The sequence below is a fragment of the Erythrolamprus reginae genome, chromosome 8 (assembly GCF_031021105.1).
Source record: "Erythrolamprus reginae isolate rEryReg1 chromosome 8, rEryReg1.hap1, whole genome shotgun sequence".
Classification (NCBI taxonomy): domain Eukaryota; kingdom Metazoa; phylum Chordata; class Lepidosauria; order Squamata; family Dipsadidae; genus Erythrolamprus; species Erythrolamprus reginae.
The window spans coordinates 57,084,192-57,206,087 of NC_091957.1; the positions used below are offsets into that span (position 1 = coordinate 57,084,192).

At 44.1% G+C, this 121,896-nt stretch overlaps 3 protein-coding genes across 7 annotated transcripts; 1 reads left to right on the forward strand and 2 right to left on the reverse strand.

The window, feature by feature from the left end:
* Window positions 1-14,491: 14,491 nt before the first annotated feature.
* On the reverse strand, window positions 14,492-20,929 carry LOC139171715 (adhesion G-protein coupled receptor G4-like). Its single transcript, XM_070760154.1, has 3 exons — window positions 20,836-20,929; window positions 17,807-18,436; window positions 14,492-14,592 (listed from the first exon to the last, which is right to left on the reverse strand). Exons 1-3 carry the CDS (start codon window positions 20,927-20,929, stop codon window positions 14,492-14,494), a joined length of 825 nt encoding a protein of 274 aa, XP_070616255.1.
* Window positions 20,930-30,445: 9,516 nt separating this feature from the next.
* MAP7D3 (MAP7 domain containing 3) lies at window positions 30,446-78,801 on the forward strand. 3 transcript variants are annotated; one of them, XM_070759979.1, is made up of 21 exons: window positions 30,446-30,755; window positions 40,362-40,457; window positions 42,679-42,759; window positions 45,056-45,219; window positions 49,387-49,498; window positions 51,260-51,280; window positions 53,506-53,607; window positions 54,936-55,025; window positions 57,142-57,222; window positions 59,808-59,918; window positions 60,965-61,074; window positions 62,394-62,524; window positions 63,757-63,983; window positions 68,885-69,020; window positions 69,958-70,138; window positions 70,391-70,495; window positions 71,267-71,320; window positions 72,137-72,215; window positions 73,281-73,467; window positions 74,435-74,730; window positions 76,802-78,801. In XM_070759979.1, exons 1-21 carry the CDS (start codon window positions 30,461-30,463, stop codon window positions 76,807-76,809), a joined length of 2,667 nt encoding a protein of 888 aa, XP_070616080.1. In that variant the 5' UTR covers window positions 30,446-30,460; the 3' UTR covers window positions 76,810-78,801. The 3 variants fall into 3 exon arrangements, with proteins under 3 accessions (XP_070616080.1, XP_070616082.1, XP_070616081.1); XM_070759981.1 differs by lacking the exon at window positions 76,802-78,801 and having other exon boundaries at window positions 30,529-30,755; window positions 74,435-74,744; XM_070759980.1 differs by lacking the exons at window positions 68,885-69,020; window positions 69,958-70,138; window positions 70,391-70,495; ... (3 more) ...; window positions 74,435-74,730; window positions 76,802-78,801 and adding an exon at window positions 65,470-66,425 and having other exon boundaries at window positions 30,530-30,755.
* Window positions 78,802-80,101: 1,300 nt separating this feature from the next.
* FHL1 (four and a half LIM domains 1) lies at window positions 80,102-113,267 on the reverse strand. Of its 3 annotated transcripts, none has more exons than XM_070759984.1 (6): window positions 113,153-113,267; window positions 87,972-88,153; window positions 87,037-87,214; window positions 85,111-85,280; window positions 83,778-83,964; window positions 80,102-82,554 (listed from the first exon to the last, which is right to left on the reverse strand). In XM_070759984.1, the coding sequence occupies exons 2-6, from the start codon at window positions 88,125-88,127 to the stop codon at window positions 82,400-82,402; spliced, it is 846 nt and encodes a 281-aa protein (XP_070616085.1). In that variant the 5' UTR covers window positions 88,128-88,153; window positions 113,153-113,267; the 3' UTR covers window positions 80,102-82,399. The 3 variants fall into 3 exon arrangements, with proteins under 3 accessions (XP_070616085.1, XP_070616084.1, XP_070616083.1); XM_070759983.1 differs by having other exon boundaries at window positions 113,157-113,219; XM_070759982.1 differs by lacking the exon at window positions 113,153-113,267 and adding an exon at window positions 93,442-93,606.
* Window positions 113,268-121,896: the final 8,629 nt, after the last annotated feature.

Below are 121,896 nucleotides of genomic sequence, written 5' to 3' on the forward strand. Positions count from 1 at the left end.
ATAAGTGCACTGATGTGCCTTTCGTCCCCTGTCCAATTGTCTTTCCTTATCTCATATATCATATATATTCTCTCCCTCTCATCTACTTCTCTTCTTTTTTACTTTCTATATATATATTACTTAATGTCTATTCTCTTCCATATGTATTGTATATTGGGCAAAGAATAAATAAAAATAAATAAAAATAAAAATAACGGCTTGCCACACTATCTATAGAGGGCCTGATGTTTATGGGAACTTGGGAGGGGGTGGATTTTCATAAGGAAACAGATGCAGCCACAAAGCATTTTTTCGCACGGTTCAAGGACATCCTATGCCCACCCACCTGGGCGGAAGCTGAAGGAGGAGTTGCCACGCTGGCATAATCTGAGTGGGCAATGCAACACGTTCTTGGGTGTGGGGACAAGAGATGTGAACTTTCAAATGGGTGGGAAACTCGTTGTGTTCCCGTGTAGGTGCCAGGATGTCTCTGGAAATAAATTGGAACTTTGAGGAGTATGTTGACTTGCACTCTGATTTAAATCGGATGTTACCTGGAGCCTTGACACAAGGACTACCTGAGGTCCACCACTTGCCCAGTCCTATTCTGGATGACGTATGATGGCTTTGCTTAGTTGGAGTTTGTCAACCCTAATTATCCTTTGGAAAGCCAAGTCCACCAGAGATCACCTGATGTTGGGATTGGTGGTCAAAGAAGGGGGGTTTGTGCGTTCCTCCACTCACCACACTCTGGAAGCTGTCAACTCTTGGTTGGCCACGCAGGGCAAGGTCGTCCGATTGGGGGGCATCGTCCCTGGCCAGGTGTAAATCCCTTTGTAGTTGGACCGGGTGGTCTGTTTAGAACACGACTCCGGATCTTTAAGAACATAAGAACATATGAAGATCCCTGCTGAATCGGGCCAAAGCCCCTCGAGTCCAGCCTTCTGTGTCCCACAGTGGCCCACCAATTGTCCGTGGGGATCTTGAGCAGAAAGAGAAGGAAAAACCCTCCCTTTCCCTTGACCCCCAACCAATGGTACTCAAGGGAACCCTGCCTGCCTCAACCAACATAGAGGAGGCACTTCAACATCCGTTTCAATATCCATCTATGATACACTTGGCATCCATGAATCTGCCTCATCCTGCCTTGAAGCTCTCCAGGCTGACAGCTGTCATGACCTCTTCTGGAAGTTGGGCGTGCTCAAAGGGGATGCCCCGTGAGCAACCAAATCCAGGGAGTCAAACAATGTATGTCTTTCACACAATTGACATATGTCTTTCAAAAAATTGGGACTTTTAAAAAACGCCACGGGACCCGGGACAAATTGGTAAAACGGGACTGTCCCTCCAAAACCTGGACGTCTGGCCCCCTTATCTTAGGCCAATGTTTCCCAACCTTGGCAACTTGAAGATACAGTATCTGGACTTCAACTCCCAGAATTCCCCAGTTAGCATTCGCTGGCTGGAGAATTCTGGGAGTTGTTATTATTATTATTATTATTATTATTATTATTATTATTATTTATTAGATTTGTATGCCGCCCCTCTCCGTAGACTCGGGGCGGCTCACAACACAATAAAACAGTTCATAACAAATCTAACAATTTACAATTTAAAATATTTTTTTAAAAACCCATTATTAAGCAGACATACATACAAACATACCATACATAAATTGTATAGGTCAGGGGGAGATATCTCAGTTCCCCCATGCCTGACGACAAAGGTGGGTTTTGAGGAGTTTACGAAAGGCAAGGAGGGTAGGGGCAGTTCTAATCTCTGGGGGGAGCTGGTTCCAGAGGGTCGGGGCCGCCACAGAGAAGGCTCTTCCCCTGGGGCCTGCCAAATGACATTGTTTCGTTGACGGGACCCGGAGAAGGCCCACTCTGTGGGACCTAATCGGTCGCTGGGATTCGTGCAGCAGAAGGCGGTCTCGGAAATATTCTGGTCCGATGCCATGAAGGGCTTTATAGGTCATATAGGTCTAAATATCTTCAAGTTGCCAAGGTTGGGAAACACTCTCTTAGGCAAACCCAGGTTGAGAACCACTCCATTAGGATAACCCAAAAAACCTCCAACGACTGTATTACCAAAAGAAACTACATGTGTATCCTTTTGCTTCACACTCATGGAGAACCGATCGTCGGCGTAATCTCCCTGCAAGATGTTTTGTAGCTTCTCCATGATCCCCTGCGTGCTTTGGCTGGACCGGGCCTGGATGAGGGCCTTGGAGGAATATCTGAACACACAAGCAGAGACACAGTCAGGAAGGATTCCATCTGGGGGTCTTTGAGACCAAGAATCAAGGCTTCAGCCGTCTCAATGAGATGAACCAAGGATGGGCTCTGTTGTGGTTAGCTCTGGCCCAGCTCCTGCCCCAAGGACTGTGCATGTGGGGGAGACATCTACATGCTGCAGGCCTGTTTTGCCCCCGGTGGAATCTGATGATGAAGGCTCCTCTGACCAAGAAGACATGAGTGACAGGGAAGAGGAGAGTGGGGCAGACAGCTCAGAAGGAGATCAATTATCTAGCTCCTCCTTGGATTCGGAAAAAGAGTTAATGATACAGCCACGCATGTGGAGAGCGATGCATAGGCAACAACAACTGAGAGATTATTATCAAAGAAAATGAGGCCACCTGTGGTTGGGTGGGGCTCTGGTCATTAGTGAGGCTGCTATAAAGAGCAGCCTGTGGGTTTGGCCATTGTGGAGGATTATCTGATCGTTGTGTTTCGTGACTGTTTGACTGACTTTGACCTTTTGTGTGCTGATTTTTCCCCGCTTGGAAACTAACCCAGAGCAAAGTGTGTTTCACTTTGTGAGAGAAGAAGGACTGTGAATTGCCTCACAGCTGCAAGATAAGTATCTCAGAACTGATAAGGGACTTGTACAAATTACCAGTGTGTTTGGAGACGAGGGCTCTTGGCTATACCAAAAGAGGGCTTGGTTTAAGTGAATTTTCATTATAAAGAACATTGTTTTGAATTTTCAAACGTGTGTGTGTCTGAAATTTGTACCTGTGAATTTTTGGGAGGAGTCTACCAGAGAGCCCGACAGAACAGGCTCCTACGGGTACGGTCAGGTACGCAGAACCGATAGAAAAATTGTGATTCCCCCCCCCCCTCTTTTTTCCCCCCTTCTGGGCTCTGGGTATGTTTTTCCTATCACAGCAAATGAGGTTGAGTGTGTATAATTTTAGACGAGATGTGTGTGTGTGTATTTGTACATACACAAATACTTTATATAGTAGATAATGTATATTTTTGTGTGCCTGTGTGTAATATGTATGGACACATATGGCATATATAGGATTGTACACATATGGCATATATCAGAGGTCTCCAAACATGACAACTTTAAGACTTATGGACTTATGGACTTAAGACTTAGTTATTTCTTTTAATATTAGATTTGTGCGACTATAATATTGTTGTTATCATTGTTGTGAGCCGCCCCGAGTCTTCGGAGAGGGGCAGCATACAAATCTAATAAATTATTATTATTAATTATTATTCAACTCCCAGAATTCTTATGGACTTTGGAGAATTCTGGGAGTTGAAGTCCACAAGTCTTAAAATTGCCTAGTTTGGGGACGCCTGGCATATATACATGGAATTAAATAATATATTTTGGATGTTCAGTCATAGTAATAATATCTTTTGGGAAATTGTCTCTCTTTGAGGCGAGAAGAGGCCAGTCACATGACCTTTAAGCCATCCCTGGGCACATGATCATCAAGCCACTCCCACCTGGTCACATGGCCCGCAAGTCCCACCCACAAAATAAGCCATGCCCACATTATGGTAGTAAAAACTTTTGCAGCCCTTCACTGAGATGAATCTAACCAGTAGGGGACGGTAGAGGACAGTGCACCAGTAGCGGGTGCCAGATTGCGCAATTTGCACGCAACCGCTGCCAGTGCCGGTTCTATAGGCACCGCCATCTTTTTTCGTATTTTTACTTTGTGTGCATGCAAAATTTTACGAGGGACATGTGTGCGAGATTTCAGTGATTTTCTTTTTTGCAGAAATCTCACGTGCACCTGCTTTCCCTCGCAAGGTTTCCACAGGTTTTTGTTTTCAAGGCTTTCCGGAAGGCCAGGAGGGTGGGCGCAGTGCGGGTCTCCAGAGGTAGCTGCTTCCAGAGAGCTGGAGCCACCACAGTAAAGGCCCTCCCACGCGGCCCGTAAATCTAAGATCAACTCACTTCAGGGAGGAATCACGGCGAGCCAACCCACCTAGCCGAGAAGTCAAAAAAACCCAAGGTGCCGCTTCTCAGCTGATTATCATCTATCCCAGTGTTTCCCAACTTTGGCAACTTGAAGATATCTGGACTTCAATTCCCAGAATTCCCCAGCCAGCAAATGCTGGCTGGGGAATTCTGGGAGTTGAAGTCCAGATATCTTCAAGTTGCCAAGGTTGGGAAACACTGATCTATCCTACTAAAACCTTTCATACTTGCAGTCAATCCTAGTTCCAGGCCTGCTGGAAAAAGTCAGGTCTTTATGGCTTTACGGAAGACCGGCAGGATGAAGATAATGTGGATCTTTGGGGGCAATTGATTCCAAGGGGTTGGAACCACCACAGAGAAGGCTCTTCCCCTAGGCCCTGCCAACCGACATTGTTTGGAGGACTGGACCTGGAGAAGGCCGACTCTGTGGGACCTTACTGACCACAGCGAGGTATGAGGGAGGAGGCGGTCCAGTAAATAGAATTGGAGTGACTTCAAATTAAAAAACAAAAAAACCTAAACAGGGTCGACAAATTTGTGAGGGATACTGTCTCTCTCGTTCTTATGCTTCCCTTGGTAATAATTTTAGATTAAGGGAGGATCAGCCACCAGCAGGGAATTCTGGGAGCTGAGGTCCAGGGTCGAATGTCCCACAATCCCCGGTAATAGATAGGGAAGTTCTGGGTGGTTTAAAAAGCAGGCACTCCCTGAAACAAGGATGCAAAAATGTTGGCCAGTGGACAATCTTGGGCGTCCTCCTCGATCCAGAGCTCACATTAAAGAAACATCTTTCAGCTGTGGCGAGGGGGGCGTTTGCCCAGGTTCGCCTGGTGCACCAGTTGCAGCCCTATTTGGACCGGGAGTCACTGCTCACAGTCACTCATGCCCTCATCACCTCGAGGCTTGACTACTGTAATGCTCCCTACATGGGGCTACCTTTGAAAAGTGTTCGGAAACTCCAGATCGTGCAGAATGCAGCTGGGAGAGCAATCATGGGCTTTCCCAAATATGCCCATGTTTCACCAACACTCCACAGTCTGCATTGGTTGCCGATCAGTTTCCAGTCACAATTCAAAGTGTTGGTTATGACCTATAAAGCCCTTCATGGCACTGGACCAGAATATCTTCGGGACCGCCTTCTGCCGCACAAATCCCAGTGACCGGTTCGGTCCCACAGAGTTGGCCTTCTCCGGGTCCCGTCGACTAAACAATGTCGTCTGGTGGGACCCAGGGGAAGAGCCTTCTCTGTGGTGGCTCCGACCCTCTGGAACCAGCTCCCCCCTGAGATTAGGATTGCCCCCACCCTCCTTGCCTTTCGTAAACTCCTTAAAACCCACCTCTGCCATCAGGCATGGGGGAACTGAAACATCTCCCCCTTGCCCATGTTGTTTTGGTGTTAGATTGATTGTGTGCTTGTTTTTTAATATCCTGGGGTTGTTTTTTATGAATTTTTTAGCTTAAAATTGTAATTGGATTGGTGGGTATTGGATTTGTTATTATGTATTGTTTTTACTTTGTTGTGAGCCGTCCCGAGTTTGCAGAGAGGGGCGGCATATAAATCCAATAAATCTAATCTAATCTAATCGCTCTCCTTACCTCCGGGAAAGCCGTTTTCCATTCTTCCGTTCAGAAGATCCCCGAACGCGGGATAAAAGAAGCAAGAAGAGTTAATAAGTATGTGCTGCTGTTGACAAAGCCAGGATGAAGTATTTTTGCAGAATTAGGGGAGCAATTACTGTCTGCCGGTGGAGAAGGAGGCAAGCTTAGAAGGGAGAAAAGTGGCCAATTAGCCAGGCTCGGTGATGCCGCAAGCGGGGCACGGGCGCTGTAAAGGTGCCACCACCAAGTCTGCCAAAGCCCTTCTGATTACCTGCTGCATTTATTGCCTTGATTACAGCTGGGACATTCCAGAGCAATTCAGGGCAATTGCAGATTGCTTGGAGAATAGGAGAGAGGGAGGGAAGGAGAGAAACAAGATTTGTTTTTCTTGGAAATCAATCTGATGGGCGCATGCACTGCGCACCGTTTTATGTTTGTTTATGTTAATTTCAATGTGCAAAACCAAAAAAATATTTTTTTAAAAAAAGGAAATCAATCTGATTTTTGACAAATGTCTCTTTTTCTTTTATGTACGCTGAGAGCATCTGCACTAAAGACAAATTCCTTGTGTGTCCAATCACACTTGGCCAATAAAATTCTATTCTATTCTATTCTATTCTATTCTACTCTACGCTACTCTACTCTATCTATGTACCTGCCAACTCCTACCCTCAAAATGACACTATAGAACACTGCACACCAAAACAACTAGACCCAAGAACAGTTTTTTTCCCCCCGAAAGCCATCACTCTGCTAAACAAACAATTCTCTCACCACTGTCAAACTTTTCCCTAAGGCTGCATTACTATTAATCTTCTCATTGTTCCCATCACCCATCTCCTCCCACTAAATTGTAAATCCTTACAATTTATATTAATGTTGATTGTCTCCTGATTTCTTATTTGTACCCTGTGACAATCATTAAGTGTTGTACCTCTTGATTCTTGACAAATGTCTCTTTTTATTTTATGTACACTGAGAGCATCTGCACCAAGACAAATTCCTTGTGTGTCCAATCACACTTGGCCAATAAAGAATTCTGTTCTATTCTATATTCTATTCTATTCTATTCTATTCTACTCCATTCTATTCTATTCTATCTTTTCTTTTCTGTACACTGAGAGCATCTGCACCAAAGACAAATTCCTTGTGTGTCCAATCACACGGCCAATAAAGAATTCTATTCTGTTTTATTCTATTCTATATTCTATTCTATTCTATTCTATTCTACTCTATTCTATTCTATCCTATCTTTTCTTTTCTGTACACTCAGAGCATCTGCACCAAAGACAAATTCCTTGTGTATCCAATCACTCTTGGCCAATAAAGAATTCTATTCTATTCTATATTCTATTCTATTCTATTCTACTCCATTCTATTATATTATATTCTATCTTTTCTTTTCTGCACACTGAGAGCATCTGCACCAAAGACACATTCCTTGTGTGTCCAATCACACTTGGCCAATAAAGAGTTCTATTCTGTTCCGTTCCGTTCCATTTCCTATCCTAGTTCTAAGTTGCTTCTCCCCTTGTTTAGTTTCCACCCATTGCTTCTTGTTCTACCCTCAGGTGCTTTGGAGAATAGCTTGACTCCTTCTTCTTTGTGGCAACCCCTGAGAGATATTGGAAGGCTGCTATCATGTCTCCCCTGGTCCTTCTTTTCATTAAACTAGCCATGCTCAGTTTCTGCAACCGTTCTTCAGTCCCCTCATCATCTTTGTCACTCTTCTCTGCACTCTTTCCAGAGTCTCGATTGCCTACAACTGACCATCACCAACAAGAAGGAAAATATCCCAGAGCTGAAGAAGCTTCTTGGATGAGAAGCAAAACGCCTTCAAAGAAAAAACAGAAATTCCAGTTGCCTCTTGAAAAAAAAAACACTTTTGGGACAACCAAACATTTAGCAATAAAAACCTAGTTAAACAGTGCCTCCTAGTGGTCAGATAGGAATATAATCCCTGCAATCCAGGGAGAATGTTATGGAGCAAAATGGCAATATCCATGCAAGGAGATTGTGAGCCATTTGCAAGAAACTTCCCCCTTTGCAAACGCATGGATGGTTTTCAAAACACCGTGAACCCCAAGGAAAGCTGGAAGCAAAATTATATACACTCAGTGAGCCCTGAGTAATAGCCGCCAATTGACGGGATGGGGTCAAGCCCAAAAAATTCTTTGCCTTGCAAGATTTCGTTTCAGGCTTTCTCGAGTTAAAAGAGAGGGCCCGAGATGCCATTAATTGTCAGGGTTATATTTCTCTTCGTTTAATCTGCCAAACAAGCCTGCCGCCAGCCACGTGCCTCTGGTTACTAAGGCAGAATCTTTGCCGCTACCATGGCAATTTCTCACTAGAGAAGATACGGGCAGGAAAGAGGAGGAAGGGTGAAAAAGTATTCACCAGAATCTGAAAGCTGCAGAAGAAGAAGAAGAAAAATCAGGATTGGATGGGGAAAGGTGGAGTTTAGGACTTCTAAATACAGTACATACCCCTTTGTTAATCGTCTGGGTTCCTGGTGACAATTTGCGCCTGTGTTGAAAGAAAGATATTTCAAGATGATATTTATTTATTTTTTTAGTTAGTTAGTTACTTACTTAGTTAGTTAGTTAGTTAGTTACTTAGTTAGTTAGTTTAGTCCAATACATAATACACATTGAAGAGAATAGATATGTAATAATATAAATAAAGAAAAGAATAGAAGAAAAGATTTAAAAGTATAGGTGAACATATTTGAAAGGAAGAAAAGATAAATGAGATAATGAGAGACAATTGGACAGGGGACGGAAGGCACACTGGTGCACTTATGCACACCCCTTACCGACCTCTAAGGAACCTGGAGAGGTCAATCGTGGATAGTCTAAGGGAGAAGTGTTGGGGGTTAGGAGTTGACACTACTGAGTCAGGTAATGAGTTGACAACTCGGTTGCTGAAGTCATATTTTTTACAGTCAAGTTTGGAGCGGTTAATATTAAGTTTGAATCTGTTGCGTGCTCTTGTGTTGTTGCGGTTGAAGCTGAAGTAGTCATTGACAGGTAGAACGTTGCAGCATATGATCTTGTGGGCAATACTTAGATCGTGTTTTAGGTGACGTAGTTCTAAGCTTTCTAGACCTAGGATTGATAGTCTCTCTCTCTCTCTCTCTCTCTCTCTCTCTCTCTCTCTATCTATCTATCTATATCAAATAAATAAAGGGAACACTAAAATAACACATCCTAGATCTGAATGAATGAAATATTCTCATTGAAATAGTATAAGCGCAGACTAGATGGACCATGAGGTCTTTTTCCGCCATCAATCTTCTATGTTTCTATGAATATTTCATGTGCACAACTATTCCATTTGCACAACAGCAGGTGAAATTGATTGTCAATCAGTGTTGCTTCCTAAGTGGACAGTTTGATTTCACAGAAGTTTCATTTACTTGGAGTTACACTCTGTTGTTTAAGTGTTTCCTTTATTATTATTATTTTTTTAGCAGTGTATATATTAGGCAGAGAAGAGGAAGATGCTGTAGACAGTGGTTCCCAACCTTTCTAATGCCGCAACCCCTTAATACAGTTCCTCATGTTGTGGTGACCCCCAACCATAAGTCTAGCACCAATTCTCCCGACAGAGTGTTAAGCTGATTGGCAGGAAGGTCAGAGGGACACCCCCACTATAAATGCCTGATTGGTCAGATTGTAAAAAATATGTTCCAAGGCACCAGAATAGAAGCTTTTGTTCCTAACACTGTGGGAAATTTGTCTTTTTTTTTTTGACCCAAAATATATGCTTACCGAGCTGTCTTGATGTTATGGTTTGTCATCACAAATTCTGAATTGTTTAATTGTTTCTTGAACTGTAAGAGAGACAAAGGGTCAGTCACAATTGGATTCCTGGCTCAGCCTTATTCAGTATTTGTCAAGTTCAGAGATGAATAAAGTCATCAGATGTTTAGGCCAGAATCAGGGCTTCTTCGGGATAAAATTCCTCTACCTCAATTGCTTGGGGATGGGCAGACTTCAACTGCCGGGATCCAGAAGGCTGGCTGGGGAATTCTGGCATTGGAAGTCCATACACCTTCAAGTGGCTGAGGAACTATTGCTACAGTCTACTACAACAACATTATTTTAGGATAATACAAATCTCTGTCCAGCAAATTGCATGGGAGAGGGATCACCTGGTGTCCTACTTTCCTTCTCTATTCAGATGATGATGTTTACATAAAAGGGTTAAAGATGGAGTAACCAACAGCCAAAGAGTAGTAGAAACATAGAAACATAGAAGACTGACAGCAGAAAAAGACCTCATGGTCCATCTAGTCTGCTCTTATATTATTTCCTGTATTTTATCTTAGGATGGATATATGTTTATCCCAGGCATGTTTACATTCAGTTACTGTGGATTGACCAACCACGTCTGCTGGAAGTTTGTTCCAAGGATCTACTACTCTTTCAGTGAAATAATATTTTCTTACGTTGCTTTTGATCTTTCCCCCAACTAACTTCAGATTGTGTCCCCTTGTTCTTGTGTTCACTTTCCTATTAAAAACACTTCCCTCCTGAACCTTATTTAACCCTTTAACATATTTAAATGTTTCGATCATGTCCCCCCTTTTCCTTCTGTCCTCCAGACTCTACAGATTGAGTTCATTAAGTCTTTCCTGATACGTTTTATGCTTAAGACCTTCCACCATTCTTGTAGCCCGTCTTTGGACCCGTTCAATTTTGTCAATATCTTTTTGTAGGTGAGGTCTCCAGAACTGAACACAGTATTCCAAATGTGGTCTCACCAGCGCTCTATACAGCGGGATCACAATCTCCCTCTTCCTGCTTGTTACACCTCTAGCTATGCAGCCAAGCATCCTACTTGCTTTCCCTACCGCCCGACCACACTGCTCACCCATTTTGAGACTGTCAGAAATCACTACCCCTAAATCCTTCTCTTTCGAAGTTTTTGCTAACACAGAACTTTGTAGAGGCTTTGTAACAAACTCCCAGCAGACATGGTTGGTCAATCCAACTGAATTTAAACATGCCTGGGATAAACATAGATCCATCTTAAGATAAAATACGGGAAAGAGTATAAGGGCAGACTAAATGGACCAGGAGGTCTTTTTCTGCTGCCACTCTTCAATGTTTCTATGTTTCCCACCAAAAGGATAATGCATTAATTCATTTCTGGCCAACTGCTGCAATCTCCCTTCTGTGGCCCAGGATGAAGAACTCTGCTTCTGCCAGACAAGAGAATAACCTCTCGCTGGGTCACCATCCTTTCGCCCTGCCCATTAAACAAGCCAGCTTTAAATGGATCCTAAACTCCGACTCACCCAAGTTTCAGAAAGCTTTTTGGCATCGTAGCGATCGCACGTCGTGGGGGGCTCCCAAGTCACGGAAAAGTTCATATGGAAACTGTAGAAGGTGTCAGTGATAACTGAAAAGTGGGAACACAAGGAAGAAAGATGATCTTCAAAAGTTTACTTTTGAGCGTGTTTGCCTTTGAATTTGAGTCACAAAGCATTTTGTAGCTTTAATGCCCGGCCTACAATGATGCGCCCTTATAAATCTATAAACAGGGTAGTTTTTATTACCATGCCTATTCTGGAAAGGTGTGTAAAATAGAATTTGCTTATTTTTTTTAAAAAAAATACATTGTAAGGTATTAAAACTATACTTTTGCATTGTTAAAATGTACGAGGGTCGCCCAGAAAGTAATGCACCACATTTTTTTTCTCAGGCTACAGTAATGGTACGAATGCGAAAGTTTAGATATACAGTACAGTACATTATTTGAATGGTCAGGAGCATGTGTAAATTTTGTGTTTCTTCAGACAGATAGCATAGCTGCAGCAGGGTTTTGAAATGACATCTGTAAGTGATGTACTGTACATTACAAGCAGTCTGTCGCCATTGAATTTCTCACTGTGGAGAAAGAAACTGTTGAAAATATTCACAAATGTTTGTGTAGAGTTTATGGAGAATCTGCAGTCGACAGAAGTACGGTTAGTCGCAGAAGACATTTTGAGGATGACGAAAGAAATGGCTTTGTGACCAGAACAAGGAGTGGTACCAACAGGGCATACACACCCTTGTGTCTCGCTGGAGGAAAGCTGTAGAACGGGACGGAGATTACGTGAAAAAACAGGGAGTGTAGAAGAAGCATCATTCTTTCTTGTGTGTAAGTTTCATTGTATTCAATAAATAATTGTTGTACGGAAAAAATGTGGTGCATTACTTTCTGGGCGACCCTTATATGATACTGTCCTACATTGTTTTTAATAATTGATAGCTCTGCAGAATATTTAATTTAAGTAGGGCTGTCTTCTAAATCAAATTAATTGCTTTGTAAGAAAATTTCTACCTTTTCTGCCTTTTTTTGCTGATCGTGAAATTACCGGGACTCACCATACAAGGGAGCCCAGGAATTTTTATTTTATTGATTGATTGATTCTGTCCAATACACAATGCCACAAGCAAGAAGCAATTGAATGTGACATGAGCCTGCCAAACCTTTCACACCTATGGAGGATTGGGACATTTGATAGACAGACTCGTTCTGATATTCTCCAGGTGTTATCAACACTCTTTAGAAACTATCAGGCTAGTGCTTAGGGGGGGAAAAAACATTTAAGCATTCATGTCCCAAAGAACCTTTTTCCAAAAGACAATTGGACATTCTTACTTTTTCCCCTTCAAAATGTTTCACTTCTCACCCAAGAAAGTTCTTCAGCTGAGGTTCTTCCACTGAACGTCTTCAAGTTCTTCAGTTTATTTCTGTAGCTGAAGAATCTGGTTCGATTGAGTTGCAAAATGTTTTCACGGGGGGGGGGGGAACAACCCAAGAATATCCAGTTGCCTTTTATTAATAATTAAATATATTAAATTTATTAAATTTTGAAAAAGCACCTTTGGGACAACCATGGCCTGAATGCTTGAGAATCTCCATAGACATTAGACATACCTGTCGTGTTTGGATCAGGAGATGTGATGGGTGGAAAGGCAGATGTAGTTTCCTGCACACCTGTACAAGGAAAAAGGGAAGTTTGGATGTGACGAATAGTTTTCATCACCGCACTATAAAAAAATATGTTGATACTCTGGAAGGAGTGCAGAGAAGAGCAACCAGGGTGATGAAGAGAGCAATCATGGGCTTCCCCAGATATGCCCCTGTCACACCAACACTCTGCAGTCTGCATTGGTTGTCGATTGGTTTCTGGTCACAATTCAAAGTGTTGGTTATGACCTATAAAGCCCTTCATGGCCCTGGACCAGGGTATCTACGAGACCGCCTTCTGCTGCACGAATCCCAGTGACCAGTTAGGTCCCACAGAGTTGGCCTTCCCCGGGTCCCGTCGACTAAACAATGCCGTCTGGCGGGACCCAGGGGAAGAGCCTTCTCTGTGGTGGCCCCGACCCTCTGGAACCAACTCCCCCCAGAGATCAGAGTTGCCCCCACCCTCGCCTAGTTACCCAGCTGGAAACACAAAGCAAATTGTCACCCCAGCGAGCAACACAGGTAAGGTTGTAAGTCAAGGACTTAACAGTTCACTTGAACGATGACGATCGTTCAAGCCACTCCCAGCTGATCACATGGCCAGCAAGCCACTCCCACCCAGTCACATGACCATTAAGCCACACCCACAAAATAAGCCACACCCATAGTGTGGCAGTAAAAAAATTTGGCTGCCCATTACTGCCTACAAGGTCTCTTCCAATTCTGTTAATAATTTGTCAAATGAGACAAAACACCTCCCACCTAGGAAAGCTGAGGTTGGGGAAGAAAAATAACGTCAATGGGACAAGAAGCCCGTAAGAACTAGTGGAGGAATTCTCAGAGTTGAAGCCCACCCATTTTAGGTGGAGAGATACATATTTATCTATCACATGTACACTGCTCAAAATAAAGGGAACACTTAAAGAACACAATATAACTCCAAGTAAATCAAACTTCTGAGAATCAAACTGTCCACTTAGGAAGCAATACTGATGGACAACCAATTTCATTTTGTTGTCAGCACATTCAACTTTGTACAGAACGGAGTATTCAATGAGAATATTTCATTCATTCAGATCTAGGGTGGGTTCTTGGAGTGTTCCCCTTATTTTTTTTGAGCAGCATATATGGCGCCCATCGCATAGATGTGACTGCTGATGCTCAAACTGTTGCTGCATGTATGGAGGGTAGCAGACTAAACCATCACGGATGGAACATTCTGACATTCGCTTGCACAATCACCAGGTCAATGTTTAGAAATAAAGTTGGAGGCGGCCCAGAAGTCCCTACCTGTAACGTTTGAATTAGGAGAAGTGATTGGCGGAAAGGGAGAGATAGGGTCCTCTGCACCTAGGAGAAAATACAGGTATGAAAAGGGACAAAACCGATGAAGGGCTACAAAAATTTTTACTATCACACTGCGTGTGGTGGCTTATTTTATGGGTGTGGCTTATTTTGTGGGTGTAGCTTTATGGTCATGCGACCGGGTAGGAGTGGCTTGCCGGCCATATGACCAGGTGGGAGTGGCTTGACAATCATGTGACTTGACCAAGGCTAACGTGGACTTCAACTCCTAGAATTCCTGAGCTAGCATAATTGACTCAGGAATTCTGGGAGTTGAAGTCCACAAGTCATAGACGAGCCAAGTTTTCCTACCCCTGGACTAGACCATTGGAGATGGACCATTCTGACATTCGCTTGCACAGTCACCAGGTCAAGGCTTATTAAAGTTGGAGGCGTCCCAGAGGTCCATACCTGTAACGTTTGAATTAGGAGAAGTGATTGGTGGAAAGGGAGATATAGGCTCCTCTGCACCTATAGGAGAGAAAATACAGGTATGAAAAGGAACAAAAAACATACATCTCTAGGAATTTTGAGGCTTGGGGGGAAAAGTTGGGAGACAGGGAAATCATGTGAACTTGAATGAGAACCAGATGTGGGTTCCTACCAGTTCAGACCTGTTAATAGCATTTAGCATTAGCATTTAGACTTGCTGTATTTTTCGGAGTATAAGACGCACCTTATTTTTGGGGGAGGAAAACAGGGAAAGGAATCTGCTTACTAGATATTCATCTGGCTAGTGTCTAGTCAGCTTCAGCACATTATTTTATCCCCTGGTTAGGGCTTTAAAAACCCTTATTTGGAGAGAGTAACAATGCAAGAGCTTGCAAGCCAGTAATATCTGGGAACATCATTAGCACCTGGAAAGAAACATTCGGAGCAAGCAGAGCAATGCAAAAAACCCTGAAAAAACTTAGGGCTTGGAAAACATTCTTTGCAGAGAGTAACAATGAAAGAGCTTGCAAGCTGGTAAGAGCTGGGAACATTGTTAGCACCTGGTTAGGGCTGGAAAGAAACTTATTAGAACAATGAAGAAAACCCTGCAAAGACTTAGGGCTTGGAAAACATTCTTTGCAAAGAGAAAACAATGAAAGAGCCTGCAAGGTAAGAGCTAAATTCAAACATGCCTATGATAAATATAGATCCATCCTAAGATAAAATACAGGAAATAGTATAAGGGCAGACTATTAAACTGTTAAACTACTGAAGTTTGCAGATGATACAACAGTGATCGGACTCATTCGAGACAATGATGAATCCATATACAGATGGGAAGTTGAACAACTATCCTTGTGGTGTGACCAGAACAATCTAGAACTGAACACACTCAAAACCGTAGAAATGGTGGTAGACTTTCAGAGAAACCCTTCCACCCTTCCACCTCTCACAATACTAGACAACACAGTATCAACAGCAGAGACCTTCAAATTTCTAGGTTCTATCGTATCTTGAGATCTAAAATGGTCACCTAACATCAAAAACATCATCAAAAAAGCACAACAAAGAATGTTCTTTCTGCGCCAGCTCAGGAAGCTTAAACTGCCCAAGGAGCTGCTGATACAGTTCTACAGAGGAATCATTGAGTCTGTCATCTACACCTCTATAACTGTCTGGTTTGGTGCTGCAACCCAACAGGACAGACAGAGACTTCAGAGGAGAATCAGAATTGCAGAAAAAACAATTGCTGCCAACCTGCCTTCCATTGAGGACCTGTATACTGCACGAGTCAAAAAGAGGGTGGGGAAAATATTTACTGACCCCTCACATCCTGGACACAAATTGTTTCAACTCCTACCCTCAAAACGTCGCTACAGAGCACTGCACACCAAGACAACTAGACACAAGAACAGTTTTTCCCCAAACGCCATCACTCTGCTAAACAAATAATTCCCTCAACACTGTCAGACTTTCTACTAAATCTGCACTTCTATTCTACTAGTTTTTCTCATCATTCCTTTCACCCATTTCCTCCCATGTTGACTGTATGACTGTAACTTGTTGCTTATATCCTAGGATTTTTATTAATATTGTTTCTTCATTGCTTATTTGGTCCCTATGACAATCATTAAGTGTCATACCACATGATTCTTGACAAATGTATATTTTATTTTATGTACGCTGAGAGCATCTGCACCAAGACAAATTCCTTGTGTGTCCAATCACACTTGGCCAATAAAAATTCTATTCTATTCTATTCTATTCTAGATGGACCAGGAGGTCTTTTTCTGCCATCAATCTTCTATATTTCTAAGTTGCCAAGGTAGAGAAACCCTGATTTATCTGTTCAATTTACATGGTGCCAATCTCACAGCCAGGATTGCTAATGTTCACTGTGGTAGTCTTATCTATTTCAAATGTCGTACCTTGTCCATAAATTGCTGTTTGCTGAAAAGAGTCATAAACTCCGAAGGAAACACTTTTATACCTTGTGCGGAGGTTCTCATACGCTTCATGCCAAGATTTGACAGGGGGCTCATAAATAAAACTTCTGGAGCCTAGATTCCCATCAGGGATCCCAAAAGTTCAAAACTACAAAAGAGAGAATGATTCAGTCTTCTAGATAAAACTGGAAAGAAGCGTGAAGCAAAAATTGGGGCAAGAACACCCTGAAAAAAGAAGTGCCTCTATGTCTACATTTATATGGGAACGCTAAGCCATGGTTTGTGAAAGATTCCAGACTTGGTCATCCCATCATGCTAAACACTCTAGAAACATAAACACTCTAGAAAACGTTCAGAGATACTTTACTAGAAGAGCCCTCCACTCCTCCACTTGCAACAGAATCCCCTATGCAACTAGACTCACAATCCTAGGTTTAGAAAGCTTAGAATGATGTCGTCTTAAAGCACAACCTACGCACAGCCCATAAAATCACCTGCTACAATGTCCTTCCTGTCAACGACTACTTCAGCTTCAACCACAACAACACACGAGCACACAACAGATACGAACTTAAAGTAAACCGATCCAAAGTCGACTGCAGGAAATACGACTTTAGTAACCGAGTACTTGATGCTTGGAACTTACTACCAGACTCTGTAATATCATCACCTAACCGCAAAAACTTTACCCTTAGACTCACCACTGTTGACCTCTCCCGATTCCTAAGAGGTCAGTAAGGGGTGTGCATAAGTACACCAGCGTGCCTTCCATCCCCTGTCCTAATTTATTTATTTATTGGATTTGTATGCCGCCCCTCTCCAGAGACTCGGGGCGGCTAACAGCAATAATAAAACAGCATATAATAATAATCCAATACTAAAAACAGTTAAAAACCCATTATTATAAAAACCAAACATACATACAGACATACCATGCATAAAATTGTAAATGCCTAGGGGGAAAGTATCTCAATTCCCCCATGCCTGGCGGCAGAGGTGGGTTTTAAGCAGCTTACAAAAGGCAAGGAGGGTGGGGGCAATTCTAATCTCTGGGGGGAGTTGGTTCCAGAGGGCTGGGGCCACCACAGAGAAGGCTCTTCCCCTGGGTCCCGCCAAGCGACATTGTTTAGTTGACGGGACCCGGAGAAGACCCACTCTGTGGGACCTAACTGGTCGCTGGGATTCGTGCAGCAGAAGGATGTTTCTAATGTTTCTCTTTTATTAGTATCATGTATATAAATATTATATACTGTATTTTTATACCACCAAAAACAAACAAATAAATAAATAGATTACAGCTAACTCACCACAACGCTGATGCTGGGCGGACTCTGTCCTCACGTCTTTCAGAAACCAATAATTCTCCCTCCAACTGACCACATTTCCATCCTCACAACGCTCAATGTCTTGTTGCCTTCTCACATAATCCCACATCTGGAAGTAGTGCACGATGCCAACAAAGGAGGATCGCTGGATGATTTCTATCTGTCCATTATAATTCTTGTGCAAGTGCCCCATCACCAACGTCCCATTGGGCCGTAGACAGCGGAGGTGGAAATCCGGAAGGGACCGTTGTACCAACTTCTTTCCGTCCCAGAAGACTTCCAGAAGATGAGCCTGGCTGTCCCAGACGCAGCAGATCTGGTGCATTTTGTAGGCCCCGACATACTCTCCGAAATCGATGAAGCTGCCCAAGAAGAACATCTGCAGGGTGGAATTATGGAACGACAGAGCCAGCTCCACCCGTTTAATGTCAGTGGAGTTGCTGCTGAGGTCGTAGGAGAAGGCCGTCCCGTTCCCCACGGTTTTTTCAGTCTTGTTGAAGTCCACACACACCGTGAACGCACAAAGTGGACGGACACGCCCTTCGGCCAAGGAAACGTATTTGCTCTGCACTCCCAAGAAAACCACCTGCTTTCCTTTCAGAGAGACAGATTCTGTTTAGGGCAGAAGAAGGAGATTTGAGGAGGGGGCATCAATTCTCGCGGTCAATCACGCCACCGTCACCTCGAGGTTCGATTACTGCAATGCTCTCTACATGGGGCTGCCTTTGAAGAGGGTTCGGAGGCTACAAATTGTGCAAATTTGTAGCCTTCTGCCGCACGAATCCCAGCGACCGGTTAGGTCCCACAGAGTTGGCCTTCTCCAGGTCCCATCGACTAAACAATGTCGTTTGGCGGGACCCAGGAGAAGAGCCTTCTCTGTGGTGGCCCCGACCCTCTGGAACCAGCTCCCCACGGAGATTAGAACTGCCCCCACCCTCCTTGCCTTTCGTAAAGTTCTTAAGATCCATCTTTGCCGTCAGGCATGGGGGAACTGAGACATCTCCCCTGGGCCTATACAGTTTATACATGGTATGTTTGTGTGTATGTTTGCTTTTAATAATGGGTTTTTTAGTGTTTTTTAAATTATTAGATTTGTTCTTACATTGTTCTTGTTATTGTTGTGAGCCGCCCCGAGTCTACGGAGAGGGGCGGCATACAAATCTAATAAGTAAGTAAGTAAGTAAGTAAGTAAGTAAGTAAGTAAGTAAGTAAGTAAGTAAGTAAATACATACATACATACATACATAAATACATAAATAAATACATAAATAAATAAATAAAATGCAGCCACGCGAGCTACAGTGGGGCTCCCAAGATCTGCCCACATTTCAACATCACTCCATGAGCTGCACCGGTTTCCAATTGGTCTCTGGGCGCAATTCAAAGTGCTGGTCGTGACTCACAAACCCTACATGGCTTAGGACCAGATTATCTTCTGCCTCATGTACCCCAGCGACCAGTTAGGTCCCACAGAGTCGGCCTTCTCCAGGTCCCGTCGGCAAGATAATGTCGGCTGGCAGGGCCTAGGGGAAGAGCCTTCTCTGTGGTGGCCCCAGCCCTCTGGAATGAACTCCCTCCAGAGATATGTACCGCCCCTTCTCTCCTGGTCTTTCGTAATGCTTTTAAGACCCACATCTGATGGCGGGCATAGAGAGAATGAGTGATGAGATTGTCTCCATATTATGAATGATTGAATTGGATGAATGCGTATGACTGGGGTTTTTAATACTTTTTAGTAATTTGTATAATTCTTTCATAGTAATTTAGATTTCTTTACATATTGTTGCATTTATAATGTTGTACACCACCCTGAGTTGCCTCGAGAAAGGTGGCATAGAAACCTAATAAATAAATAAATAAATCCCTTGGATCCTGCAATTGAGTTTATGAGCCACTAAAGCCACTGATCCTATGGTTCAGGGTCAGATTATTTACGGGACCATCTCTTGCCTCCCAGAGACCAATAAGAGCACCCAGAGTTGGCCTCTTCCAGGTCCCATCAGCCAAGCAATGCAGGTTGTTGGGACCACAGGGGAGGGCCTTCTCTGTGGCTGCCCCGGCTCTACGGAATCAACTCCCCTCTGATGTCCATACTGCTCCCACTCTATTGGCCTTCTGTAAGGCCATGAAGACCTGGCTTTGCCGAGAGGCCTGGGGGCCATGAACCAAAAACAACCATGATCAAATTGCATGAATGTTTAGTATGCATGTTGGGTTAGTTTATTATGTTTATTAGGGTTTTTAATTAATAGTTTTATAACTTAGTTTTATATTTGACTTCTTTTTATTGTTTTGTATTTTATATTGTTTTATAAGCCGACCTGAGTCCTTTGGGATTGGGCAGCAAACAAGTCAAATAGATAGATAGATAGATAGATAGATAGATAGATAGATAGATAGATAGATAGATAGATAGATAGATGATAGATAGAAAGATAGATAGATAGATAGATAGATAGATAGATAGATAGATAGATAGATGATAGATAGAAAGATAGATAGATAGAAAGATAGATAGATAGATAGATAGATAGATAGATAGATAGATAGAAAGATAGATAGATAGATAGATAGATAGATAGATAGATGATAGATAGAAAGATAGATAGATAGATAGAAAGATAGATAGATAGATAGATAGATAGATAGATAGAAAGATAGATAGATAGATAGATGATAGAAAGATAGATAGATAGAAAGATAGATAGATAGATAGATAGATAGATAGATAGAAAGATAGATAGATAGAAAGATAGATAGATAGAAAGAAAGAAAGAAAGAAAGATAGAAAGAAAGAAAGATAGATAGATAGATAGATAGATAGATAGATAGATAGATAGATAGATAGATAGATCAATAGAAAGATAGACAGACAGACAGACAGACAGACAGACAGACAGACAGACAGACAGATAGATAGATCGGAGAAATTTTCAAAAAAATCATAAAACATTGGAAGAAAAGACTCTACGAAGGAGATGCCCGTCCTGAATTATTGGGAAAATTCATACCTGAGAAAAAGATCAAGGTGGCCACAGCCAAGAAAAGGCTACCCAAGATCTTGGATGGAGCATATCCAGCAGCGCCAGAGTTCTGACCACTCATCCTTTAGATGAGGTCTGAAAGGCAGCAGGGAAACTTCTTAAATATGTTCTGGAGGAAGAAGACATAAACAGAAACCCTGATTTAACTCCACAGAAGTTCTCTGCCATCCTGGACAATATTCAACATCTAATTCTCCCCACAGCTGATTCCTTCTAGATGGGTAAGGCTTGATTGGCCCTTCACAGAGTTCTAGATCTGGGGAGAGGATAAATAGCTGAAATCCACCCTTTTTGGCTGGCATTAAGATATTTCTGCAGAAAAAACAATGGCTGCCAACCTGCCTTCCATTGAGGACCTGTATACTTCACGAGTCAAAAAGAGGGCGGTGAAAATATTAATTGACCCCTCGCCTCCTGGACATAAACTTTTTCAACTCCTACCCTCAAAATGTCAGTACAGAGCATTGCACACCAAGACAACTAGACACAAGAGGAGTTTTTTTCCCAAACGCCATCACTCTGCTAAACAAATAATTCCCTCAATACTGTCAAACTTTTTACTAAGTCTGCACTTCTATTTCTACTAGTTTTTTCTCATCATTCCTATCACCCATTTCCTCCCACTTAGGACTGTATGACTGTCACTTGTTGCTTGTATCCTAAGATTTTTATTAATATTGATTGCTTCCTCATTGCTTATATGACAATCATATAAGTGTTGTACCACATGATTCTTGACAAATGTCTCTTTTTCTTTTATGTGTACCGAGAGCATCTGCACTAAAGACAAATCCCTTGTGTGTCCAATCACATTTGACCAGTAAAGAATTTTATTCTAATACAGAATCCTATTTCCAAGATATTTTGAAGGTCCAAGCCCAACCTACCTGAGGAAGGAGCCATCGAGGAGAACTTTGCTCCCAGCTCCCAAATGAAGTCTCTTTCCCGTCAGTCTCACCTATCAAGGAGGAAAGTTTTGATCTTCAGGAACCGTCAACGGGATCTCACCAGCTCAGAGGACTTCGGAAAAAGTTCCTGTCAACATGGCAATTGGCCAAATCAGCCCTACCTCTTTCTTCCTCGTGACCGTCCTGATTTGTGGTGTTGGCTGTTGAAGTGTCATCTCATTTTTCCTCTCCGGACCAATCCACAGCTGCTTAATCTACTTCTCCAAGATTTATTTTTAATTATTTCAACAACTCCTGTAGACAGGATAAACCTCAATAATGCAAAACAAGTAGAGGAGACCACATGGGAGATGGAAAACCTAACACATAAACATTTGGAGTATCACCACCATCATAACCTTCTGTTCACACGATGGTCACCTCACTAGGACGATTCCCTCACCGTGAGGCTTAGAAACTTGAAGGTTTCCTTGATTTGAAGCAAACCTGGAACGTATTTTAAAGAAAAGCACAACCCCAGAACTGACTTCATTGGCTAGAAGCGATGAGCACGACTGAACTCTGATCTTCAGACCTTTCAGCGCTGTGGAAATTTCAATAATTTATTGGATCGTAAAATCTAATCTTGCTGGAGAGGAAGGACAAAGATTAGATTAGTGTAGTACAGTCATACATGGGAATGGGAGCACGGTTTTGTAAGGAAAGTGGTTCCGACGTCTTTCCCCCAGGGAAAATTGAATTCAGGAACTTTTTCACAGCTACCGATGGAGAAAATTTTCAAACAACGGTGGGGAAAAATGCCATTGGAGTTATGAAATATGAGATCCTTCTGCAAATAGGGATGTCAATCACGAAGCTGGCTTGGCCGAAGCCATCTTGGAGCTTCAGTGTTGCTGCACTGGAGCTGAGGGCTGGAGATTAAAAATAGAGGGGGTTGGGTAGTCAAAGCAAAATACTTTCTCTTGAGAACCAAGGACATTCTCGCACTTGGTCCGTGGAAGTAGGAGTGAGGTCACCAGACATGCAGACAGCGTCTTGATTGGACCGTGTGACTGTTTGGGGTTGGGGAAAAACTTTCTCTTTTATCTAGGTGAAAACTGCGTGAACCTTCAGAGTTGGTTTTCACCAGATCTGTGTCAATATGATAGAATAGAATGGAGTTAGTTAGTTAGTTAGGTAGGTAGGTAGGTAGGTAGGTAGTTTATTTATTTTATTTTATTTTATTTTATTTTATTTTATTTTATTTTATTTTATTTTATTTGATTTGATTTGATATGATTTGATTTGATTTGATTTGTGTGCTGCCCCTCTCCGAGGACTCTAGAATAGAATTGTTTATTGCTCAAGTGTGATTGGACACACAAGGAATTTGTCTTTGGTGCAGATGCTCTCAGTGTACTTAATTTGTCTATAATTGTCTAACTCTGTTTTATGTATATTTCTGTTTGTTGTACACTCTATATTGTATCACTATCTTGTTTCTGTTTTGGATCCATTTATACCACTTGTTCCATATCCTATCAAGTTCTTTGTCCTTTATTCCCCGAAAGCTGAGATTTTCATTGACAGCTAGGACATTGTGGCAGGTGGCCTTATGTACAACTCTTAGGTGCAATCGAAGATGGTGAAGTTCTGACTTGTCTGAGCCCCAAATTTCATGCCTGGTGGAATAAGGTATTCTGTTGCAAGGACTGGAGGACTAGTCTCTCTGGAAAGCAGAACTTTCCACGCGCATTATTCATTGGGCCCGGACACCCAGTTAAAGACTGTGGAATTCACAACATTGGAAAAGGATGCCATCATTTTATAGCAAACCATGGGAAATTTCCATCTGTGGGAAGGCATTGCTTCTCTGTCTGCTGCAGAAATCTGGCTGGAGTGTCAGGAATAAGTGATTTTGCACACTTCCTGTGGGAGTCAGTGTCGTGCCAAAGAATTGCAGCTTTTGTGAAGATATATGAGTTTTATTAGCTGCACAGCTGGAGTTTGAGCCAGGAAAAATGTATATATATATCTCTCTCTTTCTCTCTCCTTCTTTTCTCTCTCTTACTATCTCTACTTCTCCCCTTCTCACTTTCTCTCTTCCTCCCTCCTTTCTTTTTTTCTCCCTCTCTCCCTCTCTCTTCTTCTTCTTCTACTCCTTCTCCTTTCTTCTTCTTTTTTCTTCTCTCTTTCTCTCTCTCGCACACACAAACAAGCCAAATCAAAAGAGAACACTAAGTAACTTTTTTTTTTGAATATTTATTTTTATTAAAAGTTTATTAATGTAAGGAAAAAGGAAAGGGGATGAAAAAGAGAGAAGGAGCAGGGGAAAAGAAATTATTTTTAATAAAGAAACAAAAAGCAGTGGCTTCAGAATTTTTCCCATACAGTAAGATACATAATAATAAAGATATAGTACTGACCTTTTGGTTATGCCAAAGAGTAACTACTAGCTATGTCTACAGCAATAGCCCACCTAATTGTCAAAATCCAAAGCTAAACATCTTTTAAGGCATTCCCAGGAGCCAAATATAATTGGGAACTTTCAGAGGAATGAAGAGTTAGCCTAAGAATTCTGCTAAAATGAACCTCTGAATTATTATTTTAGTACAGTCATACCTCGTCTTACGAACCTAATTGGTTCCAGGGGGAGGTTCGTAAGACGAAAGGTTCGTAAGACGAAACATTGTTTCCCACGGAAACAATGTAAAGTCAATTAATCTGTGCAACCAACAAAAAAATCTCGCAAAAAAAACCGCTGCCACCTGGCTGTCACCTTTTAAAACAGCCTGGGGGCTTCTCAGCGACCTCCCGAATGCCGAACTTTTCCCGAACTTCCGGGTTCGGGGTTCAGGAGGTTGCTGGGAAGCCCCCCAGGCCGGCTGTGACCTTTTAAAACAGCCATGCGGCTTCCCAGCTGTCTCCGAACGCCGAATGCGGAAGTTCGGGTTTGGCGTTCGGCGTTCGGAGACAGCTGGGAAGCCGCGCGGCTGTTTTAAAAGGTCACAGCCGGGCTGGGGGGCTTCCCAGCACCCCCCCGAACCCCGAACCCGGAAGTTCGGCAAAAGTTTGGGGTTTGGAAGGTTGCTGGGAAGCCCCCCAGCCCGGCTGTGACCTTTTAAAACAGTTGTGCGGCTTCCCAGCTGTCTCCCGAAGCCGAACGCCAAACCCGAACTTCCGCGTTTGGTGTTCGGAGACAGCTGGGAAGCCGCACGGCTGTTTTAAAAGGTCACAGCCGGGCTGGGGGGCTTCCCAGCACCCCCCCGAACCCCGAACCCGGAAGTTCGGCAAAAGTTCGGGGTTCGGGAGGTTGCTGGGAAGCCCCCCAGCCCGGCTGTGACCTTTTAAAACAGCCACGCGGCTTCCCAGCTGTCTCCCGAAACCGAACGCCAAACCCGAACTTCCGCGTTCGGCGTTCGGAGACAGCTGGGAAGCCGCGCGGCTGTTTTAAAAGGTCACAGCCGGGCTGGGGGGCTTCCCAGCAACCTCCCGAACCGAACCCGGGGTTCAGAAAAATTTTGCCTCTTCTTACGAACTTTTTTCGAGTTACGAACCGGCATTCGGGAGGCTGCTGGGAAGCCCCGCCGCCCAGCTGTCACCTTTTAAAACAGCCGGGGGGCTTCCCAGCAGCCTCCCGAACGCCAGTTCGTAACTCGAAAAAAGTTCGTAAGAAGAGGCAAAATTTTTCTGAACCCTGGGTTCGTATCACAAGTTGTTCGTAAGACGAGGGGTTCGTATCTTGAGGTACCACTGTATTACATTTGGTCCATCGTGAACCATTTGGTTTTAAAGGTCATTTTTTCCCCCCAACCTTCCATATGTTCTGGGCTCACTTTCAACTCTGCGGGTGAGAATTTTGGGGTTCAGCTCAAACCTACAATAGGGAATATTGGCGTGCAATAAGAAGAATGCAATTTGAGATGCTACTCTAACATTTTGAGCAATTAGGATGTTGTTGTTCGACAGGTGTTCTTTCTTTTAACCTGATCTCGTTCCAGTCTGCTGAGTCTGACACCCATGAAGAAGCAAGGCTCCTTTCATTAGGAAGTCATATTAATGAATCTCAACCATAAACCGACAGGCAGAGAAGAGACAATAAACACTGCAGCAGCTTGTGGACGTGAAGAGAAAAAGGCACTGGAAATGTGATGTATTGCTCCAAAGAAGTGTATTTTGATGGTTGTAATGCCGTTTAGAACAAAGGAAGATGTTGAAAGACATCGCAATTAAAATATGTTACTTGCAATGAAATGATGTTTCTTGCAATGAAACTATGTTCTTACAATGAAACTATGTCTCTTACAATTAAATTATGTTTCTTGCAATGAAACTATGTCTCTTACAATTAAACTATGTTTCTTGCAATTAAACTATGTCTCTTACAATTAAATTATGTTTCTTGCAATGAAACTATGTCTCTTACAATTAAACTATGTTTCTTGCAATGAAACTATGTCTCTTGCAATTAAATTATGTTTCTTGCAATGAAACTATGTCTCTTACAATTAAACTATGTCTCTTGCAATGAAACAAGTTCCTTGCAATGAAACTATGTCTCTTACAATTAAATTATGTTTCTTGCAATGAAACTAAGTTCTTACAATGAAACAAAGTTCCTTGCAATGAAACTATGTCTCTTACAATTAAACTATATTTCTTGCAATGAAACTAAGTTCTTACAATGAAACCATGTCTCTTGCAACTAAACTAAGTTTCGTGAAAACTAAAAGCTGCCTATCAGCTTTTGCGAATAACAGGTTTGTCTCTGCAGGAATACTTTTTGAGGGTGGGGGCGTTATAGGTCCTTCTACCCCCCCCCAAAAAAATTTCTCCCCATAAGCCCAGCAACTTTTAACCTTCTGTAAAAAACACCATCCTTGAGATGCCAAATACATGATTCATTTCCGTTCTGTCTGGTCAAGCCAAATCCGTTTCTTTCGATTCTCTGGATGTATGCAGGAGCAAGCAATTGAGACTCTGACGTATTTGTAAAAATATACTGTACAGTGATACCTCGTCTTACAAACTTAATTGGTTCCAGGACGAGGTTTGTAAGGTGAAAAGTTTGTAAGACGAAACCATGTTTCCCATAGGAATCAATGGAAAAGCGATTAATGCGTGCAAGCCCAAAACTCACCCCTTTTGCCAGCCGAAACACCCGTTTTTGCACTGGTGGGATTCCCCTGAGACTCCCCTCCATGGGAAACCCCACCTCTGGACTTCCGTGTTTTTGTGATGCTGCAGGGGAATCCCAGCAGCGCAAAAATGGGTGCTTCGCTGGCAACAGAAGTCCGGAGGTGGGGTTTCCAGCGAGGGGAGCCTCAGCGAAATTGCAGCATCGCAAAAACACGGAAGTCCAGAGGTGGGGTTTCCCATGGAAGGGAGCATCAGGGGAATCCCAGCAGTGCAAAAACAGGCGATTCGCTGGCAACGGAAGTCCAGAGGTGGGGTTTCCCATGGAGGGGAGCCTCAGGGGAATCCCAGCAGCGCAAAAATGGGCGCTTCACTGGCAACAGAAGTCCAGAGGCGGGGCATCCCAGTGGCCGCGGCTTGGGTTTGTAAGGTGAAAATAATTTAGAAGAAGAGGCAAAAAAAATCTTAAACCCCGGGTTTGTATCTCGAAAAGTTTGTATGACGAGGGGTTTGTAAGATGAGGTATCACAGTATATCTATATAAACCAGATCTCTTTGGGGAAAGCAAGATTTCGAACCGTCCTTTTAATTTTAAAGGCCCAGCAACTAGCAACGATTAAGTCTGGATTTTTAATTTTTTTTCCCCTGCCAGTGATGGAGATGTGACTTTACTAGAAGTGTGAGCCAAATATTGATATATTTTTTTCTGCTGTGCTGGTGCAAAGGAAGAAAAGTGTGATTGGAAGTTTGCAAAGCCCAGGATGCGCCGGTGATAAATTTAAAAGAGTCCCTCCAATGCATTGAATGTGTAAGACGCATCTCTGACTCGAAAGAAAGGAGCAAAATTTCTGGGGAGTTGGTTGAAACAGATGCGTCTTTTATGGCAGCAAACAAACCCGGCTTTGGAGCAAGGGAGCAGTGTGACTCCGTTGAGTTCAGCTGGAGCCAGGGTGAAGAATGCGCCTTTTATAAGAAGGTCGGCATCATGGAGAGACTGGCCGTCCAAGCAGCACGTCCGGTCCAAAGCAGTGGGAGATGCCCAATTGCCAGGCAGCCAGAAGGGACAACCTCTTGCGGGTGGGGATCTTAATACCGATTTACTTTGGGCCAGTTCCAATTTCTCTCCCTCCCCTTCTCCCTTTCTCTCTGTCTCTGTCTCTCTTTCTGTTTCTCTCTCTCTCTTTCTTCCTTTCTCACTCTTTCGCTTTCTGTCTTTCTCTCTGTATTTCTCTGTGTGCCTTTCTCGCTCTGTCTCTCTTTCTGTCGCTTTCTCTCTCTCTCTCTTTCTCTTTCTTTCTCTGTCTGTTTTTCTCTCTCTTTCTGTTTTTCTCTCTGTGTCTTTGTCTCTCTCTCTGTGTCTTTCTCTCTGTCTCTTTCTCCCTCTCTTTCTTTCCCTGTGCCTCTTTCTCTCTGTCTCTATGTGTGTCTCTCTTTCTGTTTCTCTGTCTCTCTCTCTTTCTTTCTTCCTTTCTCATTCTTTCTCTTTCTTTCTGTCTTTCTCTCTCTGTTTCTCTGTGTGTGTGCCTTTCTCACTCTGTCTCTTTTTCTGTCGCTTTTTCTCTCTCTCTTTCTTTCTCTCTTTCTCTTTCTTTCTGTCTTTCTCTCTCTCTCTCTCTTTCTGTTTTTCTCTGTGTGTCTTTCTGTCTCTTTCTCCCTCTCTCTCTCTCTTTCCCTGTGCCTCTTTCTCTCTGTCTCTCTGTGTGTCTCTCTTTCCGTTTCTCTCTCTCTCTCTCTCTTTTTCTTTCTCATTCTTTCTCTTTCTGTCTTTCTCTCTGTTTCTGTGTGTGTGCCTTTCTCACTCAGTCTCTCTTTTTGTTGCTTTATCTCTCTCTCTCTCTCTCTTTCTCTCTTTCTTTCTCTGTCTGTCTGTCTCTCTTTCACTTTCTGTTTTTCTCTGTGTGTCTCTGTCTCTGTGTGTCTTTTTCTCTCTGTCTCTTTCTCCCTCTCTCTCTCTTTCCCTTTCCCTCTTTCTCTCTGTCTCTCTATGGGTGTCTCTCTAACCTACCTCGCAGGATTGTTGTGATTGGGGAAAACAGAAGAAGAGGATTTGGTATGTTTGCCATTGTAATTTAGAAAGGAATAAAAGTGTGTGCCCCAATGAAAGGAAAGGAGCGGAAAGGAAAGACAAGGAAAAGAATAAGAGGAAAGGAGAGGAAAGGGAAGAGAAGGAAACTAAAGGAAGCAAAAGGGAAGGGATGGAGAGGAAAGAAAGAGAGGAAAGAAGGAAAGGAAAGGAGCGGAAAGGAAAGACAAGGAAAAGAATAAGAGGAAAGGAGAGGAAAGGGAAGAGAAGGAAACGAAAGGAAGCAAAAGGGAAGGGATGGAGAGGAAAGAAAGAGAGGAAAGAAGGAAAGGAAAGGAGCGGAAAGGAAAGACAAGGAAAAGAATAAGAGGAAAGGAGAGGAAAGGGAAGAGAAGGAAACGAAAGGAAGCAAAAGGGAAGGGATGGAGAGGAAAGAAAGAGAGGAAAGAAGGAAAGGAAAGGAGCGGAAAGGAAAGACAAGGAAAAGAATAAGAGGAAAGGAGAGGAAAGGGAAGAGAAGGAAACGAAAGGAAGCAAAAGGGAAGGGATGGAGAGGAAAGAAAGAGAGGAAAGAAGGAAAGGAGAGGAAAGGAAAGGAAAGACAAGGAAAAGAATAAGAGGAAAGGAGAGGAAAGGGAAGAGAAGGAAACGAAAGGAAGCAAAAGGGAAGGGATGGAGAGGAAAGAAAGAGAGGAAAGAAGGAAAGGAGAGGAAAGGAAAGGAAAGAGAAGGAAAAGAAAGGGAAAGGAGAGGAAAGGGAAGAGAAGGAAACGAAAGGAAGAAAAAGGGAAAGGAAAGGAAAGAAGGAGATGAGAGGAAAGAGAGGAAAGAAGGAAAGGAAAGGGAAGGGGAGAGAAGGAAGAAGAAAGGAGTGAGGGGAGAGGAGGGAAGGGGCTACAACTGCAGCTTTCTCAACAATATTAGCAAGGCCACTGTCAAATAAGCTTCAATTATTTTGTAATAATTACACTAACTTTAATAATTTTGTTACAAATAAAACAACCTTCAAAGATTTTGTTATAATTCAATAAGCATTTATAATTTTGTTATATTAAATTCGTGCATTTCAAATGAATAAAATGGAAGTTCTCTGATCATTATTTTATAAATGTATTTAGCATTTCAAAAAAATCGTATTAGTGGTCTGCAGGGCTTAAAACGATGAATTAGAGTCCGTGGGATTTAAAAATATGAATTTGGTGGTCCGTGGGGTTTAAAATTATGACCTTAGTGGTTCCTGAGGTCCAAAAATTTGGGGACCCCTATCTATTCTATTCTATTCTACATTCTATTTTTCTATTCTATTTTCTATTCTATTCACACACACAACCTAACAACCTAATCAATAAAATAGCCCTAAAAAAGACAAAGGATGAAGCACCTCATGGCGAAAGCGGGAATCGAACCAGTGGTCCCCTAAAACCAATTCATTAAGCCAGCCGCCACGCCCACGCGCGTCGCCGATTCGGCGCCGGCTCTGTTCTCCCCCCACCCTCCGTCCGGCCCGAGGCGAAGTTCCCCGAATGCCCGAGCCCCGGGTGAACGCATGCGTTCTACCCTTCCTCAGCTGCCGCCCCCTCAGCCAAAGGGCTGCGGGGCGTGGCCTGGTGCCGCGCCTGCGCCGTTCGCTCCCGCCGCCGTCCCCCGCGTCCCTTCGACAGTTCCGCGCCACCGGCCTGAGGCGGCAGCCGGCGGCGGAGGCTTTGGCGGCGTGTGGAGGGAAGGCGGCTCCGGTCCGCCGCTCGGGGGGGCGAAGATGGCAGAGGGGAGCGGCGGAGGGGCGCCTCCCGGTGTCCCCACGCCGCCTGCCTCGACCCTGAAGGGGCTGCGGGAGCAGATGGGTGAGAGACCCCCCGCCCCCCTCAGAACCCCCCCAATTTTACCCCCCCAAACCCTCCCTTGCCCCTCCCTAATTGGGGGGAGTGGTCCCCTCAGCCCCCCATTACCCTCCCCAACCTTGACCTCAAGACCCATCATCCGCGGGGGGCGGGGGGGGGGGTCAATTCAGCCCGGCTTGATGGGACTGTGGGCAGATACCTTGGGGAGGGGCTCTCTGGGGGACAGGATGGGGGATTATGGGTCTTTGGGGAGTCCCAAATGACTGGACTACAGAACCCATCATCCTTGAGGGGGCAGGTGGGGAGGGGGTCAATTCAGCCCGGATTGATGGGACTGTGGGCAGATGCCTCCCTAAAACCTGGGAGGAGGGGCTCTATTTGGTTTAGGGCAGGGGATTATGGGTCTTTGGGGAGGCCAAGTGACTGGACTACAGGACCCATCATCCTTGGCAGGGGTGTAATTCAGCCTGGCCGCAGGGGGCGCTGTGGACAAATACACTCTACAAGGCTTTCTGGGACAAGTAGGGGGAATCTATTTGGGATAGGATGGGGGATTATGGGTCTTTTGGGAGTCCAGGTGGACTACAGGGCCCATCATCCTGTTAATCCCCTGAGCAGGCAGTAATTGATCCCTGTTGGAGTTGGTGATTCTGAAAGGGGGTTGTGTTCAGATGCCTCCACCAAAAATCCTGAGGGGGGGTCTCTTTCTGAGATAGGGTGGAGGGGTCTTTGGGGTGCCTGATGGGGCTGGTAGTCAGACACATCTGCGAGGCTGGCTTAGGAGGGGCTTATGGGGTCCTAAGTACCTTATTTTGACACCTCCCTTTTAATCCAACCCTTTTTAAATTGTGTTTTATATTGTTGTAGCCCATTGGAAATGGTTGGCATAGAAGTCAAATAAATTGAATTAAATTATTTGTTTCCTGCCTTGAAAGACCTTTTCTACCCCTGCAATCCCCCCCAACCCTTATACTCATTTATCCTTCCCCCCCCCCCATTTTATAATCCCAGGCAACCTCACATCCCTCACCCCAATTTAGGACCCTCTTCCCCCCACCCTCATCCCTTCCAAGCCCCCCACCCCATTAGTCATTCCTCCCCTCCCTCCTTCCTCTTTCCCAACCTCCTTTCTCAGCTCTCTTATCTACCCCCCCCCCCCAAATGCTGGAGGTTCCCTTTTTCTGGGCTTGAAGGGCCTCCTCTTCCGCCCGGCCTCCGTCCCCTCCGCTTTCCTTCTCTTTATTTTGCGGACAAAAGAAACCTTTGCAGTTTTGAGGAGACCCAGAGGAGATCTGGAGGTCTTGCCTGTTTAATCCTTCCTCTCTGCCCCCCCCCCCCCCCATAATATCCTTGGCTTTAAAAAAGCGTCTGAAAATCTGTTTGCATTCACTCTTTTTTCTCTGCAGCAGTCAGAAAAACACAGAGAGAGAGAGAGAGAGATGAGAGAAAGAGAGTAGAGAGATGATAAGAGATAGATAAATAGAAGGTAGACAATAAGAGAGAGATGAGAGATGGATGGATGGATAGATAGATGGATAGCCAATGAGAGAGAGAGAGAGGATAGCTGGATGGATGGATGGATAGATAGATAGATGACAGGATAGATAAGAGATGGATGGATAGATAGATAGATAGATAGATGATAGGATAGATAAGAGATATGTTAGAAGTAGTTTATATATGAAGACTTACTATATAAGGTAAAACAAATTTCTTCTTTTCATTTAAAACAATGAGTTGATTTAAAATATTTTTAATGTATTCTTTTTTTCTGTATTGAAATTTTACTTCTAGAATAAGTGGGGAAGATGCAACCCCATTTTTATGTTAAATGTATGTTTGTCAGTTTTGTCTATTTTATGAAAATTAATAAAATTTATTGGGGAAAAAAGAGATAGATAGATAGATAGATAGATAGATAGATAGATAGATAGATAGATAGATAGATAGATGATAGGATAGATAAGAGATAGATAGACAGATAGCTGGATGGATATATGAGAGAGAGAGATTGATTGATAGATGATAAGTTACATACACTCTCTCTCTGGGAGATAGTTTAATTACTGCCTGATTAAAGCAGAATTCCTATTTGCTTATCAATTAATGCGGAGGGGGGGAGATTTGCTGAACAATTCCTTTTCTTGCTGCAGCTCTGATTTCCTGGAAGATCAGACCCAACCTTAGCTGGCAAGTGTCTTTAACAACCCCCGAGGCACCGTCTCACTTCAACCACGGGACATAATCACCCAACTGATGTATTTTGATCAGAAAATACCTAGCCGTCTTTTGAAGCTTAGTGTTGGCTGCGGTCAGGATGTGTGAATCGCCAAATTTAGCTGCCTTGAAAAGGAAACTAACCAAAATAATAAGTTGTCAGTACTTTCTGATTGTGATGATTTGGGTTGTGTAGTACTTGGCAACCAAGGAAGGGGGAAAGGTGCTTCAGAACACGTGGAGTTACAAACACCACACCTGTGTGTGGTTCTTATTTCAAAAAAACCGTGGCTTCTAGCAATGCCAGGGCAGCATGAAAAAGAGATGAACCCTTCCAGGAAAGGTGTGGCTTTGAGAGAGCCACACCCACCCTGAAGCATCTTTTTGCTTTCAAATCCAGTGGCGTGCCGCCCTGTACATAAATAGAGGTAGTCCTTGACCTAAAACAGTTCATCTCAGGGACTGCCTTCTGCTGCACGAATCCCAGCGACCAGTTAGGTCCCACAGAGTGGGTCTTCTCCGGGTCCCGTCAACTAAACAATGCCGCTTCGCGGGACCCAGGGGAAGAGCCTTCTCTGTGGCGGCCCCGGCCCTCTGGAGCCAACTCCCCCCAGAGATTAGAATTGCCCCCACCCTCCTTCCCTTTCATAAGCTGCTTAAAACCCACCTCTGCCGCCAGGCATGGGGGAATTGAGATACTCTTTCCCCCTAGGCCTTTACAATTTTATGCATGGTATGTCTGTATGCATGTTTGGTTTTTTATTATAATGCGTTTTTAATTGTTTTTAGTATTGGATTAGTATTGTATGCTGTCTTGTTATTGCTGTTAGCCGCCCCGAGTCTTTAGAGAGGGGCAGCATACAAATCCAATAAATAATAATAATAATAATAATAATAATAATAATAATAATAATTTAGTGCCCGTTCAGAGTTACAAGCACAGGGAAGAAAAGGACTTAAGCAAACGTTCATCGCACCTGAAACTCTTTTCCAGTCTCCCCATTGATTCTGGGATCAAAATTCAGGTGCTTGGCATCTGAAACATAGAAGATTGACTGCAGAAAAAGACCTCCTGGTCCATCTAGTCTTCCCTTGATACTATTTCCTGGATTTCATCTTAGGATGGATCTGTGTTTCTCCCAGGCATGTTTAAATTCAGTTCCTGTGGATTTACCAACCACGTCTGCTGGAAGTTTGTTCCAAGCACCTACTACTCTTTCAGTCAAATAATATTTTCTCACGTTGCTTCTGATCTTTCCCCCAACTCACCTCAGATTGTGCCCCCTTGTTCTGGTGTTCGCTTTCCTATTAAAAACACTTCCCTCCTGAACCTTATTTAACCCTTTGACATATTTAAGTGTTTCAATCATGTCCCCCCTTTTCCTTCTGTCCTCCAGACCATACAGATGGAGTTCATGAAGTCTTTCCTGATCAGTTTTATGCTTAAGACCTTCCACCATTCTTGTAGCCCGTCTTTGGACCCGTTCAATTTTATTTTCTGACGAGGTCTCCAGAACAGAGCACAGTATTTATTCCAAATGGGGTCTCACCAGCTCTCTATACAGCGGGGTCACAATCTCCCTCTTCCTGCTTGTTATACCTCTAGCTATGCAGCCAAACATTCTACTTGCTTTAGGAAAAGATGCTAACCTGGGAGGGGGGGGAAGAGGCGTGTTCTGCCTGCTGATCAGCTTATTAATGTTGCTGTAATGCTTGTTAATGGTGCGCGGGAATGGCTCCTGCCATTGGTTTGGACTTGCTCTCCCCCCTAATTGAATTAAGGTGTCAGGGTTTATTCCCATCTCCCAAACAGTCTTAAGAGCAGATGGCTGGGCCTCTCCGTTGTGGTCTTATTCCTGCCTTCAGATTTAAAATCGAGTCCAGCCCTTCCTTTTCAAGCCTGGAAAATCTTGGCCACGGAGAACAAATTGGAAAAAGGACTTTTCCTTTTTCTTTTTTTTTGCATCTCCCGTGAGAAATGGGGATGACATTATCCCCATGAAGTCTTTGGTGAAACTGCGTGTGATGAAAAAGTTTGGGCTTGCTTATCTTGGGGTTTAAAAAAAAATAAAAATCCATTAATCGTCTCAGAGTGAGTTGGTGAAAGAAAGTACGGTACAGACTTTTGGTTCTCGTACTGGTTACTGCCTGTCGGTGTAGGATGGAATTGAAGCAGATGCTGTGTTTATCCCATGGCTCCGACTTCTTAATTTTGCAATGAAACTGCCAAGGATTCTAGCGGATGGTTTACAGGCCTAGGAGAGATAATTGCAGGTTGTATACTGCAGCTAAGCAAGAACAACTATTTTATCTTTCTTGAATGTTAAATTGCGAATAAGCTTCCAACTGCTTTCTCCTATCAAACAGGAGACCCATCCAAGCAACATGAGAAAATATTATTTTACTGAAAGAGTAGTAGATGCTTGGAACAAACTTCCAGCAGACGTGGTAGATAAATCCACAGTAACTGAATGTAAACATGTCTGGGATAAACAAATATCCATCCTAAGATAAAATACAGAAAATAGTATAAGGGCAGACTTGATGGACCAGGAGGTCTTTTTCTGCTGTCAGTCTTCTATGTTTCTATGTCCAATGGGCCTATACATTTGTCTCAGTATAGATATTTCATTTCATTCTTATTTCTTTATAATGACTTGATAAGGCTACGCATCGAATTCTGCATCAAGTTTTGGTCGCCACTATAGGAAAAAAACATGTTGAGACTCTGGAAAGAGTGCAGAGAAGAGTAACAAAGATGATTAGGGGGAATGGAGGCTAAAACATACAAATAATGGTTGAAGGAATTGAGTATGTCTAGTTTAATCAAAAGTATCTCAGGGGCTGCCACAAAGGAGTGGGAGTCAAGCTATTCCCCAAGGGTAGAACAAGAAGCAATGAGTGTAAACTAAACAAGGGGAGAAGCAACTTAGAACTTTTTAAAGAATAATTTAGGTTTTTTAGAATAATTCGTTAATTAATTGGATTTTTAGATATTTATATTATATACTGGTTTTTGATATTTATTTATTTATTGGATTTGTATGCTGCCTCTCTCCAAGGACTCAGGGTGGCTCACAGCATATCAAAAGAACATAGCAAATACATTTAAAATCCAATTAATGACTAAAAAGACTTAAAAGAAAAAACTCCAGTATAATTATAAACATGCATCCCATTCACTCCACAAAACATACTAGGACACTTTACAGGTTATATTTTGTTGATTCTTATATTGGGGCTATTAAATCGGGGCTTTAGAAATCTGGATGATCACTAGATAGCTGCAAAGAAATATTTGTATTTGTATTTGTTAGATATGCTGTAAGCCCCCCCCGACTCCTCAAAGAGGGGCGGCATATATAAGGAAGGAAGGAAGGAGGGAAGGAAGGAAGGAAAGAGAGAAGAGAGGGAAGGAGGAAGGAAGGAAAGAGAGAAGAGAGGGAAGGAGAGAAGGAAGGAAGGAAAGAGAGAAGAGAGGGAAGGAGGAAGGAAGGAAGGAAGGAGAAATTTCCTAACAGAACAATCAATCAGTAGAACAGCTTGCCTCCAGAAGTTGTAAATGTTCTAACAGTGGTAGTTTTTAAGAAGATGTTAGATAACCATTTGTCTGAAATGGAATCGGGTTTCCTGCCTGAGCAGGGGTTGGACTAGAAGACCTCCAAGGTCCCTTCCAACTCTGCTATTCTAATCCACTCTTGTCTAATCTATTCCTGTTCTGTTTGTCATTCTTAAAGAAGCAGCACAAAAAATTAACCCCGGCAATCACGGTTGGAGCTGTTACGTTGCCTAACCAGAGATATAAGGGGAAACTGGTTTATGAAGGAACAAGAGGATCAGGGGTTAAAATGCATCGTACATAATAGAAGCCTTATTGTGTGTCTCTTGGGAGACATGGAATTGCGGCTGCAGAGCGGACTGGTGTCGGTTGTGATATGCAGTGCTGGGCTCTATTGTCACGAGGGGTTGGGGCAGTGGAGCCAGGCACGTCCAGCAGCCTGGAGAACAAACCTCACTTAGGGAAAAAAAAGGTTTCAGTGGGTTTTCCTATAAGGGGTGTGTGTGTGTGTGTTTGGAGGGAGGAAGAGAACCCACTTCCACATCCTGAGCCCAGGGAAGTAAAACAAAGTCACAGGCTGATGAAAAGGAAGGCGGGAGCATGAAAACAGGAAACGAATATTGCACCTCAGGAACACGGGCAAGAATTAAAAATCCGTTGCTTTGTCCTTGATGTAACTTTGAGCATCTGAGCACATTTAGCAGGGAGATACGTATTTGATTTACCATATTTTTCGGCGTATAAGTGGCTTAAAATTCAGGTGCATCTTTATTTATTTATTTATTGGATTTGTATGCCGCCCCTCTCCGGAGACTCGGGGCGGCTAACAGCAACAGTAAAGCAGTGTACAATAGTAATCTAATACTAAAAATGATTAAAAACCCATTAATATAAAAACCAAACATACATACAGACATACCATGCATAGAATTGTAAAGGCCTAGGGGGAAAGAGCATCTCAATTCCCCCATGCCTGACGACAGAGGTGGGTTTTAAGGTGCTTGCGAAAGGCAAGGAGGGTGGAGGCAATTCTGATATATGGGGGGAGCTGGTTCCAGAGGGTCGGGGCCGCCACAGAGAAGGCTCTTCCCCTGGGTCCCGCCAAGCGGCATTGTTGTGAGACCTCTTGTTAAGTTCAAATGGTTGAGACTTGGCATTTCAATACTGTACTAGTGCTTTGTACGTAAAATTTTGCATCAAAATACATGCAATGACCACGAATGGATATAGGGCGCTTCACAAGAAGCTTTTGTCGGATGCTCATTGTGAACCTTTTGTTTAAAAACTTACATTAATAGATGTCTCTGTTCAATATCGTGACCCGAAATAACGCAATGGCTTTGCAGACTTTTAAGGAAGTTTTGGGAGCAAGATTTATTTTTGCTTGGGCTTATTTTCATCTCTTCAAACAAGCGGTGTTGAACTTGGTATGAAAATACAAGCTGTTTTACTTCCCCTCTCTTTGTTTTAACAGAAGTTTAATGCGTTTCCTCTTCTGGACAAAGGCAACTCTGGAAAGGGAATTCACTTAAAACAATGCCGTCCGGCCTTGGGAACTTTTAAGACCTGTGAATTTCAACTCCCACAATTCCCCAGGCAACATGACTGGGGAATTCTGGGAATTGAAGAAACATAGAAGACTGACGGCAGAAAAAGACCTCATGGTCCATCTAGTCTGCCCTTATACTATTTCCTGTATTTCATCTTACAATGGATATATGTTTATCCCAGGCAAGTTTAAATTCAGTGACTGTGGATTTACCAACCACGTCTGCTGGAAGTTTGTTCCAAGGATCTACTACTCTTTCAGTGAAATAATATTTTCTCACGTTGCTTTTGATCTTTCCCCCAACTAACTTCAGATTGTGTCCCCTTGTTCTTGTGTGCACTTTCCTATTAAAAACACTTCCCTCCTGAACCTTATTTAACCCTTTAACATATTTAAATGTTTTGATCATGTCCCCCCTTTTCCTTCTGTCCTCCAGACTAGACAGATTGAGTTCATGAAGTCTTTCCTGATCCGTTTTATGCTTAAGACCTTCCACCATTCTTGTAGCCCGTCTTTGGACCCGTTCAATTTTGTCAATATCTTTTTGTAGGTGAGGTCTCCAGAACTGAACACAGTATTCCAAATGTGGTCTCACCAGCGCTCTATATAAGGGGATCACAATCTCCCTCTTCCTGCTTGTTATACCTCTAGCTATGCAGTCAAGCATCCTACTTGCTTTTCCTACTGCCTACTGAAGTCCACAAGTCTTGGAAGTTTCCACAATTGGGCTTCCCTGATTTAAAGCTCTCAAGTTACTTGGCAAATGTGAACATCCAAGAAAAATGGTCTGTGATTGTACGTTCTATGTTGCATCTTGGATCCTCAAAATTTCAAACAGGATTTTTCCACCCTGCTTGCAAATTTCCCTTGTCCATTAGTCCCGCCTCTTCTCATTGATTGAAACTGGTAATTTAATCTCCCGGTGTCGTACAGCTGTTTTATGTTTGGACTATATATTGGGAGCGAAGTTGGAACGCTTGATTTGAAATAGGAATCTTAAAAACAGATGGAGCGCGACCTCAGTTCATTGCTTTTCCTGATTTCATACAGGGGGTCTTCTTTTTTGAGTGTGGTCCACCACACAAAGGTTTTTAGTCCTGAAGGCCCGGGTACATAATAAAACACAAATGTGGAACTTGTGGCAAACTCCCCAAACAGAACTACAAGTGATAACCTCTACTTACAAGCTTCATTCGTTCCGTGACCAGGTTCTTAAGTAGAAAAGTTTGTAAGAAGAAGCCATTTTTCCCATAGGAAGCAATGTAAAAGCAAATAATGCGTGCAATTGGGGAAACCACAGAGAGGGTGGAGGCCCTGTTTCCTCCCAGGAGATTCCTAGAGAGGCCCCACGGAGGCTTCTCCCCGCTTTTCCAGCCCTGTTTCCTCCCAGGAGATTCCTAGAGTGGCCCCACAGAGGCTTCTTCCTGCCTTTTCCAGCCTTGTTTCTTCCTAGAGAGGCCCCACGGAGGCTTCTCCCCACCTTTTCCGGCCCTGTTTCCTCCCAGGAGATTCCTAGAGAAGCCTCACGGAGGCTTCTCCCCGCTTTTCCGGCCCTGTTTCCTCCCAGGAGATTCCTAGAGTGGCCCCACGGAGGCTTCTTCCTATCTTTCCCAGCCTTGTTTCTTCCCAGAAGATTCCTAGAGAGGCCCCACGGAGGCTTCTCCCCATCTTTTCCGGCTCTGTTTCCTCCAGGAGATTCCTAGAGAGGCCCCCATGGAGGCTTCTCCCTGCCTTTTCCAGCCCTGTTTCCTCCCAGGAGATTCCTAGAGAGGTCCCACGGAGGCTTCTTCCTGCCTTTTCCACTTACAGTTTCGGAAGCTCGGGCTTGTAAAGTGAAAAATGGTTCTTGAGAAGAGGCAAAAAAATCTTGAACACCCGGTTCGTACCTAGAAAATTTCCTAAGGAGAGGTGTTTGTAGGTAGAGGTCCCACCTCATATGCTTTTCTTCCTGGTGACCCTGTGTATATATGCAGTGAATATATACATATATTGTGATATATTCATTGTTTCCAGAACTGCTGTTTAAAAGAAGCCACGCTGTTATGAGATTGTCTTAAGCTTTTAATTTAATTTAATTTATTTGCCCAATCCCATAGAACTCAGGGCAATCTTTTCATCAGACTAACCCAACAGGTCTAGCCACAGTTCAGAAACGGTGAAACTACTGGCCCTAAACTCCGGATTCGGAGAGAATTTCTTCTACAAAAATTAAGATTTGACTAGCATGATCCAAACAGCAATGGTTGTGTGAATGACTAATTTGTTGTGGCATTTTTCTTAACAGTTGCTGCGGCTCAAGCATTAGCTGAAGAAAGAAGGAACCAAGGTGGAGGTAGCAATGTTTCACTCCAGTCCCCAATAAGCACAAAAGGAAAACCAGGTAAAAATAAATAAATCTGTGTTTTTTTGTACGACTATTCTGTATTTTGACCTTGGGAGTAGTTCTTTGCATGCACCTCATATTTGCTCAAAATGTCCCTTCTTTTTTTATATATATATATTTTTATTAAATTGCATAAACAGACATGACATACATAACATGCAACACTTAGTGGAGCTACAGTCGCTCCGCTCAGAGTAGAAGTCGTCTTTGTGTTTAGAAAGAAAAAAAAAGTAAAAAAAGGAAAGATCTTGTCTTTGTTTAACACCGTCTATAAAATACTTAAAAATATCAATTATAAGGTAATAGATTAAAAAACACATCTAAAATATTAAAGAAAATATATAAAAATTTTAACATTATAGCTTAAATTAATCTAAAATAAGAGAAGAAAAAAGAAAAAAAGAGAGAAAAGAAAGTAAAGGAAGAAAAAAGGAGTTTACATTGATATTGTAAATAATCATCATCTAATACAATATGGCTACCAAATACTAGTGTATTTAAAATAGTATAACAATAAAGTTATCTCTTTTTCTTTGTATCCCACCAAATGTTTACCTTTTGCCAAACATCATAGAATTCTGATTCTTCTTGGTTTTTTAACTTGTTAAAGAATCAAAATGTGCCTTATTTTCAAACAACCCCTTGTGTATGGTGGCATTGTGTATTGGACAAAATCAATTAATCAATAAAATAAAAATTCCTGGGCTCCCTTGTATGGTGAGTCCCGGTAATTTCACGATCAGCAAAAAAAGGCAGACCCTGGGTGGAAATTTTCTTACAAAGCAATTAATTTGATTTACAAGACAGCCCTACTTAATATTAATATTCTGCAGAGCTATCAATTATTTAAAACAATGTAAGACAGTAACATATAAGGGTCGCCCAGAAAGTAATGCACCACATTTTTTTCCTACAACAATTATTTATTGAACACAATGAAACTTTCACACAAGAAGGAATGATGTTTCTTCTGCTCTCCCTATTTTTCCACATAACCTCCGTCCCGTTCTATGGCCTTCCTCCAGCGAGACACAAGGGCGTGGATGCCCTGTCGGTACTACTCCTGGTTCTGGTCACGAAGCCATTTCTGCCCTGTGCGAATCACCTCTTCATCATCCTCAAAATATCTTCCGCGACTAACCGTACTTCTGTCGACTGCAGATTCTCCATAAACTGTACCCAAACGTTTGTGAATGTTCCCAACAGTTTCTTTCTCCACTGTGAGAAATTCAATGAGGACATGCTGCTTGTAACGTACATCCCTTACAGACGCCATTTCAAAACACGGCTGCAGCCACGCTACCAGTCTGAAGAAACACAAAATTTACACACCCACTCCTGACAATTCAAATAATGTATATTTAAAGTTTTGCATTCGTACCATTACTGTTGGCTGAGAGAGAAAAAAAGTGTATTGCTTTCTGGGCGACCCTCATCGATCAATGTTTATACGAAGGTTTTATGATGATTGATTGACGGCTGAATATTTTAAATTCATGGGGTATTATTATTATTATTATTATTATTATTATTATTATTAATTAGATTTGTATGCCGCCCCTCTCCGTTGACTCGGGGCAGCTGACAACAATAATAAAACAGCATATGACAAATCTAATATTTAAAATAATTTAAAAACCCTTATTAAAACCAAACATACGTATGGAAAGCGGTTTAAAAATAATAATAATAATAATAATAATAATAATAATAATAATAATAATAATAATAATAATAGAGAAGACATTGATAACCAAAAAGAACAACAGTGAATGCCGATGACTTCTATTCACCAGAAAATAATTTGATATGCAACAAGACTGTAACTCTCCTTCTCTCAAGAGGAAATTGATGATATTTTTATGTTATTTGTAATTTTGTAATTGTCCAGGTGTTTTTCGTTTGTTTAGAAGTGTATGTATGTTTTTCTATTTTCTTTTTTGTGTATTGCAAATATTGCAAATATGTCAATGTATATATTTTATTGATTATGCTTTTTAAAACAAATTAATAAAAATTGCTTTAAAAAAAACCCCAAACATACATACAACATACCATGCATAAATTGTGTAGGCCTAGGGGGAAAGGAATTTAATGATGGTGTAATATTTTAACCTTTGTACATTGGAGTCCATTGGAGAAGGGCGGCTTATAAATCTAATAAATTTAATTCAATTCAACATTTGAATTTTATTTTTTTTCTCTTTCTCTCTTGCAGTGCTGGATGGTTCTCTCTTGAAATCAGACGAACGGCAGAGGCTCGCTCGGGAACGTCGGGAAGAGCGGGAGAAACAGCATGGTATGATCCCAGTCAGTCAACCTTCTGCACGCAAAGGTTTTTTTTAATACAGGGAGTCCTCAACATACGACAGTTCACTTAGTGACCGTTCTAAGTTACAACGGAACCGAATAACGTGACTCAATGTTTTTCACACTCAAGACCATTATAGCGTTATTTATTTATTTATTTATTACATTTGTGTGCCGCCCCTCTCTGTAGAATCGTTCCCTCCCAGAAGATGTATTTTTATTTTATTTATTTATGTCAAGTATGTATTGGTAGTATGCAAAGATATAACAATGTTTATATACTAGTTTATGATACTAGTAAGAGAGAGACATTAGGACAGGGGATAGAAGGCACGCTGGTGCACTTATGCACGCCCCTTACTGACCTCTTAGGAATCGGGAGAGGTCAACAGTGGAGAGTCTAAGGGTAAAGTTTTTTGGGGTTAGGTGATGATAGTACAGAGTCAGGGAGTGAGTTCCAGGCATTAACTACTTGATTGGTAAAGTTGTATTTCTTTTAAAAAAAAAATCTTCTGACGATTTTTGATTTCCTAACCTGCAGCAAATATTAATTGGATTTATTTATTAATTGGATTTATATGCCGCCCCTCTCCATGGATTCAGGGCGGCTCACAACATTTCAATAAAAATACAATATATATAAAACGCTTATTTTTTTTATTTATTGGATTTGTATGCTGCCCCTCTCCGCAGGCTCGGGGCGGCTAACAACAGCAATAAAACAATATACTGTATAACAAAATCCAATACTAAAAACAGTTAAAAGCCATTATATAAAAACCAATCATACATACAAACATACCATGCATAAAATTGTAAAGGCCTAGGGGGAAAGTGTATCTCAGTTCCCCCATGCCTGGCGGCAGAGGTGGGTTTTAAGCAACTTTCGAAAGGCAAGGATGTCACAGCCCATGGTGGCTAATTCTTTGTCCGTAGGCCAAGCAGACAGGAGGGTCTCTGTGAGGTTTTAGGGCTTCATGGAAGGTTGACCAAAGCTTAAGCTGCCGGGAGCCCGATTCAAGGGTTTAATCCCCCTCCCCTGAAGGAGGATCAGCTTACGAGACCAGACCCAGACATTTTGGGTATCTGTTTCTTCAGTCGTGCACTGCTCCATCCCACTCAAAAAAGCTGATTTCCTTCCTATTGGCACTTATCAGGACTTGAGGTTTTGGCTTGGAGTAAAAATGCATCTTTGGCGTAAAATGAGGCGCTTGATGCTTCCTCTTCTCTCTGTTTTTCCTTGACCTCAAGCAGATAAGGAGGATTCTGGCAAGGCTCCAGATGGAGGTGGTTGAACATACAGAATCTGATCAGTGTGATTTTCTCTCTCTCTTTCCCTCTGCCTGTCTCTTTTTCTCCATGTCTGTCTCTCCTTCCTTCCTTTATTATTATTATTATTATTACTATTATTATTACTATTATTATTACTATTTATTAGATTTGTATGCCGCCCCTCTCCGAAGACTCGGGGCGGCTCACAACAGTAATAAAAACAATATAGTAGTGGAAGAAATCTAATATTAAAAAACATGTAAAACCTGATCATTATTTTTTAAAAAACCAAACAGCAACATTCATACCAAACATAAAACAAAGTATTAAAAAAAAGCCTGGGGAAAAGGTGTTTCAATTCCCCATGCCTGGCGGTATAAGTGAGTCTTGAGTAGTTTACGAAAGACAGGGAGGGTGGGGGCAGTTCTAATCTCCGGGGGGAGTTGGTTCCAGAGGGCCGGGGCCGCCACAGAGAAGGCTCTTCCCCTGGGGCCCACCAGATGACATTGTTTGGTCAACGGAACCCTTCCTTCCTTCCTTTCTCTCTTTCTTTCTCTCGATGTCTGACCTTCCTTCCTTCCTATCTCTTTCTCTGTCACTCTCTCCTCTTGTCTCTCTCCCTATTTCCTTCCTTTCTTTCTCTCTCTCTCTCTCTCTGTCCCACTCTCTCCCTCTTTCTCTCTACTTTCTTTCCCTCCCTTTCTCCTCTTTCTCTCTACTTTCTTTCCCTCCCTTTCTCCCCTTTCTCTCTACTTTCTTTCCCTCCCTTTCTCCTCTTCCTCTCCCTCTCTCCCTTTCTCTCCTCCCTTTTTCTCCTTCACTCTCCTCTCTTTCTCTCCCCCGATCTCTTCCTTCCTCTCTCTGCCACTTGTCTATCTCTTTCTCTTGGATTCTGTCAAGCTCAGATTTTTTGCAATTGCCAGCATAACACACTCCACACACACACACACACACCACCACCCCTTTGTGGTTCCCCAGAGTTCCACTCTTCTTCCGTCCTCTTCCTTTTGCAGCCGCCAAAGAGTCTCAGATCCTGGAGAAGGAGAAGAAAGCGAAGCTGCAGTACGAAAGGCAGATAGAAGAGAAGCAGAGACGGCTGAAGGAGCAGAAGTTGAAGGAGCAGCAGAGAAGGGCGGCCGTGGAGCAGAAGAGGAAGAAGAAGATCGAGGAGGAAAAAGTAACGCTCGGATGAAGGGGGGTGTTTCCAAGGGGGGCTCAGCGCTGGCCCTGGGCTACTTTACTTACTTACTTACTTACTTACTTACTTACTTTTATTTATTTATTTATTTATTTATTTATTTTTATTTATTGGATTTGTATGCCGCCCCTCTCCGTAGACTCGGGGCGGCTAACAACAGTGATAAAAAACAGCATGTAACAATCCAATACTAAAACAACTAAAAAAAACCTTATTATATAAACCAAACATACAAACAAACATACCATGCGTAAATTGTAAAGGCCTAGGGGGAAAGAATATCTCAGTTCCCCCATGCCTGGCGGCAGAGGTGGGTTTTAAGGAGCTTACGAAAGGTGAGGAGGGTGGGGGCAATTCTAATCTCTGGGGGGGAGTTGGTTCCAAAGGGCTGAGGCCGCCACAGAGAAGGCTCTTCCCCTGGGTGCTGCCAAGCGGCATTGTTTAGTTGACGGGACCCGGAGAAGGCCAACTCTGTGGGACCTGACTGGTTGCTGGGATTCGTTCAGTAGAAGGCGGTCCCTGAGATACTCTGGTCCGGTGCCATGAAGGGCTTTATAGGTCATAACCAACACTTTGAATTGTGACCGGAAACTGATCAGCAACCAATTCAGACTGCGGAGTGTTGGGGTAACATGGGCATATTTGGGGAAGCCCATGACTGCTCTCGCAGCTGCATTCTGCACGATCTGAAGTTTCCGAACACTTTTCAAAGGTAGCCCCATGTAGAGAGCGTTACAGTAGTCGAGCCTCGAGGTGATGAGGGCATGAGTGACTGTGAGCAGTGACTCCCGGTCCAAATAGGGCCGCAACTGGTGCACCAGGCAAACCTGGGCAAACGCCCCCCTCGCCACAGCTGAAAGATGGTTCTCTAATGTGAGTTGTGGATGGACGGATAGATGGAATTGTCCTTGGGAGGGCAATTGATGTGATGAGGGCGTGAGTGACCGTGAGCAAATGCCGCATTAGTGACCAGAAGGGCACCTGGCCATTAAACTCAGCTCCATTCAGTTGCCAAGGGAAGGGGCTATGGGGTCCTTAAAAGAAGATGATGACTTTAATCCAGTGTTTCCCAACTTTGGCCACTTGAAGATATCTGGACTTCAACTCCCAGAATTCCCCAGCCAGCATTTGCTGGCTGGGGAATTCTGGGAGTTGAAGTCCAAATATCTTCAAGTGGCCAAGGTTGGGAAACCCTGCTTTAACCATTCAAAAAGAGTGTTTGGTGAGCGGCAATATTAGGCCGCCTTGTGGTTCTTGGTCATATTAGGTGACTAAACGTTTCCACTAAAATGACAAGGAAAATAAGCAATTATTTGCCTGGCCTGGGGAAGATTTGCAGGCAGCTATGAAAGAGAGAGAGCCCCGTGCCAGCCGTTGAGAAATTTCCTGTATGTTATCATATTTGACTCGCATCAAAGGTTACAAACCATATTTTGTGTCCTCTGCCAATCAGTGGGATTTCCTAAAAAAACTTGGGTGGTTGAAAATTTCTCCAGGAATTGTTTTCACTCAGGGCACCGTAAAGTGGAAATACCTTGGGATTGAATGAGCCATTCGCTTTTTTCAACTGTGTCGGATTTTTGTAGGAGTTTTAGCGTTCTTTTAAAATAGAATCAATTCTGAATCATTTAAGAATTCTGGACAGGTCTGCATTTGGAAGTGAAATCCCACCCCCCAAATGACTTTGTGTGTCATTTCTTTGTGGGCCCATCTGTAAAATCTTTCCCAAAATCTCTATCACTTTTTCTTGTAAATTTTCATCTCCATAATGGCTTGGCTTGGCTGCATAGCTAGAGGTATCACAAGCAGGAAGAGGGAGATTGTGATCCCCTTATATAGAGCACTGGTGAGACCACATTTGGAATACTGTGTTCAGTTCTGCAGACCTCGCCTACAAAAAGATATTGACAAAATTGAACGGGTCCAAAGATGGGCTACAAGAATGGTGGAAGGTCTTAAGCATAAAACGTATCAGGAAAGACTTCATGAACTCAATCTGTATAGTCTGGAGGACAGAAGGAAAAGGGGGGACATGATCGAAACATTTAAATACGTTAAACGGTTAAATAAGGTTCAGGAGGGAAGTGTTTTTAATAGGAAAGTGAACACAAGAACAAAGGGACACAATCTGAAGTTAGTTGGGGGAAAGATCAAAGGCAACATGAGAAAATATTATTTTACTGAAAGAGTAGTAGATCCTTGGAACAAACTTCCAGCAGACGTGGTTGGTAAATCCACAGTAACTGAATTTAAACATGCCTGGGATAAACATATATGCATTGTAAGATAAAATACAGGAAATAGTATAAGGGCAGACTAGATGGACCATGAGGTCTTTTTCTGCCGTCAGTCTTCTATGTTTCTATGTTCTATAATACACTGATCAAAAGAATAAAGGGAACACTTAAACAACACAATATAACTCCAAATAAATCAAAGCTGCATCAACAGGGGAATACACTCCAAGACCAGGGATGTCTTTACACCACTCTACTACGCCCTGGTCTGACCACACCTGGAGTACTGTATTCAGTTCTGGTCACCACACTTCAAAAGAGACATTGAAACTCTGGAGAAGGTGCAGAAAAGAGCAACCAAGATGATTAAGGGATTGGAAACCAAGACTTACGAAGAGAGACTGCGGGAACTGGGCATGGATAGCCTAGAGAAAAGGAGGGCCAGAGCGGACATGATAGCAGTCTACAGGTATACGAGGGGATGTCACAGAGAGGAGGGGGTCACTTTATTCTCCAGGGCACCAGAGGGCCGGACGAGGAACAACGGCTGGAAGCTGACCAAGGAGAGATTCAACATGGAGATAAGGAGGAACTTCCCTACGGTCAGAGCGATCAACCAATGGAACAACCTACCAGCGGACGTTGTGAACTCCAGCACTCTGGACATTTTTAAGAGAAGGTTGAACTGCCACTTGACTGGTGTGCTATAGGGTTCCTGCTTGGGCAGGGGGTTGGACTCGATGGCCTTCATGGTCCCTTTCAACTCTAACAATAAATAAATAAATAAATTTATGTGAAATCAAAGTGTCTACTTAGGAAGCAACACTGATTGACAATCAATCTCACCTGCTGTTGTGCACATACAACTTTGTACAGAACAAAGTATTCAATGAGAATATTTCATTCATTCAGATCTAGGATGTGTTGTTTGAGTGTTCCCTTTATTTTTTTTGAGCAGTATATTTTGAAATCTCAGGCGATAGGATGTGCGTTCTAACTTTAATTGGTCAATAGCCTGTTCCAAATTTCTGGTGGTTACTTCACTTTTTTCTTCCATCCCCTCTACCTTCTGCTCAACTTTTCCCACTTTATCTTCTATTAATAATAATAATAATAATAATAATAATAATAATAATAATAATAATAATAATAATTAGATTTGTATGCCACCCCTCTCCGCAGACTCGGGGCGGCTCACAACAATGATAAAAACAATATATAATGACAAATGTAATAATTAGAATCTAAAATAACAATGGTACATTTAAAAAATCTAAAAAGCAAGGAACCCAATATTAAAAAAAATGTTTTTATCTTTTGCTCATTTTCTTTTAATGTTTGTTGAATATCAACTATTCGTTCATCAATTCCTTTAAGTTTGTCTTTAATTTCTCCCATCTCTGTTTTTAGCTCTTCGTGTTGCTTTTTTGCTTCTTCTCTCTTGTTCTCTTGCCAGGCTGACAAGGATAAATTTATATATTGGTCCATTGTACTAATGTGAGAAATTATACCAGCGTTTCTCAGGCATCGGACATTTTAAGATATTTAGGCTTCCAACTCCCAGCGTGGCTGGCTGGGGAATTCTGGGAGTTGAAGTCCAAACATCCTAAAATGGCCAGACTTCATAAATACTGAATTATAGAAAGCACAGAAGTGGGTTTGGTAATCTGTCAATCCCTCCTGTTGAACATGTGCATCTTAGCACAAATCCTTTTTATCATCAAGATTATGGCTAATCAGGGTCTCTGGTCTTCAGCTGGTGTCTTGCATTCCAATTAGTAACATAAAGTCCTGCAAAAAAAGCTGGTGAATAATCAGCTCCGATGGTGGGGGAAGGAACAACTGTCTGCTTTCCCACAGGCAGCAATAGGGTCTTGCAAACTAATCCCCCTGATGGTTTGATCCGCAGGTGCATTACGAAGCGGTGGTCCATCGAACGTTGGAACGCAGCCAGCGGTTAGATACGCGGCAGAAACGGTGGTCCTGGAGCGGGTCGGTGACAGATACCAGCGGGAAGGCAGGTGGGACCCTAGGACTCAACAACAATATGTCTCTCTGGAATGCTCTAGGACAGGGATTTTCAACTTTTTTTGAGCCGTGGCATATTTTTTACATTTACAAAATCCTGGGGCACACCACCAACCAAAATGACACAAAATGACACCCCAAGACACTCTCCTCTCTTTTTCCATCTCTCTTATTCTTTGGGTGCTTTTTATCATATGCTTTAAATCAAGAGTCACTTCTCTCTCTCTTTTGTTTCTCTCTCTTTCCTCTCATTCTCCGTCTCAATCATTTTCACATTTCTCTTTTTTTCCTCCCCTTTTTGCTCATTTCTCTCTCCCTCTCTCCCTTCCTCTCCTTTTCTCTCTCTCTCTCTCTTTCTTTCTTTCTCTCTCACTCTTGCTTTCTCTCTCTTTCTCTTTTCTCTCTCTCTCTTGCTTTCTCTCTCTCTTTCGCTTTTTCTCTCTCTCTCTTGCTTTCTTTCTCTCTCTTTCTCTCAGCAAAAAGTTGTGAGACTTAAACCTGAGCTTCCTTCTTCGTGGCACACCTGACCATGTCTCGCGGCACACTAGTGTGCCACGGCACACTGGTTGAAAAACACTGCTCTAGGACAGTGATGGCGAACCTATGGCATAGGTGGCACGCGGAGCCATATCAGCTGGCACGCGAGCCGTTGCCCTAGCTCAGCTCCAACATGCATGTGTGTGTCAGCTAGCTGATTTTTTGGCTCACACAGAGGCTCCGGGAGGACGTTTTTGGCTTCCAGGGAGCCTTCGAGGAGATGGGCGAGCCTTCGAGGAGATACCCTCCCCTGGCTCCAAGGAAGCCTTTGGAGCCTGGAGAGGGGGAAACACGAGCCTGTTGGGTCCACCAGAAGTTGGGAAACAGGCCGTTTACGGCCTCCAGAGGGGCAGGAGAAGCTATTTTCGCCCTCCCCAGGCGTTGAATTATGGGTTTGGGCATTCATGCGTATGCGATAGTACTCACACATGATCTTTCACCCAGGGGAAAAAAGGTTCACCATCACTGCTCTAGGATTTATGATTTGATTTGATTTGATTGCCGCCCCTCTCCGGAGACACAGAGCGGCTGTCAACAATAATAAAGTGTACAAATCCAATACTTAAAAAACAGGTAGAGTGTTGGCCTGCAGGCCACTGAAGCTGACTGCTAGATTTGCAGGTCAGCGGTTCAAATCTCATCACCGGCCCAAGTTTGACTCAGCCTTCCATCCTTCCGAGGTGGGTCAAATGACCCGGATTGTGGAGGCGATATGCTGGCTCTTGTTTTTAAAAAATGCTATTCCTACCATGTTGTAAGCCGCCCTGAGTCTAAGGAGAAGGGCGGCATAAAAATCAAATAAATAGGATAGATAGATAGATAGATAGATAGATAGATAGATAGATAGATAGATAGATAGATAGATGATAGGTAGGTAGTATAGATAGATAGGATAGACAGACAGACAGTATCATAATATGTCTTGAAATCCAAACTCAGAGAATACCAAGGATCTTTAACCTTGAGCTCTAAATATTCTCTTCCCTTGGGTTGGGGAATGCTGAGACAGATTGTTCGTTCTTGGCACACTGGAAGGAATTGAATTCAATATTATGTAGTCGAATTACATAGCTAACACAAACATAGTTAAGTTGCCTTTTAAAAGCCAGGACAATTAACTTTCCTCCGGTTGCTAACCATTTCAGACAGCATCGTTCTTTGAAGAGAGCTGTGATAGATTTGTGACATGAACCTGTCCCTTTTTTTTTCTTCCACAGAAGCCCCAGCTGTAGCTGAAGGTGGGTTCTCTTGGAATCATCTGCTCGCTTGCCTGCTTTTACTTTTAATTAAGTTTAACCGCCCACTCCCTCAAAAGCATCCTTTGATTTGAGAATTTGGGGACGGGCAATCTTAGAAGAAGTTTGCTGCTACTGCTACTCGCAAAAGCAAAACTGTTTTTCTGCAATGCTCAGGTGTTCAGTTCGCCCTGGAGACATTCTGGGATCTGACCTCTGACCTTTCCGTGGCTGGCTTATCCACGGATGTAATTTGTCTTTAAATGTTTGCATGGTGTCGTGTTTAGAATTCCTGCTGTCTTTGTGCTGTGACGCTGTTTACCTGTCCCAAATGTAGATAACTCTACATAATTTTAAAGGATAATTTTATACAAACAGGCGGCCTCTTCGGTTCTTTTGATAATCGGGCAATCTAATATAGTGGTACCTCGTGATACGAACCCCTCATGATATGAACCACTCCTGATACGAACCCGGGGTTCGGAAATTTTTTGCCTCTTCTTACGAACTTTTTTCGGCTTACGAACCCACCACAGATTGCAAAATGGCGCTCCACCGGGCGGCGGCGGGCGGCTGTCACCTTTTAAAACAGCCGGGGGCTTCTCGGCGTTCGGGTTCGGGAGGCTGTCTTCGTGACGTCAAAGCTCCGCCCATGGAATTCCCTATTGGGATTCCTCACCTCCTTTCCAGCCTCCAGATCGGCCGAAAACGCTGCCGCCGATTGCAGAAACGGCGCTCCGCCGAGCGGCGGCGCCCAGCTATAACCTTCCGAAACAGCTGGGCGCTTCTCGGTGGCCTCCCGAACCTGAACTTCCGGGTTCGGCGTTCCGTGAGAACGCCGAGAAGCCCCCCGGCTGTTTCAGAAGGTGACAGCCGGGCGGCAGCGCCCAGCGGAGTGCCATTTTGCGATTTTTTCTTTTTGCACGCATTAATCGCTTTTACATTGTTTCCTATGGGAAACAATGTTTCGTCTTACGAACTTTTCGCCTGACGAACCTACCTCCAGAACCAATTAAGTTCGTAAGACGAGGTATTACTGTATTCCAGAAAATCTTTTTAAAATTCTCCTTTTGTATCCTTTCTCTAAAAACTCTAGTACTGGGAAACTTTTATGCTTCTCTCACAGATCCTAATTAACGCAACTACTGTCAATCCTTGACTTGAGACCAGAATTTCGGTCGTAGGTTGGTATGGTCATAAGTCGAGTCATCGCATGGCCAGACCCGACTTTGTCACCCTTTTTAACCAAAATCAAGTTAACCACAACCATTATGCGGATGTGACCGTTAAGCTTCCCAATGAACCTTGTTTTGTTATGGGCAGAGTTTGGAAGGAAAAAAATTCACAAAATTGTGGCAGGATGCAGCAGCCAGCTGCAATTAATTGTAAGCCAGTTTGCCAAACATCCGAATTGCGAATCACGGTGCATAAGCACAGACCGTAAAACACTTTTCCTGGGTCTGCCTTAACTTTGAACCAACGATAAGCCAACAATCATCAGTCAAGGACTACCTCTAATGCTTGTGGGCAACGGATTGTCTAAAACTTGCGAAATCCCCGAGTTCCTTGCCTGTAAACTAGTCCATAATTCCTGCTAGGAACATTTAACAAAATGTTGTAAAGTAGGAGAGACGCCTGTGTGTTAAAGTCACCTTGACATTCATCACACCTGAAAGACATTCAGAAGCATTGCTATATTTATTTATTTATTAGATTTCTTTGCCGCCCCTCTCCGTAGACTCGGGGTGGCTCTCAGCAATAATAAACAATATATAACGAATCTAATAATTTAAAAGAAACACTAAAAGCCCCATTATTAAAAGCAAACATACACACAAACATACCATATATAAACTGTATAGGCCCGGGGGAGATGTTTCAATTCCCCCATGCATGACGGCAGAGGTGGGTTTTAAGGAGTTTATGAAAGGCGAGGAGGGTGGGGGCAGTTCTAATCTCTGGGGGGAGCTGTTTCCAGAGGGCTGGGGCCGCCACAAAGAAGGCTCTTCCCCTGGGTCCCACCAAATGGCATTCTTTAGTTGACGGGACCCGGAGAAGGCCAACTCTGTGGGACCTAATCGGTCGCTGGGATTCGTGCGGCAGAAGACGGTCCCGGAGATAAATCTTGTTGGCCTCTTTGTCTTGTGTGTCCATCTATCATCCACCTGCCTGTCTCCTGGTGAAGAAAGCTTTTGCCAGAATATTAAAACCATCATTCATTCCTTCAGCCAGCAAGCGCTCTTCATCCGCACTGAACCTCAAACAGCCCGAAACACCCCTCCACAAACGCCTCTCGTCCTCCGCAGCATTTCTCACTGTTCCCGGTGCAGGTAAGGAGCCGACTCCAAGACCCAGCGTCCTTCCTTTCAAGTCTAATTTATTCATTTAAAAAAAAAATTAAGCTCCTTTACAAATCGTCAAGAAGAAAATAGCGCTGGTTCAGTAATGGGCTCCTATGAGTATGGTCAGGTACACAGAACCAGTAGAAAAATTTTGAATTTTTTTTCTTTTTTCCCCTTCTGGCCTCTGGGAAGATGACGAGTGGGACCTCGTTGAAACATCGCCAGAAATTTCTAAATCCTACACGGGAAGAAACCCAAATACAGTGAACCCTCGAGTTTCGCGTCCTCAAGGATCGCGAAAGGGCTATTTCGCTAGTTTGCAACCCGGAAGTAAACTCCACCATCTGCGCATGCGTGCCCTTCCACGCATGCGTAGATGGTGGAGTTTCCCCGCCGGGCAGAGGCTTCCCTGGGTCTTCCCCCTCTTGCCCCGTAAGACCCCAGCGGCGGTGGGCTGGAGCGAGAGCTTGGGGCACCCTAGCTCCACTTCCCAGCTGGGAAGCGGAGCCGGCAACAGCGTGGGCGGGCGGGCGGCGCGCGCGAGCTTGGGGCAGCCTAGCTCCGCTCCCCAGCTGGGAAGCGGATCTAGGGAGTCCCCACCGCGCGCGCGTTGCTGGGGAAAGCGCGCGCGCGCTTGGGAACATCCCAGCTTTGCTCCCAGCTGGGGACTCCCTAGATCCGCTCCCCAGCTGGGAGCGAAGCTGGGATGTTCCCAAGCGCGCGCGCTTTCCCCAGCAACGCGCGCGCGCGGTGGGGACTCCCTAGATCCGCTCCCCAGCTGGGGAGCGAAGCTGGGATGTTCCCAAGCGAGCGGGCACCCAGGGAAGCCGTTGCGCGAGCAACGGGGTGGGCGGGCGAAGGGCGGGCGGCAGTAGAAGCAAAAACACCATCTGCGCAAGCGCAGATGGTGTTTTTACTTCCGTACCGCTACTTCGCTAAAAATCGATCATCGCGTGGGGTCCTGGAACGGAACCCTCGCGATGATCGAGGGTTCACTGTATACCAAGACCGTCATATATATACATACATACATACATACATACATACATATATACATGTCACATGTTTTTTTGCTGAATTTGAAAATTAAGGGAGACTAGGATAGATCTATTTCGGTCTTATTTTGGCCTCATCAGCTAGCCATACCCACTGGGACTTGAACCTGCAACCTTTGCCTTGTAAGGCAGAGAATTATCCTCTAGGCTACAGTATCCAATCCCTTTAATATATATATTAAAAAAGAATCTCCTTCATTGATACCGCCTGGTTGATGTTTGCCAATATGATAGTTCCATATATATATATTTTCCTTGCAGGAGCAACTAAAAGGAGTTCTTCCCTAAACAGGCTGAGTAACAAAAGTTCTGAGCAAGGACTACCCAACGCTTTGCAAGTGGAGCAGAAAGGTACAGCAAGCCAGCATTTCGAGACAAAAATTACTTTGATTTCATGAGAATTCTTTCATCTATCTATGCAGGCAGCCCTCGACTTCACAATAGATTTTTTTACCGATAGTTCTAAGTTACAACGGCCCTGAAAAAAAGCGATATTTTTTTTTACACTTTTAGCAACCTTTGCCAACATCCCCATGGTCACGTGATCAAAATTCACCTGCTTGGCAACCGACTCACATTTATGATGGTGGCAGTGGTTTTTTGGCGTGTGTGTGTGTCACGCAATACCCTTTTGCGACCTTCCGACAAGCAAAAGTCAGCGGGGAAGGTCCGATTCACTTCACCACAGTGTCACTAATTCAATGCCTGCAGTGATTCACTTAACAGCTGTGGCCAAAAAGGTCATAAAGTGGGACGAAACTTGCTTAACAAATGTCTCGCTTAACAGCAGAAATGTTGGGCTCGAAATGTGATTGCAAGTCTAGGGCTACCTGTATATAATTAGGAGGATTATCAAAATGCTGTATTTTTTTGGAGTATAAAACACACTTCTTCTGCCTCCCAGCAATTTACCTCCTTGCAGCAAATAGATTAGATTAGATTAGATTAGATTTATTGGATTTATATGCCGCCCCTCTCCGCAGACTCGGGGCGGCTCACAACAATGGTGAAGAACAGTACATGGTAACAAATATAATATTTAAAAATCTAGATTACAGTTTTAGATTAAAAAGTCCAAAAATAAGAAACCGCACTATATAAAAAACAACACACAATCGAATCATACACAAAAACTACATGGGCAAGGGGGAGAGGTTTCAATTCCCCCATGCCTGACGGCAGAGGTGGGTTTTAAGAAGTTTACAAAAGGCAAGGAGGGTGGGGGCAATCCTGATCTCTGGGGGGAGCTGGTTCCCAGAGGGTCGGTCCCACCACAGAGAAGGCTCTTCCCCTGGGTCCCACCAGACGACATCGTTTAGTCGACGGGACCGGGAGAAGACCAACAGCCTGTTCCAGTTTTAGCTTCAGCACAGCCTGATCAGCACAAACAGCTGATTGTCAATTGGCTCAGCTTCCCGACCATCGGCTGTTTCAGGCAGCAGGGAAGCCCAGGCAGAATTATTATTTTTTTCCTTGTGCTTAATCAGGCTGTGCTGAAAAGTAAAACTGAAAAAGGCAGTTGGCTGCAAGGAGGCAAATTGCTGGGAGGCAGAGGCAGATTTTTTTAAAAAAAAAATAAAAAATTGTTTTCCTCCCCAACTGAAGGTAGGTCAGACTTATACTTTGGAGCATCTTCTACTCTGAAAAATACGTTAAAGTTCAATACTGGGTGCATTTCTTTGAAGCAGAATATTGTAGAATAGAATAGAATAGAATTTTTATTGGCCAAGTGTGATTGGACACACAAGGAATTTGTCTTGGTGCAGATGCTCTCAGCGTCCATAAAATAAAATATACATTTGTCAAGAATCATGTGGCATAACACTTAATGATTGTCATAGGGGTCAAATAAGCAATGAAGAAGCAATATTAATAAAAATCTTAGGATATAAGCAACAAGTTACAGTCATACAGTCAACATGGGAGGAAACGGGTGATAGGAATGATGAGAAAAACTAGTAGAATAGAAGTGCAGATTTAGTAAATAGTTTGACAGTGTTGAGGGAATTATTTGTTTAGCAGAGTGATGGCGTTCGGGGGAAAACTGTTCTTGTGTCTAGTTGTCTTGGTGTGCAGTGCTCTGTAGCGACGTTTTGAGGGTGGGAGTTGAAACAGTTTGTGTCCAGGATGCGAGGGGTCAGTAAATATTTCCCCCACCCTCTTTTTGACTCGTGCAGTCTACCGGTCCTCAATGGAAGGCAGGTTGGCAGCCGTTGTTTTTTCTGCAGTTCTGATTCCCCTCTGAGGTCTGTATCGGTCCTGTTGGGTTGCAGAACCGAACCAGACAGTGATAGAGATGCAGATGACAGACTCAATGATCCCTCTGTAGAACTGTGTCAGCATATATTGTATGTTGTAAGCCAGGATTGTTGCTGTCGTTCGGCCTGACCAGAGATGCTTTTGATGATCTGAAGCTGTCGGCCTGAGCGCAGTTTGAAAAAATAACCCGTGTGGTTTTGGGCTCTAGGAGAACCAGAGAAGAAGCGGAGTTCGTCGCTGAGCAGAGTGAGCAATAAACTTCCCGAAGTAGAAAACGCACAGAAAGAAGGTAGCTAATATTTTACTTGGTTAGTCATTTTAAAAAAAACCTACTTGCCAACTGCCTTTGTTATCCTGAATAAGTCTCAAAAAACTGAGTAACAGAGTTGGGAGGGACACTCTAGGTCATCTAGTCCAACCCCCACCCAGCCCCCATACACCATTTCTGACAGATGTCAGTCCAGTCTCCTCTTAAAGCCTCCAGGGATGAAGATGCCACAATTTCTGAAGACAACCTCTGTTCCATGGGTGGATGGTTCTCTGTCAGAAAACTTCTCCTTATTTCCAGATTTAATCTCTCCTTGTTCAGTTTCCATCCATTATTCCTTGTCCGGCCTTCGGGCGCTTTGGAAAATAGGTTTTGAGAAAGAGAGAGAGAGAAAGAGATTGATTTTATAGAAAACCACACACCTCAAATTGTACAGCTGGCTCAGATCAAACCCACTGGTCCTACTATCTGCCTGCGTTGTTGTTGTTGTTGTTGTTGTTGTTATTGTTGTTGTTATTATTATTATTATTATTATTATTATTATTATTATTTATTAGATTTGTATGCCGCCCCTCTCCAGAGACTCGGGGCGGCTCACAACAATAACAAAGACAATGTAAGAACAAATCTAATAACTTAAAAAACACTAAAAACCCCATTATTAAAAGCAAACATACACACAAACATACCATGTATAAACTGTATAGGCCCGGGGCAGATGTCTCAGTTCCCCCATGCCTGACGGCAGAGGTGGGTCTTAAGAACTTTATGAAAGGCAAGGAGGGTGGGGGCAATTCTAATCTCCGGGGGGGGGAGCTGGTTCCAGAGGGTCGGGGCCACCACAGAGAAGGCTCTTCTCCTGGGTCCCGCCAAATGACATTGGCGTTGCTTCCTTCCCGATTCTTGGGGTGCAGTCCCTGTGGAGCCCCCCCAACACCTGACCCCTCCTGCCTATTGGACAATACCTGGCACTGCTTTCTAATTCCCTTTTATTTTTCCTTTTTAATAAGACCTTGTGTCTCGTAGGCCACTCTCGGCAAGGGTGCTGTTCTTTGCAGTATCTAATTTTACTGATTTTATTTGTTTGTTTGTTTGTTTGTAGATTTTGATCCTGCCTTTATTTTTTTGATAAACAACCGAAGGCAACAAACACATCTAGTACTCTTTCCTCCTCCTCTTCACCCCACAACGACAACCTTGTGAGGTGGATTGGACAGAGAGAAACCAGGTTAGTCTCCTGGTTTCGAGAAATGAGGAGTCGGGTCGCACTTTCTCTGACTTTAACTGGGTTAGTTGCTAAGGCGCTATCTGGCCTTCTGATTTTGGCAAACGCCTGTTAGGCTTCAGCAGGGTAATCTTAGCTCTGGAATTTGGGTCCTATTTTTATTGATTTATGAAACTTGTATACCTACAAGTGTCTCCTTATGTCTCCTTCTCTTTGGTGTGTCTTCCATTTTGTTCTCCTCGGAGATTCCCAGTTTGTTTGTTTGTTTTATTTTTATTATTTTATTATTTATTGGATTTGTATGCCACCCCTCTCTGCAGACTCGGGGCAGCTAACAACAATGATAAAAACAGCATGTAACAATCCAATAATAAAACAACTAAAAACCCTTATTATAAAACCAAACATACACACAAACATACCATGCATAACTTGTAATGGCCTAGGGGGAAGGAATATCTCAACTCCCCCATGCCTGGCGGTATAAGTGAGTCTTGAGTAGTTTACAAAAGACAGGGAGGGTGGGGGCAATTCTAATCTCCGGGGGAGTTGGTTCCAGAGGGCTGGGGCCGCCACAGAGAAGGCTCTTCCCCTGAGGCCTGCCAAACGACATTGTTTAGTCGACGGGACCCAGAGAAGGCCAACTCTGTGGGACCTTATCGGTCGCTGGGATTCGTGCGGTAGCAGGCAGTTCCGGAGGTAATCTGGTCCAATGCCATGGACCAGATTTATATGCCGCTCCTCTCTGAGGACTCAGGACGGCTTACAACATACAAAAAGACAATGTACATCGAAGTCCAATTAATTAAAGTTAAGAGTTAAATCTAAAAACCAGAAAGCCAGTTAAAATGCACACATATACATTCAGTCAGCAAACCCACCATACTTCCATCGGCCAGGAGGCTGGAGTCTAAAGGCCCCAACCTTGGCGGCATAGATGAGTCTTTAGATTCTCATGAAAGGCGAGGAGGGTGGGGGCAGTGTGACTCTCCAGGAGGAGCTGATTCCAGAGGGCCAGGGCCCCCATAGAGAAGGCTCTTCCCCTAGACCCCGCCAAGCGGCATTGTCTAGTTGACGGGACCCGTAGAAGGCTGACTCTGTGGGACCTGACCGGTCGCTGGGACTCATGCCATGTAGGGCTTTACAGGTCATAACCAACACTTTGAATTGAGCCCGGAAACCAATGGGCAGCCAGTGCAGTCCGCGGAGTGTTGGAGAGATATGGGCACGTCTGAGAAAGACCCATGACCGCTCGCGCGGCTGCATTCTGCACAATTTGCAGTTTCCGGACACTCTTCAGAGGCAGCCCCACGTAGAGAGCGTTGCAGTAGTCAAGCAATGATGTCAGTTGACTCCTCCTTCATTGCTTCCCATCCCGCAGCTCGCCGTTTGGAGAACACCTCCGTCAGCCGCCTGCTGGCCCCGACCCAGGCCTCTCTAGCCAGGAGTAAGAGCGCAGCCACCTTGTCTGCGGAAGGCAAGGACCCCCCAGGTAACACATCGGAGCCATCCAGCATGACAGGGCTGCTGGGATTGTTTGTTTGTTTATTTTTTATTTTTATTTGTTTGTTTGTTTTTTTTTTTATTTATTTATTTGGCTTCTATGTCACCCAATCCCGAAGGACTCAGGGCGGCTAAAGAGTTCAAAAGTAGCACCAGATGAGATCTACTGATCTCACCTTGCCTTGTTGGGGGTTTTGCAATCAGTAGGAATGGGGAGGGAATCAGTTCTGCCCCCCCCCCCCATCTCCCCAGATATCGATACTCCTGAATTGCCCCATCAGGAACTTTGAAGATTGCAGGCAATTTTTTTGGGGGGGGGGGGGGGGAGTTTGTTTGCTTTCTACCTGGAGTTTTTGGGTCCCAGGAGATGCCTTCAAGATCAGCCAGCGTGAAATTTCAGACTATAAGATGCAGCGGTGTATAAAATTTTGAAGAGTTAAGGGTTTTTTTAAAAAAAAATGTCCTCCAGAGCCCACAGGAGCACTCTGCAGGCCTCCCAAACCCTCTGCACGCCCTGTTTTTTTGTGCAAAAATGGGCCCTTTTTTCAGATGTTTTTGCAAAAACAACAGGACCGTTTTTCACAAAAATGGAACTCTCGGGAGGACAAACATGGCTGTGTAAGACACACCGACATTTCCTCCCTTTTTTAGGAGGGGGAAAAGGTGCTTCTTATACTCTGAAAAATACGGTACTTATGTGCCTGTAAAGACTTTAAACCAGTGTGGGCGATTTTACAGCCTATCAGCTTCTTGGATTGATGGATACTGTCGGGTCCTTGTTACTCTAGGAGCTTGGCGGTTTACTTGCAAATGTTTCATGACCCAAATGGGTAGCATCATCAGTGCTAGAAGGGAGTGGGGAAGAGGAGGAGGAGGACTGCATGGTCTTTGGTGCTCTCCGAGTTTGGTGGTTTTCTTGTGGACGTCTCATTACCTATCTAGGTAACATTACCAGTGCCAGAAGTGACTGGAGGCATAGCAGTGATTATGTTACCTAGTTGTTGTTGTTCGATTCTCCCCCCTGTCCTCTTTCAGCTTCCGCCAGCTCCCCAACCCACCTCCCCAAAGTGCCATTACGTAGCCGCAGCACAGAGCGACTGAAGGGGGCTGCCTCCCCCTCCGAACCCCTCTCAGAATCTGCACAGGTAAGTCGACCTTTTTGAGTGCCTGGCCGCTGATTTCAGCCTCAGACATAGCAGCGGTACGAACCCCAAAGATAACGGAGCCCCCCCTCCCAATTCTGGGGTGGTTTTTGCCGCAGAGCAGTCGTTGTATATTTCTCCACGGCTTAGCCATTTGGTATAATGTCATCTATCTATCTATCTATCTATCTATCTATCTGTCTGTCTATCTATCCATCCATCCATCTATCTAATCTATCTATCTATCTAATCTATCTATCTTTCTATCTATCTATCTATCTAATCTATCTATCTTTCTATCTATCTATCTATCTAATCTATCTATCTATCTTTCTATTTATCTATCTAATCTATCTATCTATCTAATCTATCTATCTTTCTATCTATCTATCTAATCTATCTATCTTTCTATCTATCTATCTAATCTATCTATCTATCTTTCTATTTATCTATCTAATCTATCTAGCTATCTATCTAATCTATCTAGCTATCTTTCTATCTATCTTATCTATCTATCTATCTATCTATCTATCTATCTAATCTATCTAGCTATCTATTTATTTATTGGATTTGTATGCCGCCCCTCTCCGTAGACTCGGAGCAGCTAACAACAGTAATAAAAAACATCATATAAATCCAATACTAAAACAACTAAAAAACCCTTATTGTAAAACCAAACATCCCTACAAACAAACATACCATGCATAAATTGTAAAGGCCTAGGGGGAAAGAATATCTCAGTTCCCCCATGCCTGACAGCAGAGGTGGGTTTTAACGAGCTTATGAAAGGCGAGGAGGGTGGGGGCAATTCTAATCTCCGGGGGGAGTTGGTTCCAGAGAGCCGGGGCCGCCACAGAGAAGGCTTTTCCCCTGGGCCCCGCCAAACGACATTGTTTTGTTGACGGGACCCGGAGAAGGCCAACTCTGTGGGACCTAACTGGTCGCTGGGATTCATGTGGCAGAAGGCGGTCTCGTAGATACCCTGGTCCGGTGCCATGAAGGGCTTTATAGGTAATGACCAACACTTTGAATTGTGACCGGAATGCAGATTGCGGAGTGTTGGTGTTACATCTATGGCCGTGCCTTAACTAGATCGCAACAGGGAAATGTCAGGGAATTTCAAAATGTTTTCCCCCTGGACACCCTGCACACACATTATGAGCATGAGTGCGCACTTTTGTGCATGTGCTTTCAGCACAATAGGAGGTTAGACATCGCTGTTTTAGTCTATTTCTTCATTCGCTGAAGCCCTGTAGCGTCTTTCGAGAGAAAACCAATGATGTGACTATATATATATATATATTTCTCTGTTCTTTTCCAAGAAACCAGAGCCAGCAAAGCAGCCCCCGTCTTCCACAGGGAGGAGAGCCCCTTCCCCGTCTCTGCCCAGCTCCAGGCGCTCGGCCTCACCTGCGAACGTGGGGAAATTCTCTCCGTCTCCATCAACAACAAGGTTTCTATCCCGTTCCGGATCTCTGCCTTTCCTCCATTGTGCCAAGGATAAGACCAGTCAGTCAGAAGAGCAATAGCGTTTATAATTATATACCGCTTCCTAGTGCTTTGACAGCCCTCTCTAAGCACTTTACAGAATCAGCCTCTTGCCCCCCAACAATCTGGGTCCTCAGATGCTCTCAGTGTACATAAAAGAAAAAGAGACATTTGTCAAGAATCATAAGATACAAAATGATCGAAACATTTAAATATGTTAAAGGGTTAAATAAGGTTCAGGAGGGAAGTGTTTTTAACAGGAAAGTGAACACAAGAACAAGGGGGCACAATCTGAGGTTAGTTGGGGGAAAGATCAGAAGCAACATGAGAAAACATTATTTCACTGAAAGAGTAGTAGATGCTTGGAACAAACTTCCAGCAGACGTGGTAGATAAATCCACAGTAGCTGAATTTAAACATGCCTGGGATAAACATAGATCCATCCTGAGATAAAATACAGGAAATAGTATAAGGGCAGACTAGATGGACCATGAGGTCTTTTTCTGCCGTCAGTCTTCTAGGTTTCTATGTTTCTATGACTGTCATAGGGGTCAAATAAGTAATGAAGAAACAATCAATATTAATAAAAATCTTAGGATAAAGAAAAATGAGTCAAGCTATTCTCCAAAGCACTTGAGGGTAGAAGAAGAAGCAATGGGTGAAAACTAAACAAGTTACAGTCATTCAGTTCTAAGTGGGGGGGGGGAGGATGATAGGAATGATGAGAAAAACTAGTAGAAATTGAAGTGCAGATTTAGTAAAAAGTCTGACAGTGTTGAGGGGATTATTTGTTTAGCAGAGTGAGGGTGTTCGGGGGAAAACTTGTGTCTAGTTGTCTTGGTGTGCAGTGCTCTGTAGCGACGTTTTGAGAGTAGGAGTTGAAACAGTTTGTGTCCAGGATGTGAGGGGTCAGTAAATATTTTCCCTGCCCTCTTTTTGACTCGTGCAGTATACAGGTCCTCAATGGAAGCCATTTTTTTTCTGCGGTTCTGATTCTCCTCTGAAGTCTGTGTCGGTCTTGTTGGGTTGCAGAACCAAACCAGACAGTTATAGAGGTGCAGATGACAGACTCAATGATCCCTCTGTAGAACTGGATCAGCAGCTCCTTATGAAGGGTCAAGGAAGCAAAGCCTTGGGTCAACACATCCTTTGGCCTTCCAAGCCCCTCCTAACCGCTCCCCCCCTCTCTCTCGGCAGACGCAAGCCGCAGCCGTCTCTCCCGAATGCCTCCCGCCAGCGTCAACCCTCCCCCATGGGGGCCTCCAAGCCGGCCCCGATTCAGCGCCCGCCCCTCACCCCGAACGTCCTCTCCATCACCAAAAAGAAGAGCGACCCAGAGAGCGGTGCGTCCCCCCAGGAGCCCGGGGCCTCCACCCTCCCCTCAGAGAAAGAACTGCCCGCAGGACCCTCTAAAACCAAAGAAGGTAAAGGAGAACTCTTAATAGAGACTTTTTTTTCAAAAAAAAAAATTAATTATGTGAACATTTTAATTTTATACCCCAGTTTTATACGATGGGTTGTATTTTGAGCCGCTCCGAGTCTTCGGAGAGGGGCAGCATACAGATCTAATTATTATTATTATTATTATTATTATTATTATTATTATTATTATTATAATAAAAGCAAGTAGGATGCTTGGCTGCATAGCTAGAGGTATAACAAGCAGGAAGAGGGAGATTGTGACCCCCTTATATAGAGCGCTGGTGAGACCCCATTTGGAATAATACTGTGTTCAGTTCTGGAGACCTCACCTACAAAAAGATATTGACAAAATTGAATGGGTCCAAAGACGGGCTGCAAAAATGGTGGAAGGTCTTAAGCATAAAACGTATCAGGAAAGACTTCATGAACTCAATCTGTAGAGTCTGGAGGACAGAAGGAAAAGGGGGGACAGGATCGAAACATTTAAATATGTTAAAGGGTTAAATAGGGTTCAGGAGGGAAGTGTTTTTAATAGGAAAGTGAACACAAGAACAAGGGGACACAATCTGAAGTTAGTTGGGGAAAGATCAAAGGCAACATAAGAAAGTATTATTTTACTGAAAGAGTCATAGATGCTTGGAACAAACTTCCAGCAGACGTCGTTGGTAAATCCACAGTAACTGAATGTAAACATGCCTGGGATAAACATATCCATCCTAAGATAAAATAGAGGAAATAGTATAAGGGCAGACCAGATGGACCAGGAGGTCTGGTACGTCCTTTGAGGGGGACAGTTGGTTTAGAAATGTGAAATGCAGGCTGGATAAAAATACCGTATTTTTTCGGAGCAGCTCCCTTCTTTTGACTTGCAAGTTTCCTTCTTCTCCTCCACCCACCGCCGGCCTTTTTTAAATATTAAGGAAGACTTTGGCACTTACACAAATACCGTATTTTCCGGAGGATAAGACGCACCTTTTCCCTCCCTTAAAAGAGGCTGATAATTTGGGTGCGTCTTATACTCTGAATGTAGCTTCTCCCCCCCCCCCCCTTTCCCCAGCCCTAAGTAGCTGCTAACAATCTTCCCAGCTCTTGCAGGCTCTTTCATTGTTACTCTCTGAGGACGTTCACAAGGTTTTGTTGTTGGGGTTTTTTTGCTTCCCCATATCCGCGGGAGCAAAAATCGGCAAAAACCGCCAAAATTCCGTGCGCCCATGTATCGTCATGCGAGATTTGGCTCTGACTGATGTGCCCGCCCACCAGTCAGCTGGAGTTGTGCACACGGCTCCATTTTGGCTACCGGAACGGCGCCCCTCCCTCCCCCCGGTAGCAACCGAATACTGGTCCCCGCTCGTCCCCCCCCTTCGCGCTCACAGGCCTACCCTCCCTCCCTCCCCCCCCGTAGAGCGAGCTAAGCGTCGAACGGCCCCTTTTGGGGCGGCCCTGGAGCGGCCCCTGGCTTCAGCCCCTCCCCCGTCTCTTCCTTTGCAGACTCTCCGGCCTCCTTCGCTTTCCTTCCTGAGCTGCCACCTTGCGTCTTCAGCCCCTCGTCTCCCGCCGGCCCGTCTTTCTGCTCTCGGGATGCCTCGCCGTCCTCCTCTCTCGGCAGAAGGATGCTATTCGGCTACGACCCCATGTCGCGCTTGGGGGGCTCCTCTCACTCCCTCAACGACGCCAACCCCGGCCCGTCCCGGCCTGACTTCCCGGGCCGCTCGGCTTCCCCCTGCATCTTCCCGCCGTGCGTTCCCAGCACGACGAACCTGGGGAGCCCCGTATCCGCCAAGGGCTTCCCCTCGAATCTCGGGATGGACGCCAGCAGGCATGGCGACGCCAGTCGGCTCAGCCCTGTCCAGTGCATTAGCTTCCAGTATCCGCACCGGTCCAGCTCGCCCTACCGGCTGTCCTCCCCCACTCCTTTTTACCGGAGGAGTCCGGTCCACCGGCCTATGACGGTGACCTCTGACCCCTACGTCTTGAATAAGCTGCTGCACACTTTCCAGACCATGCGGTGTGGTGTGGACAACATCAGCCAGGAGCTTAGGGTGCTCAATACTCACCTGGCCAACCTCTCCTACCACTTTGGGGCCCTGCCCATCCCTGACTATTCTTCCCCCAATGACCAGGACGACTCGGATTAAGCCATACAAGCCAGTTCAGGCTCAATTTAGGTCCAGGGTAATAATTCTGCTTTGAAGGTAGAAGGTTTGTCCCCCCACGCGCTCACCTGTCCTCCACCCACAGCTCTACCCTGGAGCTACAGCTTACAAAGGAACATTTCACCCCTCCCCTTGATACGGGCTGTTCTCTCCAATCTGCAGAAAACGAGGCAGCGGGGAAGGCCAAGCTAACAGGGACATGTCCCTATTTAGATATTTATCTATTTATTTATTGGGGTATCACCTCTCTCTCTCTCTCTCTCTCTTTTTGCAATAAATGGTCTCTTGCAATATAGTAGAGCAGTCATTTTATTTTAAAGATAAACCTTCAAGGGTATTATAAATGTGAAACATATTGCCATATTAGAAAAATGGTGGAAGGTCTTAAGCATAAAACTTATCAGGAAAGACTTAATGAACTCCATTTGTATAGTCTGGAGGGCACAAGGGAAAGGGGGGACATGGTTGAAACATTTAAATATGTTAAAGGGTTAAATAAGGTTCAGGAGGGAAGTGTTTTTAACAGGAAAGTGAACACAAGAACAAGGGGACACAATCTGAGGTTAGTTGGGGGAAAGATCAGAAGCAACGTGAGAAAATATTATTTGACTGAAAGAGTCGTAGCTGCTTGGAACAAACTTCCAGCAGACGTGGTTGGTCAATCCACAGGAACTGAACTTAAACATGCCTGGGATAAACATAGATCCATCCTAAGATAAAATACAGGAAATAGTATAAGGGCAGACTAGATGGACCGGGGGGTCTTTTTCTGCCGTCAGACATCTATGTTTCTATCACCTGAGAAATCTCTCTGTGGCCAGAGTCGCTTCTAACGGCCAAAGTGGTTGCCTCTTTGTGGAGTGAAACTCGAACACATTATAAAACCCAGCCTCACACTTTTCCTTATTTTGAAAGAATTCAAAGCATGGAAGTGGAAGAAGGAATCTACTCAGGAACCTAAAAACGCTTCATGTTTGATTATTCAACTTGGTTATTCTCACACCATCAAACTTTGTGTCCGGGCTTGTTGAAAAGCCTTTACTTTCACTTTATTTTTTAAAATGATCTTTATTGAATATATAGATTAAAAAGACAACATAAAATGCACAATATAATAACGATATAAAAAGGGAGTAGAAAATAAAGGTAGGATAAAGAATAAAGAAAAAGTGAGAAGTTAAAAGAAGAGAGACGATTAGAGGGGAAGGCAGAGAGTTGTTATGTCAACTATGTAGATGACATTTCAATCACAAATGACCTATAATTTCAGTTTGTATGGTAGCTGTAAATTGCCCCTCGGTTTTAGTTATTTATAATAGTGTTGTTGATCAGGTTTAATGTATAGGTATAATCTTTAAATATTAATTATAATTTGTCTAAATAAACAGTATTTTGGGGTTTGGTTTATAGAATTTGATGAACGTCTTCAGTATGTCAATGACTTATGTAATTCAAGATATGAATTGCTTTTGTTTCCTGTCTTATGTTGATAATGGGTGAAGTTGTTTAGTTTTCTTCTTTTGTAATGATATAGATAAGAACCAGGTGTTTAAAGTTTTATTGCCTCTTCTCAAGAATCATTATCCACTTACAAACCTGAGCCTCCGAAACTGTAACCGGAAAAGGCAGGGAGAAGCCTGCCTCTCTAGGAATCTCCTGGGAGGAAACAGGGCTGGAAAAGGCGAGAAGAAGCATCCGTGGGGCCTCTCTAGGAATCTCCTGGGAAGAAACATGTCCGGAGAAGGCGGGGAGAAGCCTCTATGGGGCCTCTCTAGGAATCTCCTGGGAAGAAACATGTCCGGAGAAGGCGGGGAGAAGCCTCCATGGGGCCTCTTTAGGAATCTCCTGGGAGGAAACAGGGCCAGAAAAGGCAGGGAGAAGCCTCTATGGGGCCTCTCTAGGAATCTCCTGGCAGGAAACGGCCTCCACCCTCCCTGTGGTTTCCCCAATCGCGCGCGTTATTTGCTTTTACATTGATTCCAATGGGAAAAATGGCTTCTTCTTACAAACCTTTCTACTTAAGAACCTAGTCACAGAACGAATTAAGTTTGTAAGTAGCGGTGCCACTGTAGAAGGGTTGGGGTTTTTGTTTTTTGAGTTAACCAATGGTACCATTTTTCCCAGGCTTTGTAAAAATCTGATTCATCTCTTTTTTGAATTTCCATTGTCAATTTCTACATGTCTGCGCACTCCACAATTTTTATTTAAAAATTTAGGGTAGTTGGGGTTTTTTCTTGTTTCCAGAACTGGGCATACACAATTCTTGCTTTCAACATGCATTATTTGTTTACATTCTCAAATCTCCTGACCAGCAAGTGTTGCCTATCCACTAAAGTTGTGAGAAGAATTTGGAGGGGGTGGGGAGTGGGCTACACGAGCCAACGTTTTCTCCTCTCCATCCTGTGTAAATCAAGCTCAGTTCTGAACAGAGCAGAATCACAAGCGGTGGAACAAAAACAAAAATTAGAAAACCAATTCAGTTCTGACTGCCTCTGTATGGTTTTGTTTAAGAGCCCAATGGTTAGATTGTAGTATCGCAGGCTAATTCTGCCCATTGCCAGCAGTTCGATCCTGACTGGCTCAAGGTTGACTCAGCCTTCCGTCCTTCCAAGGTCGGTCAGATGAGGACCCAGATTGTTGGGGGCAAGAGGCTGACTCTCTGTAAACCACTTAGAGAGGGCTGTGAAGTATTGTGAAGGGGCATATATGTATCTTATTGCTATTGCTGAAACCGTCTCTTATTTTTCCAGATGCGAGTGGCAAAACTCTTCCAGGGACCACAACCGCTGAAGAAGCATCAAAGATCTTGGCAGAAAAACGCCGCCTTGCCAGGGAACAGCGAGAGCGTGAAGACCAGGAAAAGCTTCAAAGAGAAGAAGAAGAAAGGTAAATGAGAGGGTTTCCATCATCACAGAGGTGTGCATTTTACACACCCAGAAGGTGTTTCTAGGGAGTTTGAGGAACAAACGGTATCCTCTGAAGCTAACTTCTGGTCTAACAGGCTAGACAAAGAAAATTGAATAAAATAGAAAGGTCCTATTTTTTGCTCCACTGCCAGTCCTTAACCTTTGAAAATTCTAAATGGCTTATCGATTAAATCTCTGAAATGGCCTTCTTTCTTTAAAAAGAAGCACTCTCTTCTTTGGACTGGTTGGTTGAGATGAATGGTTCGTTGGTTGGGTTGATAGGTTGGTTGTTAGTTGGGTTGACTGGTAGATTGGTTGGTTGGGTTGACTGGTTGGTTGACTGGTTGGTTGGTTGGGTTAACTGGTTGGTAGATTGGTTGGTTGGTTGGTTGGGTTGGTTGGTTGGGTTGACTGGTTGGTTGGTTGCGCTGACTGGTTGGTTGGCTGGTTGGGTGAACTGGTTGGTGGATTGATTGGTTGGTTGGTTGGGTTGACTGGTTGGTTGGGTTAACTGGTTGGTTGGTTGGGTTGACTGGTTGGTTGGTTGGTTGGTTGACTAGTTGGTAAATTGGTTGGTTGGTTGGGTTGGCTGGCAGATTGGTTGGTTGGGTTGAATGATTGATAGATAGATTGATTGGCTGGTTGGATTATTTGGCCTATCATGGCAACCTGAAAATCCTGGGCAATGAAAACAGTGGAAAGCGTGAAACAAAACACAGAAGCCCAGATTCAAAACAACCCCAACCATAAATACACAACAGGGGCTCCACTGACACACCGAGCCCAGGCCTGTCAATAGGAGGTCTCAGTGCTGCCGATGGAGATGCCAGGCATTTGCAAACCAGGTTGCGTGAGAGCGGCCGACCTGGCCAAGCCACCATCCTTTTACCCACCATCCTTTTGCTTCGGGCTCTCAGAATCCGGCAGGAGGAGCTGGCCAGCTTAGCCCAGGAGAAGCAGGCGCAGGAGGAGGCCGCCCTCCGGGAGATGGAGGAGCTGAAGAGGGCAGAAGAGGAGGAGCAGCTGCGACTGGCCGAGAAGGAGCGAACCCAGAGGGAGCAGGAAGAGCAGGAGAAGCTGGTGGAACTTCAGCTGCAGGTCGGGGGTCTCCGCCGGGCATCCTTGGGGGGGGGGGGGGTTCAGCTTTCCCCACCCCAACATTGGGCCACAGTGTCCACCCCTTGCATTGCTTCCCCTCTTGGCTGTGGGACTCGAACGCAGGACCCAAGTTACGAATTGGCAGCTTCAGCCGTATCGCGCTGCCTTTCGCTGCCCACAGCCACCCCGGGCCCTTTCGCAGAGGAGAGTTTGGGGCCTGGGGAACTCACCGCGGTGATTTTTACTCTTTAGCGAGAAGAAGCCGAGGCGAAGGCCTTCGAGGAGGCCGAGAAACAGCGGCAGGAACGGGAGAGAATTATGCAGCAGAACTTGCAGGAGAGGATGGAGAGGAAAAAGGTAGGAGCCCCTCCCTCCTCTTCCTTTCTCTCTTCTTCTCCTCTTCCTCCTCCCTCTCTCTCTCTCTCTCTTCTCCTTCCTTCTCCCCTTTTCTCTTTTCTTCCCTGTCCTCCTTTCTTCTTTTTTCTTTCTTTTCTTTCTTCTCTTTTGCTCCCTCTTCTCCTTCCTTCTCCCCCTTTTCCGCTCCTCCTCCTTCTCTCTCTTCTCTTTTCTCTCTGCTCTTTCTCCTCCCCCTTTCTTCTCTTCCTCCTCCTTTCTTCCTCCTCCTCTTTTCTCCTCCCCTTTATCTCTTTTCCTCCCCCTTTCTGTCTTCTCCTTCCTTCTTCTCCCCTTTTTTCCCCTTCCTCCTTTTCCTCCACTTTCCCTCTTCTTTCTCTCTCCTCCCCCTTTCTCTCTTCCTCTTTTCCTCCTCCTCCCCCTTTCTCTCTTCTCCTCTTCCTCCTTGTAGAAAGTTGCCCCTTAAAGAGATCTCTCTCTTTTCCTTCCTCCCCTCTCTACCGCACTCCATGGGGAATTTTATTTCCATTTATTTTAAATTGCTGCGTTTAATCTTTCAAGAATACCAGGGCACCGGGTTGCCTCCTCCCCTTCTCCCAGTGTCCTCTCTCGCCAGAGCCGTGCGAGGCGCATGAAGGGGGACGCCCTGTTCTTCCTTACCATTCCTGTTGGGGGGGTGGGGGGGTTTAACCGGTGGGCTCGGCTGCCCTCAGAATCCCCCCGAAGCATTCAGGGCCTGCGTCATGTCCCGTCAACGGAATTTCTCTCCTCCAGAGAATCGAAGAAATAATGAAGAGGACACGGAAGGCCGAGCAGAGCGATGCAAAAGTGAGCATTTCTCTTGTCTCTTGCCGGGCAGCTGAGCTACTTTGCACCCTTAAATGTTGCTGGGGTAATGAATCTGGCAATACCTCCCCCCCTCCCCAAGTCATAGTTCCCTCTAAGCTGAGCAGTGAGCAATCGCTCACTTAAAAATCATCATCAACTCAGAGTTTTCCAAACCTGCCCAGAAGCCGAGAGGGAAAGAGTGAGAGGGAAGGAGAGAGAGAGGAAGAGAGGAAGAGAGAGAAACAGATAGAAAAAAGAGAGGAAGGAAAAGAGAAAGAAAAAGAATGGGAGTAAGGAAGAGAGAAAGAAAATCAAAATCTAGTTTGAAACTAGCTCAACTATTGAAGTGGCATTTTGATATTGATGGAGTTGCCCTATTATGAGCTCACTGTTATAGACACACAGTACAGTATTTTATTTTGAAATTCTCTGGGGCAAAACAGGGTGGGTTTTTTGTTTGTTTGTTTATTTATTCATTTATTTATTATTTCTGTGCCGCCCAGTCCCGAAGGGACAGCCACTCAGACACTATACTTCTCCCCCCCCAAAAAAATTAGAGGGAACACTGCCCCAAGTCCCACCCCCCCTTCGTATTGATCTGCCTTGAAAGCATGCACAAAGCTGGTGCATTTTGGTCTGCGAGGGGCCACGGTTCCTGGGAGTTTGTCAAAGATAATGGAGAGTAATTGGCGTCATGTACAGGGAGTTGATTGATGGGCTTAATCTCAGGCAGTCCCCCTGTAGCATCCCGTGGGGTCGATCTCACGTTCCCTCCTGCCTTGCAAAGGATGGTTATTGTCTGTGTTTTCAACCCAGAATGAAGATAAGTCGAATGAGGAAGATGAGGACACCGAAGAAGATGAAGAGCAAGGTCTTGAAAAGCAAGATCAGCCAGGTAGGGGCCACGTCTGTTGCCGGTGAGGCTTCCTCATCTCTCCTAGCCTTTGCAAACTTGGTGTAAACTCTCAGAGGCCAGAAATACAGGTGGTCTTCACCTTACAATAGTCCATTTAGTGACCGTTCAAAGTTGTAACGGCCCTGGAGAAAGTGGCTTATGACTCTTTTCACAACCATTGAAGCGGTCTCCTGTGGTCACATGATCAGCAATAGCATTTAGACTTATATGTCGCTCCACAGTGCTTGACAGCCCTCTCTAAGCGGTTTACAGAGTGTCAGCATATTTCCCCCAACAATCTGGGTCATCATTTGACCCACCTTGGGAGGATGGAAGGCTGAGTCCACCTTGGGCCTGGTGAGATTCGAACTGCCAAACTCCTGGCAGCCGGTGAGAAGTAGAAATAGCTTGCAGTGCTGCACTCTAATCACTGCACCACTGAAGCAGGAAAGGAAGAAGGAAGGAAAGAAAGAAAGAAGGAAAGAAAGAAAGAAAGAAAGAAGGAAAGAAAGAAAGAAGGAAAGAAAGAAAGAAGGAAAGAAAGAAAGAGCAATAGCATTTAGACATATATACCGGTTCACAGTGCTTTGCAGCCCTCTCTTAGCAGTTTACAGAGAGTCCGCATATTTCCCCCAGCAATCTTGGCTCCTCATTTGACCCAAGGATGGAAGGCTGAGTCCACCTTGAGCCTGGTTAGATTCGAACTGCCAAACTGCTGGCAGCCAGTGAGTAGCAGAAGTACAGTATCTTGCAGTGCTGCACTTTAACCACTACACCACTGAGGCCGTTAGTAACTGACTCATATTTACAACAATTGCAATGTCCCCCGGTCAAATGATCCCCTTTTGCGACCCCCCAACAAGCAAAGTCCGATCCCCGTAACAACGGCAATGATTCTTTTAACTGTGGCAAGGAAGGTTGTAAAAATGGGACAAAACTCATTTGGCCATGGGAATTTGGGGCTCGGTTGCGGTCGTAAGTTGAGGAATACACACACACCCAGTTGAAAGCATTCCCCACGAGGCACCCCAGATCCTCAACTCTTTAACCCTTGCCCCCTTGCAGAAAAGTCCAAAGGCAAGGACTCCTCCCTTGAAGACTACCCGGAGGCCTTGTGCCCTTTTACTTTGCTGCAAGAAGACTCGAAGATGGGAGCAGACGACGTCTTCCTCAATGGGAACAAACAGGAGGAAGAGGAGGAGAGGGACGAGGATGGGCCTTCCCTGTACTTCAGCCAGGCAGTAGAAACCAGGTAAAAGCCTGCAGAGATTCTCTATTTTTATATATAATTTTTAAAATTATTTTAAAATATAGAATATAAAACACGCACACAACATACAACAAGTGCTCAGTAATGTGGAAGGCTGAGTCAACCTTGAGCCTGGTGAGATTCGAACTGCCAAACTGCTGTAGAGATTCTCTGTCCCCAGGTGATGCTTGTCCCGAAGGTGCTTCTGAAAAAAAACAGTTGGTTTTATTCTTTAAAGATGTTTCACTTCTCCTCCAAAGAACAGTGATGGCGAACCTATGGCCTGGGAGCCACCAGTGGCACGCGGAGCCATATCTGCTGGTACACGAGCTGTTGTTGGGAATTTGGTTGCTATTAATATTATTAGTATTATTAGCTGAGTTTATTTATTTATTCATTTATTTATTCATTTGTCCAATACACAAATACATAGGAAGAAAATAGACATGTGGTAATATATATAAGGGTAAAGTGAACTTAGAGGAGAGGATATATGAAAGGAAGAGAATATATATGATAAGTGAGAGAAAGGAAAGACAATTGGACAGGGGACGAAAGGCACACCAGGGCACTTATGTACGCCTCTTACTGGCCTCTTAGGAACCTGGAGAGGTCAATCGTGGAGAGTCTAAGGGAGAAATGTTGGGGGTTAGGGGTTGACACAATTGAGTCCGGCAATGAGTTCCACGCTTCGATAACTCGATTGTTGAAATCATATTTTTTACAGTCAAGTTTGGAGCGGTTCGTATTAAGTTTGAATCTGTTGTGTGCTCTTGTGTTGTTGCGGTTGAAGCTGAAGTAGTCATTGAGCGGTAGGTTAACGAGTGCTGCAGAAAAAAATATAAGGAGTGACAAGTTCATTGCAGTCGGTGCCGTTTTGCCCCAAAATGCTAAACCCTGAATTAGACCAGGATGGTCTCCAGATGAATCTTTCCAAAAACCAGACTGTTCTTCCTTCTTCTCTTGCCAGTATTCCGGCCAAAGGACCGGCCATGGAGAACTCAGAAATCCTGCACATGAACGAAGCCGACCGCCCCATGGGATTTATCCCAAACTTCAATGGGAAACCTTCTGGATGGAATTTCGAAGAAATCATAGATCTCGGGGTGCATCCTAAGACAGGCCGGCTAAGTTCAGAGACCCTCGCGGCTGATGTGCCCGGGCAGAAGTTCAGAGACGGCTCTCCGTTACCAGCAAGCCCGAAGCTGGCATTTGAGGAGGATGGTGGCATAAACCCCTTGACCAAACCCATCGAGGCGGCATCAGGTAATGGGCATTGATCGCTGCCGTCTAGATCAGGGGTAGGCAGAGTTGGCTCTTCTGGACTTCAACTCCCAGAATTCCCTGAACCAATCGTGGTAGCTCCAGGAATTCTGGGAGTTGAAGTCCACATGTCATAGAAGAGCCCATTTTGCCTAGCCCTGGTCTAGACGTTTCTTCTAACCTGGCCTATTTTGTGCGCTAGAGGCATAAGATCATGTTTCACACTTATGTCCATTGCAGTGTCCCCATAGTCACGTGATTTACATTCGGATACTTCGCCGCTGGTTCACAGTTATGACGGTGGACCAGCGTCCGGGGAGTCACATGGTCCTCTTTGTTAAGGAGTATATAGAGTGATCCCTAAGTTAACATGGATGCGTAAAGGAAACATGGAATCCTAGCAGATTTCCAGCAGATAGTCATGAGATATGAGTAGTGGTTTAATCATACGAACTAGATTAAAATAGTACTTACTTTAGCAAATATTACACTCAAGTTAAACAGTCCAATCATGCACAGTCAAATCAGTCAATCTCAATACATTAACAATATTACACGCCTTACTTGTACAGCTTAGAAATACATAAACTATCAGTTCTTACTACAGCAGTCACAATGAATCAGCAATACCAAACAGAAAAATAACCAGAGAGAATCACGCTTCTGGCGCCCTCTTGTGGCAATCTCCAACACTAACTCTTAAAGCTGTAGTGCTACAATACACGCACGCATTCACTGTTAGCTTGTTTATATACAGTGTTCCCTCGATTTTCGCAGGTTCGAACTTCGCGAAAAGTCTATACCACGGTTTTTCAAAAATATTAATTTAAAAATACTTTGTGAGTTTTTACCCTATACCACGGTTTTTCCCGCCCGATGACGTCATATGTCATCGCCAAACTTTCGTCTGCCTTTCATAAATAGTTTTAAAATAAACTTTAATAAATAAACACGGTGAGTAATAATCTAAAGGAATGGGAAATTGCAATTTAGGGGTTTAAAGTGTTAAGGGAAGGTTTGTGATACTGTTCATAGCCAAAAATAGTGTATTTACTTCCGCATCTCTACTTCATAGAAATTCGACTATCGCGGGCGGTCTCAGAACGCATCCCCCGCGAAAATTGAGGGAACACTGTGTTGCCAAACCCAACCTGTTATGTAGATAGTACTAGCACCCTTTTGCGTCATTTTAACTAGCTAAATCAAGAGGGAATCATGTGGCTAACTTAACAATTGCCATAATGTCAACCTTCGCTTATACTGCTGCATCTCTATGCTTGGTTGTCAATAGTTAAGGGGGAGAAGTATGGGGGAAGCGCACAGGAGGCCCTATCGAGTGAGATAGGTTTCGTTTTCCCTGTTGCCAGGAGGAGACCATTAGAAGGACATTCCACAAGTGTGACGTGGGATGAAGATGGGTCCACCTGACGGTCATGGACAATGGGGATTGGGCATTTACCCAAGGGGGGTGGAAAAGGGGGGTTTGATATATGCTTGTACCGCGCCATTTTCTTCAGACTTTGCTTTTACTTCAGTGCTTCTAGTTCCGATTTCGATAAATTCACTTTTGAACTTTTGTAAAAAGGACTCTGAGTTTTATTTATCTTATATTCTGACTGGGCAGCCTGACATTAAGCGAAGTCTGAAGAAAATGGCTCGACTGCAGGTTTTCGCGTAACGAACAAGGCGAGAAATGTCGTAAAAAAATGGGGCAAAGCTCACTTAATCAATACAGTAGTACCTCTAGATACGAGCTGCTCCACACGCAAGTAACGAGCCGAGACGCGAGCGAAATTTCTGTTCGACACCCGACCTCAAATTCGGGATACGAGCCGAGCTTCCACTAGGTGGCGCAAGAATCTCCTTGCTTCCGGTTATCTCGGTGCGAAAAACAAAGTCTAAAGGCATTCGTTCGAGATGCGAGTTGATCGACATACGAGCTCGGGTCTGGAACGAATTAAACTCGTATGTCGAGGTACCACTGTATCTGCCTTAGCAGCCTTAATTTTGGGCTCGGTTGTGGTCGTAACTCCGGGGCTGCCTCTACTAAAATCCGTCTCTCCCTTTTGAACAGAACTGTGAACACTACCACCAGCCCGGAAGGCTCCTGACGGCCACGCGGGGGATTGCCCAGGGATCCTCCTGGCAGGAAGGCCTCCGTTTGGGGGGAAAACCCCCAGCTGCTTGTCGAATTCACCTCCACAGTTTCTCTCTGCGTCACCCGCAACAGCCCCCCCCCTCTTCGGCCGATCCGGCGTTGCCCCTCAAAACGTCGCAGAGCGGGAAGGGCGGCGGGGAAGTTACGTCGTTGTTTTAACGAGAATTTTTTTTTTTTTTTGGCTTTTAAAGAAAAAATGAAATAGCCCCTAGTTCTCCTTGGGATGAAACGTTCCGTCCGTTGCTGTTGGCCCTTCACAGCCCTCCCCGTTTTTGCCAGGCGGCTTGTATACCAGAGACACTTTTTAACAAGCTAGGATGTAACGCGGTTTATTCCGATGTATATTTAAGCAAAACCCGGAGCCGGTGTGTCATGTGCTTGTCGTTCTCTCCCCCCCCCCTCCTCGCGCGGTGTTGTTTCGGGGGGGGAGCAACGGTTACTTCGAATTTAACTTGAAAACGTAGCACCTCACTTCTTAGAGCGAGTCCGTTTTGGGTCAGATCATTTCTCAGCTTAACAACAAAGCAAAAAAAGAAAGGAAAAATGAGCACCAACCTCTTGATTGTCTCTACCAACACTTGAAAAAAACAAAAAACCAGCGCTTGTTCCGGACCAACGGGGGATTTTTTTTCAAAACTCCACAGGGCCCCCCGAAGTCGGACGGCGCTCCGTTCTGTTGCCTTACGCAGCTCTCTCTGGGGCCAGACCCCCACCCACCCCTTCTCCTCATTGCTGCAAGCAGGGCTCGATGGAGACCCCTCCCAGCGAAGTCTGGCTAACCAGCAGCAGCCCTAAGACCCCAAGTGTTGTGTGTTTGCGTGCAGGGTGTAAGGCAGGGGAGCAAGCCTAGCTGAGGCCTCCAGCTGCAGAAAGACCCCGGAGCGCAGACCCCCTTTTAGAGGGGGGCCGGAACATCTTACCTTAATTTATGTTTATTCCTTGAGGCGCGTCCTAGAGGTAGCCTTCGGTCCAGCCGGGCCCAAGCTATCGCACACTCTAGTGTTTTTCTCCGGTCCCTCCTGCCCTTTAGATGTTTGGGCGCAGTGGGGAAGGAGAATAAGCCCCATGGAAAACCCACCCTGAAATTCGTAACGGCCCCAGCCACGAGCTCCTGGTCCCGTCAGGCTGGGCGATGTCCCAAACTCCTAAACCACCCCGCCGTTTGACCTCAGACCTCTCCAGACCTGTTAAGTATTAATTATTTTTTGTGTGCGAACACAATACCAGTATTAAAACCTTTTGACGGTGCTCGTTCCTCTCTGGTCTGTATGAATTGCACTCCAGATTTGTCCTCTTCTAGCTTTAACTCACCGCTTGCCTCCAGCCGTTCGAAGCCGCGGCTGCGTGTTTCAGCCCAGCGGCCCGATTTGTTTTATTTTTTATTTTTATTGCCTAGCAAAAGAAGGAAGGAAGCTTTCCGCAAACGCTTAGAAAGGAGGACGGTGTTAGGCCCACGTCCTGCTTCTCTCCCCTGCCTCCCCCCCCATCAGTCAAATTCCCAATCTCCTCAAAGAGCTGTTCTCAAAATGACTGTGAGCCCCCACCCCACCCCAAAGCCGTTCCTTCTTCGCCCGCAAGCCTGCTCCCCCAACCCTTTTTCAAGCCAGATGTTCCCCATCTCTGGGAACGCACATCAAATCCCCCAAGCCACTCTCGCAGGCTCTTCCCCCCTCCTCACCCCCCCCAGCGAGGTTTTAGAATGATTCCCCCCATAGAGCAGTGCCTTAGGTGGAACTAACACATATTATTTTTATATATGACATCTCTTGGATCCCGACAGACAATCGTTCTAACATGCATGCAATGACGACGCTCCTATATTTTTTTTTGTTGCTGCGCAAACTTGAGGCCCGTTGAACGCTTCGTTAGTTGTATGTAAATACGTATGCACTGTTAAATAAACTTTACAATTGGAAGGGCTGCCTGGTGGCGAGTGGTTATTTGGTGTGGGGGGGGGGGAAACGCCCCAAAATGTGTCGGGCTTTCAAAAAAAAATAGAACGATTATCGCTGAACGTCTACGGAGATTTTCAATCATCCCTGGTTGTCCCAAAGGTGCCGGTTTATTTTCAAGACCCCTTTGCTCTTGATAGACAGAAGTAAAAGGGAGAAGAGACAAGAGGTTTTAAAATTGAGGACACACCCAGTGAAGGTTTTGTGTGGTCAGCCTCGTTCTGGATGACAGAAGAGCAAAGGTTTGCGCATCCCACCAGTTTCAAATGATTCGACACCCAAAGAACCTAAGAAGAACCCTGCTGAATGGGGCCAAAGCCCACCGAGCCCAGGGTTCTGTATCACATAGTGGCCCCCCAATTGTCCATGGGGATCTTGAGCAGAATGAGAAGGCAAAACTTTCCCTTGACCCTCAACAAATGGTACTCAAGGGAATCCTGCCTGCCTCAACCAACATAGAAGCGGCACTTGGACATCCGTTTCAATAATCACTGATACCCTTGGCATCCCTGAATCTGTCTAATCCTGTCTTGAAGCTCTCCAGGTTGACAGCTGTCACAACCCCTTCTGGAAGGGAATCCCATCAACCAAGGACCCTCTGGGTGAAGAAATATTTCCCTTCGTTTGTCCTCATTTTCTTACCTGTCAGCTTTAGGGAGTGCCCTCTTGTTCTAGTATTGTGTGATAGAGGAAAGAATTTTCCTCTATCCGCCTTTTCTATCCCATGCATGATTGTTATACCCTTCGATCAAGTCTCCCCTTAAACAACGTCTTTCAAGGCTGAAGAGACCAAGGCATTGCAACCTGGTTTCGTAAGGGAGGGGCTCCATTTCCTTGATCGTTCTTAAATCACCCTATGAATTTATTTATTTTATTTATTTATTTATTGGATTTGCATGCTGCCCCTCTCCGTAGACTCGGGGCAGCTAACAACAGTAGTAAAACAGCATATGACAATCCAATATTAAAACAGTTAAAAACCCTTATTGTAAAACCAATCATACATACAGACATACCATGCATAAAATTGTAAAGGCCTAGGGGGAAAGAGTATCTCAGTTCCCCCATGCCTGGCAGCAGAGGTGGGTTTTAAGAAGCTTACGAAAGGCAAGGAGAGTGGGAGCAATTCTAATCTCCGGGGGGGGGAGTTGGTTTCAGAAGGCCAGGGCCGCCACAGAGAAGGCTCTTCCCCTGGGTCCCACCAAGCGACATTTCCCGCTCTGTTTAATAAATGCAAACTAGAAAATACCACGCCGAGTCGAAATAAGCAATAACTTCCGGTTTATTGGAGGAAAGGCCTTGGTACAAGAATTGCAGTTAGGTCACCCTTATCTTTCAACCGGCCCGTGGAGCACCTGTGCCGCATCTCGGGCTGAGAACGATGCCCAAGTCGACAAAGGCCCGTTTTCGGGGTGAACCGAAGAAGCGACTACTCTGGCAACTTGCTTTTTTTGCTTTCCAGCAGAGTTAAAAGTATTAAAATCGGTGGCTAAATAAGGTTATTCTAAAGTCAGCAGTGGCCGTTCCTGGCTGGTTAAAATAAGCTACCTGTGATGCGCCCGTTCTCTGGAAAACGGGGGATTTCGCAATGTCTCGTGTGGATTAACATGGATGCAAACCAAAGAAAAGCGGATTGTAGGGTGAAGTCAGATGGCCACTTGGATCAATAAGTAGTCCTTGTTTTACGACCAGAGTTGGAGATCAGACTTTCCTTGGCTGAACAAGGTTTTAAGGTTATTATGTTTTGCCATGGCATTTAAGCAAACCCCCTGCAGTTGTTAAGTGAATTACTTGGTCAATGAGCAAATCGTGACCTTGCTTGTCAGAAGTCAGCTGGGAAATGTCAAAACGGTCCCTAAATGAACGGTTCTAGGACCACCTGCGTTCCTTTCAAAAGAGGTCACTTCCGCTGAAAACTGCATACGACAAGTGTCCACTGTTTGCATTGCGAAGTGTCTCCGCACTGGGCAAATTCAATATTTGGGCGTAGGATGGATATTTAGGTAAAAGACATGGAAATTCTTGAAGCTCTGTGTTTAAAAAACAAACAGTGATTGTGTCTACAAAAATAATTTGGGACGAGCACCATCGCATAAAAGGGTCCTTGGACCACAATATCACAGCCGTAGGAGCCAAAAATAGAATCAGCCAGCGAGGGGATGGCAACCACTGGTGCAGCGTGGCCTCCTCTGTGGGCCAGGAATGTTTTCAATGGACGCCCAAGAGAAGAGAGGAACCTTTGTAAAAATAATAGGTGCCCAGAAGGGGGCTGTAGTAAGCTAAAGACTGGGCACGTCGAGAGAGCAAACGGGCACCTCTTATCCCTGGACATCTGGTCTTCTCCAGCTACCAGGTCCTTGCAAGACTCTCTATTTTATTTTTATTTTTATTTATTTATTTATTTGTTTTGTCACATATGTATTGATGGTATACAAAGCTATAATATTTATATATATAATACTAGTGAAAGAGAAACATTAGGACAGGGGACGGAAGGCATGCTGGTGCACTTATGCACGCTCCTTACTGACCTCTGAGTAATCGGGAGAGGTCAACAGTGGGTAGTCTTAAGGGTAAAGTTTTGGGGGTTAGGTGAGGATACTACCGAGTCTGGTAGTGAGTTCCATGCATCAACTACTCGGTTACTAAAGTCATATTTCCTGTAGTTGAGTTTAGAGTGGTTTACTTTAAGTTTGTATCTGTTGTGTGCTCGTGTGTTGTTGTGGTTGAAGCTGAAGTAGTCGTTGACGGGAAGGACGTTGAAGAAGATGATTTTATGGGCTATGCTTAGATCGTGTTTAAGGCAACATAGTTCTAAGCTGTTTTATTATTGGATTGTCACATGCTGTTTTTATCATTGTTGTTAGCCGCCCCGAGTCTACGGAGAGGGGCGGCATACAAATCCAATAAATTATTATTATTTCTAAACCTAGGATTGTCAGTCTAGTTGCGTAGGGGATTCTGTTGCGAGTGGAGGGCTCTTTTAATAAAGTATCTCTGGACCTTTTCTGGAGTGTTTATGTCCGAAATGCGGTGTGGGTTCCAGACCGATGAGCTATATTCAAGGATTGGTCTAGCAAAAGATTTCTATGCTCTGGTTTGGAGTGTGAGATTACGTAGGAGTTCCTGGTGCTTTGCAAATGAGATGCATCTCAGGAAAGGAGGTGAAGAGAGAATTGCTCTGAAAAAAAGCGGCCATGTGAATTCACCCTTGTTGAGTTGCTTAGCCCCCTAAATTAGCAGATGTGCAAAGCCAGGAGCAACTCTACGTGGGATGTGTAAGGTGTAGCCTGCCCCTCTACAGCGTGTAAGAGAGCAAGAGCTCGCTGTTGCAGTTAGTCAACCCTTTATTGGACATGACCCGCAGAGGGAATTGGGGGGGTGGGGAAGAGAGGAAGGGGGTGGGAAGAGCCTTAACATCCTTTAGAAAAGCAAAAAGAGAGAGGGGTGGGCTTGGGGAGGGGGAGGGAGCTACAATGCAAACGCCTACAGCCATGTGGGGGATCACCAAGCTGCGATGCAGGAAAGAGCTGTGCGGTTCCTGCCGTTGTCCTTCCTCCCCTTACAGCTTCTTGGCGCAGGTGGGGCAGTAGACTTGCTCCAGGTGGAAGACGAAAGGTTTGTTGGCCAAGGGGATGGAGCACTTCTTGCAGTTGAAGCAGTACTCGTGCCAGGAGTGGCCTTCGTGGCTCACCACGTTGGTGCCTTTCCCAAAGCCTGGAGAGAAGGAGAGGAGGGAGGAAGAGCATCGCACGGTTAGGAAAGACGTCCTCCTGACCTACCTAGACTTTCCCAAACCACTCAGCAGACTCCTCACCCTGATAAAAACCTCTTTTTATTGACTGTATTTTTCGGAGTATAAGACGCACCCTTTTCCTCCCTAGAAGAGGCTGAAAATTCGGGTGTGTTTTATACTCTTAATGTAGCTTTTTTTTCCAGCCCTAACCAGCTGTTAATGATCTTCCCAGCTCGCAGGCTCTTTCACTGTTACTCTCTGCAAAGAATGTTTTCCAAGCTCTAAGTCTTTACAGGGTTTTTTTTCCCCACTGCTCTAACTTGCTCCGAATAAGTTTCTTTCCAGCCCTAATCAGGTGCTAACGATTTTCCCAGCTCTTAACAGCTTGCAAGCTCTGTCATTGTTACTCTCTGCAAAGAATGTTCTCCAAGCCCTAAGTCTTTGCAGTTTTGTTCCATTGCTGTACTTGCTCCGAATGTTTCTTTTCTTTTCCCAGCTTTTACTGGCTTGCAAGCTCTTTCATTGTTACTCTCTCCGAATAAAGTTTTTTAAAGCCCTAACCAGGGGATAAAATAATGTGCTGGCTAAGGACGCTAGCCAAAGGAATACCTGGTAAGCAGATTCTTTTCCCCTATTTTCCTCCCCAAAAAAACCTAAGGTGAGTCTTATATTCCGGTGCATCTCATACTCTGAAAAATATGGTAATGTATAGTGAATTTCTCTGCAGCAAAGTCTTTCCTCTCCCACGGTCTTTATCAGGCATGGAGAGCTTGCCGATATCTTTCAGCTGCAATAATTGGCAAGAATGCAGAAATGAACTAAATGTCTCCTGCAGACTCCCTCTCTCCTTTCACTCCTCTTTTATTCCCTACGGGAGAGGTTGTTCATTGTCTACCTGTGGGCCTTACTCCCAAGTTGACCTTTGTTCCTCAGCTGTTCCCTTTGTCTGGAAGCTCTGCGCATGTACGCGCTGAGAACAGGCTCCAGCTGTTCCTTTGCCTCATTGATGTCCGACTCTGGAGGCAGCTGATAACTGCCAGACTGCCCTGGCTCCAGCTCTGCCTCTAACAAAGAGCACTCTGAAACTTCCCCAGATTCCAGGACTGGCCCACGTCCCTCCCCAAGCACCTCACTGTTCGAATCTGCTGGTGGCCCACAGCTGTTGCTTCACCTGGAACCCTTCAGCGGGTTCTCCGTAGCCTACCTGTAATAGGGTTCTTGCAGTTGTTGCATTTCTTAGCCACGAAAGACTTGTAGCAATCCACGCAGTAGAACTGGTCTTCCACTGCAGTGAAGCGTTGCCCGCCCAGCTTCTTGGTGCAAGTGGTACACACAAAGCACTCAGCGTGGTAAGGCTGGTCTTGGTAGGAGACGCCTCCGGAAGTGATGGCCTTGAAAAAAGCAACCAGCCAGCCAACAATTAGGGTGGAGTTCGCGGAATGGAATAAATGTTAGCATTGAGCCCAGAATTCACAATGAGAATAGATCTGCTGAATGAAAGTTCGCATTGGCCACAGGAAAGGCCTCCAGACAATAAACACTCAGCTCCATTCAGTTGGCCAGACTCCACCCTGCAAGGGATTATGGGGTCCTTAAAAAAAGATGATGATGATTGAGCCCAGAATTCCCCAGCCTGCCATGAATGATAGAGTTGGAAGGGACCAGAAGGACCACCTAGTCCAGTGTTTCTCAACCTTGGTAACATTAAGACTTGTGCAATTCCCAGAATTCCACTGGCTGAGGAATTCTAGAAATTAAAAGTCCACAAGTCTTAAAGTTGCCAAGTTTGGAAAGTCCTTTTTGTGGTTCGCTTGCGTCCTGCACAAATAGTCATGGACTCTGACAACGCAGAGACTGTGGAGATGCAGCACAGGCGTCTTGTGTTCCTAGCACCTGAGGTGGACAGTGAAGTAGATGAGAGGTCAGGAGCAGAACCACCAGGGCCTTCTACATTTCCTGTGCTCAGGGAAGAGGAGGAGCCTCTTCTGGATGCCAGGGTTCAAAGGGCATTTAGAAGACATGAATGGTTGGCTAAGTGGAGAGTCACTCATCCACTATTGTCTGCACTCTGCCCCATTACAGAGAACAATGGATTATTCTGACTTCTACTTTCATGATCATTGTCTTGCGTTTGAAAGAACATTTTTGGCTTTAAGAAGAACTTTAAACTTCAAGATTATTCCTATGCATCTTTGCTTTGATTAATTCCAGCTGGGTAATTATTATTTGTGTTGTCTATTTTTCTGGGACTCCTGCCAGCTGATAGAACTCTCCCTGCTAATTTCGGTAAAAGACTTTTAGATACTTTTACTTTATTCGAAAGACTTCCCTTGTAAATATATATATTGTACATAGTAAACCTACACTCATTGGCCTGCGTTTGATTCCCGAGGGGCTCAGTGCTAGAACTTAACAGCCCTGTTCCTGAATAACTAAGGGACTTTCAACATCATATGTTCATATCTACAGATCAGAAACAACGAGAGGAACAAATCATTGAAAACAAGAAAAATGCGGCCGCGGTACCCGACACTTACATTCTTACACTTCACACAATTCTTGGCAAACTTATGCTCGTGGCAGGAAACACAATAGATCTCGTTGTCTTTGGGGAAGAAGCTGGCGGTGCCAATCACTTGCTTGCACTGGCTGCAAGTGAAACAATCCTTGTGCCAGACGGTCTTCTTGTATTCCACGTTCTGGTCACCTGGGAAGAGAGAACAGAAGGTCTGAGTTGCAAGACCTCCAGAGCTGTGAAGAAAAGAAAACCTGGCATTGCCACTAGAGGTCCATTGGCAACGTCCAGGATTGGGTTCCTGTCTGGATGGGTGGGGGACGGTGTTCTGGTAGCGAAAATGGAACTTTGCGTGCAGGTGGCCAGGCACGTTGTAGTAAGGTTTAGTCTCAGCCTTCCATCCTTGCGAGGTGGGTCAAATGAGGACCCAGATTGTAGGGGCAAGAGGCTGGCTCTGTTCAAGAGTGCTATTGCTAACCTGTTGTAAGCCGCCCTGAGTCTAAGGAGAAGGGTGGCATAAAAAAATTGAATAAATAAATAAATGTCTCTGGAAAAGGTCCATGCTTTTAATCACATGGGATTTTTCCACTCCAGAAGTTGGGGAAGGTTGGAGATATTTGTGTGCTTTTTTAATGTAATTTTATTATTAGATTTGTTCCATTGTTATACTGTTTTTATTGTTGTTGTGAGCCAGCCCAAGTCTTCGGAGAGGGGCGGCATACAAATCTAATAAATTGAAATTGAAATTTTTCTCCCATCCAAAATCCTTTGCACTTAGAAAGCCCAAGTGCCTATCAAGAAGAGACACCTTTGGAAGTATTTCTGTTCAGTATATGTTGTGGTTAGCTTTGGCCCAGCTCCTGCTCCAAGGAATGTGGAGGTGGATGTGGGGGAAACATCCACATGCCACAGGCCTGTTTTGCTCCCGATAGAATCTACCAACGAAGGCTCCTCTGACGAAGGAAGCGTGAGTGACAGGGAAGGGGGGAGTTTGGCAGACAGCCCAGGAGGAGATCAATCATCCTTATCATCTCTGGATTCTGAACAAGAACTTATGACCAACCCACGCATGCGTAGAGTGATGCATAGGAGAGAACTGAAGGATTATTACAGGAGATAAGTGAGGCCACCTGTGGTTGGGTGGGGCTGCTGTAATTAGTGCTACAGATAAAAAGAGCAGCGTGCTGGTTTAGCCTCGTGGAAGTTTATCTGATTCATAGTTTCGTCAAGATCGTGGTTTGCTCTTTCCCTTTTCAAGACTGTGTGTGGAATTTCTGGACTTTGGAATTGGACTCAATTTTCCAGTTACTGGGTGAGAAATTGGATTGCATTTAACCTGTGCCTTGTATGTACCAGAAAATCCCTTTGACATTTAAAAAGGGAGTTGTTTATGCTTTCCTGTTGATAAAGACCTTTTGTTTTCCTTCTAACGTGTGGTGTGTGTCTGTTTGGACTAATTACCCTATAATTACGGGTGGTTGGGACACACCAGCAGAATAGTATAGTACCAGAAAAATATGAGAAAGGGAAATTTGTATGTCATGCTATATGTCTGTTTGCACTATTTGCACAGTGCTGGAAAAATGAGGAAGTACTTAAGAGAAGATGTAACTTTAAAACAAAATTGTGCAGAAATGGATAGATTGACATTAAAGATAAAACAAAAAGTACAGAGTATTTCCAATCATGGGACTTGTTTTAATAAATGGTTGTTAATAAGGTTTAATCCTTGAATGAGACCCCCAGAAATTCCCAGTCCTGCAGGGTATTTGGAAGGGACCAAAAATGACCAGTGCAAATGACAAAAAAGTTTTCACAATTGGGGGCATCCAGGAAGCCCACCTTACACTCCAAGAGAGCCACAGCCCACCTCTCCCCCCCACCCCAAGGTAGAGGTTGCACCGGGATGAAGGAAGACAAGCCCACCATGCAAGAGACTAGTTCTCACCTGCCACAATGGGCTTCTGGCAGCCTTTGCATTTAGGCGAATCCTCGTTGGTGACGCATTTGTTGCACCACACCTTATTGTTCTCCTTCAGCATGAAGGGCTCGTTCACCAGGGATGTGGAACACTTGAAGCAGCGGAAACAGTTGTCGTGCCAGTAGCGGTTCTTGAAGTGCAGCTCCTGCAAGAACGAGAGAGAACGTTTGGGGCAGAAGAACAACGGGGTGAAAATAAAAACGAATGGAAGACGCTATAAACTTCAATACAAAAATAGGATCATTATTGTTCTGGTTCACGGGCCTCCGGCAAATTCCAATCTCCGAATTCACTTATTTATTAATAAAAACTCACTTTATTCAAAATCGCGCATACATAAATGAAAATGCAGGGTTAAAACAGCACAGAAGCAAATATGGTACCTCTACTTAAGAACGCCTCTACTTACGAACTTTTTTAGATAAAAACCGGGTGTTCAAGATTTTTTTGCCTCCGAAACTGTAACCGTAAAAGGCAGAGAGAAGCCTCTGTGAGGCCTCTCTAGGAATCTCCAGGGAGGAAACGGCCGGAAAAGACAGGGAGAAGCCTCTGTGGGACCTCTCCAGGAATTTCATAGGAGGAAATAGGGCCGGAAAAGGCGGGGAGAAGCCTCTGTGGGGCCTCTCTAGGAATCTCCTGGGAGGAAACAGGGCCGGAAAAGACTGGGAGAAGCCTCTGTGGGCCTCTCTAGGAATCTCATAAGAGGAAACAGGGCCAGAAAACGTGGGAGGAAACAAGGCCAGAAAAGGCAGGAATCTCCTCCAGTTAATTTTAGTAGTTTTTAATAAATTTTAAATGTTCCGGAGATCACAATGGCTGTTGCCTCTTCTTTTATAGATTTGTATATATTTAATTTTCACAGAATTGTTTAATTGTATGGAGGGAGGAGCTTTATTCCCTACCTTGGAATCGGCCCCGATGGGCTTCCGGCACTCGGCACAGGTGTTGGCGCAGAACTTCTCAAAGCACTTGACACAGCAGTGGCGTCCTTCCTTCTGCACATATTTCTTCCCGTGCAGTGCCGCACGACAATAGTGGCAGTCGAAGCGCTCGGACATGGTGCCCACGGTGTAGCTGCTGGGACCTGCAGTGAGTCAGAAGACAACATGGCAGAGTTGAGGGCCCTGGGAAGCCTTGGGGACCCCGATGGCATCGTTCAAGCCACGCCAAGAAACCAAGCTCACAGTTGGCCCTGTTCTGACAAAGGGGCTACCTGACAATGGAGGTGAGGATGGGCTCCAAAGAGTCCTGGGAGATGCCACCTCCCCCATGGCTCTTGCAGAGGTGTGCTGCTAAGGTGGAACAGCGACGTGTGCTCACCCCAGTGCAATTGTGCTACTGCACCTGTGCAGGTGGCAAAATCACGCACCGAAACACGGGCGCACCTGCGTCTCAACCTGCTATTTTGCTACCTGCACAGGTGCAGTAACATAATTGCACTGGAGTCCGCTAGCATTCAGAGCCGCGGAGGCGAGCACACGTCACCTTAGTAGCTCACCTCTGGACTCTTGGTAGGCTATCTTCTCCCCAGGAGTGGGATTCTACCAGTTCGGGTGAACCCGATGCTCCGACGATCAGCTGGGAGCGAACCGGTTGATTCCAGCAATCAGATCAATTTGCTCCAATGATCAGGGGGGCCCACTCAAGGAAAGCCTCAAAAGACTGGGGAGGGTGCAGGAGGTCAAGTGGACCATGCCCATCCACCCAGCAACCCGGCAGAGAACCTGTTAAAATTTGCTAAAAAATGCTAAAATTTTTGAATCCCATCCCTGACCTTAACCTTCACCCATTGTCTCTACTACTCTACAACACTTTATGCTGCTACTACATTTTACGAGGGTCGCCCAGAAACCAATGCACCACTTTTTTTTTTCTCGGCCTACAGTAATGGTACTAATGCGAAACTTTAGATATACATTATTTGAATGGTCAGCAGTGCTTATGCAAATTTTGTGTTTCTTCAGACAGATAGTGTAGCTGCAGCAGCGTTTCGAAATGGCATCTGTAAGGGATATACGTTACAAGCAGCATGTCATTGAATTTCTCACTGCAGAGAAAGAAACTGTTGGGAACATTCACAAACGTTTGTGAACAGTTTATGGAGAATCTGCAGTCCACAGAAGTACGGTGAGTCGCTGGGCACAGTGGGGGAGACCATTAGAAGACGGAAGTGGCTTTGTGACCAGAACAAGGAGTGGTACCGACAGGGCATACACGCCCTTGTGTCTCGCTGGAGGAAGGCCATAGAACGGAACGGAGATTACATGGAAAAATAGGGTGTGTAGAAGAAACATTGTTCTTTCTTGTGTGTAAATTTCATTGTGTTCAATAAATAATTGTTGAAGAAAAAAAATATGTTGCATTACTTTCTGGCCCTCGTAGCATTAACTGGAGAAAATGATACCGGTACATATATATACAGTGTGTGTGTATATATATATATTTGCATCACCAAGGAGCACTAAAAATAATTCCCAACTCCTTGTCTTTCTCGTGATCTTGAACAAAGCCACATCCACAAGTCAACAAAGCCAAGGAGTTTTCATCCAATTGTTTCTGGCTATTAGAGCAGAGCAGAGCTGGCTCTCTCCTCAACACACCCACATCCAGGGGGGAAAGGGGGCAGGACCCAACTGCTGTTAGCCACATCCTTCCTCTCTAGCTCATAAGGACCGGAAACTTGATAAAGCTGCTGCTATCATAGATAGAGTTCAAGAAAAGTGAAGTGGGAGAATAAAAGACTATAATGGATTTTTTTTTAAAGTCCTTGGACATCTTATTGGCAAGCAACAAGTTGGGCTGAGCTATTCCCGCAGTCTTACATGGAAACCATGAGCCCATTGAAAAAAATAAAGGGGGAAAGAAGATTGTGGCTGGCTGGGAAATATGGGAAGTGAGGAATTTCATTGAATGCTCCCCCCAAACTCAATGGGTTGCCCAGCTCTTAAAAGTTGGGGATGTCTGAACTTTATTTATAGAAACATAGAAGATTGAGGGCAGAAAAAAAGACCTCCTGGTCCTCTAGTCTGCCCTTATACTATTTCCTGCATTTGATCTTAGGATTGATCTATGTTTATCGCAGGCATGTTTAAAATCTGTTACTGTGGATTGAACAACCACATCTGCTGGAAGTTTGTTCCAAGCATCTACTACTCTTTCAGTCAAGTAATATTTTCTCACGTTGCTTCTGATCTTTCCCCCAACTAACCTCAGATTGTGCCCCCTTGTCCTTGGGGTCCTATTAAAAATACTTCCCTCCTGAACCTTATTTAACCCTTTAATGTATTTAAATGTTAATGATCGATGCCTTTTCTTAAATTGAGACTCGATCTAGAACTCCAGACTGGACTCAACGTTCAACAACTACCGTCCCTGTGTGACCATTCGCGGGATGGTCATTGGATCCCTCCAGAACAAGCCAGCAATGTCCAGCAAGACCAGGGAAGGCGCAGAAAACCAAGCTAGCAAACCTAGCCAAGGATATTAATTGCCAACTCATTCTTTCCCTCCCGCAGATTAAAAATAAGGCAATGACTCCATTGTTTTCTTGACTCATGTGCCCTTTAACTGGATTATTGGAATTTGACCTTGCTATATAAAGGGTGTTGTAGCATAGCAACGGGTGTGCAGGCTCGCACACTGCTTGCCACAGAAGGGAAGGGCTGATAAAGGGGAGCACCACACCACAACAACACAGGATGTGTGTTCCAGAGGTTTTGCAGCACCCTCCACAAAAGAATTCCTTCCAGGCATCAAGAAGGGGAGAGAAGGACTTGGCGATCTTCCAACATAAAGAAGGAAGAATCCTGGAAAGCAACTGGAGACAGAGTTTCACACATTAACACAAATTAAGCCATGGTTTCGTGAACTGTGGTTTACTGACTTGGCCGCAACACGGTGGGTTTGCTGTCTGGGTTAAGCCTGGTGGGACATCTAAGACGAATGAAAATAGACCACCAAAGCAGGCAAACTGCCATCCCCTTAAGATCTTTATCGTGGGAATTGAGATGCTTGTGGGTTTTTTCCAAGAAGGCTGTTTCTGCTGTCTGGAATGGCTGGGGTGTTTGGTTTTCTTTAAATGGTGCCCACTGCGATTACATCTTTTTCTTGTCTAGTATTTTAGCTATGTTTCTAAGCCACGAGGTTTAAAAAAAAAGACTTTAATCATCTTAGCTATGCCTCTACAAGTTTGGAAGAGCATAAGATGTACTCATGAGATATTTGGGGAGAAAAACGTGATGTTTTTATAAAGCTTTAGGTTTCATATTCTATAAGCTGCCTTGAGTCGACATAGGAGAATAGGAGGCAATATTGGATGGATGGATGAATAAATACAAAAAGAAATAAATCTGCAAAGCTGTACATTTGATTTGCAGTATTTCTGAGAAAAAGAGACTGCACTTTCCAAGAGGAAAAGAAGGAAGGAAGGAAGGAAGGAAGGGAAAGGAAAGAAGGAAAGTGGGAAGAAGAAGGAAGGAAAGAAGGAAGGAAAGAAAGAATGAAGGAAGGAAGGAAGGAAGATGAGAAGGAAGAAAGGAAGGAGGGAAGGAAGGTACAAAGGAAGGGAAAGGAAAGAAGGAAAGTGGGAAGAAGAAGGAAGGAAAGAAGGAAGGAAAGAAAGAAGGAAGGAAGGAAGATGAGAAGGAAGAAAGGAAGGAAGGAGGGAAGGAAGGTACAAAGGAAGGGAAAGGAAAGAAGAAAAGTGGGAAGAAGAAGGAAGGAAAGAAGGAAAGAAAGAAAGAAGGAATGAAGGAAGGAAGATGAGAAGGAAGGAAGGAGGGAGGGAAAGGAAAGGAGGGAAGGAAGGTACAAAGGAAGGGAAAGGAAAGAAGGAAAGTGGGAAGAAGAAGGAAGGAAAGAAAGAATGAATGAAGGAAGGAAGGAAGATGAGAAGGAAGGAAGGAAGGAAGGAGTGCATGGCAACTACAGAGAACAAAAGATATTCCTTTCTGAGCATCTAAAGATGAAGTATTAATCTTTGTGAGCAGAAGAATGGATGAAGCACCACACACCCAGCCCAGGGAGTAAAAAAAAATCCAACTCTTCATAATTCACTATTAACGTTCATACTAAGACAGTTTCTAGCCCACAAGATTGAGATGTTTGATTTGGAAGTGACTGAGGGGGGAGTTGAGTGGTCCTGCAGAAAAGTTAGATCCAGGAAGGCCAGCAGGGTTGATCAATACTCAAATCAATGAATGAAAAGATGCCAATAATTGAGGCCAAGTGAAGGATCCAGAGTCTCCTTACACAAATCAAGGAGAAATCAAATAAAATCAAACCAATGTTTACGACCGTCACCGTCCAGCATAAACTGGGCCAAAAATACAGGCACACGAAGCATAAAATGCACACAAGGATTATCAATGTGATTTGGAAGACCCATACAATATGTAGGTCAAATAATATGTAGGTCAAATGTACATTGCTCAACAACAATAGTAACTGTGAGAGGGACCTTGGAGTCCGAGTGGACGACCATTGAAATAGGAGCCAGCCGTGTGCAGCAGCTGCCAAAAAAGCCAACACAGTTCCAGGCTGCGTCAACAGAGGGAGAGAATCAAGAACACGTGAAGGGTTAATACCACTTTACAAGGGCTGGGTAAGGCCACACCTGGAATCCTGCATTCAGTTTTGGTCATCACAATGCAAAAAGGAATTAAATTAATTCTTAGATATATTTTAAATTAATTCTTAGATATATTTTACTATGAGTATCTCCTCTATAACCTTCATCATGTATTTTACTATGTGTATATAGATATATACCCACTAAAACCCTCATTGGGAATTGGACTAACTAAATAACTAAATCAATCAATCAATCTATCTATCAATCAGTCAATCAATCTTGAATGCCGGGCCTCTCCGAGGACTCGGGGCAGCTCACAACATATTAAAAAAAAAAACCCAATAGACAATAAAACACCTGAAGTCCAATTAATATAAATAACTAATCTAAAAGCCTTGCTAAAAACTTGAAAACATTAAAAGTCATTCACTCGGATTCAGAACAACAAACACACAACATACCCCGTTGGCCAGAGGGCTAGGGACTAGCATCTTTTTTTTGCAAAGAGCTAAAAACTATCACAAGGCTAAGGATAAAACCATGGCTTGCATTCAATCCCCAAAAGAAATCGGAGCAGCCTTAAGAGCTTCCCGCAGCTTTTGGAAACCCCCTCCCAATCCAGGATGGATGGGGGTGGGTGGGGGGGTGTCACTCAATCAAGGAGGGCCAGGAAAGAAAAAGAAACCCCCCCACCCCCACCCCAGCCTTCTGGCCACGGAAGCAAATGTGCCCCGCAGGGAACTTAGAGCAGCTGCGGTCGCATCGTCTATTCCCACGGTGTGATCCTGGTTTCCCGTTACCTGAGTGTCGGTGGTAAGCCATGGCTGGTGGGAGAGCGAATCGACTTGTGGCCGGGCTGGATTCGAGAGAAGAGAGAGCTGTTGAGCGACCTCTCACTCAGATCACCAGCATATACTTAAGGGAGGCTATTAATACAGGGGCCCCCGGTCTTCCCACACTTGTCCACACCCCTGTGGACTTCATCCCACTCAAAACATCTTACCATTTTAGGAGATCTCCAGGGAGAAGAATAGAGGCCGGACGGAATGAAGCGCCCCCGACATTATAAATACCTGCCGACTTCAGGCTCCAAAACTCTCAAATGCCTGAAGGAACCTGAGACGCAAGAATTGGCTTCAAAGACCAGCCAGGAGGCACAGCATTTCGAAGAGGGACGGCTGGGCCACATCATAAAAGATTAGCGATGACGGGGCCTCAACAGAGTGCTGGGACACTGGCCCTGGGGTTGGGCATATGGGGACCAGGAGGCAGGGAGGGTCCCACTGTCCTTCTCTTATCGTCCACATTCATCTATACTTGCGCTGGTTATGTTTATGTTTATACCTGCGCTCTTGTACATGTTTGGCAAACAGACAAAATCAGTAAATGAAATTTTTAAAAGTGTAGGGTCCGGGACCAAGAAAGTCCCCTACGAATGTCCATGTTGAGGTGGCTAAAGCTACTTGGAAGGCTTATCGACTCTATTTCGTTTTAGTTCGCTCTAAATGTAAATGAGATGAATTCGCCCATGAATTTTGGAGGTGAAAAAAAGGGGGTGATTCTGATAGATGAAACAGAGAGGTAACAGGGAGATAGAGATAGAAGATGATGGAAGATAGCTAGATAGATATCTAGATAGCTAGATAGACAAACAGACAGACAGACAGATATAAGATGGATGGATAGATAGATATAGACAGACAGACAGACAGATAGAAGATAGAAAGATAAATAGAAAGAAGATGGAGGGATGGATGGATTGAGGGATAGATATATAGACAGACAGACAGAAAGACAGATGGATAAGAGATAGAGAGATAGAGGTAGAAGAGAGAGAGAGATAGATAGATAGATAGAGCATGGATAGATAGATGATAGATGAGAGAGGAGAATGGTGATAAATAGATAATGATGGTAGAGATCGTTAGATGATAGATGATAGACAGGCAGACCCACAGACAGAAACATATCACAAGATGAATTGGCAACAAGGTAGAATACAAGCTAAACATCCAGAGCCCATAAACTCAAGGCGATAACATCTGAAGACATTTGGCCCCCAACTGCTCAGCTCAGTCCTTAAAGTTCATCTACTGTTAGTCATCACTAAGATGACAGCTCTCCTGAAAATGTGCTGTGACATTTGAAATAGCCTCTGACAAAGATGGACTTCCAATTGGCCACTGACCAACAGCTTCAAGGGCCTCTTTCAACTCATCCAGGCCCTGTTTGTTTGTTTTTGGCCCAGACTGGAAGGGATGCCCACATAAGCCCTTGCTCTGGGGTCAAAGAGGGGGACACAGTGGTTAGCGTGCAGTACTGCAGGCTACTTTTGCTGATCGCCGGCTGCCAGCAGTTTTGGCAGATCAAATCTCACCAGGCTCAAGGTTGACTCAGCCTTCTGTCCTTCCGAGGGGAGGGGGTCAAATGAGGACCCAGATTGTTGGGGGCAATGTGCTGACTCTGTAAAGTGCTTAGGGAGGGCTGTAAAAGCACTGTGAAGTGGTATATAAGTCTAAATGCTATTGCAAGAAAGAAAGAAAGAAAAAAAGGAAGGGAGGGAGGGAGGGAGGGAAAGGAAGGAAGGAAGGAAGAGGAAGGAAGGAAGGAAGGGAAAGGAAGGAAGGAAGGAGGGAAGGAAAGGAAGGAAGGAAAAGGAAGGAAGGAAGGAAGGAAGGGAAAGGAAGGAAGGGAAAGGAAGGAAGGGAAAGGAAGGAAGTGAAGGAGGAAAGGAAAGGAAGGAAGGGAAGGAGGGGAGGAAAGGAAGGAAGGAAGGAAGGAAGGGAAAGGAAGGAAGTGAAGGAGGGAAGGAAAGGAAGGAAGGAAGGGAAAGGAAGGGAGGGAGGGAGCCAGGGTGGTGCAGTGGTTAGAGTGCAGCACTACAGGCTCCTTCAGCCAACTGCTAGCTGTAGTTCAGCAGTTCAAATCTCATCACCGGCTCAAGGTTGACTCAGCCTTCCATCCTTCAAAGGTGGGTAAAATGAGGGCCCAGTTTTTAGAGGGCGAGAGGCTGATGCTGTAAACCACTTAGTAAAGCGGTATATAAGTGACAGGGAGAAAGCAGGGTGAGACCTTTGGGGCTGTTCCCTGCAGACTTCCTGCAGCTCTTTTTAAGTCTTTGCAAACTCTTCCCAAAGTCAGTCCTGGAGAAGTCCTCTAGACCAGGGGTAGGCCACGTTGGCTCTTCTATGACATGTGGACTTCAACTCCCAGAATTCCTGGGCTAGCATGATTGGCTAAGGGAATTATGGGAATTGAAGTCCACAAGTCTTAGAAGAAGAGCCAACTTGGCCTACCCCTGCTCTAGACTGTCATATTTTGCATGGCTCCATGTTGCAGTATAGCAAATTATGTTAGAATAGGATTGTATTAAATCTGGATTTCTAGCATAAAAAATACTCTATTTCTATAAAACCCAGGACAAGGAAGGGCAATAAACTCGCCTAATCTGCATTCCTGGCAGTTACAACAGGGAAACAAACGGGGCTCAGATAAACAGCTCAAATAAACAAAGTTTTCACCACTCTGGACAGGACATTATAGGATCAAAGGGGGGAAATTTTCATTGCCTGGAGCACACAAACAGCAGGGCAATTAAGGAAGATTAGCCAGATAAAGAAGAAGCCTTCAGAGAAATTAGGTGTGAATAAACATCTGCTTTTAGGAAGTTCCAAGAAGATTGTTTCTTGATATCTATGGGAAAGGAAGAACTCAAAGATACGTTTGAAGTTGTATGGTTGATGTATCATTTTGACATGTACAGTATATGTAATTATACCCCATTTCCTTATGTTCCCAAATAAAAAGGAGCGCATGGCTCTACACCATGTCACTCCACCCAGAGAGAGAATGTGTCCAGGTTCTACTTTCTAGGATTCGCGTTCGTGGGTGACCCCACACACGGCTGGGTTGCTCTTAGCCACTTTTGAAGGCATTGCTTTCATTAGGGACTCAGCTGCATCCACAGCTCCATCCCAGAATAACAGTTGGAAGGGACCCTATACCAGGGGTCAGCCACCTTAAACACTCAAAGAACCACAAAGGTTCTAACATGAATCCCCCCCATTCAATTCTGGAACCAACCGGAAGTCCACTTCTCCAACCATAGAGTCTCCTCCTAGCGCGGCGTCCTTTTTCTTCTACTGACCGGAAGTCCGGTTCCTTCACCATAGAGTCTCCTCCTAGCATGGCCAACTCTGTGTGCTCTTATTATTGGTCTCTGGGAGGAAAATGATATAGATTCTCCTGCCTGAGCAAGGGATTGGACTAGAAGACCTCCAAGGTCCCTCCCCACTCTGTTATTCTGGCCAGTTGCCAGTGATGGGGCATCCACAACTTCTGAAGACAACTTCTGTTCCACCGGTTGATTGTTAGGAATTTTCTCCTTAATTCCAGATTGCTTCTCTCCTTGGTTAGTTTCCATCCATTGCTTCAGATCTTGCCATCTGTCGCTTTGGAGAATAGCTTGACCCCCTGCATCTTTTTAGGAGCCCCTTAAATATTGGATCACTGCCCCCTTAGTCTTCTGTTCATTTAGACAAGTCCCTCACACCTCAAGGTCACAGCTTGGCCTGCCTGCCGGTTAGGTCTACGGGGTGACACCTAACCAGGGTCTTCTCTTAAACCCTCTTGCTCTAAAATGGAAAAGATGAGTAGTAGATGGTCTCACATTTCCCCCATCGCTTGGCATCAGAGAATGAAAACAGCTCCCGCATGGATGAATCATTAGTCACTCCAAGAACAGAAAGGGCAACGCATTTATACTTCAGAGCAACGTTTCACGTTCGGACAACCTACAAGGGCCTCCTTTGACGGTTCCAAAGCCAGTAAGGATTGGGTGCAATGGTGGTTTCATTTGGAAAGCGAGGCTGGCCTCCGTGGGGCCTCTCTAGGAATCTCCTGGGAGGAAACAGGGCCAGAAAAGGTAGAAAGAAGCCTCCCTGGGGCCTCTCTAGGAATCTCCTGGGAGGAAACAGGGCCAGAAAAGGTAGAAAGAAGCCTCCATGGGGCCTCTCTAGGAATCTCCTGGGAGGAAACAAGGCCAGAAAAGGCAGGGAGAAGCCTCCATGGGGCCTCTCTAGGAATCTCCTGGGAGGAAACAGGGCCAGGAAAGGCAGGGAGAAGCCTCCGTGGGGCCTCTCTAGGAATCTCCTGGGAGGAAACAAGGCCAGAAAAGGCAGGGAGAAGCCTCCGTGGGGCCTCTCTAGGAATCTCTTGGGAGGAAACAGGGCCGGAAAAGGCAGGGAAAAGCCTCCCTGGGGCCTCTCTAGGAATCTTTTGGGAGAAAACAGGGCCAGAAAAGGCAGGAAGAAGCCTCCGTGGGGCCTCTAGGAATCTCCTGGGAGGAAACAGGGCCTCCACCCTCCCTGTGGTTTCCCCAATCGCACGCATTATTTGCTTTTACATCCTGTGGGGAAAATAGCTTCTTGCAAACTTTTCTACTTAAGAACCTGGTCACGGAACGAATTACATTCGTAACTAGAGGTACTACTGTACTGGAGCGTTACTCTTTACTCGGGACTCGCTCCATTTGGCACCTTCCTTCTCAACGGTTCACATTTCTTGCTTTGGAAAATGTCCCAGGTTTGACCCTGATTAGCACTGCAAAGACTGGGGGAGGAGAGAGAGAGAGAAGAGGGAAAGGTCTTCAATGCTACGATGCCAACCTAGCGCTGATTGATGGCCCCCTGACTTCCCTGTGCCAGGCAGCTCTTAGCAACTGGGTAGCAACATTTCATTGCAACGACAGGTGAGACTTCAGCAGAAAGAAGCCAAGGAAAGAGCAAATATTTGTGGAGCAGGACGGCGTGTAAAACCAAGTGTAATGCAAAACAAACCAGGATATGTCTGGTGGGTGAGAGCTTAAACAGACGTCAGCTGGGAACAAATGCTCACTTTTCTCTGTTCTCCTTAAATCCTTCAATCCCATCCACCTCCTGGGAGAGACCCTGTCCTCTTGGCCTCAGCTGCCCCACCAGGTGCTTGGCAAGATGCCTTCCGTGGAAGAGGACCAACATTAAAAGAAGAGGATTCATGAGACAGTCGTCCAATGAATTGGGATACACCTGCCAATGCAGGTCTAGGCTGCGTTGACAGAGGGATGGAATCAAGATCGTGTGAAGGGCTAATACCACTTTACAAGGCCTTGGTAAGGCCACACGTGGAATACGGCATCCAGTTTTGGTCGCCACGATGCAAAAGGGATGTTGAGACTCTAGAAAAAGTGCAGAGAAGAGCGATAAAGAAGATTAGGGGACTGGAGGCTAAAACATACAAAGGACTGTTGGAACTGGGTATGTCCAGTTTAATGGAAAGAAGGACCAGGGGAGACTGGATAGCAGCCTTCCCATATCTCAGGGGTTGCCACAAAGAGGAAGGAGTCAACCTATTCTCCAAAGCATCTGAGGGTAGAACAAGAAGCAATGGGTGAAAACTAAACAAGGAGAGAAGCAAATTAGAACTAAGGAGAAATCTCATGACAGTTAGAACAATTAATCAGTGGAACAGAAGTTGCCTCCAGAAGTTGTAAATTCCCCAACACTGGAAGATTTCAAGCAGATGTTGGATAACCATCTGTCTGAAGTAGTGTAGGGTTTCCTGCCTAAGCAGGGGATTGGACTAGAAAACCTCCAAGGTCCCTTCCAACTCTCTTTATTGTTGCTGTTGTTGCTGCTGCTGCTGTTGTTGTTGTTGTTGTTGTTGTTGTTATTATTATTATTATTATTATTATTCTAGATCAGCTTTGACAGCTCTTCAGGACTGCTCCATAAATGGGGAAGGATCTTCTGCAAGCTGTGCACAACTATTGTCTCGGCACCGAATGCCATCCAATGTTTTTTTAAAAAATCCATTAAACAAAAGCTAATGTAGGCAACAATGCATTTGCCCAAACGCAATGAAAAGATACAAAAAGCAGGACTTTGTGGGGCCCATAAATGCAAAATACCTGCATGGTTGTGGTACAGAAAATAGACACACAACTGATTTTTGTCCTTGGGAACAAACAAACAAAAAAATCCAACACCCAGGCTTAAAAATAGTAACGAGAGCAAGTGTTTCTGCTTGGAAGGCTAGGAGGGATGGCTTGTCCTTTTAATTTACAATTTACAGCATTCTGGAATTCTCAGGGGGCGAATATGTCCAGCTGTTCACTTTCGGGAAAGTTGAAACCAACTGCATGGAGGTTTTTTTAATAAGCTGAAGAAGAACCACTGTAAATGCCATTTTCAAATCCATTTCCAGCCTTGGATGAGAGATGGGGTGGCGCAGTGGTTAGAGTAGCACTGCAGGCTACTTCAGCTAACTGCTCGCTGTAGTTCAGAAGTTCAAATCTCACCACCGGCTCAAGGTTGACTCAGCCTTCCGTCCTTCCAAGGTGGGTCAAATGAGGACCCAGATTGTTGGGGGCAAGAGGCTGAGTCTGTAAACCGCTTAGAGAGGGCTGTAAGTCCAAATGCTATTGCTATTGCTATGCTATGACTCTCTCAACGCAATCTACTTCACCACATTGGTAGGAAAATCAATAAAATGATCAATCAATCAGAATAGAGCTGGGAGAGACCTTGAAGGTCTTGTAGTCCTACCTAAGAATGCCTCTACTTACGAACTTTTCTAGATAAGAACCAGGTGTTCAAGATTTTTTTGCCTCTTCTCAAGAACCGTTTTCCACTTACAAACCCAAGCCTCCGAAACTGTAACCAGAAAAGGTGGGGACAAGCCTCCGTGGGACCTCTCTAGGAATCTCCTGGGAGGAAACGGCCAGAAAAGGCAGGGAGAAACCTCCGTGGGGCCTCTCTAAGAATCTCCTGGGAGGAAACAGCCAGAAAAGGCGGGGAGAAGCCTCCGTGGGGCCTCTCTAGAAATCTCCTGGGAGGAAACAGGGCCGGAAAAGGCGGGGAGGAGCCTCTGTGGGGCCTCTCTAGGAATCTCCTGGGAGGAAACGGCTGGAAAAGGCAGGGAGAAACCTCCGTGGGGCCTCTCTAGGAATCTCTTGGGAAGAAACGGCCGGAAAAGGCAGGGAAAAGCCTCCATGGGGCCTCTCTAGGATTCACCTGGGAGGAAACAAGGCCTCCACCCTCCCTGTGGTTTCCCCAATCGCATGCATTATTTGCTTGTACATTGATTTCTATGGGGAAAATTGCTTCTTCTTACAAACTTTTCTACTTAAGATCCTGGTCACAGAACAAATTAAGTTCGTAAATAGAGGTACCACTGTATTGTGAAACATTTTGCTAAGAAGAAAAGTAAAATATATTTTTACAAGGAAGCCTCCTGCAATGTTTTTCATTGAAGACTTCAATTAGGTATAGTTGTGAACTGTGGCTAGTTGGTGGGGTTGCCTTCCACTTGCGCAAAACTCTCCCCCCAACATATCCCTCTCCATCTGTCACTTCTCTACGAGAAGAACAAAGCTTTCCAACCACTCGATGGAGTGGAATCTATTGGAAAGGATTATCTGCAAAGGTTATCCTGCAAAGACTCCGGATGAAGTCTGCTATCTTTGGCACCGAGACAGGCCAAGTGGCGTCCTAAAATTAGCCCGTGGGCCTTGGTCCATCGCGCACCCTGCACCCCTCCAGGAGAACTTGCCAAACACAAAGCGAGGCATTCTCACTTGAAGGAGGGCCTAATCCCTTTGCAAGCCTCTGCCAGCACAAGGGTTTAATTTCCATGGTGTTGAGAAGACAACTCAACACACACACAGGAGGCGGCAACCGGATCGAATGTCCGAGGACTCTTTCTCCAACTAGCCCCAGCCCCTACCAACCCACCCCACAACCACTTGCGGTGAGGAAAGATGCGATGGAGGGACCCAAAGTTAATAATCGTTTCCTTGAGCTGCTGAATGGTTCATCTTGAGAAGCATACATAACTTTCGCCAGACCAATCCTTGAATACAGCTCATCTGTCTGGAACCCGCACTGCATTTCGGACATAAACACTCTAGAAAACGTCCAGAGATACTTTACGAGAAGAGCCCTCCACTCCTCCACTCACAACAATGCAGCTAGACTTACAATCCTAGGTTTAGAAAGTTTAGAACTATGTTGCCTTAAACACGATCTAAAATCATCTGCTACAACGTCCTTCCTGTCAACGACTACTTCAGCTTCAACCACAACGAGCACACAACAGATACAACCTTAAAGTAAGCCGCTCTAAACTCGACTGCAGGAAATACGACTTTAGTAACCGAGTAGTGGATGCATGAAACTTACTACCAGACTCTGTAATATCATCACCCAACCCCCAAAACTTCACCCTTAGACTATCCACTATTGACCTCTCCCGATTCCTAAGAGGTCTGTAAGGGGCGTGCATAAGTGCACCAGCACGCCTTCCGTCCCCTGTCCTAATGTTTCTTTTTTACTAGTATCGTGTATAGGAATATGATTACCGTATATCTTTGTATACCACCAATAGGTACGTGACAAAACAAACAAATATAAATTAAAAATAGATAGATAGATAGATAGATAGATAGATAGATAGATAGATAGATAGATAGATGATAGATAGATAGAAGATAGATAGATGATAGATAGATAGATAGATAGATGATAGATAGATAGATAGATAGATAGATAGATAGAGATAGATAGATAGATAGATAGAAGATAGACAGACAGACAGAGATAGATAGATAGATAGATAGATAGATAGATAGATAGATAGATAGAAGATAGACAGACAGACAGACAGACAGACAGACAGACAGACAGACAGACAGATAGATAGATAGATAAAAGGTTTAAACATCCATTGAGGTTTGGAGGTGGAAAAAGAAGGCTTGAAGTTGCACCCACTCACCCACCCACCCCAAAACTTAAATGTGAGGGCAAACAGGGACACAGAGGGAAAATTCGAAGGGAAAGACATTCAATATCCATTGGATACAACTCTATGGGGATGGGAGCCAAATGGGCTGCAACACAACTCCCAGGAAACCTAACTCTGCGGAATTAATTTATATTAAAACCAATAGGAGGACATCAGCCGAGCGGAATTTAAAGCCGAGTTTAAGTCCTCCACGGGCTGAAAGTATATTGGGTCTTCCTTGAAACCCAACCTTTTACAAACTCTCTGCTCTAGATTGTTAAATCTCCCCTTACTTTTTATGCAACTCCTGGCCTTGCTAAGAGGCGGTTTCCTAAAAACCTCATCCAGATGCCAGAGACAGCTGCTTTTGCAATAATTCCTATGAGCCACCTCGCCAGGCCTCTTCGTCCAGCAATGGATTGGCCCATTCCTTGTGCGACCTGTTGTGGTTGGATCACAGCCAGCTCCTCTGATAGCAGACTTTGAGTCAGATGACCCAGGTCCGTCCAAGCATCGGAGACCTGTGTGGCTATCGGAGGATTCAGACAGTGAGGGGGAAGGAGAGATGGAAGTTGAAGGTTCTGGAGAGATGGAGGTGGAGGCCCCTGCAATGCCTATAGAACCCCCAGCTAGGGCCTTGTCTGAGTCGGATAAAGAGGGGTGATTAATAATCCCATCCTGAATGTATTTGTGAGAAGGATTAGGGGAAGACAGGAACAGTTGCACAGACACAGGAGGAGATCTTGATCAAGCTGAGAGTCATGGGGAATTCTACAGCGTACATAAAAGGGGAGGTTTTGTGGGAGTGTTCTTTGCAGGAGTTATCGTTCATGGTTTAACAGAGAAAGAGAAACAGATCCAGAGTTTTCTCTAAACCAACATCCCTGCTTCCTTGGAGAAACCCAGCCTTTGGACAATTGAAAGATTGTAGCTCTTGCAAAAAAGAGTGAGTACCTTTGATTCAGCCTAGTTCGGAGATATTATTTACAAACCTTGGGGGGGGGGGTTGGATATGTATTATCGACCTTGAAAATAGCTCTTTGGCAGTAAACAGACATTCTTTTGCCGTAATTGCGGTTCTCAGGCAACTTGTTAATGAAATATATTTTTGTGTTTCTGAAACTCCAGTCGGTGTGTTTTACTTTGACCTGAATTACTGCTCAGCTGTCACGCCCGCTGACCAAAGACATCTTCATAATGCTTCCATTCATAGTGTTTTAAGAATAATTGGTAACTCCATGGCTCTTCCTCAACTCTTCACCAAATTTCTGGTGGTTTGCACACCAATATTGAATTTATAGAACAGGCCAACCAATAGTTCAACCCTTTGGATCAGCAAAGATAAACCAAGGCCCCATTTCCCCCTTCCTCTATTTCTTATTCACCAACAGCCCCCCCCCAAAAAACTCGCCTTCATCTTCATCATTGCATGTTTCGCCTTTATCCTTAGACAAATTGCATTTCTGTTCCTCAGCCATGTTTCCTTTATCCTTAGACAAATTGCATTTCTGTTCCTCAGCCATGTTTCCTTTATCCTTAGACAAATTGCATTTCTGTTCCTCGGCCATGTTTCCGTTGATGTGGGCAACTCGAGGCCTCCCGTTCTGGGCCACTTCCTGTGATGGTCTCAGGATACAGGAAGAAAGATCTTGTGGTTGCTAGGCGCCGAAGGACCAGGGAAGCTCTGGCTCTGTTGCCTAGCAACCTCCCTTGAATTCCAAGCATCTCCCAGGCCTAGTTTGATGCCCTTCGAAAACATTGGACACCAGCTTCGATAATCCACAGCCAGTCTGGAGTAACAATTTCAGGATTCGTCGGTGGATGTGTTTTTTAATAGATATATTTTAGGAAAGCTGTAAATGCCAATGAGCTAATAAAAACAACCATCTTGGGAAGTTTTTCATATTTTCTGAGAAACCAAGAAACCAAAGGAGGCTTGATCCTTTACTCCACTCAACATATAATACAATTATTAACTAATTTGGGCAAAGTTAAGCAGGGTCCAATTCGGCGAGCATTGAGAAAAGATACCACCAGGAAAGGCCAATGCTTGGAGGTCTGTTTGTTTGCTTTAAGCAGAAAGAAGTCACAGCAAGCCTCTATTTTTGCCAAGAATATAGATTTTAAACCAGAACTATTTTTGCTAGGCCTAATACCAGAAAAATACGACATAATAGATGTTGTGGTTAGCTCTGGCCCAGCTCCTGCCCCAAGGACTGTGGATGTGGGGGAGACATCCACATGCTGCAGGCCTGTTTTGCCCCTGGTGGAATCTGCTGATGAAGGCTCCTCTGACCAAGAAGACATGAGTGACAGGGAGGAGGAGAGTGTGGCAGACAGCTCAGAAGGAGATCAATTCTCTAGCTCCTCCTTGGATTCAGAACAAGAGTTAATGATACAGCCACACATGCGGAGAGCGATGCATAGGCAACAACAACTGAGAGATTATTATCAAAGAAAATGAGGCCACCTGTGGTTGGGTGGGGCTGTGGTCATTAGTGAGTGGGTTTGGCCATTGTGGAGGATTATCTGATCCTTGTGTTTCGTGCCTGCTTTACTGACTTTGATCTTTTGTGTGCTGATTTTCCCCCGCTTTGAAACTAAACCAGAGCAAAGTGTGTTTCATTTTGTGAGAGAAGAAGGACTGTGAGTTGCCTCCCAGCTGCAAGCTAAGTATCTCAGAACTGATAAGGGACTTGTACAAATTACCAGTTTGTTTGGAGACCAGGGCTCTTCGCTATACCAAAAGAGAGTTTGGTTTAAGTGAATTTTCATTATAAAGAACATCGTTTTGAACTTTCAAACGTGTGTGTGTCTGAAATTTGTACCTGTGAATTTTTGGGAGGAGTCTACCAGAGAGCCTGACAGAACAATAGAGATGCGTATTTCATATGATATGTTTTAACAGCAGCATTATATTTGCACAACATTGGAAAAGTGAGGAAGATATAATTAGGAAAATATTGGGCTGATTATGGACAGATTAACACTTAAAAGAAAAAGCAGAGACAATATTTTTGAACTTGGGGTTTGTTTTATCAATGGTTGAACAACAGTGGGTAAAAATTAGGAACTTAAGAAGAATTGCTATGTAAATAAATGGGCTCAGATAATAACCTGTCCATCCAGCACCAGTGATGGGCTCCTATGGGTACGGTCAGGTACACAGAACCGGTAGAATTTTTTTTTCTTTTTTCCCCTTCAAGCACCTGAGTTGGGATGGAAACAGTGCTGTCATTCAATGACTTCACTGTCAGCTTCGCAGCTTGCAAGAAACACTCGGGGGGGGGGGGGAGAAGAATGTCTAGACAACACACAGGAGGTGGAAACACCCTGGAAATTTATAGGTTTTCCCTCCGCCCCCAAATCTCACTGAGTCACCCAGAAACTTTTTCATTTTCCAATATCCGTGATGGATGGGCCTTTGGGATCCTGGCAGCAGCTCTGTTTAGGTAACGACAAGCATAACAAAAGCCAGACTTTCATCGTTTCGGGGAGACTTTGCCTCTCTGCATGTCCAAACAGTCTGCGAGGCAAGAAGCGGTGGGGAAACCAGAAGGAAAGCGAAAGGCCTCTGCCAACTCTTGCAGTAGAAAAAGGAAGGGGCTGCAGTTTTTTCTCCCCCTTTTTAGAAACATAGAAACACCGAAGATGGACGACAGAAAAAGACCTCCTGGTCCATCTAGTCTGCCCTTATACTATTTCCTGTATTTGATCTTAGGGTGGATCTGTGTTTATCGCAGGCATGTTTAAATTCAGTGACTGTGGATTTACCAACCACGTCTGCTGGAAGTTTGTTCCAAGCATCTGCTACTCTTTCAGGAAAATCATATTTTCTCACGTTGCTTCTGATCTTTCCCCCAACTGACCTCAGATTTCGCCCCCTTGTTCTTGTGTACACTTTCCTATTAAAAACACTTCCCTCCTGAGCCTTATTTAACCCTTTGACATATTTAAATGTTTCAATCGTGTCCCCCCTTTCCCTTCTCTCCTCCAGACTAGACAGATTGAGTTCATGAAGTCTTTCCTGATACGTTTTATGCTTAAGACCTTCCACCATTTTTGTAGCCTTTCTTTGGACCCGTTCAAATGGATCCATCTCTTTTTGTAGGTGAGGTCTCCAGAAGTGAACACAGTATATTCCAAATGGGGTCTCCCCAGCACTCTATACAGCGGGATCACAATCTCCTTCTTCCTGCTTGTGATACCTCTAGCTATGCAGCCAAGCATTCTACTTGCTTTCCCTACCGCCTGACCGCACTATTCACCCATTTGGAGACTGTCGGAAATCACTACCCCAAATCCTTCTCTTCTGAAGTTTTTGCTAACACAGAACTGCCAATACAATACTCAGATGGAGGATTCCTTTTCCCCAAGTGCATTATTTTAACCCAACAGTTGTAAACTGCCCAAGACAAAAAAAACACCCCTCTCTCAATCTCCCGCATACTTTTAAGCTTCGAGCGCAGATCATATTGCATTTCTGGCTCCAAATGTCCAGCCTTCTACATTATCAAGCCCCTTGTTAACGCCACGGTAGGGATTTATGGTTTAAATTAAGACTTGGCAAGAAGGCCAACCACTCTTAAAAAAAATAATAAAAGTTCCCTATGAGTCATCTGTTTAGAATGGGTTTCTCGCTTGGCTCTTTTGACACCAAGAATGTAGATCTTTGGGCTGGGGGGGTGAGGTCAAGGGGAGGGAATGGACAAAAGGGCGCCCGGCTATCGGGGAGGTGTGGGTTTTTTGCACGGCTAAAGGCCTCCGATTGTGACTGACCACGTCATGCTGGCAAAAGTTTTTTTAAAAAGGGGGGTGTTGGTTTTTAATTACACGTAATTCCCAAAACACAATGGAATCCATTCATGACTCATGCTCCATGATTCTTGTTTCAAAGGTATCACCTACCAGCACAGGTTTAATGCAACTGCTTTTTAAATTAATTTTGTAGTCTCCACCGTTTTGCATTTGTAAGGACTATGGGAGATGGATGAAGGTGAGCTCAGGGTCTGTAGCCCATGCTTTCCCCATAGAAAGGAGGGCAAAAATAGAATCTGGAGGATTTGTGGGGCTGGGGGATGGTTTCTGATCTGGTGCCTTATAATTTTTATACTGGCTCTGATGAATGCAAACTATTTTCCCACTCTTAAATCAGATTTATAATTAGAGGGCGTCTGGACAGCTCATTCTGGAGATGGAGACTCCAGGGTTTATTTCGACTCTCGCCTTGGAAATAAAACAGGTGGGGTTTCCTAAAAAGCCCCCACCCCACCCACCCCTTTTCATTCTCCCAATGCTTGCGATGGAGGGAACACAACTGCAGAAATTTAACTCCTGCAGGGTTGAAAATTGTGTTGGGAAAGTGTAAAGAAATATTGTTTCCCAGGTGCAAACTTCTCACGCTTTAAAAAAAAAAAGCAAATGGCGTGCAGGTATGACCAGAGTTGGCTGGGGATTATGGGTACTGCCGACATCCAAAATCTCTGGAAGGCCCTTGAGTCATAATTCCTCGTAACGAAACGCAATAATTCTTATTATTTATTTATTTATTTATTTATTATTTGGATTTGTATGCCGCCCCTCTCCGAAGACTCGGGGCGGCTCACAACAAGTGAAAAACAATCCAATACAATCCAATTAATTAAAATATTATAAGTTTAAGAGAATCCCCAATACTAACATACACACATACAGGCATACCATATATAACTTCAACGTGCCCAGGGGGAGATATTTAGTTTCCCCATGCCTGACGGCAAAGGTGGGTTTTGAGGAGTTTACGGAAGGCAGGAAGAGTCTCTTATTGCCTCTTTGCCTGGCGCCTGCCTGTTAGATGTTTTCTTATGGGAATAAATTTATCCCTCGGGAAATTATTTATTTATTTATTTATTTATTTATTTATTTATTTATTTAGTTAGTTAGTTAGTTAGTTAGTTAGTTAGTTAGTTAGTTAGTCCAATACACAATGAGGGTTTTAGTGGGTATATATCTATATACACATAGTAAAATACATGATGATGGTTATAGAGGAGATACTCATAGTAAAATATATCTAAGAAATAATAGAGAAGAAGGTATAGTAATAGAACATATCAATGAAAGAATAGAAGAAGAGATATAGGAATAGAAGAAAGGTATAGGAGATATAGGAGAGCAATAGGACAGGGGACGGAAGGCACTCTAGTGCACTTGTACTCGCCCCTTACTGACCTCTTGGGAATCTGGAGAGGTCAACCGTAGATAATCTAAGGGTAAAGTGTTGGGGGTTTGGGGATGACACTACGGAGTCCGGTAATGAGTTCCACGCTTCAACAACTCAGTTACGGAAGTCATATTTTTTACAGTCAAGTTTGGAGCGGTTAATATTAAGTTTAAATCTGTTGTGTGCTCTTGTGTTGTTGACCCCTTTCACGAGGATAAGCGAGCGAGAAGTTGAATAAAGGCCATGAAAGAAAAGGTTTAAAATAACTGCCTATTATTCCGCTGAAAAATCAAAAGTTGGGATTGGCAAACTTTGGGAATTGCTTGTAGGGCTCCAGGGTTCAAGCCCAGAGCTTTTCAGGATAAACACCCTTCACCTCTCTACATGGGGAGTGAAATAAACAGATTTATAACAGCTGTTTTCAAGAGAGGCCTCTTATTTGTTGTTCATTCCTGACTTTCTTTTTGCTTTCCTTCCCAAAGTCCATTTTATCCATCGAAAATCCTTCCAGGCCCCCAAAAGGGCAGTTTCGCAATTTGGGTTTTAATCCTCTTCTCAGCTGTGAGACGAATGGGCATATAAAAGGGTTTAAGTCAACTCTAGCAGCTACTTTTAAGATATGTGGACTTCAATTCCCACAACTGGCTGGCTGGGGAATTCTGGGAGTCGAAATCCACAAGTCTAAATAAGCAACTAACCGAACGGATCCAACTAAACTTCGTTCGGGAACCAAGTGGTTTGACCTCAGGAGCCTCCAAGTAATTGTGTACACATAATAAAAGACTGAATTTTTGCACAGACTTCTCATTCCACCCAAACTGCTTATACAGTACTGCTAAAAGAAGCAGGCAAAAATTAAAAGCTCCCCCTTGCCTCTTGTGGCAGTCAGTTCCACCGGTACTTTTTATAAGGCAGGACTTTTTTTGGACTTGGGAAATTCTTTGTTGGGCAAAACTTGTAATTCCTATTCTCAGAACCAGGCTCAAGAGAGACTGGAGGGTTTGTGTGATCCGTGGCATCTTACCCATGTTCCTGAGCCAACCCAGATCCTGCTTTGTGCAGAGATTGGGAGGACAAGGAGTTAAATCTGATCTTGATGGTGATTAGATGATGTTATGTTGGTTTACGAATGACAGGTGCCATTGTACATTAATAAAGAAAATTATGGACTGTGCAGAAGCAGATACGTTGACATTAAAATTAAATAATAAAGAAGACTCAAAATATTACAAAACTTGGAACTCATTTTATGAATGGTGAGAAAGAACAAAATTAGTGTATAATTATGAATTAGACATAAAAGGAAGAAGGATAATGTTATTTAAATAATAACTTTTAAAATATCGATAAGAAACTATTTGATTTGTATTAACTGAGATATCGTAATGTTGATTGGCACAAGGCGGTAAGAAGCAGAACAAACATATATAAATTAAATAACCAGAACTAATTTTTCTTTTTCTGTATCGCCCTTTGTAATAGCCGTAAAAATGACTATAGAGATAACGTGTTTAATGGATGAGAATATTTTAACTTGCATATCATTTCGTGCGTGTGTGAATGTATATATGTGTGTCTTTATGTGTTTGTATATTCATGTTTTTTTCTATATTGTTTTTTTAATGTATACTGCTCAAAAGAATAAAGGGAACACTTCAAAGAACACATCCTAGATCTGAATGAATGAAATATTCTCATGGAATCCTTTGTTCTGTACAAAGTTGCATGTGCACAACAGCATCTGAAATTGATTGTCAATCAGTGTTGCTTCCTAAGTGGACAGTTGGATTACACAGAAGTTTGGTTTACTTGGAGTTATATTGTGTTGTTTAAGTTTTCCCTTTATTTTTTTAAGCAGTTTATATATTTCAATTTAAAAAAAATGTTTTTAAAGGAATGGCAGGTATGATGTGCAACCACCTCTTGGCATCTATTGCTAAAATGACTCTCTTCCTCAGAGGAGGTGCCAGCCTTGGAAACCAAATGTTTTGTTATCCAAACGTTTGATAGGGATGGATACTTCTCCATTGTGTCACTCCCCATGCATCCAGGCAACCAACCAAGAGAGGGCAGCAGAGGGTAGTTTTTTTTCCTGAAATAAATTCTTCTGCTGCCCCCGCAGGGGTCAATCCAGAATGCAACTTTCAAAAGACTGAACTTGAACAATGGTAAGTTGTGTGAAGCCAAGCTTGTGTAGTTGTGAACTTGGGTGTAGCTATTGAGAGGCTCCGGAACCCTCCCTGCTTTTAATCCCCAGCAGAAAACCAGGAAAGTAATAGCCAATTAGAAACAGTACTCCAGTTTTACAAGGAGTAGTAAACTTAAGCCGTTTCCAACTGTTCCATGAGCAGCGTTTTAAAACCTGTTTTACTAGTATTTGGGAAATGGAAATGACTCTATCAACAAAGTCAAAAGGGCAAAACTTATTTGCATGGCTTTCATCAGGAAAATTTAGCCAACAGACCTGGGATTTTTAAAGAGAGCCAGTTTGGTCTAATGGTGAAGGTTCCTTGCATCAGGAGGCTACAAGTTCTAATTCTGCTTCAGTTATGAGAACCAGGTCTCTTTTTCAGTCTCTCTCTTTCTCTCTCAGTCCAACCCACCTCATGGGGCGGTGGTTATTGAGGAAAATAAGAAGAGGAAGGAATATGAGTTGTGTTCCCTGCCTGGAGTCCCTTATAAAAAAATAATAAAGGCTGGATAAAAAATAAATAAGGTAACAAATATATAAGAGTTGTCTTGGTGAAATAAAATTAAGCAGATCGGATTCTGCTTAGTTTTCAAGATTAATTATTAGTTAAAATCTGGTCAACGTTTTGCAAATCTAAGTCCCAAAATGAATACCTGGGCATTTCACACAAATACACAAACACAAAACTTTTTTCTGGCAACACTAAATCCATAACTTTAGTTGTAGTTGAATCAAGCAAATGATCCAAGCTGGACTGACTGGGGGATAGTGAAGATTTAGCAGTATGTATAAAAAAAGAATATAAGGGAAACAGTTAAAACTTTTGGGACAAATCAGGGTTGAATTTGTTGCTGCCCTGATGCCATTAATAAGGTCCAGCTTCCTGCATTATTCTAGAATAATCCGACTATTTATCAAAAGTGCTTATGTCGTGTCCTGGAAACGGGGTTGGTTTTGTGAGTTGGGAAATAGAGTTGGGAAACTCGTGTCTCTGCTGAAAAATTTCTGCAAATAAACCAGACATGATGTCAACCTCTCTGGGTTTTTTTACAATACCTTGAGCTAAATCTCTCCTGTTTCATTTGTATGCTTAAAAAAAAAAGGAAGAGTTTTCAAGTTTATTGCTCAATACATGGAAACATAGAAGATTGACGCCAGAAAAAGACCTCCTGGTCCATCTAGTCTGCCCTTATACTATTTCCCATCTTTTATCTTAGGATTGATCTGTGTTTATCTCAGGTATGTTTAAATTCAGTGATTGTGGATTTACCAACCACGTCTGCTGGAGGTTTGTTCCAAGCATCTACTATACTTTCAGTCAAATAATATTTTCTCATGTTGCTTCTAATCTTTCCCCCAACTGACCTCAGATTGTGCCCTCTTGTTCTTGTGTTCACTTTCCTATTAAAAACACTTCCTTCTCAACCTTATTTAACCCTTTAACGTATTTAAATGTTTCGATCATGTCCCCCCTTTCCCTTCTGTCTTCCAGACTATACAGATTGAGTTCATGAAGTCTTTCCTGATAAGTTTGATGCTTAAGACCTTCCAACATTTTTGTAGCCCGTCTTTGGACCCGTTCAATTTTATCAATATCTTTTTGTAGGTGAGGTCTCCAGAACAAAAGTTCTGGAGATTGTTCATCTCTTGCCATTCAGACCATGCTAAACTTTTAAAAACGGACCTAGAATTTTAACACTGGAGGTAAGGAAGATTATTTTCCCAGATTGGCAAAAGTACAAGCATCGTCTCTCTCTCTGGACCAAAACGTTTGAGCAGAACCACGAAACAACAGAGAGAGAAACATATTTAATGCGCCTTCCCGGTTTTGCAAACTTAATTGTGCAAAGCATGCAAAAAATATCCCTCTATCTTCTCTTCTGGTTTTAAAAATGGGTTAGGACTGCAACCTACCCAGAAGCCACAGCCCAGCCTGGGAGTTGTGGGACTGGTGGTCCTTGTGATGGGAACATCCAAAACCCACAGGGAACGGAAAGGAAAGTTTTAATTTGGCAACCCATCTTGGACAGCTTCCTTTGGATGCCCAGGGAAGGAAATTAAACGGAAATTAAATCTCCTTTTTTAAAAGGAGGGAGAAATGTAATTCTCTGTTCCTTTCAGTTTAGCCAAGAATGAATTTTGACTTGGCTTTTTTTGCTAAGTTTTGCAAACTAAGCTTCCAGAATTCTTTGCCTTTTCCTGCACCCTCCAAGGGAAACACACACACACCCAATCTCATCTCTTCCACCGGGATGCAGAGAGAGATGCTATAGAGTGGAAGGGGGGGGGGTTGACTCACCCACCGCCAGCAGCGTCTTCTCAACGGTTGTCTGGGTACCAGGACAGCCTCTGCAGAAGCCGATGTGCAGGAGAGCGAGAAGGCAGGAACTAAAAGGCGAGTTGATACAGGGTGGAGCCCAGGAGGGAGGGAGCCGGGCACGGCAGAGAAGCAGCGGAGAAGAAGGAAAGAGCAAAAAAAAGAGAAGAGGCGTATATACACTCACATTGTGTTATTAACTCTCATTGTGCAATGGACAAAATCAATCAATCAATCAATAAAAAGGAGCAACGGATGGAAAACGAATGGAGGAGAGAAGCAACCTGAGATGTAAGGAGAAATTTCCTGATGGTGAAAATAATTTACCAGTGGAATAGAAGTTGCCTCCAGAAAGAGTGGGTGTATCCTCACTGGGGGCTTTTAAGATGGTAATAATAATTAATAATAATAATTACTGGGATCGGCAGACATAATTCGCCGCTACATCACGCAGTCCTAGGTGCTTGGGAAGCGCCCGACTGGGGATGAAATACGAAATCCAGCATAGTGATCTCGTTTGCTGTGTTGTATTGATGATGATAATAATAATGATGATGATGATGATGATAATAATAATAATAATAATAATAATAATAATAATAATAATAATAATAATCTCAACACACCAGACATCCTGATCGTGGAGAAAAAGAAAGCATGGATCATCGACATCGCAATCCCAGGAGACAGCAGAATTGAGGAGAAGCAGCTAAAGAAATTAGTGAAATACGAAGATCTAAAAATCGAGCTGCAACGACTCTGGTATAAGCCAGTGAAAGTGGTCCCAGTGGTACTTTTCACACTAGGCGCAGTGCCAAAGGATCTCAGTGGACATTTGAAAACCATCGGAATTGACAAATTCTCCATCTGTCAATTGCAAAAGGCCACTTTACTGGGATCGGCAAACATAATTCGCTGCTACATCACACAGTCCTAGGTGCTTGGGAAGCACCTGACTGGGGATAAAATACGTAATCCAGCATAGTGATCTTGTTTGCTCTGTTGCATTGATAATAATAATAATAATAATAATAATAATAATAATAATAATAATAATAACAACAACAAAAACAACAGCAAGAACAGCAACAATAACAATATCAATAATAACAACAACAAACAACAGCAACAACAAGGGGGACTCCAAAGCTTAGCCAAGAGAACCCATCTTTAATTGATTAACAGATTGACAAAGTTGGAAGGGACCTTGTAGGTCATCTAGTCCAACCTCCTACCCAAGCAGGAGACCCCACACTAAGGTGACCTTTGATGAGGGAGGGGGACGGGGGGAGATGACGGAAAAATTTCTACAGAATTTTACGTCAATCTTCAATGAGAATATTTCATTCATTCAGATCAAGGATGTGTTATTTGAGTCTTCCCTTTATTTTTTTGAGCAGTGTATATTAACCCATGTAGTGTGGCTGTAGCATTGTTGTTTATCCTTCTTATCATCTTCCTTACTTCCTCATTATTGGGATTGTTGTTGTTATTCTTCTGCATCTACCAGAGACAAATTCCTTGTGTGTCTAATCACACTTGGCTGATAAAGTATTCAAGTTCTAGGTTTTTAAAATTGTGGATGGGGTGTTGCCCAGAATTGGTAGCGGGATGGGCTGCCTATAAAAATGTTTTGAATAAATAAAACAGATAAAATAAATAAATAAAAAGAGAAGTACATACAGGTAAATATAGTTTGTTTAGTCGCACTGGCAAAAGGGACTTGTGCTCTGCAGTCCAGCTGTTTTTCCCAGCTAGCCCATGGACTTCGATCCCCAGAATTCCAGCTAGCCTGTCAACAGTGGTCAACGGTGGACAGTCTAAGGGTAAAGTTTTGGAGGTTAGGTGATGATACTACATAGTCTGGAAGCGACTTCCATACATCAACTACTCGGTTACTAAAGTCGCATTTCCTGCAGTCAAGTTTTGAGTACGGTAGTTTACTTTGAGTTTGTATTTGTTGTGTGCTCATATGTTGTTGTGGTTGAAGCTGAAGTAGTCATTGACAGGAAGGACGTTGTAGCAGATGATTATACAGACTATGCTTAGGTCATGTTTAAGGCAATGTAGTTGTAAGCTTTCTAAACCTAGGATTGTAAGTCTAGTTGTGTAGGGGATTTGGTTGCGAGTGGAGGAATGGAGGGCTCTTATGGTAAAGTATATCTGGACATTTTCTAGAGTGTTTATATCCGAAATGCGGTGTGGGTTCCAGACAGATGAGCTGTATTCAAGGATTGGTCTGGCGAAAGTTTTGTATGCTCCGGTTAGTAGTGTGAGATTACCGGAGCAGAAACTACATAAGATCTTTTTTATATTTGTGGTGACCAAAACTGGATGGCCAGCAGATTTTGAAAAGCAAGCAAAAAAAGAACAAGCCTCCAAAAAAAAAGAGGAATTTTTCTTGTCCAACTTTTATTTTTATTTTATTTATTGATTTGTCCAATACACAATGAGGGTTTTAGTGGGTATACACATAGTAAAATACATGATGAAGGTTATAGAGGAGATGCTCATAGTAAAATATATCTAAGAAATAATAGAGAAGAAGGTATAGGAATAGAACATATCAATGAAAGAATAGAAGAGATTTAGGAATAGAAGAAAGGTAGAGGAGATATAGGAGAGCAATAGGACAGGGGACGGAAGGCACTCTAGTTCTGGAACCTCAAAAGAGGTTCCAAGCTGCAACAAGGAACGCCGACAATTGTATTATTTTGGGTACAGAAGGAATGAGATAAAGTTGGCCGTGCTTGTAAAATCAGCCCTCTAAAAACCAACCTTTGGCACCAAGAAACCCCCCCATAAATCTTTAGTGCCATAAAATCTTTAGTGCCATAAAAGGCTGGGCAGGAATTCAACTTTGGTTCCTGCCTGCTCCCCACCAACATTGTCACAAATTCAGAAGAATTGACCTAAGGCTTATAAACAGTTTAGATAAAATTGCACTGGAGGGAAGTGACTTCAGCCACCAGGAATTTGAAGGGGGTGTGTGGCGGTGGGGGCAGCGAAGGAGGCCAAAAAATATATGCCAGTGGAAAATAAGGGGGGGGGCATATATTTCATTGCCCCTGGGTTACAAAATTCCTTTCTTTCCTTTTTTTTAACAAACCCCCCCCCCCCCACTCCTTGCATGAAGATTTAACACTTGGTGGGAAAGTTTTGATGAAGCTTGTTTTTGGTGAAGGCGAAAACGGTAGAGATTCCTTAGCAGAAAAGAGTTTCGGGGAATTTGGTTGCCAAGGAGCGAGGGAGTGGCAAATGTGCCCGGGAAGTCAAATTGAATGAAAGACAAGGATCTTGCAGCTCACTCGGAGGATCAGGGGACTAGGTGTGAATTGCACCCCCTGTCATTTCTTCCCACGGGGAGGTATGGGGGGGGGTGAGGTTTGGGCAGCCTGAGAGGCAAGAGGACTGGCAGGCTGACCTCAGGACAGAGGGGCATCGCTCTGGGAAATTTATTTATTTGTTTATTTATTTATTCATTCATTCATTTGTCCAAGTCACAAATACATAGGAAGAAAATAGACATGTGGTAATATATATAAGGGTAAAAGTGAACTTAGAGGAGAGGATATATGAAAGGAAGAGAATATATAAGATAGGTGAAAGAAAGGAAAGACAATTGGACAGGGGACGAAAGGCACACCAGTGCACTTATGTACGCCCCTTACTGGCCTCTTAGGAACCTGGAGAGGTCAATCGTGGAGAGTCTGAGGGAGAAGTGTTGGGGGTTAGGGGTTGACACAATTGAGTCCGGTAATGAGTTCCACGCTTCGATAACTCGATTGTTGAAATCATATTTTTTACAGTCAAGTTTGGAGTGGTTCGTATTAAGTTTGAATCTGTTGCGTGCTCTTGTGTTGTTGCGGTTGAAGCTGAAGTAGTCATTGACCGGTAGGACGTTGCAGCATATGATCTTGTGGGCAATACTCAAATCGTGTTTTAGGCGCGATTTAAATTCTCCTTAAGGCCCTTCCTTTCTTCTTTAGACAGGAGAATCAGAACGGCAGAAAAAACAATGGCTGCCAACCTGCCTTCCATTGAGGACCTGTAGACTGCACGAGTCAAAAGAGGGCGGAGAAAATATTGACTGACCCCTCGCATCCTGGACACAAACTGTGTCAACTCCCACCCTCAAAACATCACTACAGAGCACTGCACACCAAGACAAATAGACACAAGAACGAGTTTTCCCCCGAACGCCATCACTCTGCTAAACAAATCATGCTTTCAACACTGTCAAACTATTTACTAAGTCTGCATTACTATTACTACGAATCTTCTCATCGTTCCTATCGCCCATCTCCTCCCACTTGTATGACCGTAACTTGTTGCTTGTATCCTTAACATTTTTATTTATACTGTTTCCTGATTGCTTATTTGACCTCTATGACAATTACTAAGTGTTGTACTTCATGATTCTTGACAAATGTATATATATTTTTAATGTACGCTGAGATCATCTGCACCAAAGACAAATTCCTTGTGTGTGAATCACACTTGGCCAATAAAGAATTCTAATTTTCTCTCAGCCATCTTTCTTTCTTCCTTCCTCCTTCCTGCCTCTCCTCCCTCCCTCCCTCCCCTTCCTTCTTTTCCCTTCCTTCATTCCCTCCTTTAACTTTCCCTTCTTTCTCTCCTTCTGTCCATCTGTCCATCTTTCCTACCTTTGTTTCCTTCCTCCCTTTGCTTCCTTCCTTCCTTCCATCTGTCCGTCCTCCCTTCCTTCCTTTGCTTCCTTCTTTCCTTCCGTCCATCCTCCCTTCCTTCCTTTCTTCTTTCCGTCTGTCTGTCCTCTCTCCCTCCCTTCTTTCCTTCCGTCTGTCCGTCCTCCCTCCCTTCCTTCCGTCCGTGCTCCCTTCCTTCCTTCCTTCCTTCCGTGCTCCCTTCGTTCCTTCCTTCTTTCCGTCTGTCTGTCCGTCCTCCCTCCCTTCCTTCTTTCCATCCTTCCTTTGCTTCCTTCCACCCCCACCCCCAAATCATTTCTCAAACTGGCCGGAAGAGACACGGATGGAAGACTCCTAGCTACAGATTTAAGGAGCTTTCAGACGAAATGTCCGAGTCCAATACTCAGCACGAAGGCGGCTGGGATCTTTTGGGCACCTCTCGCTGGTCTGGCTAGGATAATGAAGCGGGAGACAAATGAAGATTTGGCTTGTTGTCCAAACAAGAGCCGAGCCTGAGTTGGGCTCTCTTGGACAAGGCTGTTTTATTAGTCACTGATGAAGCAGCTGCAGCCGAGAAAAAAGCTTTATTTGGAAATGTTGAAACTAAAGGAGGGAGGTGAGAAGCTTTCCGTTTGTTTATTGCAAAACGTGCTCAGAAGGAAGTGACCCTAATTAACCAATTCCAAAGAACTAAATAAGGAAACATATTTTTCCCGCTTCAAGACATCCAAGTCTCCGCTTGAGTAAGCCACTCAGCCTACGAAGCGTGACTATTTCTCTGTGGTCTCCCATCCAGAAAGGAATCAAGGCCAAATTGCACTGTTTCCAAATCCATTTCTCTGGCCTGTTGCTGCTGATGCTATGTCTTTCTTTCTTTCTTTCCATCTTTCCTTCTTTCTTTTCTTCCTTCCTTCTTTCCATCTTTCCTTCCTTCCTTCCTTTAATTTATTTATTTATTTATTGGATTTGTATGCCGCCCCTCTCCGTAGACTCGGGGCGGCTAACAACAGTAACAAAAAACAGCATGTAACAATCCAATACTAAAACAACTAAAAACCCTTATTGTAAAACCAAACATTCATACATACAAACATACCATACATGAATTGTAAAGGCCTAGGGGGAAAGAATATCTCAGTTCCCCCATGCCTGACGGCAGAGGTGGGTTTTAAGGAGCTTACGAAAGGCAAGGAGAGTGGGGGCAATTCTAATCTCCGGGGGGAGTTGGTTCCAGAGGGCCGGGGCCGCCACAGAGAAGGCTTTTCCCCTGGGCCCTGCCAAACGACATTGTTTTGTTGACGGGACCCGGAGGAGGCCCACTCTGTAGGACCTAACCGGTCGCTGGGATTCGTGCAGCAGAAGGCGGTCTCGGTGCCATGAAGGGCTTTATAGGTGATGACCAACACTTTGAATTGTGACTGGAAACTGATCGGCAACCAATGCAGACTGCGGAGTGTTGGTGTTATATGGGCATATTTGGGAAAGCCCATGACTGCTCTCGCAGCTGCATTCTGCACGATCTTTCTTTCTTTCTTTCCTTTCTCTTTCTTTCCTTCCTTCTTTCTTTTCTTTCTTTCCTTCCTTTAATAATAATAATTATTATTTATTTAGATTTGTATACATTGAAGTGTGGTTATCTCCCATCTATTCTCTGCCTCCAGAGTCCCAGCTGATCGGGAGGGAATGGGGATTTTGCCGTATCCTTCCCTTGCCACGCCCACCAAGCCAGGCAGTAGTAGTTTGAATCCCACCACTGGTTCACAGGACACAGAGAACCCACCAACTCAAATATTCTTCCACTTAGCCAGCTTTGTGGAGGCAGCCAGAGGTTAGCGTCTGGTGTAGAGCGTCTGGCCAACCTCGCCTGTGGCTCTTAAGCATGGGAAAGCATCTGGTGGGATGGCGGCCAGAGAAAGCAGAGCGCGGGCTGGTTTTAATTTTTGCACTCATGTATCGCAGGAGGAAAAGGACCTGTGGCTGTTTGCAAAGCCAGCATGTGGGAGAGAGAGAGAGAGAGAGAGAGAGATTTTTGACGGGTGAGCAATTGTATTCTGCCTTCCACATTCTCCCAAGGTTATGTCAAAGGGAAGCAGTTAAACATACATCACCTTAGAAATGAGGTGGGTTCACACAAACCATGTTGGGAGACTGCAGCCATATATGGCAACTTCAAGCTGGCAAAGGCCATCCCCCCCACCCCGAATTTTGACCCTCTCCGGGGCAGGGAAGAGAAGATGGATATTTTTGGGAGAAAGAGGCGCCTGGAAGCAAAAAAATCCCTAACAGAGACTCCTGTCTAAATATGTCATAAAGTCTTCAAAAGTTCGTCTTTACAGCCAAATTCTTAGATTCCAGCAGATAATAATAATAATAATAATAATAATAATAATAATAATAATAATAATACCAAAGACAAATCCCTTGTGTGTCCAATCACACTTGGCCAATAAAGGATTCTATTCTATTCTATTCTATTCTAGTTGAGCAGGATTCACAGCACCAGAGCTGTCGTGGTGAAAGCAACAGGCTAAAAGCCAAGAGACTAAATTCTAGTCCCATTTTGGGCCAGTCTCTCTCTCCCAGCCCTAGAAAGGAAGCAATGGCAAACCCCTTCCCAAATCTTTCCCGAACGCCAGGAATTTCTCCATGCATCAGCAGACGTCCACACCGATTCAAAAGCATCAAAACAAACACAAAACCCCCAAGCTGGACGGCAAAACCAAGTTATTGAGCAAACAACGGTTCCAGCAATGTCACTTAGACCTGGCCAGGGAGCCCATTATTCGAGAGAGGGTAAACAAACAGGCGAAGTCAAATATGTGGCTTCCATTGTCAAAGGACACCCACATTGAGATGAGGTTATTTTTAACGTTGTAGAGCTGTCGGGGTAATTTCCAACTCTATAAGTTATTCAGGTTTGCAATTTTGGAAAAAGAAGTTCTATTTTTTTTCTTTCTTTAGCTTATGCAGGAAATTGGAAAAAACAGTATGGTCCAAACTTTGCTTGCTAGATCACATCGTTTGACAAAGAGGCAGTTTTAGTTATTTATAATTACGTTACGCTAAGTTATGATACAGAATCGTGATATACAGTATTTGGAATACTGTGTCCAGTTCTGGTGACCTCACCTACAAAAAGATATTGACAAAATTGAACGGGTCCAAAGACGGGCTACAAAAAGGGTGGAAGGTCTTAAGCATAAAACGTATCAGGAAAGACTTCATGAACTCAATCTGTAGAGTCTGGGGGACAGAAGGAAAAGGGGGGACATGATCGAAACATTTAAATACATTAAAGGGTTAAATAAGGTCCAGGAGGGAAGTGTTTTTAATAGGAAAGTGAACACAAGAACAAGGGGACACAAGCTGAAGTTAGTTGGGGGAAAGATCAAAAGCAACATGAGAAAATATTATTTTACTGAAAGAGTAGTAGATCCTTGGAACAAACTTCCAGCAGACATAGATAAATCCACAGTAACTGAATTTAAACATGCCTGGGATAAACATATATCCATTGTAAGATAAAATACAGGAAATAGTATAAGGGCAGACTAGATGGACCATGAGGTCTTTTTCTGCCATTAGTCTTCTATGTTTCTAAGTTCTTTTTTTTTTCTTTAGCTTATGCAGGAAATTGGAAAAAACAGTAGGGTCCAAACTTTGCTTGCTAGATCCCATAGTTTGACAAAGAGGCCGTTTTAGTTATTTATAATTACGTTACGCTAAGTTATGATACAGAATCGTGATATATCTTCCTTTTCCAATTTGCTTGTCTCTTCCTTTTTCAGTGGTGTGAGATTTACAGCTGCAAAGACAAAATGTGACTTGTCCACTGATCGAGGCATAGTTTGAAAACGCATTTGCGTGTGGAGTGAAAAACCACGCGGACGCATCCAATTCGAAGAAACTGATTTTTATAGGCCCATGATTTCTTTCAAAGTGCGAGTAACAATAAAAGATTTGAGTGACCATCAAATCGAAAAGAAAGGTGCAATTGTTATGCTTAAAAGGTTATCGTTACAAGAATGCCACAACTACAGCAGTTTAATACCATAGAGA

Bases quoted from the DNA above. Each gene is read 5' to 3' on its own strand.
- LOC139171715 (XM_070760154.1), bottom strand. From the start codon at position 20,929: ATGAGTGGTCAGAACTCTGGCGCTGCTGGATATGCTCCATCCAAGATC. The intron at 18,437-20,835 runs GTATGAATTTTC...TGCCCTAAACAG, and splicing joins CACCTTGATCTTTTTCTCAG to AATCTGTCTCTCTGAAAGGA. The intron at 14,593-17,806 runs GTGAGTTAGCTG...TCTCTCCTATAG, and splicing joins CGCCCAGCATCAGCGTTGTG to GTGCAGAGGAGCCTATATCT.
- MAP7D3 (XM_070759979.1), top strand. From the start codon at position 30,461: ATGCGTTCTACCCTTCCTCAGCTGCCGCCCCCTCAGCCAAAGGGCTGC. The intron at 30,756-40,361 runs GTGAGAGACCCC...TTTTCTTAACAG, and splicing joins GGGGCTGCGGGAGCAGATGG to TTGCTGCGGCTCAAGCATTA. The intron at 40,458-42,678 runs GTAAAAATAAAT...TCTCTCTTGCAG, and splicing joins AAGCACAAAAGGAAAACCAG to TGCTGGATGGTTCTCTCTTG.
- FHL1 (XM_070759982.1), bottom strand. From the start codon at position 93,463: ATGGCTTACCACCGACACTCAG. The intron at 87,215-87,971 runs GTAGGGAATAAA...TCGTTCTTGCAG, and splicing joins CCATCGGGGCCGATTCCAAG to GAGCTGCACTTCAAGAACCG. The intron at 82,555-83,777 runs GTAGGCTACGGA...CCTTCTCTCCAG, and splicing joins CTGCAAGAACCCTATTACAG to GCTTTGGGAAAGGCACCAAC.